The sequence below is a fragment of the Hippopotamus amphibius genome, chromosome 15, assembly GCF_030028045.1.
Source record: "Hippopotamus amphibius kiboko isolate mHipAmp2 chromosome 15, mHipAmp2.hap2, whole genome shotgun sequence".
NCBI classification, from domain to species: Eukaryota; Metazoa; Chordata; class Mammalia; order Artiodactyla; family Hippopotamidae; genus Hippopotamus; species Hippopotamus amphibius.
Window position 1 is genome coordinate 43,736,254 of NC_080200.1, and position 123,950 is coordinate 43,860,203.

A 123,950-nucleotide genomic window follows, 5' to 3' on the forward strand; every position below is an offset into this window, starting at 1 on the left:
TTTTTTCCTTTGTGTCCCTTCTTGTATTCCCTTCCCCTTCTGTTTCATTCTTCCTTCTTTCCTTTCACCCTTTATCCACAGAACCCCTGCATTCTGCTACGTGGTGTAGGGGAAACGTTACATATACACATGTCCAACTCACACAGAGGAAAGATGCACAGATTCGGCTCCAGATGATGAAAACAAGAATCCAGAATTACATTCCCAAAATAATTCTACTTGAAAGACTCCTTACAGGCATTCATGGAAGCTTCCAGGCTCTTAGACTTCGTTTACATTTCATAGCTTTTCCTGAATTTTCTTCAACTGTCTCTCCAAACATACTTCTCTGGTTCATAAATCATTTCCAATGAAACTTGGGGCATATTTGATGTAATTCCTGTAACTTTGCTAGAATCTGAGACAGACCATTCACTTCTAAGCAAACCTCAACTTAAACGATTATCTTTGCCATTTGTCAGGCAGCGAGGTCAGTAGACCCATCCTCCCTCCCGGTGATCGTGATGGTCTGTATCTCCCCTGTTTGCCACTTTTAATTTCATTGCTTCTTTATAAACATGTATTTATTTGTTAAACTATAAACATGTCTGTTCAAATTGCATAGGGCCAAATGTGAGAGAAATGTTGTAATGTTTGATATGCCCAGCCTTCTCCAACCTCTTCCTTTTAAGGTAAAAATCTTTCATACTAAAATTTAGATAACAGGTAAGGTTTAGAGTGACTTCTTCTAGTATATGGAATTGTCTTTGGGGCTAACATAAGGTGGAACTTCAGGGAGGGAACATCCAGGCTATGTTCTGAAGCTCTTGAAATATTATAACATTAAGGTAACCACTTACTGCCCTGAAGGTCTACGGGCTCTGAGAAGTCAGAGAAATTGCTCACTGCCCCACTGCTTCCTGGAGTTTCACTTTTGTTTTTATTTTTATTTTTATTGGAGTATAGTTGACTTATAATGTTGTATTAGTTTCAGGTGTACAGCAAATTGAATTAGATACATATATCTATATGGAGATATAGATATATATACATATCCATTCTTTTTCAGATTCTTTTCCCATACAGAGTATTGAGTAGAGTTCCCTGTGCTATACAGTAGGTCCTTATTAGTTATCTATCTTATATATAGTAGTGTGTGTATGTTAATCCCAATCTCCTAATTTATCACTTCCCCCCACATTTCTCCTTTGGTAACCATAAGTTTGATTTCAAGATCTTTGAGTCTGTTTCTGTTCATTTGTATCATTTTTTTGTTAGATTCTACATATAAGTGATATCATATGATATTTGCCTTTCTCTGTCTGACTTACTTCACTTTGTATGATAATCTCTAGGCCCATCAATGTTGCTGCAAATGGCATTATTTCCTTCCTTCTTATGGCTGAGTAATATTCCATTGTATATTTGTACACATCTTCTTTATCCATTCCTCTGTTGATGGACATTTAGGTTACTTCCATGTCTTGGCTATTGTAAATAGGGCTACAGTGAGTATTGGGATGCATGTATCTTTTTGAATTATGGTTTTCTCCTGATATATGCCTAGGAGTGAAATTGCTGGATCATATGGTAGTTCTGTGTTTAATTTTTTAAGGAACCTCCATAGTGTTCTCCCTAATGGTTGTACCAATTTATATTCCCACCAACAGTGTAGGAGGGTTCCCTTTTCTCCACACCTCTCCAGCATTTATTGTTTATAGATTTTTTTGATGATGGCCATCCTTACCTGTGTGAAGTAATACCTCATTGTAATTTTTATTTGCATTTCTCTAATAATTAGTGATGTCGAGCATCTTTTCATGTGCTTCTTGGCCATCTGTATGTCTTCTTTAGAGAAATGTCTATTTAGATCTTCCACTCATTTTTTGATTGGGTTTTTTGATTTTTTGATATTGAGCTACATGTGCTGCTTGTATATTTTGGAGAATAATCGCTTGTCGGTCACATCATTTGCAAATATTTTCTCCCATTCTTAGGCCAATATCACTGATGAACATAGGTACAAAAATCTTCAACAAAATACTAGCAAACCAAATCCAACAATACATTAACAGGATCATACACTATGATCAAATGGAATTTATCTCAGAGGTGAAAGGATTCTTCAACAGATGTAAATCAATCAATGTGATACAGCACAGTAATAAACTGAAAAATAAAAACCATATGGTAATCTCAATAGATGAAGAAAAAGCTTTTGACAAAATTCAACACACATTTATGATAAAAACTCTCCAGAAAGTGGGCATAGAGGGAATCTAAATCAACATGATAAAGACCATATATGATAAATCTACTGCTAACTTCATTCTTAATAGTGAAAGCCTGAAAGCATTTCCTCTAAGATCAGGAACAAGACAAGGATGTCCACTCTCACCACTTTTATTCAACATAGTTTTGGAAGTCTTAGCCATGGCAATCAGGGAAGAAAAAGAAATAAAAGGAATCCAAGTTGGAAAAGAAGTAAAATTATCACTGTTTGCAGATGACATGATACTATACATAGAAAACCCTAAAGATGCTACCAAAACAACCACTAGAGCTCATCAATGAATTTAGTAAAGTTGCAGGATACAAACTTAATACACAGAAATCTCTTGCATTCCTATATACCAACAACAAAAGATCAGAAAGAGATATTAAGGAAACAATCCCATTCACCATCACATCAAAAAGAATAAAATACCTAGGAGTAAACCTACTTAAGGAGGCAAAAGACCCATAATCAGAAAACTATAAGATTCTGATGAAAGAAATCAAAGATGACACAAACAGATTGAGAGATACACCATGTTCTTGAATTGGCAGAATCAATGCTATCAAAATGCCTATACTACCCAAAGCAATCTACAGATTTAATGCAATCCCTATCAAATTACCAATGGCATTTTTCATAAAACTAGAATGAAAAGAATTTACAATTTATATGGAAATACAAAAGACCCTGAATAGCCAAAGCAATCTGGAGAAAGATAAACAGACCTGGAGACCATACTAACTTCAAACCATGCCACAAAGCTACTGTAATCAAGACAATATAGTACTGGCACAAAAACAGAAGTATAGATCAATGGAACAGGATAGAGTTAAACCCATGTACCTATGGTCAACTAATGTAACAATATACAATGGCGAAAAGACAGTCTCTTCAATAAGTGGTGCTGGGAAACTGGACAGATACATGTAAAAGAATGAAATTAAAACACTCCCTAACACCATACACAAAAGTAAACTCAGAATGGATTAAAGACCTAAATGTAAGGGCAAATACTATAAAACTCTTAGAGGAAAACATAGGCAGAAGACTCTGACATAAATTACAGCAATCTTTTTTGATCCATCTCCTAGAGTAATGAAAATAAAAACAAAAATAAGCAAATGGGACCTAATTAAACTTAAAAGCTTTTGCACAGCAAAGGAAACGTAAGCAAAACGGACTTTCACTTTTTAAATGCTCAGAATGTAGCTTGGAGGCAGCCTGATCCGTGAAGACCACCTACGACAGGGAACTCCACTGGAGGAGAGGAGTTCGCTCTGCCTTCACTGCTCCTGGATCACAGAGAACACACAAAGACAAGCTCCTCCTTAGGGGCCCTGGGAGAACAGAGGCTCTCTCCTGGGAGTCAAGTCAACCGGAAGAACATTGTGTTAATCGTTACTCATTATCAATTTGGCCAAAGAATTGGGGGTGGGGGAGTTGTGGGGTTTTTTGGGGGGAGGAGTTGTTTGGTTTTCGGTTTTGTTTTTTGTTTGTTTGGATGTGGGGTTTTTTTGGGTGGGGTGGGGCGGGGCAGGTGGATGTGGGTGGCACAGACTCTGGGTAAATTACATCATATAAACAACCAGTTTACAATTCTGGGTGGTTTCCCTGCGTCAGAAACTCTCAAATGTGTCCTTCTGAATTTCCGATGGGACCTATATCACCTTAAACCCAATAGACTTGGCATTTTCAGTCGTCCTTTTGACCTGGTGAAATGGAATTCTCCATGTATCTCTTCAGAGCTCAGGAGGTTTTTTTGGGAGGGAAAAAAAAGGTTTCTACAGAATATCATTTTCAGGTGTATTTACCCTAAAATGGAAGAATGATTAAAAACACTTTGTGCATTCTTCTGCTCCCATCACCTGGTGCCGTAGAGTCAAGGGATCAGCTTGCCTTTGCCTCTGGGAACAGGGGAAAGATTTGTGATACTAGCAGTAGGGCGAGCTTTTCTTCCTCAAGATTAGTTATTCAGTGACCTTATTTAATTTAAACAAGCCCCACAGGTTCTTTTGCCTTCGACAAATGGAAAAGTCCGGTAGGAAATGCACGTTTACTCTTGCGGATGGCAGATAGGCACTATTGACTCTAATCCTCAAAGGCTCTTAGAAACACTGAGGCAAGTTTTCATCGCTTATAATGGTCCCTGGGGAAATCTCAGGCAAAAATCATTTGCTTAGGTAGGCAGGAAACAATTGTTAGTATTTCATTTTGTTTCATTTCCTGAGAGGACTTGGAGAAACTGAGAGACTTCCGCTCCTCTGATATAGGACAAGAAAAAAATCAAAATATTCTGCTTAGAATTCACAGCAAGGCAAACTGTATTAGCCAAGAATGTCCCAATTCTAAGAAAAAGCCAAAAAGCCGTTCAGACAAAATCAAACTGTATGTTTCAGAGGATAAATTTAAGACAGCATTTTTCAAACTTTTGTTTTTACTATAACCCACAGCAAAATGTATGTGTGTGTGTATATATATATATTTTACATCATTTACACACACATATATTTACCTGAAATAGATTTTGTTAAATATAACTTACCCATATTACATGCTATGAACTCTGATATTCATTTCTTTTATTCCATTCTACTCAATTCCATTTCATTCTTTTAAAAATGCTAGCTGTGACCCGCAGAATTGATTTTCCAATCCACAGTGTGAAAAAAAAAAAAAAACTCTTAGGGTGGGATTATAAGGAAGTTAATCCCTATCACAAATCCTTTAAATCCTCTCACTTCTGTTGAAGATGTTCAAAATTTCCCATTGAGAATATCATTGGCTGGGCTAAAACTATTCTAATTAAAATGTAAATGAACACTGTATGGGTAAGAGATTACATCTGGTCCATCATGTACACCTTTATGATTCTGAGTCTGTTACCTTACATCACCTCACATCCATCACATCACATCACACAATAGAGAAAGGAGGTCAGGTTGGATAAGGGAGGAGGTGAGAGTAAGGACATGAATGCTCCAAGGAAGGAGTGGGTAAAGGGCTTCTTCCAAGGGCACTGGGTGGTCCTAGAACTTTGCACTCTCCCCACATGAAGGTGGGGAGAAATCAGGCTGAAGGCCTCCTCAGCACATCATGAGTTCCCTGACTGCCCCCCTCCTATCAGGCACATATCATGGGGCAGGAACAGGAGGTGCAGAGCAGACGTGGAAAGAGCAGAACCAGAGCACCGCGGGGGCCTGTGGTGAGGCTTCCATCAGGCTACGGAGCAACCCAGGAGCAGGGGCCCCTCCCCCACCCTGGCCCCACTTCCTTTCCTTTGCTCTACCTTCTCCCTCTGGGAATGTCCTTCCCACTCGTCTCCACCTTGCTCACCTTTTCCAATAAGAAGTTTCCAACGCTGCCATCCCTTCTCTGAGCCCCAGGAGCACCTCCTGCTAGTACCACCCCTCTACCCTTTCAAAGCAGCATGTGCATATGTCCATCAGAGCACTATGTGCAGGGCGTGACCATGTTTGATCGGCTGCCTCAGCCGTGAGATTGTCAGCTCCGTGAGGGTCCTGTGGCCACCTCTAGTACCCGGCCCCATGACCACACCCATTCGTTCATTCATGTATTCCTCCATTCAGCTAACAGATATAAATATAGTGCTTGCGCCCTGGGCCAGATGTAGCTAGTGAGCTGCCTCGTAGAACTTGGTGTCTATTTGTTAATGTTGTCTCTTTGCTAATGAATAAATATTTGCAGGATAAATGAAGGGTTGGAGGAGCGAATAAATGAACCCCACCCTGCCTTACATCGTTATCTCATTGCTTCCTCATTCACCCCCATCCATCCGGGACAGCTTTAACTGCGAGGAACTCCTGACATCGAATCAAAGTCTGTTGCCCTGAAGCTTCAATGTATTAGTCCGTAAAGAGCAGAAGCAACTGATGACAGCTGCTATGTCCCTGGACCTTCTCCTCTTCAGTCTAAACATCCTTAGTGTTTTTCAGGGACTACATCAGGAGCAGCATGGAATGGTTTGAGTTGCCCCACCAGTCTCCTTGCTTCCCTCAAAATGCCTTCCATTTGGTCTATAACCTCCTCTGAGCACGACCCGCTCAACAGAACCCCCGCCTCCAGGAGTGCCGACTGCTGCCCCTGAGACTCCACTTCCACAAACCCAGCCTCCGGCCACATCAGCGTCTCTGAAAAACACATTCTCTTGCTGACTTAATATTAACAATGTTGACCACACATTTATGCTTGGACTATAGGGGGCTATTTATCCAGAAACTGAAATTTTGGAATTTCAAGGACATGTAAATGGCTCTTTTGAGAACTGCCCTTTTTTAATGTGATTCTGTTTCCCTGGTTACAGGAGAGACCTTACCAGGTTTCTTATCAGAAATCTTCCACAGAATTTGTCTGAGCCTCTCTCAAGTCCAATAGCAAAAGTCAGAAGACACGAGACACATTAGCATTTAAGGGCCATCACCGTGCCTAGTGCAAAAGGATGGTCTGTAGTGAGACAGGAGAACACCCAAAGGAGAGAATGCCACCCAAAGAGAAGCTGAGACCAGAATGGGGAGAGCCCCGGGGCTCTTGTGTCCCTTGCCCCATTTACCCCTGCGACCCAGGAGCCTCCCTTCCTTCCCTCAGTCTGGTTGTTCTTGGATTCCAAGAGCCAATAAATTCCCTTTCTGCCCTTTTGCCTAATTCCAGTTGGGTTTCTGTAAGTTGCAACTAAAAAATTCCTGACTAATACAACCCCTAATTTTTTCTTCCCAAGTGCTGCCGTGCTGTTCCTAAACCAAATATTCGCATCCTGTACTTACGTATTTTTGAACTCAAAAGCAGGATCTTACATTTACTGCTGTGGAACATCATCTGGTTTTATTTGATTCATAATTCTAGTGTAGCTGGTCACAAATTTGCACACACAACCTTCAGTTGTGCTAAGAAAATGTGGCTTTTGTAAACTTCTGGTAGCAGAGCTAGTCACCCTCATAAGACCCTGCTGGGTAGCAAGAAAAAAAATAAATTTTCCGGTCATGATGTCTCATTAAAAAAGGCTTTTAAGCCAGAAGAAACTGACTTGGTTCTTTTGCGTAAATTTTCAGTCCTTTGAGGGCACTCCAGCCCTTCTCCTCCAAGATGTCAACTGGCTGAAGGAGGGAATCATGAGACCTCATGACAATGGAAAAAGGTCCCCAAATCCAAGTGGCATCCTCTGGTTCTCACTGGTCTATACCAGGGAGCAGCTTGTCCAGTCTCATCCCTGAGAGACTGATGGCCCCGACTGAGCCTTGGGTTATCATACTGGCACCCACAGCTGGATCAGTAGCCCTGGCCATTTGCCTCTGGTCACAAACTCACCGTATGCTATTGTCAAATAAAAACAAATCCAGATTGAGTAAGATGAGACTTAATCCAAAAGGATTGTTGCAAAAGGGGGAAAGGCTCTTGCAGAAGGAGAGGGGCACTGTAATAGGAGGACTTTGTGACCGCAGGTCTGCAAGCCTCTCAAGAGTTCAGCAAAAAGAATGTTTCTTTTATAGAGAGGAGTAAACAAGGCTAAAATGAACTGGGTGTGGGGGAGCAGGATGAAAGGGTGGTGTGATGGAATAGTAGGGCAGAGAATAGATTGTACGGAGACCAGCCTGTTCTTAGGAGGGGCTGCATGCTGGCTCAGGCTGAGGGTGGGCCAAAGTTCAGAGACCCAGGAGAAGGAGAGAATCCTAACTCTAACTAAAGTTTGCTTAACAAGTTATTTTGTTCAAATTGATCAGTATACACACGCAGTTTAGCTCATCATTTATGAGGCAAAAATGGGAATTTGGAGACTGTGTGTCTGGTCTTATCATAGGTAAACAAGGTAGCATCAGAAATTTTCTAGGTCCTATGAGGGAGGGTGGTTCTTTGCCATGATCCCTTATTGGAACACAAAAGAATTGGGGATTTCTTATCTTTCGCTTGTTTTCCAGGATCACAGGGCTCGGGAAGGTCTAACATCGTCCCTGTGAATATTTATTTTCCCTCTAAGCACTCTCAGCTTCTCCACGTGCCCTTCTGGGGGCATGGGAGAATGTCTGAGCTCTGAAAATGACACAAACAGATCGTAGGAGGCCGGAAGTAGCGTGTCTGATCCTTCCATCAACCTCCCTCTCTGTCAGGGATACACCACACTGGAAATTGTGGACGCCCAGCCCATTGTGAGGCCAATTCCAGAATTTTGCAAGTTACCTCAGTCTACATCTCAGGAAACTGACCAAACATCCCTATATGACTGGTTTTTCATATACCTTTCTGGATATTTCTGCAGCCTTTCCCTTGCATTTTTGGCCTTGAATGAAATCTCCAAGATCCTAACATCTGACCTCCATATCCTACTCTAGCTCCTTCCTCCTTCCCACGGCCCTGTGAGATTGCAAGGGATGAGCTTTCCTTCCTTCCTTAATGGCAGAGGCTTCTGTGACATCATCCCTAAGTTTCGTCTGCCCTGTTACTTATAATAAAACTCAATGGTCTGAGACCAAAGAGGAGCAATTGTACTCCTAGTTATTTATCCAGGAGAAATAAAACATATGTCCACACAAAAACCAGTTCAGGAACATTCAAGCAGCATTATCCATAATAACCAAAGATGGAAATAACCGGAATGTCCATCACTTGATGAATGGATAAATCAAATGTGGCCTGTCTTACAAAGGAATATTATTTGGCAATAAAAATGAATGAAATACTGAATCATGCTACAACATGAGTGAACCCTGAAAATACTGTGCTAAGAACCCAGTTACAAAAGACCACATGTTGTGTGATTCCTTTTATATGTAACATCCAGGACAGGCAAATCTATAGAGACAAAAGTAGTGGTTGACAGGAACTAGGGGAGGGAGGAAGGGGGTTTCCTGCAAATAGGTACAGGGTTTCTTTTTGGGGTAATGGAAATGTTCTAAAATTAGATTATGGTGATGGTTGCACAACTCTGTGAATATACTAAAAGCCATTGAATTGTATATAGCGTTTTGTGAGCTATCTTTAGTATATTTGCCATATTCTAGTGTAATCTGTAACCTTATATACTAAAGGTGAGGATGGCCTCTAGGAGCTGAGGATAGCCTCTAGCCAACAGCCAGAGGAAAGCTATAGCCCTTAGTCTCACAGCCACAAGGAGATAAATTCTGCCAACAACCTGAGAGAGCTTAGAAGAGGATACTTCTCCAGTCAGGCCTCCAGATGAGAACACAGCCTGGCTGATACTTTGATTATTGCAGCCTGAATCCAGAGAATTCAGCTAAGCCTTGACCATATTCTTGACGCACAGATATAGTAAGTATATATGATACAGAAAGAGACATATATAGTATACATATATATGATAATGACACAGTGAATGCGTATTGGTTTAAGATACTATGATTGTAACAATTTGTTACATAGCACAGGAAACTAATGCAGAGTCACATAGTGAGGGAACAAACTGTTCACGCGTGCCTTTGTCCTGATCCCTGCTTCAGATTATATTGCCTCTTTAGTCAGGTGGCTGAATGAGAACTCAGAAGAGCTAGGATCTAAGGCAATTCCCATTAAATTGTGACCAGCAACTTCCTTCCCTTCTCTAAGCCTCAGTTTTCTCAACTGTAAAATGAAGACATCACAGCGGGTGAACTCTAAGGAACATTTCAGCTCAAGTATTTTATGTCCTATGGCCCGAAAAGAGGAAGATACCCTTGAAATGCATTTAAACTGAGGTGAGGCAGAAAAGAATGAAGTTTGGAAATAATGGAACAGAAATGAGCAAGTATTGAAGACTAAAAGGAAATTCAGCTCAGAATAGAAAATTTAAAAAGCCCATGTGTTGATGACCCCATAGAAGTCAGTGAACTGACCCAGACCAATTGCAGACATGATGCTGGCAGTGAGATTAGTGCTCCCCATCTCGGTTTTATGGACGTCATTCCAAAGACATGTATTGTTTGGGGTTTCGTTTTGCTTTGTTTTGTTTTGTTTTTTGTTTGAATCCGGCTCAAATCTTTTCCAGTGAAAGAAAAAAGAACTTACCTTTAGCACAACTCTGAGAAACTCAGCATGGAAATCCTCTTCATGTTCTCTACCCCTAATGACAGGCATTGCTCCGTTATTAGACCGCTGTCATGACTTCTGGTTAGTCGGAAGAGCAGAGCCAATGTTCCTAGAAGTAAACCAGAGCAACAAACTCATGTGAAATAGTTTTGTGGGCCTCCATTTTCTAATGCTACATAAAGAAAGGCTTTGAATAGTGCTGGATTCTGGGAAGAACCATGGTGAGTATTTTCTAAGATTTCAAAGTCAATGGGGGATAAAACTGAGAACATAAATTCTAAAACCATCATAAGCTGAATGTTGGAAAAAGAGAAGTAAGCGTTCTTTTCAGTGTGGGGGAATAAAAAAGCCCTGCTCATTAGGGCCTTAGAATGAATCTACTCTTACAAGTCTAATCCATGAATAAACTAAGAAATAGAACTTTGCTGAAAAATTCCTCATGGATTTACAAGTTGCTATAAGTCCCCAAGGAATGGGGTTTGAGCTATAAAGTTGCATGAAGTACACAAGTCTGTACAGTGTAGTGAGAATTTGGAAACTGACATCTGTCCACAACAAAGACACTACTGATACCAAAAACCAGACCTATCTGGCTTTCTGTCCCCTGTGTTAAATAGTACTTAGTGTGGGTTTAAGAGTAACTTAATGGTTGCTGGCTTAAGAAAGAAGGAGTTTTGAGGGACTGTTAGATGTGTGAAAGCAGAGGAGCCAATCTAGATTTCTTAAAAACCTAGGACTTTGAATCTTTTAATTTAAATTTTATCTTAAATTTATCATACAATTGTTCTAATAATATTAAAAATTCTTAACTGCTTAGAAATATATAGGTAAAACCAGAAAACGAATGTACATATAACTTTATTCCTCTTGTCAAGTGAAGTAACATTGTTAAAGAGCCCAGCAAAGAGAAGGTATCGATAAATGTAGGTTTCCAACAAGGACCTACTGTATAGCACAGGGAACTATATTCAATATCTTGTAATAACCTATAATGGAAAAGAATCTGGAAAAGAATATATATATATATATATATATATATATATATATATATATATATAATCCGAATCACTTTGCTATATGCCTGAAACTAATACAATGTTGTAAATTAACTATACTTCAATTTTAAAAAGGTTAAAAATTTTAATTTAAAAATAAAAAATGAAAGTCAATGTAGGTTTCATTTCATCTTCCATTCTGTGCTTTATTGACATGTCCCATAATAATGGACCAATTCTTTGCCAACTCTTAGATTATGTAATGAACTCAGCTGAATGTTAAATGTGTTATTTTGCATGGGCATCAGTTAAAAACACAGTCACAAAACTGGACTATAGTAAGACTAAGCTGAGGATATTGACTGTCTAGCCAATGATACCAATCTCTGATGCTGCATCCATTTGTGAAGCCTGCTTTGGCTGAATGCAACATTCCTCTCTTCCTCAACTGAGGAAGGATCTAATTTGGAAGAACTATGGGAGATAGGAAAATGGGTAACTTTGGGGGCATAAGAATGCCTGGTCAGAGTAAGGATTATTTTATCTGTTGTATATTTTGATAATTAGACTAAATCAAAAATCTGAAGGCAGTAATTGGTAGCGATACTACCACCTAAACAGACAGCTGCGTGCTCATCAGACGGAGGACTTCAGGGAAATGTTTCATGACCCTTAGATCTCTTCAGGATGGGCTTTTTACTTACCTTTGTGTTCATTCAGACTTTCAAGAATTCAATAAAAGAAAACTTTTAGCACTTTTCACCCAATATATTTAATTACAAACCAGATACTCATTCACCAAAAACTATATTGGTGTCCAACCACATTCAAAATGTCTTGCCAATTAGGGAGAGCAGTCTGGGGATAGAGATAAGGAAATAAATAAGACATAATTCCTGGCCTCTAAGAATACCTAGTCCTAGTGGGAGAAATGAGACATAGTCACGTACAACCATAATGCGAGGTAATGTATGCCATAAGAGGAGTACAGATAATATACAGTGCCAGTTTGAGAAAAGAAGGATTATTTGGGATGGGCAGGAGTCAAAAAAATATTCAACAGTATTTGTCATTGACTTCACAATATGGAGCAATCAGATTTATCTTATAACCAAGGATCTCAGAAATAAGAGAATTCCGAGAAATCATCAAGTCCAATCCTCTATCCCGTGGGTTCTTAAGTAGAAATCCATGAACTGATTTTAGGATATTTAGACCCTCTACATTGCCTCTCATTCTCTGCCTCCTTTGGAGACTCACCCTCTTCTATCCTGTCATTAAATATTGAAGTTCCTCAAACATTCATCTCAGGCCCATTCATCCATACCCATGACTTCAGTAGCTATAAATATCATTTATAGATTCTTAAATTTATCTCTCTAGTCAAGATCTCATCTCTAAGTTCCATATATTTCACTGCATCCTAGGCATCTCAACTAGGAAAACGCAACATTTCCAAGATGTACCTCACCATCTTCCCCCTTAAACCTGGTCCTCCTTTTTTTTTAATCTTTTATAGTTAGCTCCTGCATCCATCCTTAAACCCCTACAACCCTATCTCCACACACTGAAATTAGATCATCTTTTTTCAACTCATAGCTGGACCGTGTCACATTTTTGCTAAGATCATTTAACAGCTTCCCATTGTTCACTAGTTAAAGACCAAACCCTACACAAGACTTCATGATTTTAGATGCTTTTGGCTGCAAATGACGGAGAACTGTCACTCAACTAGCTTAAATAACAGTGATGTCACTTAACAAGAAGTCCTTAAAAAGGTGGCTCCAGATGGATCATCAGCATCTTCAAGGACCCAATTTTCTTCCATCTTTCCTCTCTTTCATTGAATTTTTTTTTAAGATTTCTGGTTTATGTTCACCATAGTTTTGGTCATGAAGGAAAAAATTTCTTCCCATGTCAATCCCTCATTGAATTGTTAAAGTCTCTTCATTTTGTCCTTTAATTATGGTGAGGGTATTTTTGCAAGGCACTTTCAAGTGTGATTAGGTAGGGTCCATGGGCTATGTTGCTTCACCAAGGTGCACATTGTTGAGAACTACCACCCTGGTCACATGACCAAAAAGTGTCGTAGCTCCATACCAACTTATCCGTGAAGCATCAGCAGCCAATGAGTTTCAAGTTCAGAAGCATTCCGTTGTATTGGACTGAAACGTTTAATAGCATTTGATCAAGCATAGGTTGGCACACTGTGTTTCCTTATCATTGATTGTGAGTCATAAATTCTCCCCTTGCTGGGCTTCCTGGTGGTGCAGTGGTTAAGAATCCATCTGCCAGTGCAGGGGACACAGGTTCGATCCCTGGCCCGAGAAGATCCCACATGCTGCGGAGCAACTAAGCCTGTGCGCCACAACTACTGAGACTGCACTCTAGAGCCCACGAACCCACACACCACAACTACTGAAGCCTGTGGGCCTAGATCCCATGCTCCACAATAAGAGAAGCTACTGCAATGAGAAACCCACACACTGCAACAAAGAGTAGTCCCCACTCTCCCCAACTAGAGGAAGCCCGTGCATGCAACAAAGACGCAATGCAGCCAAAAATTAAATAAATAAATAAATAAATAAATAAATTCTCCCCTTGCCATGTACTTTGTTGTGTTCAATGGGCACAGGGCTGTAACTCAAGAGATAATAAGGAAATTAAAGAGAATATAAGAAGTACTGTTTCTTATTTTAGAGCCATGCTTTGGGGAGAGGCACACCAGGCAGAAAGGCACCATGAGATACCCTCCTTGGGAATGGCATGATGTTGACAGGAACACAGCTTGCCAAGCTAAATACACCAGGGTCTAATCCAATATCAACTGCAAATAAAATTTGATGAACGGGAAGTCATTTGCAGTAAAGATGTTGTGTTGCTTATAGTGATTACTTAAAGTTAGCCAAGGTAACCTTTGTGACCTCCTAAAGAAGTCAACCACTCCAGCTTGAGGAGAGACGAAGACTTCAAATCAGAAGGGAATGGACTCCTATAGTTCTAGCCTAGTCCAAGCATGTAAAAGACATGGCACAATGACCCTAGCCTGAGCTCACAGAAGAAAAACAGAAGCCAAGATGAGGTGGTCTTTCCATCATTAGGAAAACACACAGAAGGCTTGTAAGGAGAGCTCTATAAAGCTTATGTAATGAGCCCAGGTAGAATTTGGTGGTGAACATTAATTGAGTGATAATTTTGGATGGAAAGCAAACATGAACTTTCTGGATGTTTTCTACTCTTGATCAGAAAACTCTTAATTTGTAACAGCTTCTCTGAATTTTGAAGACCATTTGAATCCCCATCGCCATTGAAAACTGAACTGAGCAACTAGAGATTGACTGATGGGATGTTTTCAAAACATCCTTAATTCCAGGAATCTTATGAAGAAATATAAGAAAGACATTGCCATCTCACACCCACTAGGGTGGCCAGTGTCAAAAAAAACAGAAAATAACAAGTATTGGCAAGGATGTGGAGAATTTGTGCCCTATTGGTGGGAATGTAAAATGAGCAGCTGCTATGGAAAATAATACAGAACTTCCTCAAAAAATTAAAAATATAACTACCATATGATCCAACAATCCCACTTCTGTGTATATATCCAAAAGAGTCGAAAGCAGGATCTCAAAGAGATATTTACACATCTGCATTTATATCAGCACTATTGACAACAGCCAAGACTGGGAAACAACACAGGTGTTCATTGACAGATGAAAGTGAAAACAAAATGTGGTGTATTCACACAGCAGAGTTATTCAGCCTTGAAAAATAAAGAAATTCTGACACAGACTAAAACATGGATGAACCTTGAGGACATTATGTTAGGTGAAATAAGCCAGTCCCCCAAAAGGCAAAAATATTGTATGATCCCACTTATATGAGACATCTAGTAGTCAAATTCATAGAAATAGAAAGAAGAATGGTAGTTACCCAGGGGCCAGGGGGAGAGGGAAAGGGGAGTTGTTGTCTAATGGGTATAGAGTTTCATATTGGCAAGATAAAAAAAAAAGTTCTTTTTATCTGTTTCACAACAACGTGAATATACTTAACACTGCTGAACTGTATGCTTAAAAATGGCTAAGATGGTAAATTTTATGTTATATGTTTTTTATCACCACCACAACAACAAAAAAGGCATTGCCAATTCCTTCACTGGCAATTAACTTCAGGAGAGATTGGGTGAGAGACTTCCTCAGAGGTAACAGGAAGATGGAAGGTGGATGGGTGAAAGAATACGGGGAGTTTCAAGGGGTCTGGACTTGTCTGTCCTTCCAAATAACTTGGGAAGTATTGAGGCCGCAGAGTGTAAATGAAGAGAGAGCTGAGATAACCTCGGAATACAAAAGGGGTTGAAGAGGCTTATGCAAGACCTCCCTTCTGCTAACTTCAGGTCTCCTCAATACTGAATCTCTTGATAGGTCTGCATCTTTTGATACCACACATCCACTCATTGTGTCTTCCTTAGAATCTGTGCTACCTGAACTGTCAAAGCAGAGTCTTCATATGATTTGCCTCTATCTGTGCTGGGAAGATGACTCATAGAAAGTACTGCGTCCTGGGCGCTAGAACACAAGAGTGGACTGAGCCATCTAAGGGAGGATACGCATGGTTCTTTAGGTTGGAGCAAGGTAATGGTTCAAAACATTCAGGCACAGGATAACCGAGAAAAGAAAAGAAGGCCAGCCTGTGGGTCAGATCCTAAGAAACAGAGACCAGTAGCCTGGACCATAGACATGAATAGAAGCCTCCCTTCCCCAGGTGGGAAGTATGACCAACAGAGGCTTAGGGACTCTCAGGTGGTCCAGGCAGCAGACGCAGAAGCCCTGCATCAAAATGTAACCGATACCCCTGTCCAAAAGGTCTTCCCAGGGGAAATACAGAGCACCCAGTAAAGAAACTCACCTCACCTTGAAGACCCTGATTCAGGACTTCACCAATACCTGACACTTTCTACTAAGGGTAAGAAAGCACATCCATTGTTGATCTCTTTCTGTTCCCCTTACATCAGATTTCAAAGACTTCACTTCTGGCAATTTGGAGGGTATGATTACCTGGAAACTGTCCACTGCAGAACAGCTAGACATTCTGGATAACTCTCACAAACATTCCTTTACATGCATACCTGAGCTCACCAAAAACAGTCAGTGGAAGCTCCAAGGGCCCCAAACGCATAAGGAATGGAGTGAACACCGGAGCAGTAAAAGCATGAGCCCTGGTACAAAGCGGGGCGGGGGGGATGTGCCTATTTACAGAAACCAGACTTGGGTTTTAATGATACAGAACAGAGAATGAATGTTTCAGAGAAAATATGCCATGACTAGATGTCTCTCTTAGGTGACCTTGGGTGACTTCTAGCCTTCGGGTCAGAACCAACACCCAGAACTTTCCTCCCATTGACTGGTCCTGAGGGAGAACATGGTGAACTTTCTTCAGTGGTTCTTCTGGATGTGTTTATCTCTATCAGAAAGTAGAGAACATTAAGCTACTTAAATACAATTAAAAAAAAACCCTGGAGACCCCAGAGTCCTCCAGCTCTGGGCATTTAGTCACCTTTCGAGAACCTCAAAGTATAGGGCTACGTCTTCCATTCTTCCTGCCTGCTCCACTCCCAGACTCCTAGAGCCTATAACTCTATAATCAGCCCAGAGGATCCTGATTCCAGAGCCTACTTTGCCTTAATATGAACAGTCAAGCCTAGAATGTTGTCTCTGAAAAATTAAACCATTATTCCTTTTAGAAGGAGGGAGCCTGTCTGTTTTTAAAGGTAAATATGATGCACTTCCTTTCACAAGTCTCCATAGTGACAACTTCGGTCACAGCCACCTCAAGTCTGGAACCAGCGTCTGGGAGAAAAATTGGAAATCTCAGTACATGGCACCAAACTGTCAGGTCAGGAAACCAGTACACACCTTGGAAGGGAAAAAGGAGCGCACAGTTACAGTAAAAACAGAGCTCCTTATCGGTGATGTTCGTTCTCCTCAAACAAGGAATTCCTGTGTTTTCCTGAGAAGGTAAACATGAGAAGGTTTTTAGCCCTGAGATGACTCACTGAAACGTACCCAGAGTCGCTATATGTTCACTGGGAGACCCCCATTGGCATTGCAGGCTGTAAATTATGGTCATTCCTAAGAGGTAACAGGAGAGGTTCTGTCAGCTGTGTGATTACTTTGTTTTGGCAGGACACTTTGGAGTCAAGAAAACATTGGCTGGAGTTCAAGGCCAAGATTTTGGATCAGCTGCCACCATAATTTTTCAGAAATGTGATGACTGTTCCTCAAGAAATAGTTTCCTAAGTAGGCTGCAGGAATGTCTCCTGTACATGTTCAAATGGGATTTAAAGAATGAAGCCCTTGGGGACCAACCAGTCCAACTGAGTTACCACGGGCTTACTCAAGAAAAGGGTGAGAAGTCCGGGTCACATCAGGAATCCTCCTCACCGAGTGGAGTAAGAGAATTAGAGAATGATTTTCACTGAGATAAGGCATGCCTGGACTCTGTATCTTCTACATGATATATGGGAACCGCAATATAAAATCTATCGAAGTTACTCAGATCTTCTCTCTTCAAGTTCTGTGTTAAGCTAATAGTGTACTATGCTTCCTACATGTCTCCACATCCTGTTTGGATGTAATACTTGTAAAGAGGAGAATCATGTGACCATCTAACTGGCCCCCCACCATCCAGAGGGCCACTGATACACTCACGGTTTCCTGCCTATTCACAGTCCCATCCACAGATTTATATAGCAGAGAGCGTCACTCACACTTTAAAAATTCAGGGGATCATTGCAATTTGAATACTCGAGTCTATGGCTTTGTGTGAAAAACATGCCCTACTCTTTTTTATTTAACATAACATTGCATCTGTGTAAACACACTATCTACACTGTATATCAGGTTTGTCAACAGAGACATTTACAATGTACCTGAGTTCCTAAGATAGAAAAGAAGATGAAGTTTGGGTGGTTGGAGGTTAGGTATGAAATTGAGAGTCCAATGTTGAGTCAGAAATGCCATCACCATCACGGAAGCAGAGATGTGATGCCTGTGGAGGACTGAGCATGCTTGGCAGTGAGGGCAGTGAGAGGAAAATGCCAGTCCTTTGAGGCAGTTGCTGGGCCATGCAGCTAATAACCTGAATATTAACTTATTATCGGTTATTTCATTCATTTTATTGATTTTATGGAAGTAAAATTAAATATATTAAAAACACTGTTTGCGCTCTAAGAGATTAAAAAAAGATAGTAGCCACCTTGGAGAGTTTATATTGTTCACACAAGTGGTTTCCACAATGTAGGCTGATGCTGGATTTCTCATTCTATTTAGGAAATTATATTCATTACTCTTGGGGAAGCTGGGAAAATTTCTCTACTATGAGTGTGCTGAGAGTTTCTACATTATAAAAATGTAGAAATTTTTAAAATAGTATTATTAAAATATTTAAAACGTCACAAGAGTAGTGTTATGCAAATGGTGTGGACTGAGATCTTGGAAGGCCTTCTATATTTCAATTGTTTTGAATTGAATTTTTATTTTCTATATTTTTTATCATGTTCTCAACTTTACCATGTGTGCCATGTGGTGTGTGGGGGTGGGTGTACGTTTAAGGAGGTGCGGGGTTGTCAACAAAGTTGACCAGCAAAGCTTCCAGCTATCAGATTCCCAGTGATTCTCATCCTTTTGTGTCATTCTCTCCTTCCCATCCCTCAACTTGCAATGCATACACAACCTCACTAAAATACCGAGGGTTTCTTGTGAGACAACAATTTGGGAATACTAGCTGAGGCCACAAAAACATTTTCATGTTTTAAGGATTTCTGTTACAGGAATCAAAATCTTTGATCTCTCAGCAGACCCTCAGGGCAGAACTCTCTCCAGGGCTGTCATTAAGCTGGGAAGTTCATCCTAACATTGAAGATTCTTTTTAGGGCCTGGGGTGTCTTTCATTCACTAGTATAAAAAAAAAGCACTAGACTTTTGAAGCCCTGGGTTCTACAGCTGAGTTTACTGTTTCTCAGCTGTGAGATTTTGAACAGATCATTTAACTTCTTAGAACATCAGTTTCTTTATCTGTGAAAGGGAAGTGTCATTGTTGGGTGGAGTTCTGGGTTCACCTAAGAAGAAGAGAACGGCAGACAGTGGCGTGCTGGTAAACATCTAACAGCCAGGTCTCGGAAGGGAACGCACCATGATTTGTAGTGTTTGTTGATTTCCATGGTGTAAATACTCTTGCCGTGGCTACCAGTGAGATGTCACTGAATGTGGAGCTGGAAGAGCTGGAAGAGATGTACTGTAGGAAACACACCATTATTTTATATTTCCCTAAAGATGCCTTACAGATAGAGTAATGTAAATAGCCTCAAATGCACAGATAATAGAAAAATATAGCAATTAGAAAGTGGTGATTTGAGTATTTATTACCTTTGCTTTCTTTAATTTATTTATTTATTTATTTATTGGCTGCATTGGGTCTTCATTGCTGCAAGCGGGCTTTCTCTAGTTGCGGCGAACAGGTGCTAATCTTCACTGCAGTGCGTGGGCTTCTCATTACAGTGGCCTCTTGTTGCGAAGCACGGGCCCTAGGCACACAGGCTTCAATGGTTGTGGCACATGGGCTCAATAGCTGTGGCTCATGGGCTTAATAGCTGTGGCTCATGGGCTTAGCTACCCCGCAGCATGTGGGATCGTCCCAGACCAGGGATCAAACCCGTGTCCCCTGAATTGGCAGGCGACTTCTTAACCACTGCACCACCAGGGAAGTCCCTACCTTTGTTTTTAATAAAATTTATTTAATTTTGATTTAGTTTTTCAAAATGGCTTTGTTTACCAACCATCTCATATAGAGTTTCCGAAAATGTAATAAATTAAAGCCGGTAGGAGCCAGCCCCAGCCCACCACCAGTGGGTTTGGTTTCTTTCATATGACAGAGATGAACCAGAGAATGGCAATTAATTCTTAAATAGAATCTAAGAAAGGCTTTCAGCCAAGGCTTACTTGAATGAGAAGATATAGGATCCTGGATGAGCAGAAATGAGAATAAAATCCAAAAAAGCATTCACAGTGATGTGCAGGACTTGGGCATCAGGAGCTACTCTTTTTTCTCTTAAGTCAGAGTAGCTAAGTTTAGAAAGGCTTCGCGTAAAGAAAAAAAAGTTTCAGTGTGATAGTTTGGAAGGATACCCTAAGTGGAGGTCTCTAACTTGTCACTATCCTTATTGTTGTTATTATAATAAGCTGATAAATCATGATCTGTCTCACTACAGAAGCTGCTTGTAAAGTAGCTAAAAGTTCAACATTGGAGACTGGTTTTGAGAAACAGCTGTGAAACCTTTGAAGGAAAGAGCTTCAGTCTGAGATGTTTGTTCTGCCAGCAGTTTTGGTTTGAAGATGACTTGTTAATCACAATTAGCCAGAATGTGAGCGACCGATCAAAGATAAGCTATTAGGAATCTGAGCTGGGACACAGGTTCTGTGTGGCCCTTAAAAGATCAGCCAGCAGGGATTTACTCAACAAATATTTCTAAGCTCCTTGGATACACAGAGAGGGGAAGGCTGGCCCAGAAGACGAGATAGTCTCATGTTACAATGAATAAACAAGTGACCATTGTGTAATACCATCAGGCAACAGATCATGTTTCTAGACTGGTGGATTTCATGAATTTCAGCTATTATTTGCCAACTTTTTATTTTGTCTAATAAAGACATTAAAAAAAACCACTACTAGTGTCACTACCATTTTATAATAGAAAAGGACACAAAATCACTAAGTTTTCATCTCAGAAAAAGAGCCAGTGCTTTAAATACTGAATCAACTTGTGTTTATGAACACTTCCCTATTATTGTCCTAATTTTATTTATTTCAGCACAAACTGATAAAACTCCATGGATTGACAGCAGTGTGCAGATGGTATCTGGGAACCTCTGAGCTGCAGTCCTAAATTCTGCTATAAATGCACTCTCCTTTTCTTATTATCCTAATTGATGTGTGGTAGGACAAGAGGTGACAGAGGATTAAAGGTGGAGGGTCTTTGGGGGTCTTGTAGGCATACTGAGGACATTAGGACAACACTGAGTGTGCCTCTGGTGTTTTTTAGAGGGAGGAGAGCTGGGGTTCTGGAGCCAGATTTCCCACTTTCACACCTTGGCGCTATCATTTCCTGGCTGGGGATCAGGGCAAGGTTTTTGAAGCGCTCTGTATCTCAGAGGTGACTGCAGGGCCGGCCTCGTAGGGCTGTGATGGGGACTGCATGAGATACAGGACTTAGAACAGCCTCTGGCGGAGGGTCCATGCCACAGACGGGAGCTGCTGCAGCTGCCCTGTGCTAGGAACCTCGTGCCCACAATCTTGGTACGCCCCAGCATCCTCATCTATGAAATGAGGATAAGATTAGACAGATGCAAGTCTACTGCAAGGTCCATGCCAAAAAGACCCCACAGCCTCAGTTTGGGGCCAGGCTTGTCACTAGGAACCCAAGAACGTGAGACACTGAGTAAGGCTGCCTCATGAAATAGTAACAGCTCCGATTTATTGAGCTTCTGCTGTGTATCAGACACTGCTTGAACCCTACAAAGTAGTTATTATTCTCCTGATTGTACAAAGGAGGAAACTGAGGCTGGGAAAGACCTGTAGCTTGCTGGACCCCACAGCTAGTAAATAGAGAAGCAGGGTTTAAGCTCTAGAGTCCTCCTTGTGGGAGGCCATTTAAGAATATACCAGTTTTAAGAAAATTTCACTGTGCAGAACCATTATGGATTGAGTATTAACATTATAAAAATATATGGAGTCTCTTTGGGTAATCATTCGCCTGGGGCAGGAAATATTTTATTTTAGAATCACTTAGTACTTGATAAAGATGATAAAGGAAGAGAAACAAATCTAAAGTGTCAGAGAATTCTTTGAAGACCAGCAGCTTGGAAGTTATGATGTTGAAGAGATAAGCAAGGTAGCAAGAGAAGAGATGGCACAAAGCCCTACATGACTGCCCAATTCGCTGCACGTGCAGAGCTTGCAAGCCCCAAAGCCCTGATGTAAATCAGTGAAGAAAACCAGATGTAAGAACATCAAGAGTGTAGGCAACCTGGAGAGCATTTGCCCCATCCCAAAACATTCACATTCCTTTTTTTTTTTTTTTTCCTTTCTAAACACTGGCCGGCCAAACAAAACACATCTGCAGACCACCCATTCATAACCCCTGAGACAAGAAATGCCACAAAATAGGGTAGAGCTCATCCGAGGCAAAGGTGGATGAGGAAGCTGACAGAGGAGCTGGGATGTGAGCTGCAGATAAAAGATGGATGGACCCGATGAGAAAGCAAAGGGTTTTCCAGGCGGGAGGAGCAGTGGGAATGACACATTGCTGGCAGGAAAGTGCAGGGGCTGTTTAGTGGATGACGGGTAAATCAACTTGAGTACGTCAATTTCAGCACCATTTGACTGAACCAGGAGTAGTGAACAATAAGGCGACAGAGCAAGGCTGCAGGGGTAGGGCTGTGACACCAGGCACAGGATATGGAAGCTGACCTCCGAGGCATGGGAGTCATCACAGATTATTGAACAAGAGAGCAGCATTGTCGCAGCAGTATTTTAGGGAGACTGACATGGCAGTGGTGAGAAAGTGAGTTAAAAGAGGAGGGCTCAGAAGTAAGAAAAGTTAGGAGGCTGCTCCCGGCTAATCTGGGCTGTGGTGATAAAGGCCTTGTTTAGTGGCAGCAAAAATGGAGAGGGAGAGATGGATGGGAATCTGATTGGATGTGGAAGGTGATGAAAAGGCCGTGAGGTCTAGTGATAGAGACTGAATGTGACCACAGGCCACGGGACTCAGCAGCTTGCATGGTCATTGATAGAGCCACCAGCCTGCCTTCTATTCCCAGCCCTGCCGCCTAGTAGCTGGGAGGCCTTGGGCAAGTGACTTAGCCTCTCTGTGCCTCAGTTTGCACACCTCTAAAGTGAGGAGGATGACGACAGTTCTGCTTCGTAGGGCTGACGTAATGATAACCAGGTACGGGTAAAGAAATGAGCACAGTTACGGTGCTTGGCGCCGTCTTGGCATGTAGGGAGCTCTCCACAAACAGCCACTGGGAGTGGATTGAGATGGGCATCCACTCTTGCTCATTCTTCAGTTTCCTTCGGAATAAAATGCTGAGAATGGTCATCAAGGGTATATGGCTGAGATACCAGGTGGCGAGTTCTATTTAGATATGGCCTCTTGCTGGATTTTTGCCTTAAAGCATAAAATACCTTTGACGGCCCCCAAGACGGCCCCCGCCGGGGGAGTTGGTGCTTCTCAAGCATCATATGGGGCTGGTCCAGCAGCCGCCGCCACTCCCCACCTCCCCCCCCCACCCCCATCCCCACCCCTTCCCGCATCCCCATCCCCCCAGCACCGGCCCCTGCACGAAGGGATGAGGAGGAGGTGCCGCAGCCTGGAATGCAGCCTCTCAGAGGTGCCTCACCCGCCCCTGCGCACTGTGGCTGGCTTTCCAGAAGAGCGCTCTGTCTTCATCTGGTCTCTGGGGCCGCCAGGCCCCGGGGGAAGAAGCCCCACATGCACCAGGAATTTCGTGGCTTTGATGAGGTCACTTTCCACCAGCCTGCGTGATGGCTGGTCTCTCTCGGCCCCCTGGAGTGGCAATGCAATAAGAACCCTCTTCTGTGTACACTGGAAAATCCCCTCCACCCACTAGCACACTTAGGAGGTGCCGCTGTTGCATCTGAGACAAAATTCCAGCATTCCCAGGGGAGGCCTGGGGTGAGGGCAGCCCCTGGTTGGAGAGATGCTCTTTAGGACACTTGAGGGTCCTGGAGGGGGGCGGGGAGCACTGCTGCTCTGACTGAGCACAGCTGCTAGTGCCGTTGCCTGGGGAGATGGGTCCAGGGGCCGGTCCTTAGGGCCCTCTCAGCCGGCGCAGAAAGTGGGACGTGTGTGGCAGGTGTAACACGCTGGTCCAGATGAGGAGAAAACAGATTTGATTGAAACTGCTCACACCCTCTGAGAGCTTCGGGGACAATGTGGCCATCACTGTCCCCTCCTGGCCCTTGTCTGGACCCTTTGGCAGGGGCTGGGGTACGGGGGATGAGGGCAGTGTACAGAAAAGGGACCTCTTTCTCCTATAGTCTCTCATTTCATCCTCTAAGAGGGCAGGACTAGGTGTCATCAAGCCAAATTGTCTTGAAAAACCTCAAAAATGGCCAACTGAGGGTTTTGTCTCCATATCCAAGGAAACAGGAGAGTGTGGTAGTCATTCTACTGAAGGCTTCATTATGTGGCAAGTTTGAAGTCCTCACAGCTCCGCACTATGAGCTCCGCACTATGAGCTCCGCACTATGAGCTCTGCACTATGCTTATCCCCACAGGCACACAGAGTGCTCAGCAGTGAGGATCAGAGCCGGGATAGAAACCCCAGGAGTCTGGCTCTACTGTGTCATCTGTGAAATGGGAATGATGGGGCTCCAGCAGCTATGATGGTCAGGGATGCACAATGCCTGCAAAGGGGATTTTTTTTTTTTTTTTTTTTTGGTTCTAGTTTGGTCATAATAGATGGTTCATTAAATTGCTATTTTTTAAAGACATGCAGCCATTGGTACCTCTCCCAATAGTAGATTGTACGTAATTCAACCTCAGAAGCCCATGATTTAGGGTTCAGGTGAGGCCCTAAATCAATGGTATTTGGAACACCTGAGGGTTCTTCCAGGGACATACCCCACTAGCCACAGTCATGAGGCATCTTTGGCCTATTGTGGGGTGTTGGGTATTCATGAAGAAATTCAGAATGGGTAGGATGTGGAATGGAAAGATTCCGGGAGGTCACGGTCCCCAAAGTGATGTAGGAAAGTAGTGGAAATACTCTGTGCTATGGGCTGAATGTTTGTGTCCCCCTTAAAATTCCTGTGTTGAAGTCCAAACCCCCAGTGTGGCTATATTTGGAGACAGGGCCTCCAAGGAAGGAATCAAGGTTACATGAGGTCATAAAGATGGGGCTCCGTCATAGGGTTAGTGTCCTCATGAGAAGAGACACCAAAAAGCCTCCTTCCTCCCTCTCTTCCTTTCTTTCTCTCTCACTCTCACTGTCACTCTTCGTTCTCTGTACACACACACACACACACACACACACACACACACACTCACACACAGGCAAGGCCATGTGAGGACACAGGAAGAAGGCAGCCCACCACCTACAAGCCAGGAGGAAAGCCCTCACCAGGAACCAAACCTTCCAGAACTGTGAGAAGTGAATTTCCATTGTGTAAGCCCCAGCCTGTGGGATTTTGTTACAGCAGCAGGAGTGGACTGAAACAGCCTGTGTTTCCTGGAGGTTTCCCAGCCCCACCCTTCATTCCTGCCACTCTGACCCACATCCTGCCGGCCACTCCTTCCTCCACCCCCAGTCAGCATCCTGCTGCAGAATCCCAGTGTGAGTGGCATTGATGGGATTGCCAGGGGACCTCACCGGCGGTGGCAGCAGCAGCAGCAGGACCCAAGGCACATTGATCCAACCCTGAGAATCACTGCGTGTTTCTTGGGCCTAAAGTAAATCATAGCTAACTTCCCAGAGAGTGAAGCAACTTTTTACAAACCAGAGGCACCTGCAGACGCTTGAGGCTGTTGACTTGTTTAGTACACTAGAACCTGAGGAGCTCTTCGGAATGACAAAACTGACCCAGGACCTCTTCAGAGTTGGACAGAGGATATAACAACATGTCAGCGAGGCCACCGTGTAGCTACTTGGTCTTCTCAAGCTGCAGAGACCCAGGATATCCTTCACAAAGAGTTCTCCCCTCACCTGCCAATTCAAGGTTTACTCCTCATGTCAATAATACGTTCTTTTCTTATTTCTGCAAATTTCCCTTTTCTGGGAAGAAATGCTTGAGTTCTTTCATCAGTATCATTCAGACAGCACAATTCATCACATCTGCAAATTAATCTTTTACTTAAACTGGTCCTAGGAGAACAGAAAGTCCTCGGAGAACATGGATGTGTGCAGTGTATGTTGGTTGAATTATGAACAGGAAAAGACTTCTGTGGGATGTATTTTTTTAATGAGAACACACTGTTATACTGTGAGCATGTGGCATTCTTGCTTAACAGAAATATTTACAGGAACACATACACATTTATATCCAAACACCAAATGAAGATGTCTTAAATGACCAATTTGCACCAGAAATAAAATATATTATACAAAACAGGGGTTATATCCACAGTCATTAATTCTCATTTTCTACACAAAACAACAATAAATTAAATCCCATTATATGCAGATAGTTCTACTTACATTAGAATAATAAACTGTATGTAGCTGTCAGCTTTTACTTTTACTTTTCTGCCAGATTCATGGTAGGTGTGTACTGTTCGGTAGTCCTATATGTAAATTTTCAGTGAATAATATGGCCCAAAAGACAAGGACTACAGAAGTAATCCCCCACACTGTCTGTTCTGTGTCCTCTTGGATTCAATTTCTCACCATGCACAGGGAACAAAGCTCAGATTCCCAGGACCCAGCAGAAAGATCTGCAAACTCACAGCATCTCTAGGCTGTTACGGGCACCTCATTGCTGTCTTGTAAGACACACCATACTGAACATTTTAAGATCTTGGCATTGAATAATAAATAGGACATCCTGTCTCAAAATCCAAATTTTCCTCTTTCTCAACCTTCTCTGCCCAATTATTATGTCCTATGACAGCTTTGTTCTCCTAGCAGATAAAAAACATTTTGGTAACCTACGTTGTGACTTACACTGGTGAATGGGCCCTTTATTCTTTGCAGGTAGAAAGTTAGGTCTTTAAACATGTGAATCAAAGCAATGCAGCACTTTTGCTAACTCTTCATTCTGCTTGTTCAAATATGTCCCCTAGGAATCATCCCATACCTGACACAGCAAAGAGCTATTATAACATATGGATTTTTACTTCTGAGACTCAGCTACCATTGAAACCCTTTCACTGTGTTTGAAGTAGTTTAAAATATAACCATTAACAGCATCCGCTGGTTTAGAACTGCTTTGCCTTTGGTGTGCATTAACATTAGTGGTTAATGAGAAATTTGAACAAACTCCAATCCAGCACCTTTTGAAAGTCGTTTTAATCCTAGAGTCTAGCTATGGGGGCACACCTGCAAGAGACATTTGTGAGCTCCACATGCTGAAAACCAAAGCCAGGTTTGTTGGAGTGTATGCACATCAGAGGCTTGAACTGCCCCCAAGTGCACGTGGTCTAGTTAGGTAAGGGTTCTGATCAAAAGCCAGCTGCACTCCTACAGCCAGCACGCAGTCGTCTTTCCCCCTGAGGAAGTATGGAGTTCCTACTCACTAGCTGCTACCTGCATGGGCACAGTACTGAAGCATCTTTAGAGCCATGGTGGACATGGATGGGGAGGGGAGGGGGAGGGGTGGTAAAGATGCTGACAGCTGGCAACACTACCCTCTTCTGTTTCTTTCGGAAGAGCTCGATCCTGATTCTTTTTGCTGGGTGTGTCCCAACCTTCTGGCTGAAGAGGAACTAAAGTCTAGATTATTCTGTAGATTTAAAAATCAAGTGAAAAAGAAACAGATTCCTCTGAACAGCACCATCTCATTCTCTGTGCTTCCACACTGCCCCTGAAGCGTTATTAGGTAGTTTCCATTTTTTCCACTGAGGAAGAAAGTAAGCTCACCTTCAGCTTCCTTATGAAGCACTGAACCACACGGCGTAACTACACAAAACCCATGAAATGCAGATGGCAGGATCTGATCTTGGTTGGTGTTTGGCTTTATGACTGCATCCACTGAGGATCTGAACGCTTTGTGTCCCAAGAAACACAGGTATGCATTCCTTTCCGTTTATAAACACTCCTTTAACACCAATGGCATAATCTTCTATTTGCTCTCCCGAGAGACTTCCACAAACTGCCACTTTATGCTCACTCACAAGAAGGTGCTGAGGCCACTGGACCTACTCTGATTTCCTGTCTCTGGCTGTATAAGGTCTATACAATGGCCTGAATTTCATGGTCAATGACAAATCTCACACTCCCCAAATCAGGGGCAACCCGAAGGAAAGTGGGCAATTAGGGACACAAAGGGCACAGGTGCCTGGAATAAGGGAACGATCCCAGGAGCCTGTGAATAGGGAGCCGTGACTGACATTCCAAAGCAAAAATCTTTGAATTGAAGAAAGAGGAGAAGAGGAGGCATTAACTTCCCATACCTTTCTCCCCTCGCTCCATTAAACATAGCCTCTGAAGCATCAAGAAGCACTCGAAAGCCTGTGGAACCACGTCAGTGGTTCAGGAAAGGACAAGCTGTTGCTTCTTCCGAGACATGTAGTGTTTACAGGGACTTCGTCGTGCCACCTGTGATCCTTCTGGGGAAAGCTACACACTCTACATGGAAAGTTCTTCCTGGATGGAAGGATCATCTAGAGAAAGCTTTTATTTCTGAGTCCAGAAAAGAAAAAAATCTAAGATGATGAGGATGACCCTGAAAACCTACACTTATTTCCAACACCAAGAGTATATACACAAAAAGCACACACTCATTTTGACCTGTATCAATGTCAGCTTATGTTTAGCCAGATGAGAAAATACTGATAAAGTATCCCTTTTGAAATCTGAACACCTTGGATTTCAGGATAATAATTTATAGAATGATTTAAGAACTAAAGTCCTATTTATTTTACCAAATTATATGTGGCTACTGGTGAAGTTATGAATGACTAGTTGTCAAACATGTTAGCAGTTAGGAACTTAAATCCCGAGTTATAATCTCCAGAAGGCTTAACCCAGGGTAACCTTGGGCCCAACACCTGCACTTTTAGCAAAGGGTTCCCAACTTAAGGGAGTTTTCAAATATTAATGAAGTTTTGAAACTTATATGCCAATTTCAAGGAAGAAAAGAGAGACAACAGACCTGTAAATAAGCAATCAATCTTAAGAACCCTAGAATCGCTTTAAGATTGGAAGAGAATGGCATCCACGTATCAGAAACCTCATGATTTGCTCTACCATTTTCAAAAGACTAAATTCTCCCTTAAAATTTTTAAGATTTTATATGGGAATACACTACTAAGTTTAGAACTATTCCTCTACCTGAAGAAGAAATAAAAGATATTTGCTTTAAAAATGTTAGAGTTAACGGCCCCTATATAAACGCTAGAAAGGTTAGAAATGTTTCTACCCAAAGACTGCAACCAGGTAGAGTGTTTTTTCCCTGTAATAAGTACATAGGCTCAAAATTTAAATGTTTTTTACAAACACAAGATAATAGAAAATAAGCATCTCTAAAATATATGGAAAATCTCACTGAAAAATAAAAATGAGAGAGAAATAAGCTCCCAATTCACAAAAATAAGACAGATGCAACTCTTCCACTCTGTTCTCACGTTGAGGAGTCCTGAGATGTTACACGCTTGGCTTTCCTGGATTTTACTTCCCAAACTCTCCTCCTATGTCAGAATTTTTGGAGCTGCCCTCTCTTGCCTTCTTTTTCCATCCTATTCTGAATTCAGCACTTTTTCCTTTGCACCCAGCATGGAGAATACATCACAGTTCTTTCAGTTGATCAGAGTTCATTCTTTTATCATGTTCTCCAGCTACTGCATTCCATTTTTAAACAATAGAGGGGAAATGTGCCTCACACAGAAATAATCCGTTCACTTTGACTGGCTGGAGTAGGAGTGATGGACACCTCCAGGACACGCGGCTCTCCCTTGCCCTGCCTCCACCTCTACCACTACCAGTGTGAACCACAGCCTCCATCACTACCTAGCAATTGCTCCAATTCCTGTATTCCCCCATTTTCTTACACTGCCCTATTTTCCTCCTATAGATGGTCTTTTACAGACATTAAGATAGTTTTTAAAACTATTTTCCAGATGCTCAAAACATTGCTGAGCAAAAACCCTCGTGACATCATCATAAGATGGTACACTGCTCTTGCAACTTCCCATTCTTCCCTCACTGACTCTTTTCTACACAAATTATACATGAACGTGGCAACCTGAGTTTAAACCTATGCTCAGAGTACTGGGTGCAAAGTAGAGATTCAGTAAATACTTATTTGACCTTGTCCAAATTCCTTATATCCCTACCTCATCCCCATAACATAGGTTATTAGTGGATGGCTGCAAAGCTCTGTGGAGTTTACTAAAAGGGAATATAGTAGCTATTTAGATTACCTCTTTTAACCAAAATCACACGGTGAATTTTGGTAAAATGTCATTTATTAAATGTTTATCATTTCTATGTTTAGTGTCAAGTTCTTGAGAAAAAAGGGCTGCTTCCCTTTAATAAAAGCCAACTTAATCCTACTAAACTTCATCCTTGATCTTAATACTCATTTGGCCAGAACTGGAAGGAGTCTATCCCTAAATAACTGGCATTTAAAACAGGTAGACTGATGTATTCCTGTAGAGTCTATAATCTGAATACATTGCTAGATCTCTGTAATTAAAGCAGCAACTTGTACTGGATTACGGCCGGGGGAAGAAGAAAACAGGGAGAAAAAGAGAGGCATCTTTCATCATTATTGATTTGTTGTACACTTTACCCATGCTTTTAAAATATAAGTGAAATTTAATCTTTGAAATGAAAAAATAGACACATTTTCTAATAGCAAAATATAAGATTAAAATACTTAAAAATAAAATGTTAGTGTGAAACAGGGCTTTTTTATATTAAAAAAATGAAACATTTTAGATTTGCTTTTCTTGAATAAATCCTCTTATCTTATTAATAGTTACAACTTTCCAGAGTAGCTTTTATGAGACGCTGAAGGAGATACGCGGGAAATTCTTTTTCCCGATACGAAGTCAGGGCCTGAATATGTACATCGGACAGAGCGGTCCTCAACCTCAGATCTTCCACCAGCGCCAGAGAAAGGAATGCTGTATTTCTAACCTTGAGATTTTTTCATTACGTCTTCTTCTTCCTGGGGTTAAATTCATTCCAAGAATATTCTACTTGTAAAAATAATTTTATTCTAGCTGTAAAGAAATGTGTTTTCATTTAAGAAAAACAGATTTTATAGCCTTTTGTAAAATGCCCCCCAAAGCCATCAAGATATGGAGACATTAGACCTTCAAAACATACATCTAATCATATGCCCTTGAAACCGTGTGAGCATTTAACACAGAGGGACATTATATTCTTAGATTTTTTGTCATGAGATGAAAGGCTGGGAGGTGTATGGTGATTAATGATAGTTCCTGAGCTTCTAAAGAAATTTTACAATGAAATGACTAACTGCTTAAAAAAATGGGTTTTTCAAGAGCGCCCCTTCTGTTCCATTGGTGTCTTTCATCCCATCTATCTCCTTAAAGAATCTCAAGCCAAAAGAATAGGCCTCCTTTTAAGCCACCGAAAAATGGGATCGGATGGAATCTTCCCGTAACTCCCGGTGTTTTCCAGTGTGGCTTTCTTCTTGCTGGTTTCGCCTCTCAATGGTTATTCTGTATTTCTTCCTGGGTAAAGGGAAAGTGAATGCAATCATAAAACCTCACTTGGCTGCATAAAACTATGGTTTCTCTTACAAAGAATGCCCTCAAGGGACATCTGGGTTTGGGTTGATAAATGAGAAGTGACAGAATATGAAAGTCTGGTCAAAGATTAAAGTAGTGTGCCCCAAGGCGTACTGCCCTTTTTCAAGGAGGAAAATTGGCCTGCTTTCCCAGAAGCCGTAAAACAAGCCTTCCCGTTCTTCCCTGGGCGCCTCGTGGGTTAATAAGTCTTGTCTATTCTGCCACAGAACTCTCCCCATTTCCCAGGATAGACCCTAGATAAAGATCAGATGAAGTGTACAGGAGTACAATTGTCCCCACCAACGTCACACACATCCAGAGTTACATTTCCATGCAGAAATGAAAAAATCATGGTCCAGTGACTTAAGAATAAACCACAAACCCAACCACCAAAGATTACAAAGGAATGGACAGCCTTCAAGATGCAAAACTATCAATATCTTGAGCACACATAAATATTACAACTTTACAAGACCTGGGGTTTACCCACAGTGGTCACGAAGCATGTGGGTTCTCAAATACAGAGCACAGACCTCCTGAGAACATGGACTGCTCAGAGCCACTTCCTCCTTTTCAGGCGAGCCCCGCACCTTTTCCTGAATTGGAGGAAGCCTGAGACTGGGGGAGGTGATTTCCCCTTTGTCCAGATTCCCTCTCCACTTGTGCATGTGGTGGGTGGTAGGAATCTGGATCAGAATATTTGCGAGCAAAGGACAGCAGTGGCTCTATGGCCCACGGGTGGATGCAATAGAAATCCTGACCCACTGGCTAGTATGCTAACCCAATGACCACCAAACCAGCACCACACCAAAGGAATGGCTCAGTTCTTTTCACTACCATGCTTTTGGGGTAAGAGCAAGATATGGACAAGTCACAAGGAAGATCGTGCGAAGGCAAGTGACAGAGGCAACTGAGGAGAGTGAACTTTAAAGCTTTATAAAGCGGTCCTAACCTGAAAAAGTAGAAGGCCATTAGCAAACCAGCTCCTAGTAAGGCCCCCACAACAATTCCTGTCACCGCTGATTCTTCTAGGCCACCTGCTTGAAAAAGAAACGTAGATAATCTGAGTTCATTTTGAGAAATAGCTAGAAATGACTCATTCTGACTTTTCATTCACTGAAAACTTTCATTCACTGGAAGGTGGTTCTCCGTTTCCCACTTGAGGCAAATTTTCCAATTCTCCCTTCTTTTTGAGAAATATTTTCTAGGGGATCCTGTTCTTTGTTGTTGTTGCTGTGGTGGGGGGAGGGGTTGTGGTTCGGGTTTGGGTTTTGGGGTTTTTTACCAAGTGCAAAGCTTAAAAAGCACTTAAGAATATACTAGATGAACAAACTGTTACAAAAAAAAAAAGTGAGCACAGTGGATGGAAATAAGTAGGTTTAAGAAAGATCCGAGGAAAATTGGAAACTGAAGTTTTCAGATCTATCCACACTCTTTTGAGTTTACAGTCAGAGAAGACAACCACGCAGACCATGGGACTGAGCTGGCTCTTCTCATTTTCACAGATGGATGGTGACACTTCCAAGTGCTGGAAGATTTGGTGAAAAATTCATTGGGTTAATGTTCTGTTTTTAGATGTTCTCTCACCGAAGCCAGAGGTTCATGTCAAAATGTCTTATATAGCTTTGTGAAAATGTAACAATTTGAAACCATCAAGTTCAGTAGTGTCCCAGATATTATATAAAAATGATAAATAGCTAGCATGTGTAGAAAGCATTTAGGACACAGTCTTTAATACATTATCATATTTAATCCTCAAAACAGTCCTAAGAGTTGGGTACATTTCTTTCATTTTACATTTGAGAACACTGAGGCTTAAAGAAATGAAGGGGTCACAAAACCAGTGAGTGACAGTGGTGGGATTTCACGTCTGGGCCCAATAACTCCAGAGACTGTGTTCTTACACATTTCTGCCTCATGCCTTCCCACAATTATTGCACATACACAAAAACCTCGCCGTTTGAATACTGTTCCCAAAATACAAGGAGCACACATGCATTAGCCTAAAGTGAACAACCCCCCTGAAAGGTTAATACTCACTTTGCTCTCCCTCAATAGCTTATCAAAGAGTCTTTCTAAAGCAATGATTTCCAACCATTTTCCTACGTGTAAGCTCCTGATAAAAGAACAGTACTTATTTGCCAATTTGTAAATGTTTAGGTGTCTGAGGGGCACTATTTGGTTCTGAGGGGTAAGAGGAAAAATACAAACTTTGAAACAAGAGATGAATAAGTGAGTGACAATTAGTATTTGGTATTTTAATTTTCCCTAAAAGTGTAAACCTCAAATACCAAGAGATTATAGTAAGAGATGTAAAAATAAGGAGAGGTCTTCTACCATTTTGGAAAAGGATGGAAGGGAAGAAGGACCTAGAAGCCTCTGATGAAGGCGGATGCCAGTTTGTGAATTGTCCCCAAGGGTTTTTTACCACATCAGAAACAGAAATCTATGCTTTCAGAACATGAGCCCCTGAATGACCCCTGTGTTATCCTGGTACCACAGATGATGAAACAGAGCGAATTAAGTCTCTAAACTTACATGGTTTGCAAGGAGAGCTGTTTGTGTGCTCCACCATTCTGGTTTCATCTATTCTCAGTTTTAAAGGTCCCCAAGGATATTTGACATTTGGCCGCATTTCGAAACGACCTTCTTTTCCAAAGTAATCACCAATAACCTATATAAAAGCAAAAAAATGTATATATACAAACTGAAAGGTCAAAGTTATCTGTTTCCAAAGGAGGCACAGAGTGGGCTCCCCTAGCTTCACACTGACGACAATGGTGTGTTTCTGAGGACTCTGTAAGTCAAGATTTGCAGACGCCAACAGCACTCTTAAGGTGAGCGTAATTTAGGGAGAAAAGGCTCCCCATGGCAGGGAAGGTGGTTATACAGAAAGCAGTAACCTCGGAAGGCATGGCTTTTCCCTTGCTCACGGGAGAGGCTGCGACTCTTCCCACCGGCGTGCAGTCAGCCATCTGTCAGGCCCAAGTTACTTTCAGGGATGAGTGAGGTCAGGACCCAACCTACACCCAGGCTAAGCAGGCCTCATGCCACCCAATTAGCTTTGCATATAATTCAAGCATTAAAGAGCATCTTTAGGAAGGAAGGTCCCACTTCACCCTCCACTGCTTGGAAGACTACTCCCCATCCTGACTTCGAGGGTTACATTCTCCTCTCTGATGAATTTACCCTGTTCGCACCCCATTTCCAAACTGAACCCCTTTTCACTTAGTTCCTGTGGCCCCTGAAAAAATCAATATCATTTTATGGCTCAGTTCAAGGTTCACCCTCAGTTTCTGCTTTAAATAACTGTTGCATCAGCTACCTGGGCCCTGATCTAGAAGTACCTTCACACCCGGGTTCTCAGGATCCATTTCCCTTTTGTCTGGGCACTGGCACCCTGCTCCTGAGCGGCCTGTCACACACCTCCCCTCTCTCTCCTGAAGGAGGCCAGTAAGCTCTCATAGGCCATTTCATGTCATGGTGAGAAGAGTCCCAGATAATCACCAGACTCTAACAATCACTGGCATGTACTGAGCATGTTCCAAGTACTTTACACACATGCACTCCTGAATCCTCACCACAACCCCATCTGCCGGAGACTATTACTATGCACCTTTTATAGAAGGGGAGACTCGAATATACATGAGACCCAGACCATCCAAGGGTAAGAAATCATGCAGTAAATGCAGCAAGTGTGGGTCCTGCTGGCTCCACCACTCCCACAAAGGCCAAGTTCGTGTGGATTAAGAGAAAAACAGCGAAGCCTTTATGCCAGGTCACATGAAGTGTGACAGGAGCCTCAACTGTGGGTGAGACCCACCAGAGACGCAGAGAGGGAGCTGCATTATTTGACCTGAAACACTGCATATTCATACAATCTTTATACATTTATCATGTAACATTCAGTAGTACTCTTCTAGGTTCCATTCTATGTGGTGCTCACAATTATGTGAGATCAGCAAGGAAGATACTACGATTTCCTCGTAACAGCCGAAGGAAGCAGAGGCAGAGAGCTCGCACACCAGGAAGTGTCAGAGACTCATCTTTATGTCCAGGGCACCCTTTTCTCTTCATGATGCTATCCTGAAACTCCATCATCTTTGGAAATACTGATGCATGCCCAGTTTGTAACCACCTCCCACCAAAAAAAAAAAAATTTTTTTTCAAATTTTAAGAGAGGAAGTAAATACACAATTTCACTTTACATCTCTCATCTGATGATGCTGTCCTACATCTTAGGATTGAGATGTGATTCTTGGCCACTTGAAAGGTAGGATTTCCCCACTTAGGATAAACATGGAACCATTTCCTAAAGTCTTCCCTGATGCCCTCAACCAGAAGGAAACCCTCCCTTGGAAAATACTGGTGTTCATCTCATTTTTATTTGGAGGCTGCTTTGGGACCAGCTATTTGGACACCAGGACAAATGCATTCCTTGGAATCTCAACAAGCAGCTGGGGCAGAGGATGTGTTTGCTTACCTCCTGGGTGCCCGCTTCCACGTCAGTCATGGCAATCACGGAGAAATCCCCGTACCGGTCTCCACTGGCATCTATGGACACCTGCCCGGCAATACCTAGAGGATGTGATGCAAAGAACTCCGGTTGGTTACTTAAAATACCTCTGTCTGCCAACAAAAACAAGAAAATGAATTGACAGGATTTTTTAAACAAATTCATGCCACAGGGAATCTCATCAGACTCGGAGCATTTTTGTTGGCATTTGGAAAGACATTGTAATTTCATCTGTGTCTGCATTCCTAAATTCTTAACATTTCTCCATCTAAAAAGAAAAAGAAACAAATGACCTTCTTTGGGGAATATGTTAAAGAAAAAAAAAAAAAAGATTAAGGCTAATCCTGAAAGCAGTATGCTTATCCCAGAGTTTTGTATTAACTTTTTTAAAAAATGCAAAGTGAGAAGTGGAGTTGTAGTACATTCCTATATTTGTCATGGGTTCACGTTCTCACTGGACAAACATTATAAAAGAAAACCCATTCCAGGCCCAGGACTCAGTGAATGTGCTTGTCTACAGACTCCTTGGACACACAGGAGAGCAGGGGGCCTGCTTCACAGGTCACGGGAGCCAAGAGCAAAGAAGAGCTAGTCTTATCCCACTGGTGTTCATTCATTCATTGTTTGGGGGCTTTTGTTTTTTGTTTTCCAGTTTAACTGAGATGTAACTGACCTATTTCACTGTGTGAGTTTCAAGCGTACAGCATAAAGATTTGCCTTACAGATGCTGTGAGATGAGTTAACACTCATCATCTCATATAGAGACAATAAATCATTCATTGTTTATCCAGTGATTACTAGGGGCTGAATTTAATGCTGCAGCAGAGGCGAAGGTGAACTGGACACAGTCTCTGCTCGAGAGAGAGGCAGTCTGGACTAGGGATTTATCTTGTTGGCACTGAAATCCAACTGCCTGCCTCTGAATTCCAGCTTTCATACTTCCTAGTTCTGTGACCTTGGGTGAGGATTCAGCCCTGTGAGCCTCAGTCTCCAGGGCTGTGAAAGAGGCATAACAGTACCTCCCTGCCAAGAGGCTGTTGAAAAGATTAAGTGAGCTAAAACAGGTAAAGCACTTTCAACATGGGTTTAAGTGAAGTCAGTGGTTTTCTTCTTTTGTTATTACTATTATCGCTCGCTCGTTATGCCTGGAATCTGGGAGGGGATCTCTGACTGTGCCCACACCACTCAGAGGAGGAGCTCGCACATCTAGTTGGAGACTCTGTGAGAACTCAATAAAAGAGCAGGTCTTTTACAGGAATATTGGTGAAGCCTCTGATGCAGACAAGCAGCCAGCAGGGTGTGGAAGTGTTCTAGGCAGAAAGGCAGACTTGATAGTACTTACAAAGGCCCAAAAGCTGAAAGGAACCAAAGGGATGGTGAGGTTTTGGAGGAGGTGGCCCATGTGTATGGAGGGGAACAGTGAGATGTAAGGCTGGAACAGCTGGGACAGGGGGACCAGAGCATGGAGGGCCTTGAGTGCCACACGAAGGATTTGGGCTAGCGATGGTGGCTTACAGCAGCTAATCAATAAAAGCAAATATGTATGTATTATTAGTTGCTATTAAATATGTCTATATTGTAATTTTCATTAACTACAAGGATATATATATCAGCCACATTCTAATTACTTGTTTTCTTTCATTTTAAGCTGTGGTAGAGTTGAGTGTAATTCTTAATTGGCACCGCTATTGATTTGGTTCTCTCCGGAAGTAAAATGGATGTCTGGGAAAAGGGATCCCAAGGGAAAGTTCCATTCTCTGGTGTGGTTTGGAGAGGGCAAGTATTTGAGTTTACTCTCCTCTGGGTTGCAGTTTGAAGGCCCACTGATTTTTCCAGACTTCGGTCTGCTTTGCCAGAAACAGAATGGAGCTACTATTCATCTTGATTTTTTTTGTGTTCTTAATATAGACTGGTTACAAAGGACACACCTATCTCAAGCTCACTTATCCTTGACAGTCTATACAACTTTTAAGTAATAAATGTCATTTAAAATATATATATATATTTATCTCCAAACATACTGGCTGTCCAAAACCATCTGCCATTCTGTTCAGAGGTGTTTATGATGGTATGTTCTGCTAAGTGTTTCACAGAGTATTTTATAAGACAAGGCGGCCCTAGTAATCCAAGACCTCATTACACTTTAAGCTATTACAATTCTGCCAAGAAATGGGGTGTGAACCCTCAGGGTAGCCAATTAGCAAGTGAGACTTCACCTGAGAGTATTGTACATAAGGTGAGATTGTCAAGCTGACAGCAGAATTTTCCTGTACATAAGTAATGAGACGTTCCACCCTCATTTCTATTGGTCGGTAGAGGAGCTCAAGGTCCAAGCCAAAGTCCTATTTCGGTCCTATTTACCTTGTCACTCTGACCTCTCACACAGAGAGGAAATTCAGCATCTTCCCAGGCCATTCATTGAAAGCCTTGAGAGTCGGTCATAGGTTTCATGGTAATAAAATCCAAATTTGTCAAATAACATCCAGAGTTTTTTCCTTGACAACTTAATGGTCACTGTAAGCGACCATTAAAATTTAAATTGTTTTTAATTTTAGAATGGTTAGAGATTTTTTTTATTCTTTTGGAGGTTACCCTCAGGTTGATCATTGTTGAGCAAATAAAATGGGCTCTAGAAAGAAACAATTCAAGGTCAAAACTTACCTTGGCTTCAACTATCTTTACATTTGGACAAATGAGACTCTAAGTTTAGACTGAACCATACAGCTGATTGTTTTTTAACTCATCTCGTACTGCCTGTGTAGACCCGGCCCTAGAGTGGAAGCATCAGGTTGGCCTACAGGAAAATTTAGTCCATGCCCTCCAAACAAAACTGAATTACAGCCATTGTGGGCACCTGCCTTTCCCTTAATAACCCCCCTCAGAAGACCAAGAGCAAATGACCATACCATGTAGTGAGGAATAGCTAGGAATGGGATGTGGCCTACCAAGGTGGTGTCCACACACGCCGGACTCGCAGTGTATTGAGCACAGCTTCTGGGAAACTTGACTCTGTCCTAATATGCCCCCTGACTTATCCTATTTGATTCCAGCTCCTCAGCTGAAGCAGTCAGAGGTTGAGCAGGATAATCCTGGAGGCTTATTTTTATTCGTTCCTGTCCTATCTGTCCAAAGTTAAAGTGGATGTCACTCTAGTTTTGAGTAAGATACGGCATCCACTAAAACCAGCAAGGAGAAATGAAATCCACCAATTGTCACCAGAGCTGCTGCCCAGACAATTCTCACTGGAACTTGACCCCTCTGTACCGTCCTACCCTTTCTAATAACTGAGGGCAAGTCGAGGCAGTGCAGTGGATGGGAGTCCCAAGAGAAAAGAGAAAAAGTATGTGCCCCAAATCTAGTCTTGGTAAATACATACAGGTATAACCCCAGTGCATGAAAGGGCTCAAAGGACGAGTCGGCATGATGCAGAACTGAAAGGGCCTTTGTCAGTCATCAGCTAATCCAACCCCCTTAGTACTCGTGACCAAGAAGAAGCCCAAAGGACTGAGGTCACAGCCAGTGGCTAGGATGTGGGTTTCCTGACCACTGGTCAGTGACCTGTATGTCCGTGGTCCTCAGATGACACCATCAGCATACTACAGTTTATTTTCCACACAGCCCCCAGAAGGCCCCGTTTTAAAGACACAAGACAGATCCTGTCCCTCGACACCCTCTGGGAGCTTTCCATCTCACTCAGGGAGGAACCCAAAGTCCTCAGTGCAGCTTCCAGGCTCACAGGATGTGGCCCCACTACCTCTCTGACTCTGGCTCCCATCACACTGCAGCTCACATACTGACTGCTTCGGCCACACAGGTTTCCTTGCTCTTTCGGGGCACTCAGCACTCTCCCGCCAAATACACTCAGGGTCTCTGGGTTTGCTGCTGCCTCTGGAATATTCTCTCCTAAACATCTACATAATTTCTTTCACTTCCCTGAGGTCTCTACTCAACTGACACTCATCAGAGAAACCTTCCCTGACAACTCTATTTAAATTAGCAGACCTACCACACCCCCCCATCACTTTCTATCTCCCTAGGCTGCTTTACCTTATAGTCCCTGAAATGGTGTGTTTATTCCTTTATCTCCAGGTCCCCTCACTACTGCGGAAGCTCGGCAGATTGCAGAGCATGTCTTTAACTCACTGCTGCATCCTCAGCACCTTGACCAGTGCCTGGTGTAGTAAGTGCTCAAGAATATCTGATGAATGAATGAATGAGTGAGTATGAAGTTGACATCCGCAGGGCTCAGCAGCTGGACCATTCTCATATTGAATCTCATGTTCATTTTTTTTTTTTTTAACTGATAGTGAGGTGAGAGGAAACGGGCACCCCGCACGCTGTTCACAAGAATATGAACTCGTAGACCTTTCTGGAAGATATCTGGCAAGATCTAATGCACTTTAAAAGGCACCAACATACTTTTGGACCCAGGCCCCAACTAAGAATGTTCCCTCTTGGATGTACTCACAAAAATTCATCAAGAGGTGTGAGATCATGATAGCATTTTGCATAATAGCAAAAGCTGTAAACAACTGAAGTGTCCATCAGTAGGAGACTGGTTAAAGAAATTCTTGTACAGCCAAACAGTGGGAAAATATAGAAGCATCATTTAAAAATGTGCTGAATCTATAAGCACTCATATGGAAAATTCTTCTACTTGACATACAAGTGAACAAGCTAAGATGAGGAATTCACAGCATGGCCCTTTTGCGTAAATTTTTTAGATAAGATATACAAATGCATATGTGCTGGCAGAAGGCACAAAATATTTTTAGGCTGAATCATAGGAAATGGTTAATAGCGATTGCATTGGGGAGAGGGGACGAGGGTGGGAAGGGAAAACTTTCACTTTTCATTTTGTACATTTTTGTAGTGTTTAAATTTTCCAGCCAAGAATAGTCTCATTCTTGTACAGCCTTTAAATGTCAACGGAGATTGCTTGAGTGATGAGATGATGAACTATTTTTTTGTTGTTCTTCTTCTACTTCTCTGTTCTTAAGAAAGCAACGGCTAGGATTCACCATTTTAAAAATAAAATAAAAGCAGAGAGCTCAATTGGACCTGTTCATCATCTCAGACTTCCCAGTTTTGAACAGAGGAATGTATATCCAGGATTATTTTAAAACTGATCACAGAACTCTTCACAAACTGATTATGTGTTGTGAATGAGGCTTGTGATTTAATTTTAAGAAGCCTAGAGCCGTCACCTAGTAATCAGAAGGAGACAAGGCACTTCCTATTTCAGTGGGACTCCTTCAAAGCACTTTCACAAGCTTTATCTCATATAATTTTCACAACAAGCCTGTGAAGTGGGTTGATCTCATTATCCTTCTTTTGCAGCTGAGAAAAGTAAGACACGGGCAAGGTCCCACAGTGGTAAGAGAGGAAAACAGAACCGGGAAAGAAGCAGCTTGATCAGCTGCCAAGCGTTGTTGCCTTGTAGACTGAAACCTCACCTTCAAATGTTCTGTTCCAAGTCTGCTGGATAATTTTCCCTCCATCCTTCTTACTGTAACCAGCTCTGAGTACTTCATGTAAAGCCAGGACGTAGAGGAGGATGGCGTCGTGGAATCCTTCAACAAACATGTTAACCTGCAAAGGAAAGCCCAGGTGGGTGAGCCCAGACACCAGATGACTCACATGCAGGAATAACGTGGGCAAACCCAAATGGTTACGTTAGACTCGAGGCCTGTAAGCAGTGGCAGAGGTGTGCAGCAGAGTAGCTAACAAGAACCATGCCACGATCTTCCTGGCACTGCTTAGTCAGGAAAACCCTTCCCGGACTTGGGAATTTGGAGAGCAGACAACATATTACCGAAGTCAAGAAAATTGTACCTGTGGGCCAGGTTAAGTATTCCACGTGCATCAGCCTTTGCCCATATAGGGGCCTTTGCCCACGTGCCCTCCTTCCCACCTCTGCTCTCTACCTCAAGCCAGCTCGAGGCCAGTCTCCCCCTGAGGTCTTCTCCATGTTCATGGGCCCTGTGATCTCTCCACGCTCTGAAGGTGGAGCATGCCTTAAAGCACAGTAGGGGTCCGTTCATTCATATTCAAATACTACTGACCACCTAGTAGAGGGCTAAGGGTGCCAAGAGGAGTGGGTGCCGCCATGCCTGCCCACCCAGCGTTTCTGTCCTCGTCTACCCGCAACAGCATCTCAGTCTCTCTTTCCAATTTGTGTTCTGAGTAGTTCCAGTGCCTCTGAGCCCTCCCCACCTCCAGTCCCTGCCAAGCTCCAAGGACAAGAATGGAAACAGACCGTTGGTTTATTTCCGTTGAGTCCTGGCTCAAGCAAGATAGCCCTTGCGCTTGGAAATGTACAGCTTCATGCGAAATTGGAGAAGTCACTTAATCTTTCTGAGCCTTGTTTCCTTCTAGAAGCACCATTTGGCAAGTTCTGATACCACATTTAAACCCACCGCAGTGTTCACTGAACATGAAATGAACAAATACACTCTTGAAACACTTAGCAGCTTAGAGATTCTGTGTAAGAGTACCCCAAAATTCCAGCCTTCTTCTGGAATTGGGCATCCCACAGACAACCACGGCGACACACCGTGAGGGGCATTTCTGCCCCATCCCTAGAAAGAGACCCCGGAGGAGTAGAGCCACCTGATTCAAGTACACAGACATTCACAGAAAACATGGCTCGACATTCACGTCTTCTTGGCCTCATCCTACCCTGAAGGACAGTAAGTCCTATTCGCATCACAGGAGCCAATACTTCAGAACTGCCAAAGCCAAGTGCTGCTGCAGGCTAGAACAATGCTTAAAGAGCCTGGGCTTGCTACCCTGCTCCACCACTTCCTGGCTGTGTTTCTGCACCACCCTGGGTCTCAGTTTTCCCCATCTAGAAAATGAGGAAAACAGTAGCAGCTATCTCCAGGGGTTGCTGTCATATTTAAGTGAATTAATAGATGTAAAATACACAAAAGTCAGCACTCACTGTTAGCTTTTGTTATTATTGTCTAGAGACAGAGAATTATAAACCTAGGAATCCTGCTAAGCTTCTAATTCCTAATAGCAGTGTTCAGAAAATAAGTGAACTACTTGCCGTTACAACGTATCTTATTGACCCACTTTACACTTAATGGAAACTAAGGCTCTCTGTTCATGCCTTCATATCCCAAACAGCTCTCTTCCACAGTGTCATGTCCTTAATTCCACCCAAATATGATGGGTGCAGCTGGTCAATGCCACTGACCATCTGGGAGAGGCGGAGGATGGAAGAGTACAGTTCACAGGAGACCCTCAGTCAGCTGCTAGACCCAAAGTCTAATCCTAGCCCTAACATGTTACTTGATCTCTCTAATCTTCAATTTCCTTATTGACTAAATGGGTGTTTAGTATCTACTCATCTCATAGAGTTCTTCTGGGGATTACATGAATGGGTGCATGTAAAACATCTAAAACAGTTCTTGGGACTGTGAAAGCAAATGGTAGACATTGGCTCTTACTCTTAGCCATCAAGCTTAAATCTCAGAGCCATTATTTTTTTAGGCAAAGCAGAATGGTGTAGAAATAAATAACATCTACTAGTCAAAGGTAATTTTCTGCTGATTCGGCTATGCTAATTCAATTTTCCAAAGGAATACGAAATTGTCACGTAGGCCATGAAGTCATCGTGGCTTGAGAAAGTATGCATGCTGATGAGTTAATGAGTTTTAATGAGTGGACTTTAGCTGTGTAACTTAATCCTCGGGCCACAACAAAAACTATTTTTTCAAAAGATCAACCTTCTCCTTGATCATGATATAAAAACCATCCTGCTGCAGAGGGAAGAATCACAGGATCGTGGACTATGGGAAACATAAGATGCCTTTGAAAAGCCCTGTTCCAATGCACGCCTGACTTTGAGAACCTAAAGACGTGGCTCTCCCGCCACCTCCCTGCCGTCTGTAAGTGACAGGTGTTCCGTCTGTATTGCTTGTTCCGAGGGAGCCCAAGACAGCCCCCACTTGGACTGTGAAGTACCAGCTGCTGAACATCACCTGCCCACCTCTCTCCCTCCTCTTCTCGAAATCCTAACCCCAGGCCACCATGCTGCCATTGGCCACCCAAAGCACTGGACCCACCCCCTGTCTGGCTCTGGCTCTTCCTTCCTCCTTGATATGCCCCCTGAGCCGCCCGCTCTACGACCCAGGATGGGAAGAACAGTGATCTGGCTGAAAAACATGAACTTGGATTACTTTTGTCCTAACAGGTTTAATGGGAGAAGAGAATGGGTAGGCTCTGAGCACACGCCTGGGTCTCAAAACTCATCTTATCTTGGGTTGCAAGTGACTCGCAGAATTTATCTTCTTTCCTCTCAAAGTAGCTGAGCGTCTCCCTCTCCTGCCAAAATTAGCAGGAGAGCTGCGGGCCCCCACCGAGGTTCACTCGCACCCCAGCCCACTGCGGGGGAGGTTTCATAACACCTACCTCATAGGACCTCAAGCCAGAAGCAAAACCCCAGAGACCGTCTTTTCTCAAGGAGAACATGCTCACATCCACACGTGTTTTTTAATGGGAGGAAAGCCCGTTGGCACATTATAGACACTGAAAATTGGAAGTGCAAATTGAAAAAAAAAAATGAGGGAGAAAAAATACATCCAGAGTATTCAGTTGTCTTTGGAATCCTTTCCATTGGACCTCCAGGCTGAGGGGAAGAGGTCATCTGGTCTGTCTCCCTGTCTATGGTCAGAACAACACTTGGACCTCAACGTCCTGGCCCACAGGTCATGCTGTTGTTACTAATGGAAGACAATAGGATTCCCTCCTCTGACCGATCTGTTCCGGTATGAAGCCTCACGGCTAGCCAGAAAGCCCTTCCTTACTATCGCTGGCCATAAGTCTTAATTAAATTCCTAAATGCAGTCACGGCCCTGCTCGATGCTGAACAGAGTCAAGACAACAAGTTCACGAGCCCTAGGAGTTTACAGTCTCCACCAAACAGCACCACCCCTCCCCGTGGGCACGTAGATGGACTCTCCACAAGGCAGCTGGTGAAATCGACCCCCACGAGGGACCAGCTCCAGGGGGATAATGATTTGTGCTGTGCATCAAATCGAGTGTCTATCGTTCAAACAGGATAGAAATCATCCACCATCTTCCACTCATCCTGGGGAGTCTGCCAGAACAAGGAAGCATGCTCTCCCATCATTTCGTCTCAGTTCCCTGGGCTTTGTCCTCCGGAGCTGGCCAGTGGCAGCTATTTTGAGTAAAAGAAAGCCATTTTTGCCTTTGGCCTTTCTGATAGCACCTGTCAGCTGTGTCTGTTTGTTAGTGTGGCTTCTTTTTAATTCTCTATCACGGGGAAAGCGGAATAGAAAATTAGTTCTATTCCAAAGGAGACTCACAGGTATAGAGAATAAAGCAGTGGTTGCCAGTGTGGAAAGGGATGGAGGGAGAAGCACTAGAGGGGTAGGGGAGTAAGAGGTACCAGCGATCAGGTATAAAATAAGCTACAAGGATATCATGTGCAATGTGGGGAATATAGCCGATATTTTATAATAACTGTAAATGGAGTATAACCTTTAAAAATCATATTGTACACTGGTAACATATAATAAGGTACTTCAGCTATACTTCAATTTTTTAAAAAAAGAAACCTAGTTCTTTTTTAACGGAGCATAAAGAGTCGCTATTTCTGACATGGCTCCCATCCGTGACAGTGACCAGAGTCTTTCTCATTTCTCTCTGGGGAGACAAATTCACAGGTGAAACTTCTCAATGGTTGTGTTCCAAACAAGTCAGCAGAGAATGCTACATGCCTCAGCTGTTCTTGTAAAGTGAGAGTGGATAACCTGGCAGTAATCTCGCTCCCAGGGTCGTCTGGATATCTGAGAAAGCCTGTAAAGCTCTCTGATGGAGGCTGGCGGGAGAAAGCTACCAAAGTTAAGTGCAAGGCGAGGCTGTCCTAGGGCTTGGCTTGTGGGATTCACACGTACTCAAGCATACCGTAAGGTGGTTCTATCTTTCTCACCACAAACCAGTGGTTCCCAGTGCAGATGGGGAAAGCAGAGGGTGTTGGGCAGCGTTTTCTCAAGAGTCTTTTGAAAAGACATGATCCTTAATGTCTCCTTCAGTTAAAGGGGAGGTCAGGGACAGGGACACTTTGATGGCAGGCAGATAAGAGGAAAGATGATTCAGGACCTGCCTCTCCCTATCACAGCAGAAACTATGGCAGCTTCATCTTGAATGATTAGTAATAAGACCCTGAAAATGAACCCTGTCCTGCCCTCATAGGCCACTGGAGATGGTGGATGGTGTCCTGGGTGTGCTGCATGGGAGGCCGAAGGTTAACAGATATTATGCATTTGATGAACACTGCACACATGACCTCCATACAATAAAAATATAGATACTATCTGTTTTCATTCAATTTTCTTTTGAATCCTAAAATTAAAAATCTTCAACATAGAGGGCTTCCTAGGTGGCGCAGTGGTTAAGAATCCGCCTGCCAATGCAGGGGGCACGGGTTCAATCCCGGCTCCGGGAAGATCCCACATGCCACAGAGCAACTAAGCCTGTGCACCACAACTATTGAGCCCATGTGCTGCAACTACTGAAGCCCACGCGCCTAGAGCCCGTGCTCCGCAACAAAAGAAGCCACGGCAGTGAGGAGCCCGCGCACCACAATGAAGAGGAGCCCCCACTTACCACAACTAAAGAAAGCCCGCGCACAGCAAAAAAAAAAAAAAAAAAGACCCAACACAGCCAATAAAATAAATAAATAATTAAAATTATAAAAACAAAAAATCCACAATATAGGGTAACAGCAGGAACTTCCCTAAATCCAGTGACATCACATTCTTCAACATGAAGAGAGGTTCTCACTCTTGCTGGCAGACGCCCCAATGTCTGCTCTTCTATACTGGGCTTGCCTTCATGGAATTCACACTTGGTCACCTGCTGACTTATTTCAGCCTTGAAAAAAGTGAAGTTGAAAAGTTGATAAGTTCATCCTTATCCTAGTGAACTCCGAGGAAATGCAAAGGGGAAGTGGCTTACCAACAGTCAGGCAGCAGACCTGGGAGAGAGCCAGGGTCCAGCCCTGTGCTTGGCCAAAGAATCACCATATCGTCTGGCAGACGTCTTTGGGGGTGGGGTGGGCCTTAAGTTGCCCAGATGACTTTCTCCACCCCGGGCTCAGCTCTGCCCCTGAAGTAATGCCCTAGACTGGGAAATTAACTCAGATCTACTAGCCTAAAGTGTGGCTGCCTGCAAACAGAGGCAGATTTTTCTCTCTCTCTCTCTCATCACCTAAAGCAAAATGGTCATTAAACAAAAGCAGCCCTGGGAAGATTATTAAGTCAAGTTCTGACCCCTTATGCATCTCCCATGCTACCGCAACTGGCTGCCCTTCTAACAACGGGAACAGCAGGGCAGGCTACGCGCAGGTACTGCGGTGCTGGCGGACAGCATCCGTTTACACGCGCCAACCTCAGCCAGGAGAGCCGCCCCAAGAAACGAGGTGGAAGAGAACTCCGCGGAACTGGACTCCTGGAATTAGTGGGTGTGGAGCAGAAGCACGAGAATGACTTTTTTAAATTCTCCCACTGCTCATGCAGGGAATTCGGTCATCTGATACCTGTGCCCTTTGAATGTGTCACACACACACACATCATATAAGGATGCTTCTCATCACCTATCACTCTTGAAGGCTTAGTTGAGAAATGCACATACCTAATGACATGATGGTCCCTGGCTTTCAGATGATCAAGTGAGCAATGTCTGTCCTTGGCCTTGATGTCCCACCAATGCCCAACCAGAGGGAAAGCTTGGGGACCCGACTGCCACAGACTGCTCTGAACACTCCCTGGCCTCACTTCCCAGCGGTCTGTGTTCCTGTCAGGCACAATGTCTAGGGGGGTAAACACGCACACCAAACCCAAGGGGGAAGGGCCGGTGAGGGAGCAGGTGCCCTGCACACTCCGTTGGGCGATGGGGCAGCCCCAAGACAGGGAGCGGGGTGACCAAGCCAGAGGGAGATGGAGGCAGGGGAACACAGGAGGACAATTTCTGGCCTCACTATTTCTAAAAGGCCAACATCAGAAAGAGCATGTAAATTCTAATTTATCCAACTTGATGACATCCTTGAAAGCTGACCCCGAGAACTTCGGGTAGCTCTGCTTGAATTTTTTGAGTCACCTGGAGATGTGATTACAAGGAAGAGATGAACAAAAATCCAGGCTTTGTATAAGGATGACTGTTTTTCATTTCTGTCTTGTGTCCTCAAGCAGTTTCAAGGTGTGGTGAGGACTGAGCTAAGATCCAGAAGCCCAACTCCTAGTTCAAGCAGCACTGATTTATTCACTCCCTGTGAACAGTCTGCAGCTTAATTTTCTTCAATTCTTAATTCAGTTTCCCAAGCTGGATTCCATAGAGCAGCAGCATTCCTTAAAATTTAACAGATGGCTCTAAAAATAGCACTACCATGGTTAAACAGGTTTACAAAATGCTAGATGGAACAAAATCAAGCAGTTCTCTTTAATTCCAGATAATAACTATGATATTGAACATCTCCTATATTCTAGGAGCTGAGTTGAATAGAATTTAAGTTCTACTGTGTTTAGTCCTTACAAAACTTTCATAGATGGGCACTGTCATTATTCTATGAGACAGACTCTGACTAACATTCTAAACAGAAAGAAGAGATCTTGATCGGTGGATAGGGTCAAAACTCCAGAAAGTGTTGGGTGAGGCAGTTCTTAAGCAGGGATGCAAACCAGGCTTGCCTAGTGATGGCATCTGTCCACCCAGCACATGTGTTCAGCCAGCTAATATTGGGAAACAGCTTTGTGCTCTAGTTTCTAACTGGCTAATAGCTGGGGAGCTCTACAAGTTCACTGCGCAGGCTGGAAGGACCAACCAGGGTCTGTAAAAGAGAAGACTAACAATGTGCTTCAAGAAGAGGGAGGACAGAAGCCACACCTAGATATAGAATGAGAGGGCAGAAGATGGAAGACGAAAATAGGAGAGGGCACACGTGGCAACACGCTAACTGTTAAGTAAATATTTAAACCAGCAGCTCAGATCAAGTGAATCAGAATTTCTGACTCAGCTAAAGTTGCCCTTGTCCCATCTATTAAAAAAAAGGCCTATTAAACCTATTAATCCCAATTCTTGGTATATATTCGAAGGAACTGAAATCAGTATCTGGAAGCGATAACTGCACTCCATGTTCATTGCGGCATTATTCACAATAGCCAGGATGTGGAAACAACTGTGTCCACTGGCAGATGAATGATTAAAGAAAATGTGAGAGAGACAGACAGATGATAGATGGATAGATAGATAGATAGATGATAGATAATAATGATGATAGATAGATAGATAGATAGATAGATAGATAAACAGAATAGAAACCCTGCCATTTGTGACAACATGGATAAATCTGAAGGGTGTTATGCTAAGTAAAATAAGCCATACAGAGAAAGACAAATACTATATGATCTCACTTGTGTGGAATCTAAAAAAGTCAAATTCATAGAAAAAGAGTTGAATGGTGGTTGCCAGAGGCTGGAGAGTGGGAGGAATGGGGAGATGTTGGTAAAAGGGTAAAAACATGCAGTTATAAGATGAATAAGTGCTGGGGATCTGATGTACAGCGTGGTGACTATAGTTAGCAATACTGTATTGTATACATGTAATTTATAAGAGAGTAAATCTTAAAATGTTCTCACCACCAGAAAATAAAAATAAAAGAGGTAACTATATGAGTTGATTTGTGTTAACTAACCTTATTGTAGTAATCACTTCACGATATATACATATATCAAATCATTATGTTGTACACCTTAAGTTTATATAACTTGATTTGCCAATTATACGTCATTAAAGATGGGGAGGAAAGAGAGTGGTTGCTTATGGGGGTAGAAACTGATTGGAAAGGGATTTGAGGAAACTGTATGCAGTCATACAAATCTATATCTTAACAGGAGTGGTAGCTGCATGGACATACACATTTATTAGAGGTGATCAAATTGCACACTTAAGAGCTATGGATTTCACTGTATATAAATTTTACTTTAACAAAATAACAAACATGTTTTAAATACATATTAAAACACTTAAGTTGAAATGAGGATGCCTTGGGTTTGCTTCAAAATTACCAAGGCCTAGGGGTAAGGATGGGAAAAAGGATAGAGATAAAATTAGATGGAGTTGGTTAATTACTGAAGCTGAGTGACAAGGACACGGAGTTTCACATACTGTGCTCTCCAATTTTGTATGTATTTAAAATTTCCCATAATAAAAAGTTTTCTTTACTAATTCCCTAAATGAAATCCCAAGTCTGGAAAATTGTGGAAAACTTTCCACAGTGGCTGCTATAAGAACGTATGAAAATACATAATCATAAGGTCAACATTCATGTTTTGTCCAATCCAGTCCTGTTTTCTATCATTGAACTAAATTTATTTTTAATTTTTAAACCAATAATTTTTAAAGGCATTTGTATATCTCAAATATCAACTTTAAAGAATAGGGCCTCCCACCAAAACATCTACTTGCTCTGAATCCCATTTGGGATCCATCATACTGAACCAATCTAAGTCATTCTGGAACCCATGTTAAGACAGCCTTTGGAAACTATGCAAGTAATGAGTTTCATATGCTTACTAACTACCAGGAAAAATAGTCATCCCTTCTAATTATCCTGAAAGTATCCCTTCAGGTCTATGGATTGAGAATTCAGTTAGGCCTTCAAATTTCAAGAAATGTGGTCTTCGCAAGGTTGGATTATGCGACATTTTGAAGAGACTGATCTTTGTAAGTCCGTTTCATAAGAAAAGTGTTTCATTCCCTCGGGCAATTAAAAGATACTCTTATTTCTTTTTTAAAACATTTAGGGCTAAAATATTCTACTAATGTGAGGAGACGCATTTCTCTTAAGAAAGTTACCAGAACTATGCAGAGCATTCTAGTCGCAGATGTTATCATGATTTTGAATCACGGATAGAATGACACTGAGCTTAATAAATATATCGGCCACAATACAAGAGAGACCCCTGGGCACGTGTCTTAGGGAGATGCATTATTTTAACCTCACAGGCGTTCTTAGCAGCTGAAAAGAATTACAGAATCACCGAAGGTTACAACTCAAAGGGAATTTAGAGCTCATACAGTCCAACCAGCGTATTGTGTAGACGAGAAACTGAAGCCCATGAGGGTTGCCTGATTCACTCAACGTTGCACGGATAGTAAGAACAGAGCTCTGACTGGAACTCAAGTCTCCTGACTCCAAATCAGTACCTTCCTCATCAGTGCTGATTTGTCTACCAAGCAAGGCACCTCCCTAAAGACCAAACTCATGCCCTAGGATAGAGCACCAATATCAGTTCTCTAATATATAAAAGATTTCCAAGGTGTCTTATGCTTATCAGGAGAGAGAAAAAGAAATGAAGAAGTTTTCCCTAGCAAACACATGTTTAATTAACTGTCAGGAAAGTAGAATCAAAGGAGGGGGGAAAAAGTGATACTGGATACCAGATTGTTAAAGTTAGCTCCAGGGTTGCTTCAAAAACAATGTAAATAGATCAAAAGGCTTAATCTGTTTACTCCCACTGCTCGTTAGGTCAATGTATCATTATTTAAGGATCTGCTATATTTTTTAAAAAGCTGAGGCACAGAACTTAAAGGGGAAAAATCCTAATCAGAGGCTCTGCTCTCAAAGAACCAAGATGTCAAAAAATCCTATGTGAATTACTGTCATCTGATGCAAGGACCCTCCCTCACTCCTAGGGCATAATGAGTGCATTGAGGAGGTTGGCAGTCAGCTCACATTCTTCCTCTCCACCCACATCATCGCATTCGTACTGAACCGTTTGTGTCCCTGTGCATTATCCATTCATTCAACATTGTAGCCTCTTGGTTCCCTGACTGCCATTATTTTATGAATTTCACCTCCACTGAACTTCATGGATTCACTCTCACGCGTACACCCTAGGCCAAAGCGTCTCAGAACTGTGCATACAGTTCACTTGAGAATCTTGTTCAAATGCAGATTCTGATTCAGTAGGTCTAAGGGATAGAGCACTACGCCTCCTCATTTCTAAAATCTCCCAGGAGACGCTGATGTCACTAGTCTATAGACCACCCTTTGAGGAGAAAAACCCTAGATCTTATCATCACCCGGGATTCTCTACTTTCAAAATCCTTGAAAATCTCTTTTTGACTAGTCTTCTACTTTCTACTTTCTTCTGCATGCAGAATGGGTTCTTCGAACTCAAACTTCCATCCTCCTTGACTCCCCCTCTACACTTGGTCCAGCAGAGCTCAGAATGGAACTGTTCTGAAGGAAAGGATGAGGCAGATAGACACAGTGTTACTCAGGCAGAGGTGCCAATGGGCAAATGGAACTCGGGGCCTGCCACTCAGACAAAGGCTGGAGTTGGAGATAGACATTTAGGTGTTACCCACGTCGAGATGAACATCCCACCCAGGCGAGTGGATGGCTGCCCAGAGAGTGTTTACAGAAAAAAAGGGCCAAAGGAAGAACCCGGGAAACTAATATTTGTGGAGCAAGTGGAAAAAGGGAGACATGAAAAGAGACCAGGAAGGTCCACAATGCAGGTACAGAACTGAGACATGGTGTCATCTTGGCAGCCAAGGGGGGAGCAAATTTCAAAAAAGAAAGACCTTTCCAAACTCCTCCTCTACAAAATCCCCCCATTCAAGCCAGGAGATTTTTCTCACTGTTCCCTAAATGTGTCTACTGCATCCCACGTCTAAGCTGGGATTCCCTGCATTGGCCTCTCTGAGGCAGCTCTTCGGTACCCATGTCTTCTTACTCATCCTTCAAGAGCCACCCACACGAGTGCAGACTTGTCCCCGCAAGACACAATGCCTTGCCCGAAGGAGGCGCTTGGTAAGTGTGCAATGGTGGGCATACAGGTTCCATCAACAACCGTCTGCAGGCTTAACTGTAGTGCCTGGTGGCACAGAGGGTCACCTGATCAACAAAAATGCATGTGCATCTAGAGGGTATATGAGCTGTATCCGAAATCTGTTCGACCCAAGAAATTCTCAGACATGTGGTCATCATAAATATACTGCTGAGTATATTTCAGCCACCGCTGAGCTATGAAAAGAGAAAATGGCCCCAAACTGAAATCAATGCAATTTGCAGACCAACAATGGGTAAATTAGAGCACCAATCTGCTGCGGGACCACTTACTAATAAATGAAATCTCTTTAACATCTTCAGGATAGGGTGAAAACTCAGACTTCAGTGATTTAGTAATTATCCCACATAGAGAAAACTGAGTACAGGAAATAAATACTACAGGTTCCCAGATTTTCCAGTTGTTAAATTGTTCATTACACATGCACAAAAAAAAATCCTCTGCTCACGTCCTCCCTACCTCTAATGCACAGCCTGTGGGAGCAAGACTTTTAGAACCTTATAAAATGAAGTCAGTTCACTCCAGGGTGGAAATCAGGTGATAAGGACTAATCCAAAATAATTTCCTTCAGCTTAAGCCACTTTCAAATTTCATAACCAGGAAGGGGGTTGAGCCCCCAGGAATATATTATTCTAGTTCCTCCCTTTTAACCATTGGCTGGACTCCAGGAAAGATGCCATTTGACACTGCTGCTGCACACTGCTCAGGGCCACAGGGACGCTCTGCTCTCTGCGGCCGGGGCTGTTTTCTTTGGACACTATCGTTCAAAGCGCTTAAGCATCTAAAAACCACTTTACAATCATTTTTCATAACATCCAAGAGCAATTCGGTGTGGTTTCCTCCATTTTGCAGATTAAAGTCTCTGGCACACAAGGTGGCATGCCCCAGGGTCATCGATTGTTTTAATGCCCATCAATTAACGTTTATTGAACCACGACCTCGGGCTCCTTGGCCACATCCACCCACACGGACAGCAGCATCAATGGCCAGGCCTTGTGAACCCGACTCTGCCCGAGGACTTTCAAAACCTGTGGCTGCTGTCAGCATCAAACACCAGAGTCCTCTGTTAGCGCAGTGGCCCACGAAGCTGGCAGAGGCCTGTCGGCCTCCCTCCCATCTTCCAAGCTGGAAGCCTGAACACAGAGGCATTCCTTTCTGGTTCCTGTCAAATTGTGTGAAGTGCAGTCATTTTGCTGCTGCTTTATTAGTAAAATGCAAAGCTTCATGTAAGTTAATGTTCAGAAAGTACCACATTGCTCTAGCCACGGGGTGGCCTGCCTACAGGAAAGTTTCCTGAGCAGAGCCCTCTGGTAGAAAGACTAAACCCTGGCATTTGAAAGACTCGCTCATCCCCCCCACCTAACAGCAAAATAGCACCTTTAGATTTATTTACGTTATCTTTCTTGTCCAGGTTCCTCCTCTAAATGACATATCCTGGTAAAGCTAATCTACTGAACCCCCAATATCTTTGTGGAAATGAGTTCCTCACCAAGCAGAGAAAGAGGGATGCTGAAGCCCTGAGGCCCCCAGAGCACAGAGACGTTGGAAGGGAGGAAGAAGATGGGAAAAAGAACTCTGAGCTTTCATCCTCTACAATTTTGCATCATGCTTCTTCACTTATGCGAATGGGTATAACTGTTGGAGCTGATGTATGTTCTTTCTGCAAGCTGACCTAGTAATGTGTCTCTGGTCCATATTTTAAGTGATCTGACTCTTCTAGAAAGAATGTGCTTCCACTGTAAAAGAGTTTGGCCAAATGCGTGGAATGCCCTTCTACTCCATTCAGTGACAATACAGGAAGAAACACAAAGGAAAATCGAAGCCCTTTCGATTGTGAAGTATATTTCCACACTACACTGCTATTTTAGTCCTGCGTGTTTGAGTATATTGTCACCATTATGGCAAAATATCTTTCTAACTGACATTACATCACCGCACATAATGGGAAAAAAACCAAAACTCAGTAATTGTCTTTTAAAAGGTCAAAATGAAGTCTATTGCATGGAAAAATCATTTCCCATAGGTGCTGTGGATCTTCCTTGAACATTTTCCAGTTGCACCAGTTCAACAGCATTTTGCAATTAATAAATCCACATCTGCCAATATGTGGAAATCACAAGCAAACCAGAACGTATTTACAAACAAAAATACTTTAACCAGGAGATTCCCAAGCTTTTTTAATATTCCAATTTAGCACATCTAAAGCTTTTTAAAGTTACAGAAATAAACAATTTTAAAGCATTTTTCCCTTTTACGTAAAGAAAAATGAAAGCAATGTATTTTTTTAGATTTCTTCATTTAAATGTGTCTTGAAAGCCGACTAATATTTCTTTAGCTAGAAAAAAAAATGACTTTTAATAAGTCATTCCTCTTGTAGTCCTTATTCTGCCTAATTACATTTTCCTAATAAAACTAATCTTATTAATATGTTGGCATGTTGAACGCATTATTTTTCTGTTGTTAAAAGCCAACTTGTGGTTTGCTTTTATTCTTTCAAATACAATTAGCAAAGCCCTCCAGTGCCTGAAAGGGCCTTTTCACTTGGACAAATTATTCCCTGGCTGACTTTAAAGAAAGGGGGTGAGGGCACAGGGCAGAGTGGTGTTGGCGGGGTGTTGGGGGGGTCTCCTATTCTGATGCAGCTCTGGCAGACACAAAAGCCAGCCTGTGCACACTCTCACCAGAAGTGGCACAAATACTGCTTGCATCAGCCGCATTCGGGGGAGGGGGGGGGTTACTGGAGAGCTAAGTGAAACTTTTCAGTACGCATATACAGTTCCAATTAAATGATATTGTATAAGACAGGAGGAGGGGACATACCCGGCCAAGATTTTGTTGATGATCTGATAACGTCTCAACTGATGTCACCTCCCACACTGCATCTGTGCAAAACCAGTGTCAAAACGCAAGCTGGGTTAGACAGCTTTACTGCTGGGCCTTCCCTTCCTTGAAGGAAACGAGCGTTTTTCAACATTTTGGACTTTCCAAAATGTAATGCCTGGCCTATCTAAGCAATGATTTATTAAACCCTGTCTCTGTTCAAATACCATGGCTAGAGAAGCTGCAGGTTCCAGGCTCCCAGAGGAAGACCTGGGAGGGAGGGACTGCCCAGTACACATCCCACCTCCTAACAATACTGCTGTGCATCGGACACTGCCAGAATATTTGTTTAATTAGTTACATTTTCAACTTTTAAATAAGGAGAAAAAACAAGCTATGGGTGGCCTGCTAACCTCAAACGAGCAAATACCCAAGGTTATAAAATCACCCCCTGCTCAGAATATCTGGTTAGAAATAAAAGCAGCATTTACCAAATTCTACCCCAAGTCAAGAACAGAGGTTGCATTAAGAAGTATGAAACTGAATTTGAAAACCAGAGTACCAAGGATGCAGCATTATTTCATTAAAAATGGCCTCTGCACATTCTCTGTAACTAAAACACCTTTCTTTAGCAACATCAAAAGGCCATGTCTGAGATTAACTGGAGAAATACTTGAAAAAAAAAAAAAAAAAACCGCTTCTAACCCACCCTTAAAAAACCAGGCTCTAATGTTGTGTTTGCAAAACTACACTTGCAGTGGATCCTTGCAAAAGCAAATTGGACGCGGAACATTGCAATTACTTAATTTGTGTACACCAGGGTGAGTTTTGCATATACAAATAGTTTCAGGTTCAGGTGACCAGTTTGAAGGTGAAGAAAAGTTGGCCCTTTGTATTTTAAGGTTGAAGTAATGACAATTTCCAAGAGACTTTTATGATGTAATGTTATAAGCAACAGAATCCTTTATTGTAATAAAATCCTCCTAAAATGGGGGTGGATGTGCTGTGATGATTGTTACACTGTGATTTTTCATTAAAGGGTAAGTAAATTCCGTACCCAGATACTGACAATGAAATACAACTTCTAAATTAAGACTAAAGTTAGAAAAACACTTTCTACATATAACAGAAACCTGGTAATGGAGAAGCCCCTTGAGGTGGTGACCCCAATCTCTGGTTTTACAACAGAGGAAGCCCTAAGAAGTAAGGGGACTCAGCCAAGGGCTTTCTCAGCCCAAGTCCAGGGTCAGAGCTCTGCATTGTCTCCTACAGCTCCTCTCCCAGCTGGAATGCCTTTGGTTCTAGAATGATGCTATCTGCAACACTGCAGATTCTATCCAGAGGAGATGGTCTCTACTACCCAAGGTTGCATTGGAAGGTGACTGAGTCCCATGTTGGAATACTCTATACAAGTTTATGCCTTCCAATGTTTTCAACTTTCTTCTGAAGTCTTTTGGTGTACAATGAGAACCCTAACAGATTCTAGAAAAGGTGTAAAACTGCTACCACTGCATTGTGATAAATTACAAATAGCCCACCAGGACACAAACTGGTCCAATTATTCTTATGTAAATATCCCATTTTTTAACCTTAAAACTGAGCCAACTTAGTTTTTTAAAAATCCACTTTAAAACCTAAACTTCTATTTACACTGGCATCAGGATTCCTAGATGACATTCCTATATATGTTCCTTTTTTAAATGAAACTGGCATAAGAGCTATATTAGAGGAAACAGCCCTGGACATAAAGTAAAATCAAGTCTTCATACACCAGTATGACAAACCTGTAAAAGAAAACCCTTTTCTTAGTGAGTATGAATTATTGTTAATGTATGTTACTTCTGTACAATTGCTTTTGAAGAATCACCGAGGGCAGGCATATGTGTGAGGGTAAGAAAGTAAGCACTGAGCTAATAAATCAAGGTTAAGTAGCCACTAGAAGAGAAGCTATAACCAAATGGGAATTTCTAAAGGAGCAAGGGCATTCTGGACCAAAAGAAATATGCTGACTCCCTCTCTCAAACACACACACTCTCTCTCTTTTCCTCTTCCTTCTTTGCTTTGACTATAACTAGATTACCACAACCACCTCCACTCCCCAAAATAAACAAGATGGTACCACTGTCTCTGCATACTTGCATGGTATTGAACTTCAACAATCCAGAGAGACTTCTGGTAAGTCACAACCATTTAAACATGCATTCCCTGCAAAATCCCCACTAAAATGACAGTGAAATTTTTAAGATGTAAATTTGCAAGTTGAAAGAGTACAGGAAGGAAATAGTAGATGAGGAAAGTCAACAAAATTTTGAAAGTTGGAAAGGGGTAAGTGACTCAATAGACCTGAGAAACAGGGACTTCCTAGGTGGCACAGTGATTAAGAATCCACCTGCCAATGCAGGGGACACGAGTTCGATCCCTGCTCCAGGAAGATGTCACATGCCACAGAGCAACTAAGGCCATGCACCACAACTATTGAGCCTGCGCTCTAGAGCCCATGAGCCACAACAATTGAGCCCATGTGCTGCAACTACTGAAGCTCCTGTGCCTAGAGCACGTGGTCCCAAGAGAAGCCACTGCAATGAGGAGCCCACACACCACAATGAACAGTAGCCCCCACTCACCACAACTAGAGAAAGCCCATGTGCAGCAACAAAGACCCAACACAGTCAATAAATAAATTAATCAATTAAAAAAACAGACCTGAGAAACACAGATCCAACTGTGCTTGGGAGCATGACAGGGAACTTCAACAAGAAGCAAAGAACTCCAGTCCAGAGGCTCTAGAATTGGACACACTAGTTACCTCTGGAGGTAGGGACACAGTGAGGTTGGAAATACTGGGATTAGTTGAAAATCTGTAAAAGGAGCACTTGAATGTCAGATCCCGCATCCCCAAACCTTACACAGAGAAGAAACTGCCCCTTCCCATCCAGGTGGGGAGATTTGCTGTCTGAATATGTTGACACAAAGAAGGGTGAAGAATAATACTGAAAATTGAGGTGTAAGTGAAAAGTTCTCAATCCTAAAGGTGAGAGTCCCCTCTCTAGGCTGCCAGAATGTAGGGCAGACTTGTGACTCTCAAGAAGATATGTGGAGGAGAATTATTTACTGAAACTGACCAGCCTAAGAGAAACAACCCCCACAGAATCATATTTGGGATAACTCTTTGCAAAAACCAACTTGACACCTTATTACCCTACAATAAAGTCCACCACTAGATAAGTTCCCATGCACACAAACTTAGATAAGGATTAACAACAGTTTAAGAAAAGCTTATAATATGAAAGAGAAATAATTCAAAATTAATATTTTAAAAAAGGAACTTAGAAATAGGCAATGCAGGAAGTAAAAGGAAATTTAAAAAATCTCAACAAATATGAAATACCTGCAATTATAAGAAGCACCTTTGTTTTTTGTGTCCTTAGAAAGAAAAAATTATGACAGCCCACCAATTATAAAATGAATCTCAACTTTAGATAAATTAAAATGTGAAAGAAGTATATTCTAGAACTGATGAAAGGGTGTACTCGGGAAAAGAAGATATTGCATCCAGGAAACAAGGTCAGGGTGTTATTTTTTTTAAAAAAAGAGAGGCACTCAGAGAACAAAAAAGAGGTCTTATAAATTAAAAATGACAGCAAAAATTAAAAATTCAATAGGCAGGTTGGAATATAAAGTTGTGGCAATCTCAGAAAGTAAAAGAAATTGGCAGAGTTGAAAAATAAGAGAGAAAATTAGAGAATCAACTGAGGAGATGTAACATCCAACTTTAAAATTTTTCAGAAATAGCAAACAAAGTGGTTAGCACAGATTTAAAAAGACCCCCACCAAAACACATCATTGTAAAATTTCAGAATGCCAGTGAGCCAACAGTCTGCCTATTTGATCTCCAATTTGTTCCCCTCCCTACATCTGTTTGCTCTGCCCTATATCATAGAAGGATGATTCTTCCAGGCTGCATTTCCCTGTCAGGTTATTCTTGGTTCATTCAGCCAATAAGAAGCACTGGTGGAACAGCCAGGAAGAAGGGGAAAGCCAGTATATCTCTCCTTCTCTCCTTGCCTTAGATAGCCTCTCTGGCAGAGGGTGTTTCTTCCCTGCTTCTAGCTCTCAAGAGCAGCCTTAACTCTGAGGTCCTGGTAAAACTATCTCTGATCCTTCTAGCTCTAGAAGCAGTAATGGCTTTTTGCTATTGCTAATCTCTGGCTTGCCTTACTCTTCTATTTGGCCTTTCATCTCTTCCTATTCCTGAAAGTTAGCTTCTCCTATTAAATTCCTTCTGTTGAATTACTTTGTGTAGACTCTATTTTCCTGACTAGATCCTGACTGATACAACCAACAATACAGAGAAAATACCAAAGGCTTCTAGAGATACAGAAAAAGAAAATAGCACAAAAAAAGATAAATAATCAGAATGGGAACACCAAAAACTGCAACAACAACAACAACAAAAGTGTGATGACATCAAAATTTTAAGAGAAAATAATCTTCAAACTAAAATTTTATACCCAGCTAAATAATCAATTAAACATAACAGTAAAACAAAATGTTGTCTGATTGCATGCAAAGTGTCAAAAGATTTTCCACTCATACCTCTTTGTCCTTCAAAGCTGACATGAAATTCAACAAAGAAGGCTATTTGATATCCAAGAAAAAGAGGACCCAGTACAGGAGAGAACTAAAGGTTGATATTGAAGAAAGCAACTACTCTAAACTAGAGCAGGAAGACAAAGGGGGTAAAAAGAGAAACATCATTATCTAAAATTTTTGGCTGAGGGAATGAGAATGAAATAGTGAGTATTACATCGAAGCAAATTTAAAAACAAACAAACAAACAAAAAAACAAGGAAATTAACTCCAGAAAAAACACAAAGCTACACAGGAAAGGAAATGTAATCATAGAAAACTACATGATTCTGTTGTAAATACATATATATTTATATACAAATATATGTATGTCATAATAATAAAAGCTCAATTATTTTAGCTTTTCTTCAACTTTTATTTTGTGACTATACATTTAACTAAAAATTACATCATAAAATATTGGGAGGATGTAGGAAAAAGAAATATTGGTAGAGGAAGAGTGTATACAGGAGCTAAATCTTTTCCCATTTTAGGAAATCACAAAATAATATCAAATTTTTAATATTAAAAACATCAATATAAATAAGCTGTTTTAGAAATTTAAAGGGAAGCAGAAAAGGCCAATAAAAACATTAAGGATTATGGCCTCCAAAGAAGGGGAGTCAGGAGTGGAAAAGAGCAGAATGGGAGATTTGTGTTTATCTTAACTCTTAGAGTACTATGAATTTATCTTTAATTCAGTGTGGGTCTTTTTTCATTGTATTCAATCCAGAAAGTCATATATTATTTTGATTTAAACAACTACAACATCAAGGAAAAAGGGTGAGCTTCACCCAAGGGCAGAGCCAACTATTAAAGGGCCAGCCAGTGAATGGGTCTCAGAAGTGCCAAACACAATAGCAGAATGGGGCAAAGCCAAGAATGGGATTTACAGGACCGAGAAGTCAGAGCGGCTGCCAGAGGGGAAAAGATGTCTCCAACGTTGGCTCAGTCTAAACTGAGAAACAGTAGCTGGGACAAATTTAAGTCTACCTCTTAAAGACATCATGTGAAAACACTGGTAGTTGTAAAGACTGGACTGACTCCCTATAAGTGACTTAGTATCTCTTTCCTCTCAGAAATAAAACTAATGGTTTTAGAATACAAGATTGAAAAATATTACAGCATTTAGGTGTCTCTTCATTTTCTTCCAGGGGAGTGATTTTTCATTGCAGCCCTGCTTGCACGATGTTGTACCCTATCCGTGTGAATAAGTAGGCTTGAGACAGTAACTGGTCAAATGATATGCTGACTAATCCTGGTCTAGTTCAATGATTCTTACCTTTTTGTGACATTGACCCCATTAAAAATCAGATGAAGGGGTGCTGGTCCCTCTCTCCAGAAATACACACATGTGCACTTACATACAAAATTTTCACCATAATTATACAGAGTTAATGCACCCTAAGTCAAGAAACCCTCATTCACTGAAAGAGGTCATGGAAAGTTGGATGAATTTAGAAGGAGTCTCCTAAGTGAACCCACTGCACTGCGCTTGATTTCATTGCTCTAGAAACATGGATATTTTCACACGTATGCCACATTTGGTCTACTAGACGATAAATTGTCCAGACTGGTGTGAATGCCATCAGTGTGTCAGAGTGCTGACCTGAGGTGAATGATGTTTTACGTCCATGCTGGCACAGGAATGCAGCTCTTGTAGGCTCCTAGAGCTCAGAGCCATGGATATTTATATACTTACTCAAGTATTTTTAGGTGATGAAGATCCCACCCAAGATAGGACCATTACATGGTCTGGGATCAAGTTCATGGCCATGCTCCCTGGGGTGCTCAATAAACAGCATCTGATGATTTAGGAAATGAGGGTTTACACTTCAGAAGAAAACAGGCAAAACAGAGTGCTGCGGACGAAAAGGAGACAGCATCCTAGCCAGACTTTGTCAAGTGTGTGAAAGAGTAAAGAGAAACTGATATCTGAAAAGTGTGTATTGGGGCAGGCAAGGTGCAGGGAGAGGAAGGAAGTGCTCCTGTCGGTGCTGCCTGCCAGGCTCACTTGTAGGCCCTGAGACACTTAATCTTCAGGTCATGGGTTTGCCCCCATATTGGGCACATTGTTGTTGAAAAGGTCAGACTGATGTAGTGGAAAAAGAAAGTCACTGAACCAGGAGTCAGGGGATGCAACTAATCTTGGCTTGGCCACCACACAGCGCATTCTAAAACCAAATACCAGTGCTCTAGAATTGGAACCATTCAGTGCAAGAGGCCAAACGGCTCCATTAAGATACCCTTGAGTGAGAGCCACTGCACAAGTGGCCGACCCAATAAAAATCACCAGAGAAGGCTAGACAGACACTTGGCAAGCATTCATCTGAGCCACGCTTGGGAGCCCCACTGACACTGGAGGGCCTCTCCAGTGAGACTTTACTTCTAACTTTAGATTTCTGATGACCTCCCCCCCAAGATGGTCTTCAGAATCCCTACTGTAAAAACCCATTACCATCCCCCAATACCATCTCCCACAGTATAAGTGGATTTGAACTCCTGGCTTTACACTTGATAAGGTCTAAGCACAGGACTCTGTCATCACCCAACATTGTTATACTGACCGCTATACAGTGGTTACATTTGGAAAAGCCATCTCACGTCCCCGAGCATTAGTTTTCGCCACTGTACAGGAAGGGGGCTGGATTGGATGTCTTCTGGTTCAATAACAACTAAAATAATAAGCATAATAATAATAGCTTATTCAAGGAGATTATGTCAAAAAATGAGGTATTTGTCTTTTCTAAAAGTTAATTAAAATAAATTCTACAGCCAGAGTGTGGATAATTTTTAACTCGCCCTCGTACATACTTTTTAAAAATGTCCATGCTTTCATGTTTTTGCTTCTTAAAAACAAATTACCACTGAATTAATGTACTTTTCTTTGTTTCATTTTTCTTCCAACAGTTTAGAATTTATGCATCTTACACTGTTTGATAAAAGATACATAAAAAAAAATAATAGCTTACTTTTATTGGCTGCTTCCACACAAGCATACAGTAAGGGGGTTGCAAGAGTGAACAGAAACAGACGTGGTTCCTACTCTCATGGAACTTAAAGTCTGGCAGAGGAGGCCAAAGTTAACTTAAAAAATCCCACACACAGACATGTGGTTACACCCGAAGAGGCATGCTATGATAGAAAGGATCAGAGCGCATGAAATAGACTGGAGTGTCAGGAAAAAGCATCCTGAGAAAATGGTATTTGAGTTAACATCTGAAGGATAAGCAGGGATGCTGGAAGGACACTGACATGCAGGAGCCTGATATACACTGGTAACATTGGTCTGGAATATGAGAAACAAAAGTAAGAGAAATAATGGCTACCACCCATTGAATATCTACTTAGTGCCTGGCATTGTGTTCAATATTATTTATATACAATGCTTGAGTTCTTGTGATGACCTTGCCAGTTAAACATTACTTATCCCCATATTAGAGTCAGTAAACTAAGGCACAGTTTCAGAAACATGCTCAAGATAAAAACAGTAAAGAGGCAGAGCTACGTCTGTGAAACCCCAAGCCCGCATACTTAACCACTAGGCTATACTGTCTCCCAATGTAATAGGCCCTATAAAAAGATGATGCCTCAGAATAGATTAGGTTTCCACCAGGTTCACTAGTAAAAGGACAAATATACTTTTAAAAACACTAGTATATGCCCATATGAATGGTGGAGACATTGTCATAAGATATATGTGCTAATAACAAGACAATTACAGCACATGCAACACCCAAAACTCCAACAGCAGCCCAGCCCTAAGCAATCCTATTTTCCTTCATGTCACACACACGTACCCATCCAACCACCCACCAGAGATGAGTGAAACAGGAATGGACCTCCAACCCAGAGAGGCTAATCGACAGGCTGCCAATCACCTTTGAGACAACCCAACCTGGAAAGCTCCACCAAGGCAAACCTGTATAGGTTCAACCACAATTATGTCCTCCAAGATACGAATTGGGAAATAAAGGAGTTCAAGACTTGGTATAGAGAGAGAGCAGAGTTATTCCAGGAGTACAAAGACTATTAAAATTACAAAACTCCAGTAATGAAGATGGGTCAAAGATATAAACTTCCAGTTAAATAAATATCAATACATTCTGCGATGTGATGTACAGCAAGACGATCATAGCACTGTACTGTATGTTTGGAAGTTGCTAAGAGTAGATTTTTACGGTTATCACAAGAAAAAGAAATATTTTGTAAGTATATGAGATGATCAATGTTAACCAAACTATTGTGGTGATCATTTCTCAACATATACAATATCAAATCCTTACGTTGTAGTTAGACTTATACAATGTTATATGTCAATCATATCTCAATAAAACTGGGGTTCAGGGGAAAACCCTGGTAATGCAACTCACCACATTATAACAGAATAAAGAACAAATCTGATTCTTTCAATAGATGTAGAAAAGGCATTTGATAAAATTCAAAACCCCAACCTACACAGGTGATAAAATTTCACAGAACTTAATACTCACACACATGCATATACACATGTAAGTACAAATAAAATTGAGGAAATCTGAGTAAAATCAGTGTGTTATATCAGTGTTAATATCCTGGTTGTGATCTTATATATAATTTTCCAAAATGCTACCACTGGGGAAAACTAGGCACTATATGCAAGGAATGTCTCCTTATTGCATCTTAAAACTACATGTAAATTTGCACTTATCTCAGTTAAAAAGTCACTTTAAAAAAAGAGAAGGCAAGAGTTGGAGATGGAGGTAGGAAGAGAAAGAGAGAAGGAAAAAGAGAAAAAGAGAGGGGAGAAACAAAGTCACATTAGTAACAAAATTTGGTAAGTTTAAAATATATAATAATAATTTTATTGAAAAACACCGTAGCCATTCCATCCTTCCAATGTTTCAGTATAGCCTTATAAAGTTTTTTAAGCTTCAAATTTTTGCATTTTGAGAAGATCCCAAGCTTTCCAAAGATGCCAACCACATGCTAATATGAAGACCATGATACTAACATACACGACATGGAGTCAGGGAAATCATACAGTTTATAATGCCTACAATAAAAATCTGTGTCCTGACATAGAGAACAGAAATGTGGTTGCCAAGGGGGGTGGGAGGGTGGGGGAGGGATGGATTGGGAGTTTGGGTTAGTGGATGCAAACTATTATATATAGGATGGATAAACAATAAGGTCCTACTATATAGCACAGGAACTATATTCAATATCCTGTGATAAACCATGATGGAAAAGAACGTGAAAAAGAATACATATATATATATATATATATAAAATGTATAACTGAATCACTTTGCTGTACAGCAGAAATTAACACAACATTGTAAGTCAGCTATACTTCAATTAAAAAAAAAACTGAGTCCAGATCATTTCCTTAATCTATGTTATATGAATCTCGATATTTTCTGTACTATTTTTGTTTCAATTATCCTAATAAAGGGTATCATTTTGCCAGAACAGGACTTCACCAACAAATAAAAATAAAATAAAATAGAACTTCCGCAATCTAATAAAGACTCTTTCCCCAAAACCCTATAGTAAACATCACACTTAAATGGTGATATGAACAGATATGAAATCTGTTATGTGCCCTTCACTGTAAAGTTCAGAACAAGTCAAGGACGCCCACTACCTCTACTTACATTCAATACTGTATTGGGATCCTAGCCAGCATCATTAAAAGTTTTAATTTAATTAATTATACTTAATTTTAATTTAATAGATTTATGTAATCATCTCTCAAGCATACTTAAAAGAAGAATTGAAAAGAAATAAAACTGTTATTATTCACAGGTCTCGTGATTGTTTGGAAAATGCATGGTAAAAATTCAAAATAGAGAGTCCACCAAAGTTACTGGATTTGAGATCCAATAGCAAGGACTAAGAGCTCATGATAGGTGTCACGAATGGAAATTCTAAGTAGATAAGACAACCCATTAGTACAAACAAGAGAAGCAGAAAGAACGAGGAAAGAGCTGAGCCTTAGGACAAAGACCAGCAAGCCTTGCCAGTCCAGTCCAGCATCTCCTGCTGCAGGAGATCAAGCTCTGGCCTCTGCGAGGCCCGGTGTCTCCCTCTTCCACAAACCACCTGTCTAAACTAACCTGATAAACAGCTGCAGTGGCACTCCAAAGAGCACAGCTAAAACACACGTAACTATGAAAGACAGAAGCAGTCATTATGTGGCGCTCCAATTTCTACTTTACATCATCATTTTTATTTATTTATAAAATCGGTTTTACTGATCCAACCATCAGAGAGAAGCAGTACTGTAATCTACGACTACAAATAATCTCCAAGCAGCAGCATTTGGTTGGGAATGTTTCATGGATCTTTGTAGTAGGTACACCTTCCAGGGAGATTGTGTCTAGACTGCCATTAAAATAAGATTTAATATTCTGAACACAGGAAAACTAATGACCAAGAAGATGTACCTCGTAGTGCAACGGAATGCCAACTTTTGCCCACGGAGCATCATCATGTTGGACAACCTATCCTGAAATACGTGAACTTCAACAACCTCAGGAAAGAGGTTAGACAAAATGACACCATTTTTGAGTTTTTAAACCAGAAAATTAATATGATCCTAGTAAAGCAAAATAACATACAGTGGCATAGGTAAAAGACTTGGATGTTCTCAGTGTTGACCCAGGCCACCTCTGGCAGAACTACTTAAGAGAACCACGATGCCCTTTGCGCCCTTTCATACTCCAGAGGCAAAGGATCTGGATGATGACCATACTACTACAGCTTTCTATAAACTTGGGCTCTACTTCTTTCATAACTCAGAACATGCTGTCCAATGTGGCAGGCACTGGTCACATATCGCTACTGAGCACCTGAACTGAATTAAGATATTCCGTAAGGGTAAAATACACACTGGATTTCAAAGACTTCATCCAAGGAAAAAAATAGACAATCTCAGTCATAATTTTACATTGATTAAATGTTGAAATGATCTTTGTATATTTAAATGAAATAAAATGTATTATTAAAATTAATTTCACCTGTTTTTTTAAACTTTTTCTGATGTGGCTACTAAAAACTTTCTAATTACATTTGTGGCTCACATTACATATCTAGAAGACAGTGCTGATTTAGAAAGTCAAAAGGTATGTTATTGATGTGTGTATAATACGTAAATAGCATTTAAGACATTAATATATTTCATAAGATCCTTTGTAAGTCATTTAATAGAAAATACCTATAAAGATCTTATAACAGCAGTACAAAAGAGGCACCATTCATTGAGTTCCAACTTTTTGACCAGACCATGCTAAAGATTTCAGCTAGATTGTCTGTAATCCTCCCATCTTCATCTGAATGAGGGAGACTGAGGAATCTGCCCCAGATCATACAGTTAGAAGTCCCACTGCTGAAGCCTAAGCCTGGCCTGAGCCCCTGACTCCAGTCCACTCTTGGAAGATGCATGAGTAACAACCACATTAATGGAGTGGGACACTCTGGAATACTTTACCAAGAAACAGCCTGCAGCAGAAGGAGGCAACAACACAGCCACAAGAGTTAGTAGCAGACTGGCCGCGAAGCTAAGACAGATTCCCAAAAGAAGGAGGCTTCTAAAATCCAAAATACCTTCCTCTACCAAGCTTTGGAAAAATCAAGCATGCAAAACTTTGGCAATCCCTCAGGCATCTTCTCCCCTACTAGCAGAATAGGTGATGGAAGTGTCCAGACCTCTGCTTGCATGACCACAAGTAGCCACAGAAAGCAATTTCCCTTCCTGCAGCAGTTGGAAACGTCTAAGTGAAGGTTCGGATGATGGGGGCCTGGTAGGGAGGAGGGAGGAGAGCTGGCCAGAAAGAAAAAAAACCAAAACACAGGAAGCAAGAGTGACATTCAGACCTGAACTTAGGAACGGTTCAGAACAGGATGCTTTATCACGTCTGATTTAATTCGAAGACTGTTTTCAGGATGCTGAAGGTCTAGGCTTATAATCAAGCACTTACGTAATCCTCCTCCCTGAGCCCTTGCTTCTCAACAGAACGTTTCACCTCCATGGAAAACTTCTCAAACTCAGGTTTCACTGTCCTCAGTAGAGTGATTGTTTGGAGGGATGAGTACGCTTGCTTAGCTTCAAAGTCATGTTTGTCTCCTCTCTTCCACGAGCCATCTCCTACGGGAGAAGGAAAAATATTTATAATTCCAAGCCAGTCACCATAAAGGGGCCATTCTCCCTTTTCAACTGCGATGTGTCCCTACATGTTTCTTTTGGCGGCTGGGGCAGGAGGTATTGTCACAGCTTTGCACTTGGATAGAAAGTGACAGTTTCAAGATCCTCAAAGGAGAAGGCAGGCCTTTGGACACGTGTTCCTTTGAAAGGTAAGACAGAAATAAAAGCACCATTGGGTTAATTGCCTTATAATAACTGTGTAACTGTCATTTTCAGCCCCCAAGAATTGCAGCACTGCAGGAGTAAGAAGTAGGTCTATTCCTTTCCATTCACGCTTATTTTTTTTTTCTTTAAGAACTTTTATTGAGTTACAATTGACACACGATAAACTGCATACATTTAAAGTATACAATTTGATAGTATTTTTCTTATTAGTAATGTATGTATGACAATCCCAATCTCCCAATCCATGCCACCCCAATCCCCCCCCTGCCCCCCGCTTTCCCCACTTGGTGTCCATATGTTTGTTCTCTACACCTGTGTCTCTATTTCTGCCTTGCAAACCGGTTGACTTGTACCATTTTTCTATATTCCGCATATATGTGTTAATATACAATATTTGTTTTTCTCTTTCTGACTCATTTCACTCTGTATGACAGTCTTTAGGTCCATCCACGACTCTACAAATGTCCCAATTTCATTCCTTTTTACAGCTGAGTAATATCCCATTGTATATACGTACCACATCTTCTTTATCCATTCATCTGTTGATGGACATTTAGGTTGCTTCCATGTCCTGGCTATTGTAAACAGTGCTGCAATGAACCCTGGAGTGCATGTGTCTCTTTGAATTATGGTGTTCTCTGGGTATATGCCCAGGAGTGGGATTGCTGGGTCATATGGTAACTCTATTTTTAGTTTTGCAAGGAACCTCCATACTGTTCTCCACAGTGGCTGTATCAATTGACATTCCCACCAACAGTGCAAGAGGGTTCCCTTTTCTCCACACTCTCTCCAGCAGTTACTGTCTGTAGATTTTCTGATGATGCCCAATCTAACTGATGTGAGGTGATATCTCATTGTAGTTTTGATTTGCATTTCTCTAATAATTAGGCCATTCATTCTTATTTTTTAATATCTATAATAACTGTCAAGGTCAACCAAGGTGTTACTGCGCTACAAAAAACTTGACACTATGTAGATGTGGAAGGCAGGGATGGCTACATATGACAACAAATTTACACGAGTATTATAAAGTTGGTGCTAAAAGAAAAAGGTTTCAGATTATTGATATTTCTTGAAATAGTTCTCAAATCTCTTCAGACTGAAAAGTAGCTTAGGTGAACTTGAGAATTTATGTCTCTCTAGTGCTGGCAATATCAAAAAGATAATTTATTGGACAAGTTCATCAGGGCATCAATAGTAATAAAATTAAAAACTGCTAACATTTATTGAGTATATATACATATTATTATTATAATAAAAGCCTAGTTATTGAATGCTTTATATGTAGAAACTCATTTAATCCTCACAAGTTCCCATGACTGTGGGTAAAATTATCATCTCTATTTTACAGATGAGGAAACCGAGGCATTGAGAAGCTGGGTACCTTGCTGTTTCATGGCTCTCCTTTTCACAAAAGCAAGGGCAAATTACATGGATAAGAATCATTCCTCTTCTCTTTATTATTTCATTTTTGAGAAAACATGTGGCTTGCAGGACCCCAAAAGGAAATATGGACCTCTAATTTTTGACCATAATAATTCTGTGAATTATCATTATGATTCCTTGAGATATCTACAAATACAACTAGGAATTTAACTGGCTGGGGTCCAACAGCAAAGTTGTTTGTCCCAAACCCACAGTCCACAGCAGACGCCCAGAGCCCAGCAGCCGAACGGTGAGGGTTCTCCTGGAGCATGCAGCCAGGACTCCATGGCCCTCGCTCTACTCTTACAGAAAAAGTTCAGTTAAGGGCTGGTGGTTTTGGAATTCCTATCATAGCTTAAATCAGACAAACATGGATTAACTGAACTACGTGCAAGGCTCTGTGATAGCCAGCACAGTGGGCATCACAAATGTTTTAAACGGTCTCCACCTTCAAGAGAGGGATTTAGAGATGGCACGTAAACAACTGAAGTCATTACAGGGTGACAGCTTACTATGCAGGGCAGGGATTGGTACATGGAAGCGGAGTATAGAGAAAGAGGCAACCAGCTCCAGCAAGGGAAGTTTCATGCCAGGAGGAGGCATCAGCCTGGCCCTAAATGTGTGAAGAGGATTTTAATGAGAGGAGAAGAGGATGGAAAGGCACGCCTGGCAGAACCTATGGCACGGGCAAAGGTGCAAATGTTTATGACATCCAGTGGGCAGCTGGGAACCTCAGCCTGGAGCATGAGAATAGGCAGAGACAAAGAATTTGTTTGTGGAGGCATCTGCTTAATCATAACCCTAATAATAGCAGCCACTTATTAATTGCTTAGTGTGTGCCAGGGAGCTGTTCAAAGATAAATAAGACAGAGCCAAGGACAGAATTCATTAAGGGCTAGATCCGTTCGCAATAAGCACAAGATTAAATTTCAGGCCACCAAACAAAACTTGATGAAGTCCTCCTCCTCCTCATCCTCCCCTACGAAACCTCCCAAACACCCACCAATGAGGCTGCAGCTATGCCGGTGCTCAGAGAACGACTGAGCTGTGTGTCACCGTCATCGGCCAGGGCCAACCCCACTGGGTGCTCAAGACACAGACAATGTGGACTTTGTGAAAGGGGCCAAATCCATTTGCCAGAAAGATCCCAACTCCTAGAATGTCCAGAACATATTGAACCCATGGAGGAACCCATTTCTTCTAGGTGTGCAATCCATATTTATTGATTCCTTTTTCATTGACTTGAGGTATCAAGAATCAGCAGGAATGATGTTTCTTAGGCAAAGACAGTCAGAGTTTCTCAGCTGTGGGTAAGAGTTCTCTCCAGGGGCATAAGAAAGGAAATAACCCTATCGGGTGTTATGCTGTGTAATTAGAACTAGAAACAGCAACTATCTCAGTTACTAATACAAAAAAAAAATTTTTGAAAGAAGTGAAATCCAGTACAATAAATCTGTCTACCACCATCTAAAAGGTAATGACTTTGGAGTTTTGTTTTCTAGAAAAAACAATGGAGGGACTTCCCTGGTGGTCCAGTGGTGAAGTCTCCATGCTTCCAATGCAGGGGGCATGGGTTCGATCCCTGGTCCGGGAACTAAGATCCCACACACCATGCGGTGCAGCCAAAAAATAAAAACAAACAAACAAACAAACAAACAAAGAAAAGAAAAGAGAATGGAAACCAAAGTGCTTAATAAATGTAAGTCAAACTAAATAGGTATCTAGTCACAACCATAACCGATACTATGACTTCCTGCTTTGTGGGTGTTTCTGGTTGTACTGTGTCAGTCACCTCTCATATGGGGCCACTGAACGCTAGGAAAGCAGAGGTCGGCCTGGAATGATGCCCCATTAGTGGGGACAAATTTAATTCAGCAGACAACTGGGTGCCTCTGGAGATTTACGAGCGGAACAGAAGAATGACATGATCAGACTCATGCCTTGGGAAATAGCAGTGGATTAGACTGGGGAGACACTGACGGTTCCCAGCCACAGCCATCCAGGCAAGGGGTTAAGAGAGGTTATGTGTGGGAAGTCACACCCCCCAAAAAACTGAACATGGTTCTCCGCGTGGTTGGAATCACAGGCACGTTTCCTTTTCTCTTCTATTTTTTGTGTTTTTCTAAATCTAGTAAATTTTCAGCAGCCTATTTACTGCTTTTACAATCGTAAAAGGAGGGAGAGCCCTTGAGAATGAATGCAGAGGGCTGTGCAGGAGGCATCTGCAGACTCTACAGGAGGGAGGGAGTGAACGACAGCCGAGAGGGATGCGCGTCCGAGAGGAAAGGCAAACGGTTATCAGAGGAAACAGCAGAGCCAGAGCGGGGAGGAGGGGTCAGGTGGACGTGGAAATGATAGCGCTTTCAATTAGGGTCATGGTCAATCCAAGGTGACTGACTACAGAACGCCCAAGTGGCAGCACCGGGCTGGGGTTGGAAAGAGTGGTCTGGAGCCAGCAAGAGGAGTGAGGACTAGAGAGAGTGCCGGATGTCACGTCCGTGTGTCTTATACTTAGAGCCCAGAAGGAGAGGGCAGAGGGTGGGCGCACACCCTTTGGGGCTGCTGCTGTTTTTCGTGGGCACAGGAGTAAGAGGAGACGGAGAGGAGCTAAGAGGAAGCCGGAAGAATGCTGCACCACCAAAGCCAAGAAAAACCGGGTTTCCAGAAAGAAACAGACAGGAACAACGTGGCAAGGACGAGAGCTGTACTCACACAGCAGCCACTAGCCACGTGTGTGACTATTTACATTTCAATTACTTAAGTAAAATTAAAATTTCAGTTCCTCAGTCGCACTGGTCACATTTGAAATGTGCAGTTGTCATATGTGGCCAGTGGCTCCCATACTGGGCACCACAGAATAGAACACAGCCAGCATCACAGACAGTTCCACCGGACAGCACTGCTTTAGAGGCATGTAGGCACGGTCTGCGGTAAGGCGGGCGGCTTTGGTGAGAAGGAGGTCAGCGGTGACCTAGCACTGTCAGAGGAGCGGTGCGTCCTATTGTCATACTCTTGCAATGGTTCTGAACAAGGGATTATAAAGAGGAGAAAGAAGTCAGCTAATGAGAAGGGCAGAGAAGGTGATTCTTGCAGTTGTTTCAGGAATAAGGGAAAGTGAATTTGCTTTCTTTGTTCTATTTGGTTTGAAACATCATGGAGCCCCGAGCTTGCATTTAGAATGAGGATAGAGAATATCTGTGAGAGAAGAAATAAGCTGCTCAGCGCCAAGCTCTGTGCTCGGCAATCCTGCAGCCAGGGAACAGCGGGACCCGCACTGGGATCACTGTGCCCTCCTGTAGCTCCCCGTACTTACCAAGGACGCAGCACATAGAAAGCCTCCGGTAAATGTGGGCTGAATGACGGGCTGAGACATCACGGACTACATCTAAGAAATGATGCCCGGAGTACACCTGGGCTGGCCGCAGAGCACTGTGGCTCTTGACCCCTGGCGGCCATTTAAGTGAGAGAAAAGCACTGGCTTCCTTGCCTCGCCCACCCTCTCCAAATGTCCAGGCTTTACAGGCTTGCCTTGAGCTAGGCTGGTCCCGCTTCTCCCATCAGTGATAACAGCACCACTTCCTGCGTGATGCCATTGTGAATGGCTTTGCCTGAAGCATTTCATTCTTTAATCCTCATAAAAACCCCACGAGGAATATTTAAGTATGATCCCCATCTTACAGATGAGGAAACTGAGGCTCAAGATTAACGTGCCTGAAGTCACTTGGTTAATAAATGGAAGCAGGATTCAAACACAAGGCAGCCTCCAAACGTTGGTGCCGTGCCTGCTTCACATCCTTTTCATGAGAGTTTGGGGTGTTCCAAGATTTAACACTTCAAATGCAGTGGGAGGAACAAAATGTTCAAAACAAAATTAACAGAGGAAGAAAGATTGAAAGGGGAAGTATCTAAATGTGGTTTAACAACTGTTACAGTTGAAAATTTGTGTGAGAATTCTTTCTCTTTTCTCGGTACCCCGAACTGACTATAACGTGCATATATTACTGTAACAGCAAAACATAAATCCAATCCCTCCCCGGTTTTTCTGTCATTTTTCTGCTTTTAGCGAGTCAAGTAATTTATGTGCACTACCAGCCCTGAGATAATTCCATCATTATCTTAATTAGTGCCCTCTGAGTTCTCAGCAAGTCAGAAAAGCTCTCCAATAATCTTACAGTCCCAGACAGGACCACCCAAATAACTCTTGACCTAACTTACATCCAAAGAAGATAATGCCAGTGAATGAAAACGGCAATAGGTGCTATTCAAAACTCTACAGCGCAATATATATCATCTTTGCTCTAGTTTTTTAAAAACCTATCCTTTCAATCTTATTTTCCATCACTTGAATTCCCTCATAATATATTCAGAACTCCTATAACAATATAATTGGGGCAGATCTGAGAAATTTTATTGAGTGCTCACCAAGACAATCTAATAATTAGTAAATATGCACACGCTATCAGTATGGTTTTTTTTTTAAACCAATCTCAAGTAGTATTTAAAATAGAGCCTTTTTCTAGAACTGGTGTAGGAAGCACAGGGAGAGGAGGATGTTGGAGAACTTTTCATGAACATATATCTGATTCTTAGGGTAAAAATCTCAGAGAAGGCCCTTTATGAGCAACATAAGATTCTGTTTACTGCTTCTGCTCAGAGGAGGAAAGGTGCTTCAGGGTCTGTGGCAAACATGGACAGCTGCCTCCCTACATCCATTCTCGTGTCTTCCTCAGTCACAGATTCCTGAACTGATGTGGGGTAGCAGTGAGCCCAGCTAAAAGCACACATTTCCTGGCCCCCCTCCCAGCTAGGGATAGCACATGATACGTAAGCAGAAGGTAATGAGTGGGACTTCCAGAGAGCCCGTCAAACAGAACTGAGTCAACCGAAAGGATCTTTTTGCCTCTCATCTTTCCCCTTCTCTCTTGCCTTGAATTAAGACACACTCCCTGGAATCTTAGCCACTACCTCATGATCTTGAGGATGGAAGATTGAGGGAGCAGAAAACCAGAAAAAGCTTGGGTCACTGATGACATCATGGAAGCATCATTCTGCCCCGCACTGCCCACCTCTGGGCTTCTGACAGGTGAGAGAATAAACCTCTACATTTGTTCAAATTACGACAGCTGGGGGACTTCCCTGGTGGTCCAGTGGTTAAGACACTGCCTTCCGATGTGGGGGGCGGGGTGTGGGTTCCATCCCTGGTGGAGTAGCTGAGAGCCCACTGGCCTCGTGGCCAAAAAAACCAAAACATTAAACAGAAGCAATATTGTAACAAATTCAATTTTTAAAAAAGACTTTAAAAATGGTCCACATCAAAAAAATCTTTAAATTACTATAGTTGGGAGTCTTGGTTATTTGCATGTAGATATAATTCCTAATGCACCCAGGTCCTTGGAATGTACAAGATAAAAGTTGATTAATTTGGTAACACAACAATGTATCACCTAAATCAATCTATGAAACTACAGTACAGGAAAATGTACAAATTTATCATTTTTAAATTACGAGATGTAATGGTCAAAGTAAACTAAAATTAACAGTAAATATAGCTAACATTTACTAAACACTCATCATGTTCCAAGAAGTCTTCTATGTGTCTCATATACACCACCCCATTTACTACTCAGCCTGATGCCATGAGCTAAGTACTATTATTATCATTAGAAGAAACTGAGCCTTGCAGGGGAGGGCAGGGTTATGTCAATTTGCCCAGAGCTAGTATGTGGCACAGCCCCTCAGGCAAACTGACAGCCAAGCTCAAAGCCTAAGCAACCAGGCTGTAAAAGGGAAAAGAAAGGGGATATAATCAGAAACACCAAGGGTGCTTTGTAGATTGTATCAGAACACACTGTATAGTTCCATGCAATTAAGCTTTCAAGAAGAATTGAACTAACAGAAAAATAAGTTTTAAAAAGTTGTCCCAAAATCACCAACAATAAGTCCTATGCATATCTTATGCACTGATATTATGCGATGAGGACACAATACACTTTTGTAGTATCCTTGCCAAAAATGTATAAACTCAACTAACCATGTGAAAACACCAGATAAATCCAAATTAAGAGACATTCTACATAATAACAGACTTAGCAAAGTGTCAGGTCACAAACAACAAGGAAAGACCAAAGAACTCTCACAGATTGGGGAAGACTAAGAGGACACATGACTAAATGGATTGGATCCTGGAACGGAAAAAGAACATTAGGAGCAAAGATGGTAAATTTCAAATAAATCCTGTAGTTTAGTTAACAGTATTGTACCAATGTTAATTTTATTTTGATAATGGTACTATGGTTATTTAAAGTGTCGTTAGAGGACTTGGTAAAAGGTATTCATGAATGCTCTATATTATTTTTGCCAGTTCTCTGTACATCTAAAATTATTTCAAAATAGATTTTTTTTTAATTTTCCAAAAATTACCTCTAAAAAGAAGTTAGATTCAGATACAGAGTTGAATTGTTTCCATCTTTCAAGGAATATTCTTACAGTATATAAACAGTTCTAAAGCATAAAAGCAATGGAAAATGTCGCAATTAATTTTATAAAGCTAATATTAACCTGATATTAAAATCTGCCAATACCACCTAAAGGCAAGAAAATTGTCCAATCTCACTCATGAGTATAGATTCAAAAATCCTAAAGAAAATACTAAAAACTTAAAATCGGCAATACATCTAAAAAAAATCATCATGACAAACTATACTTAATTCTGGGAATACTATAATGGCTCTATGCTAGGAAATTTATTAAAAGTACAGATAAAATGTATTTGATAACATTCATCACTCACTTCCAATTTTTAAAACCACATTTAATAAACTAGAGAATATTTTAATATCTACTTCTGACAAGATACTAGAAATTAAGTATCCCACTGTTATATAATATTATACTGGAGGCTACTATCAATGCGATAAGAAAAGAAAAATAACTATAATGTTCAGTTATTAAAATGGAGAAATAACTACTGTTATTATTTGAAAATTAAAAAAAAACTGTTAGAACAGTGGATTTAATATGTAGAATTCTTCAGACAGAGAAATAGCATATGATATCACATATGCTGAATCTAAAAAAATGGTACAAATGAACTTATTTACAAAACAGAAATAGAATTGCAATGCAGAAAATGGTTATGGGGGAATAAATTAGGAGATTGGAATTGACATATACACACTACTGTACATAAAAGAGATAATGTATAAGAACCTACTGTAGAGCACAGGGAACTCTACTGAATACTCTCTAATGACCTATATGGGAAAAGAATCTAAAAGAAGTGGATTAGGTATACATACAGCTGATTCACTTTGTTGTACAGCAAAAACTAACACATTGTAAATCAACAATACTCCAATAAAAATTAATTTTTTAAAAAATATATGGAATTCTTGTTTCTATATAACACCTACAGTTACAAAATGTAATAGGAAAAGACCATGATTATAATAACAACCAAAAAACAAAATATCTAAGAATGAACTCAACAAAGAATGGTTCAGAATTCAGACAAAGAAAACTGCAAAACCTTGCTTATAGACATAAAAAGAAATTCAGGGACTTCCCTGGTGGCGCCGTGCTTAAGAATCCGCCTGCCAATGCAGGAGACATGGGTTTGAGCCCTGGTCCGGGAAGATCCCACATGCCGCGGAGCAACTAAGCCTGTGCTCTAGAGCCCGCGAGCCACAACTATTGAGCCCACACGCCGCAGCTACTGAAGCGCATGCGCCTAGAGCCCACGCTCCGCCACAAGAGAAGCCACCAAAATAAGAAGCCTGTGCACTGCAATGAAGAGTAGTGCTCCCCCCCCCACTCTCCGCAACTACAGAAAGCCCACAAGCAGCAACGAAGACCCAATCCAGCCAATAAATTTTAAGAAATAAATAAATAAAAATAAAATAAAATAAATAAATTTAAAACAAGAAATTCAAAACAAATAATTTAAAAGTTAGATAACACAGGGTTGACAGAGATGCAGGAAAACAATCTCATACATTGTTGCAAAAGTGTAAATTGGCAAACCTCTTTAGAGGACAAGGTGGCAATATCTATCGAAATTTAAATGCATGTAACATTCGACCCAGAAATTCTACTTCTAAAAGCTTGTCTTACAGATTACACACACGTATATATGTGAGCGTGTGTATGTATGTGCACAGGGCAAGGCAACTCAATACAGTATAGCATTGCTCTTATGGCAGAAAGCTTGAAACAACATAAATATTGAAAAATAAAAGACTGATTAAGTAAAGCTGGCATATCAGCATTATAAAATACTATGTAGCCACACTATAGATAGTATGGTCATTTCATTGAAAAATATTTTTCATACATATATATTTTTAATAAAATAGACAAGATGTACATCTAAATATTATCAATGTACTTTTATCTGAATGGCAGAGTTACAGTAACATTTTCTTCCCTGTGCTTTTCTACATTTCTCAAATTTTCTATAATACTGGTATATATTGTAATGAGCAGGGAAAAGTAATGCAAACTTTATCCGTGGATGAAAGGAATTCCAGTACCTAATATTTCTATCATACATACCCATTTATAATATGCATTCAGATGCACTGCCTCCAAATTCTATGCTTGCAATAGCCAACATGGAAAACTCAGGATAATTGTTTTTCATTTTTCGCCAGTCTCTACCACTATCTCAAGGAATTCAATACTCTAGCCAATAATGTAATTACATTCCGATCTTGAGTCAAGAAGTGAAACTGCCACTCTGCTTGGGTAAAAAGGGGGGAAGACAATGGTGGCAGCAAGGAGAGAAGAACTGGGGGTTTATCCTGCAAGCCTCACATCTCCAGTTTTATCCACTACAGCAGCGGTCCCCTACCTTTTTGGTACCAGGGATCGGTGTCGTGGAAGACAGGGGATGGTCGTTCAGGCGGTAAGGCAAGCCATGGGGAGCAGCAGACGCTCTCTGGCCCACCACTCACCTCCTGCTGTGTAGCCTGGTCGGGGGAGGGGGTTTGGGGACCCCTGCGCTACAGGAAGCAGAAGTTACTTTTGCTTCCACAGCTTTTCTTTATCCCCACGAGTAGCGTGATTCATTACGTTAATGCACGATGATCTATTGCTTAAGTTAGCCAGGATACCAGAGCAGGTAAGTGAGGCATATGCTTTAAGGTTTAGATCCCACCTACCTATGTCTCACCCACAATACCTGGGAAGTGGAGCTCCGCGTAAACGTGCCATGGGTGATATACACACTCACAGTTCCCCTGTAACTGCCAACGTGCAGTACCTGAGAACACGTTCCACAGCCCTACACCGTGTACGCCACAGAGAGCCCTAATCCCACGTGGGGAAAATGTTCTGTACCTGTGATCTTGATGACTTCCCTAAACACCCTCCATCACAGGAACCCTGGGACCTTCCCCAGATCCATTTTAAGGACTTCAATGCTGTGGATCGCATCTGTGAGTGCTCCTGAACTTTTCATAAGGGAAGTTTAAGAGAAAGCGATCTGGGAGGAGGAGGGGCTGGGAGCAGCGACGTTCAAAAATTTTTACCTCAATTTATGTAATGGTTATTTTATGTATTTCACATTGTGGCCCATTACAAACATACGTGTAACATGCATAAATATATACAAACATGCAATCACATTACTAAAATAAAAGTTGTATAAAACCATATGTATGCCATGTGTGACACACTTCGACATGTTTTATTCTATTATGTTGATATGTTTGAGTCTATTCCATGCTACTAAAAATTCTGCTCAAATCTCACTAAAAGTATCCCAACAGTCCATCGTGGTGGCAACCTGAAGGGGTTTCAGCGCCTGAATTTATGACCATGTGGAGCGCTGGCGTGAGCTATGCGCTCCCGCACACGTCCCTGGGCCTCACAGGGGGTGGTATCTTTTTGCTCTAATTGAGTCCTCAGGGAAGAAGAGCTTGAGAAGGTATGAGAAGCGGGAGTGCTCAGAATCACACATTTCTATGTGATTCCATGGCAGCATCTATGAAAATCAAATCTATTGCGATGACACGAGTTATCAGCCCTGTCTCACAACTCCTTTTGGACACCCAGGCAGCGGGAGGGGAAACGGAGGCAGAGTTACCGTAGGAAGAGCTGTTGAAGAGCTCGATGTTGAAGAAGGCGTAGTCTCCACTGGTCATGCCGTGCCTGTGCGCCGCCAGCATGATGCCGCGGACCGTGTCGCTGCTCGCGCACATGATGACCACTGCGGGGGAGGAACAAACAAGATGCTGTGAAACGCCCTGCACGCAGGACAGCCTCTAGCCAGGAACTCAGCACTGCTCCAGTCCCAAAGGATCCTCGCAAATTACTCATGAATTACAAAGGGCAGAAGAGTAACTGGACACTGGAGAAAGCCAGCCGTCTCCACCATATCCAAGGGATGGACGCCAGCGTCACCCACCACGGGAACGGACTCACTAGCCCCCTGGTGTAACACACCCAGGGCCCCAAACCTCAAAGTGGGCGACCTGAACCTAATCAGAAGGAAGCAGCTGCAACCCCAGCTTGGGGGACAGTGTACAGAATAGTGGGCCTGTGCCCTTTCAGATGGTCACTGTCATGAAAAACAAAGAGGGCCTGAGGAAATGTTCTAGACTAAAAGAGACTTAGCAAAACAGAAAGCTGAATGCAATGTGTGATCCTGGATTGGATCCTGGACCTTACAAAAATAATAATAAAATTTTTCTATACGGGGCATAATGGAGATAACGAGAGATTTGAATAAGGTCTGTAAATTGGATAATAGCATTGCTTGTGTTAAAGTTCTTGCTGTTTATAATTCTCCTGTGGTTATGTGAGTGCATGTCCTTGTTCTTAGGAAACACACACTTCAGTTTTTAGGGGTAAAGAGCATGATGGCTGTACTTTCAAATAGTTCATAAAAAGATGGGAGTATTTGGGCACGTATATGTACGTGTGTATGTATTTGGAGGGGAAAGGGAGGGAAGGGAGAGATTTGGGATGACAAGCGGAGTGGCAGAATGCTAACCATTGGTGAAAATCTGGCTGAAGACTATCCAGAGGTGCTTCATACTTTACTTACATCATTTCCAAAAGTATAAAGTTATTTCAAAATGAATTTTTTAAAAAATACTTCAAATAAATTCCCAGATTTGCCCAATATAAGACAGTGAGACGTGTCAACTGCTTTTTATATTTTACTAGCATAGAAAACACACTTTCCTGAGAAAGTAACCTGAATGGCTTTCATTTGGCAAATCAGAGGATGCACAGAGTGGAACAGGCTTTCTGCTGTCTGAATGTGGAACCCTTTTTCTTAAGCTGTCTCAACATACATAGGAAATAGTTACCAAGATTCCAGGTCCCTCCCCACGTGCTCTCAGTTCACATCCACACTGTCAGAACTGAGAGGCTTTAAGCAGCTGCAAAATATTGTTGCCTGCCATGTAAAAGCTACAACAGACTAGAGGGAAGTGGGGACCTGGCCTTCATTCAGTTATTTGGATCACTGTCAATGGCCCCTGGCCCTCATGACAGCACTGGCTGTGCTTTTCTGCACACATGGAGGAGAGGAGAGGCCAGGAGAGGCCTGGGTGCCGTCACCACCTTATCACCATGCGTGCCAGCCCTGCGCGATGTGTATGTTCTTTGTAGAAGCATGGGTGCTGAAAGATGCAGAACAAACTTCAGGCTGTGCCAAAGCTGCCTTGGCAACCTGCATGCGGGGCCAGGTGCTTGTTGACATTTTGTGTACCGCACAGGTTAATTCCGAGTGTTAGATCATGACTCTGACATTTCTTACGACGAAAGGGCTCAAGGTACAGGGTAAAAGCTCTGCAGAGCAAGTTTTTAAAACAGTACAAAACTCCGAAAGATTTATAACTGTGGGACTAGGTGTTGTTTGTGCCTGGGAATATAGTTATATATTTGGGATAGTCAAATTCCAAGATGTCTCACTAAGGAAGCTTTAGAAGAAACTCATTACTCATTATGACCTATTCGCTTGTTTTAGCTCCGATTCAATTCTAGTCCCTTAAATGACAAAAGAGCCAAGGTGTCCCACAAAATAGTCAATAAGGAATTCTGAGGCTGGACAAGTTTGAAGACTGTGGATTCCAAGGATGGGCATATCCAGGAGGGTCCAGGAAGCTCTGGCTGACTGTCCACTGGCAGCTTTCATCAGTTTTTGATCAATTGATCATAGTCTAAAGTCTGGCTCTAAACCCCCAACCACAGAACCTGATTCTGTCAGCACACAAAGAGTAGAGTCATTGCTTGGGGAGGAGAGTCCCAATAACCTAACTCAGATATTTTTAGATCATCTGAAATGAAGGTTAATTTCAATGAGGACCAAAATGGTCACAGACATGTTTGTGTCAACATAGACCTGGGTGTGCTAATTGAGGAGCCAAGTTATAAGCAGTAGGATGTTATAATGAAATCAGAATCAGAGAGGTCAGCTGGAGGATTCAGGCATCCAAAGGCATCAGGACTTGATAACCTTAAGCATTCACCTAAGAGCTACACCTTGTCCAGGCCCAAATAAGCTGTATCCTCAGGCCAGAGCACCAGCTTCCCCAAGTCCTGGATGGGCTATGCCCAACACTGGCCTCTCTGTCACTTCTTTTCTATTTTTACAGCCCTGGCCCATCTTCTCTCTTTCCACATCACCACCAAGACCAGCCCCTTCTGATGGACACATTCTTTCTCTAAATGTCAGTACCTACTTGGACTAAACAAGAGTGACCCAAAGCAGCACTGGGCCTATCTGAGCAGGCTGGAATTATTTTAGATCTCACCTGTTTTGTGTGGACAGTGTGGTCCAACTCTCAAAAGGAAATCCTAACTCCCAACTACATGGGCCAGGTATTGTTTTTCTTCCGTAAAACAAACCCATAGTGCACCTTATCACCTAGTTTACATTGGACCAAGCACTTAAAGACAGTGGCCGAGCAGTCAGAATGCAGAGTCCTTCTAGATTTGTAGGCTGTTCCCTAATCTCTTATGGCTTTTTCATTCATGCCTGATTCAACAGCAAGTATTTTTAGCAACATGCCTTTATACAATCTTTTGTAAGGTTTAAAATAGTTTTCACTAAAACAGCTTTCTCTTCTTACTCATGTTTCATCGGTTTACATAATAACTAATTAAACTGCATACTTATAAGTACCACTGGTATAAACAGATTTATGAGAAATGTGCTGTCAAACTCGGGAGAAGTATACTGCTACCAGTGTTACCGACTGCCAATGAAGTTTATAGAGAAAAGGAGAGCATCAACTAATCCTGCAAACTGCTTAAGTGCAGGTCAATGAAGGTAATTTCTGCTGTACTTAAGTATATTTAAATATATAAATAGTTAAATATCTATTCAGTATATTAAATATATATTTAAATGTATAAATACTAACTTTTTTGGTCAAATTTAAACTTTTAAAAGAGGAAATGATGGTGTGATTCCAAGTTTCTGGATAAACTTTTCATCATTCTGCTCTATTTTTTCCTCCCTGCCAAAGAACTTGTGAGTTCTGTGTCACCCTCCACTATCTGATTCCTACAGTGCTTCTGTAAGTGCCTTCTCCCTGTTGCAACACGTTCTTGCGATCACTGTAAGAACAGCAGAGAGAAGTGCAAAGGGGTGGCTGGAGAAGTCAATTTAGAGACCCCAAAACCATCCAGCGAGCATACCTGAGTTTTAGGGGGAGACCCTTTCCCTTGTTTCAGCGTTCCACTTGGAGCAACTTCTAACGGAAGGACACTCCTCATCTCCCAGTGTGCCTTCATTTATCCCTCTCCCCCGACTCTCCCACCCTCCCATCCCCCATCCCCCAGAGGAAAAGGAGGAATCGTCTGTTGGTGAGTCTGGAAGAGAAAACTGGGCATACTGAACTCAGCCCTTTCTTTCTTGCTCTTTGGGGTTTGTCTGCTTGCAGAGAGCACACCTTATGGACAACTTTTGCCCCATAGTAAGGGGCCTGTCCTGGGGGGGGTTCTGTAGCACTATCTGCGATGTCGCGGATGACCCCGCCTAATTCTGGGGAGAGATGATAGCAGGCAGGCCCTTTTTGGCAATAGATCTAAACCCATGTTCTGCAATAGGTTTGTATCAATAATAAAAAATATATTTTCACATTCTGCATCTGACTCCTACATCCATCTTCTACTTAATTCTAAACTTAGAAGGGAAAAGAGATGTTATTCCATGGAAGCAAAGCAAGATACGCCATGTGCTGCAAACTGAAAATATGACAGTAGACATTTAAAACTAAAATTCAGTAGTAACTCTGGGAAGAAATATCTAAGCAAGAGGAACTTTTTTTTTAAAGACAGGTGGTAGATAGGTGAAAAGAGATAAGAAAAACGGAGTCTCAAATCAGAAAGTCTAACATCCACATAGAACAAATCCTAGAAAGAGAGAACAGAGAAAATGAGGAGATATAAGAAATAACTTAAGAAATGTTCCCAGAACTAAAAGACATGAGTTTGTGAACTGAAGACACTTACCCTTCAATACCCTAAAGTGCATAGAGCAAAATACGGGCACAAAAGTACTGAAATGTTAAACCACTGGGAGCAAAAGGGGGACTCTAAAAATTTACAAGAAACAAAAAAAAGCAGAGAGCAAACATTAGGTCAAGAATCCAAATCAAATCAAGCTTTCTAATAGCAACACTGGAATGTAGATGGCGATTCTTCAAATTTGAGGAAAAATGATTTCCAACCTAGAATTCTATAATTATGTATAAGGGTAGGAAGAAGAAATTTTCAGTCATGAAAGGTCTCAGACATTGGCTCTCATCCATTCTTTCTCAGAAAGCTCCTGAAGGATGTGCTCCACCAAAAGAAGGGCATAAACCAAGAAAGATGAACACACAGAGATCTAGCTCAAGAGGGAGAAGTGATAGTTGCAGAAGAATGTTGAAGAAAGAAGCCAGAGTGGCAACTATGTGGCATGCTTAGAAAATAACCAAACTGGAGCAACTCAGCAGGCTTAAAATAGAGAATTGGTAGATGATTTAGTTATAAGTTCATAGGAAATAAGCAAACAAACAAGAAGACACTATTTTTTAACCCCAAGGAGAACAAGTAGGGCTCAGCTACAAATAGCATTTAGAAGGTAATAATCATACAAACACTGAATACTGACCTAACCAAAACAAAAAAAAAAAAAAAAAAAAAAACTGACACAATCATATTGAAAGGATGACTGGAAGGGAAGCTTGAGTGTGTGGTTAACAGGCAGTAGAAGAGAACTAAATCACTATCTTCCCCTTGGATGGCAAGAAATAAGACATAAACCTGAAAAAAAATAAAAAAATAATGTTATTTAGAGGTATGAAGTCAAATACCTACAGAAACAGCTGCAAGAGTTGAAAATAGTTGCCTCTGGGAAGTGAGAAATGGGGAGCAGGAGATAGGAAACTCTTGCTCCTAATAAGACTTGTGTAGTTTTCTGACTTTTTAAACTGTGTAGCTGTATAACTTTCATAAAAATAAAATCTATTCTTTATAAAAAAATGTTTCTCTCTGGCTGTTTTTACTCTACATAAGCCATGGGTTTCATTTGTAAAATAGAAATTGCACCTTTATTTTTGTTGTTTACAAAATTCCAGCTATTCCAAAGGTGTTCAGAATTTCTACAATGCAGGCTACAATGTTTCTTTTACTCCCTGCTGTGTATTTTGTGCATTAGTTATTTTATACTTATCATGGGTTCTTTGCTTAGACACTCTGCTAATCAACCACCCGGTCATTTACCCCAGCCTAATTCTAAAAATAAATGACCCTTGTACTGAGTAAATACTGTTATCGCTACAGTTGTTATGCAGGCCAAGAATGATGACATATTAATAACTAAAAAGATAAAACTACAGTTCTTCATACAAAAATGTTGTGTGCACAATACTTCTAGTTCTGCAGCTTGTGAGATATGTAGACAAAACAACTGCTGGCTCTTATGGCTTGAAAACAATGTTTAGTTTTAAACTTGCCTTTTTAAAAGTAAATTTATCATTGAGTATAGAATATTGAGGTCAGTAGTTGACTTTTTAAAAATAATATATGCTCAGGTGTGTGTATTTTAGTGATGTATGTTGGCTAAAGACATGAGAGGAAAAATGTTAATTATCGACTTTTGATAGCACATCCCTAAGAAGAATAAGTAATACCCCTCAGTTTTTCATTCTATAGCACACACATAGCCAAATGAAATTTTAGTCATATTATTATCAGAGATGGTAGCATTATCAGTTTTACCGCTTAAGAGATACAAACTTTTGTGATCTGATTTTAAAGGTGAACTTAAGTCCAAAAAAAGTGCTAAAAACATTATCTCCAAAAGAGGGAGAGGAAAATCTCCCTAGTTCTATGATGTTTAATATGGACTTTTTGAAAACAAAAACAGTTCCATTTTACACTTGAGTGAGCAGAAATCAGAACCACCAAATACCAGTCTGAAGATGCCTGATTCTCATCCCACCTCAGTTTCACAGAGCAGGAAATTAAGCCTCTGAGAAAGTAAGTAACTTGGAAGGCCCTGAAGCAGCTGAGTGCAGCCATCAGTTCCAGAGGCTCCGGTTCTCACTCCAGGCTTCTCTCCCCATGGCATGGCCTCACCTTCTGGTAAAGGAGATTACCACCAAATATATAAAATAATTATAACAACTGTAATAAAACCTAGGCTTATTGAGCACTCAGTAGGCGTCTGCACTGTTTCAGGGCATTCCTGTATGTTAGCTAATTTAATCCTCCCAGCAACCCCGAGGTGGGGGTGCCCCAACTACCCCACTTTACTTGAGGAGCCTGAGGTACAGAGGATTATAGCAGCCCAAGCTCCCTAGGCAGTGAATGCCTGAGCCAGGCCAAGAGCTCTGAAAATTCAAATTCCACTAGATCCCTGTACTGGATCCCTATTTAACCCATTAACCATTTATGGTGAAATAAAGGTGATCAGTAAAACTAAAAGACCCCCAGAGAGAGCTTTGTAACCAAGCAGCTTTCTCTCCTGAGAGCAGGGAATTTCCAGGGAGGGAGGAGGGCTTAGGGGAGAAGTTATTTAGTTTTACATTTCTGAACATCTGCCAAGTCACTGTTGGAAATATATTTTAGAGTAAGAATAGTTAACTTATCACCTGTAAAACACACAGGTCAGCCAAGCAAACTTTCATCACTAAATTCAAACTTGGAAGAAAAAAAAAGAAAAGGAAGGAAAGAGGCTTGGGAACAACTATGAGGCTTTGGAATTATAAAAATAATCAGCAGCAGCAGACTGTAGCCCCAGCTCTTTGAAGCCCCCGAGCCCACCAGGGCCCTGACAGCTCTCCCTACCCCCGGCTCAGACACACCATTGTGAGGCTGAGAGGCCCCCGGTGGCCTCAATCTGCCCTCTCCTGGGCTGGCCTCGACCACGAATCCCAGGCCACGTGCGCAGGGGGTCACTGCCGGCATTGAGACCTTCAGGGCAGTGGCAGCACAGACGCGTCGGCAGATCGCGGACCTCGCCGGTAGAGGGACACAACCCCATCCCCAGCCGGAGCTGGGAAGTCTCCAACTCCTAGCGCCAGGCCCTCGAAAGCCGAGAGCTGAAGAATCAGATTCGGGGGGGCTAGGGCAGCCCGAGGCCTGCAGGGGTCTGCAGTAACCTGGGGACTGGGAGTGGGAGAGAAGTAGATGTGGCCCGGCTATCGCCCGGCGTGGCGAATCCGCAGCCGTTGGATACAAGTGCCCTTTTTCCTAATCAGCAAAGCCGGCGCCCTGCCTGCTTGGCTGGCAGGAATTCGGCGCACACAAGCCTGGAGCTCGAACTGCGCTCAAAGCTTGGCCGCGCATCCCCGCTGTCAACAATTCCCGCCTCTTCGCTCTAAAAAGCGCGTTCATTCCGAGTCCAAGGTGACCAAACTGGGAAGGGGGGTGGCCGCAGCGCCACCCTCCTTGGAGCCTTTACCCACTCTCACCTGTTCCTGAGGCCCCTGCCTCCGCTTGCGCTTGTCTCCCACAGCCAGCGCCCAGGTGCCCAGCTGTGCCAAGTCGCGGGCTAGCCCCGCGCCTGGCTCGGCCGCGCTCCCCTGGCGTCTCCCCGCGTGGGGTAGTGGGAAGCCTTGCTGGGATTGCACCTCTGACAATCGAGGCCCGTGCGCGCCAGGCGGGATTCCCCGAGCGTTACGCACCCCAAACCTGACATTGGCAAGGAGGGCACTGCGCTGTGCTGGGGATCTCCGCCCGCCTTCACGCAGGTCTACTATGCAGTAAAACGAGCCGCGCTGGGGGCTTCCGCGATTATGTATCCGTGACCAGCCGCTTCTCCTCCCATGCCCTATAGCCACAGCCACTGTCCTCAACCTTGAGCTCTTTGGCCAGTTTGGTGGGTATTCAAACCCCCACAGACCCGCGGAGAAAACTGCGGGGGGTGGGGGGAGCAGTATGTGGAAAGGAGGTTCAGCGCCCGCTTCTCCATTGCGCGCGCTGTCGCAAAGCCTAGCTGTGTGCGCTTTAGAGACCCGTGATGCCGAACGCGCCGGGGGGCAGTGAGTGTCGCCAGAGTCCAGACACTGCGAGGCATTTGTGATGGAAACTACAGAAGCCCGTTCATAAGGGGCTGGAGGGGCCATGGAAGGAATGAGAAGGGCGATACAATGAGCCTTTAAAAGATCTGTGGAAGGAGCAGCCGGGAAACCTGGAGACCGGAGCAGACCCTGAGGCGGCGCGTCGGCTGCAGAGCGTACGCTTCCGCACTAGGAGGGGGCGCACATCGGGAAAAGACCTGGTAACAAGTTCTTTCCGCCTCGTCATCGGCCCGGTTGGAGCAGGGCACCCGTGGTAAGCCCCTAACCACAAGCCCGGCGTCGGAGTCAGGGAAGCGAGGAAGAAAAAACCCAGGAGGTTTGACAGCACCTGTTGGACCAAGGCACTAGCGAGCTGCGGGTTCACATGCCCCTCCCCCAAGCTCCACCACCTCCCCAGGACCCTCTGCGTACACCCCACCGCAGCCGTGGGTAATGGTCAAAGGTCATCGCAGCTAGACAACGCACACCCGGGCGAGTCCCTGCCCGCGCGCCCTCCCCGGGTGCTCAGTGCCGCAGGGGGTGATGGGGTCCCCAGAGGAGCAGTCGGGCATGTAGGGACATCCGCGGAGAGCGGTTAGGTTCTGCTCACCTCGCTCACTGGCCTGGATGTAGCGCACGATGTCGTCCAGATCCAAGTCTTTGGTCTCATCGAAATTGTAGGCGGACGTGTGCAACCCTTCCTCCTGGAAGACCTCATGGACCCCCTCGAGGGTGAAGTAGCAGTTCCGCTCCAGCTTGTCGTCGCTGTAGACCAGCACTGCGCGGCTCCACTGGTGGTGGCGGAACAGGGCGAGCATCATCTCGCCCATCTTGGAGTACGCCGGCGCCACGCGCGTGAGGTGGGAGTACTCCGTGTCCTTACGCTGGAAGCCGGCCGCCAGTGCCCCGGCCGACAGCATGGGTAGGTCCCAGTGCGACGCTAGCCGGGCCACCGGCGCCGCCGCGTACTCGCACACTGGCCCCAGAATGAGGTCGGGCTTGGCGCCCCGCGCCGCCGCCACGCGGTCCACCAGGCTGAAGAGTGCGCGGTTGCCGCAGTCGGAGTCTTCATAGGCCACCTGGAAGCGTGTGCCGGGTGGCAGAAGCCGCCGCCCGGTCCCGTTGCCCTCCACGCTGCGCAGCGCGTATTCGATGGCCGGCCGTACCCGAGCCAGGGAGAACAGGTACGAGTCGTCCTGGGGCAACAGCACCAGCACCTCGATCTTCTGCGGCTGCAGCGCCTCTCTCTCCCGGCGCCCGCCGCCCGGGCCCGCGCCCCCGCCGCCACCGCCACCCGTGCAGCCGGCCAGCAACGCCCAACCGAGCAGGACGCACGCGGAGAAAGTGAGCACCAGCAGCGACGGCATCGTGCCGCAGGAAAGCGCCTGCCCTCGCTGCGGACTCGCCCTCTGCCCCCCACCCACCCTTCCTCTTTCCTCCCCACTCTTCTCTCCGAGGTCCCTGCGCCCCCTTGGGCGCTCTAAGAAAACAGAATACCCCCTTCACTAACTCGCCAAAAGACAGAGAAGAAGAGTCTTCCTCTGCAAATGCCACTCGTTTAAAAAAAAAAGAAAAAGAAAAAGAAAAGAAAGAAAGAAGAAAGAAAAAGAAAAAGTTCACCGGGTGTAAACCTGTATGCCTATAATATATTTATATATATACTTTTTATAAATATATATATTCGCCCTCCCTTTACATATAATATTTTGCTTAGAGGTGGCTTCTTATTTGGGCGTTGCTAAGGTTGCTTTTGAAAGCGTATTTGTAAAAGAAGAAAAAGTTAGACTTGTCCAAGTGCTTGTAATTGACGGTGCATCTCCCTCGCGTTTGATCTCATTGATTCGCGCCGGTTCCTGGATCCATAACCCGCGTTTAAATAGCGTGGCAGCGGCGGAGCGTGTTACCACACAAGGCGCGCCCAGGCCGGGCTTGTATTTCCAGCGGGTGGGGAGGGTGGGGGTGGGGAGTGGTGGGGGCTGGGCTAGGGGAGCCTCTCATTAACATTCTTACATCAGGGCTCCTCCCCGCACCCCTACTCTTCGCACCCCTCCCCTGTCCCTAACTCCCACTCCCCGCCGGCCCTCGGCCTTTTCCTTAAAGCCGCAGTCGCTCACTTCTGCACCGGGGGGAGCTCCCACCGCTGTACACCGCCACGGGGGTCCCCACCTCTGCCCGGCCCCGCGCGCGGCAGCATGCTCTCCAGCTCCGGGCTTTAAAAATGGAAATGTGCTTGAAAGTAAAGAAACGCGCGCGCGCGCGCGCACACACACACACACACACACACACACACACACACACGCCGCGCAGAAAAACAGGATTAAAGGAAGGGAATGGCCCTAGAAATTGGTGGTTTCTTTGCAAAAAAAAAAAAAAAAAAAAAAACCTAGGTCCCGCCTGTTCTCACCTCTTTCTCACTCCAGCCACATTCCCTCCTGACGCGCCAACTCGGGGCGGGCACTCGACCTTCCCAGTCCCCTGGCACAAGGTCAGGGAGCAGGGGACCAAGGTCCCGGGGCAGACGGCCTGGTCGCGGACCTGGAACCCAGCCCGGGCGTCCTCGCACCCCTCCTTCCCCGCGCTCCCCCGCCCTCGGCCGGCCTCCTCCCCCTGAGCCGCGTGGGTTCGCGCCACAGTCGTAGTGCTGCCGGGAATCCAGTGTCCCCGCGCACCCACACCTCCGCCGGCGCGCTGCGAGCAGAAAAGCGAAACTTGTTGCTTCCAACGGCGAGAGAACAGAGTTCTCCTGAAGGTGGCAGAAAGCTTGACAAGCATCTCCAAGGCGTCCTCTGGGCTTCATTTGCTCAGCCAGGTAACTACATAAAGAGACCTTCTCCCTAAAGCTGCCCCCCGAGTGTGCCCGGGTGCAGGCGCGTCCCCCGCTCCAATCCGTGCTCTCGGAAATTCCACCGCTTGTCCTCCCGGGGGCTTGAGACCGTGTGCTCCGGGTTCTGCAATGCCGAGGAAGGTCCTGCGTCCAAGACCCAGTCTTGCCGCTCGTCACAGTCACAGCAGCAGTGGAGACGAGGACGCAAACGGCCGTGGACAAGCGCGCGTCTCCGGAGTCCGCCGCGCTGCAGGGCAGGTCAGAATGGAGCTTGACTCTCTGGACGTGGTAACACACCGAGGTCATTTGCAGTGTGGACGTGCTACACTGGACGGGTGAATTCTGACACTCAAGTCCCCACAGATTAAAATAAATTGAGGATGTTTTAGAATGGTCTTTCATTTGCCTGGGCGTCCGTGTCCACAAATTTCTATTAGTCTTAGACCAACGCCCTCTTTCGGCAGAAAATTATAGCCGACTTGTAGCCGCGATGCCACCACCCCAGGCGCTGAGTTTGCTTTTTGGGTTTTGTTTTATTTTGCTTTGCTTAACGCCGAGGCCTCAAAGAGCAATCGCTGTCATTTGTGACGATGAAAAGGCAAATTGGAGTTTCCGGAGATGTGACAATTTCAGGCACCAGCGCTGGTCACCCTTAACAGAGTACTCTCTTTATTGCTCTTTCTGGCACCGTGAATGTAATTATGCGTAACGTTTCATCCCCCCCGGGGCATTTAGATTTCAAATTATGCACTGTGATCCCTGAATCTTCAAGTAGGACCTTCTAACTCCTGCGAAAACTTTCATTTATTTTATTAGAGCTGCTAACCAGTAGCAAACGAGGCATCTGTATACGATTTAATCCCACAAAAAAAAAGTAGTCCTCACACACTGGAAACTGAGCTTTAGAGCTTCACAGCGATAAAATCCCCCCCCCCCCCCCAAGTCCTAGGAAGGATGGAGAGAGGGAAGAAGGAAGGAAGGAAGGGAGGGGAAGAGAGAGAGAGCGCGCGCGCGCGCGCTAAATCCCGAATTCCAAGGGTCTTAATGGATTTCGAATCTGGTTGCCAGGAGACGTGAAGAAACCAGGGTTTACTATTACTGCTTGCTATGCCCTGTGTCTGGGGAACACTGGCCAACGGCGATATGATTCTGCACACTGTGTAGCGTGGGCTTAGTCGGAAAGGCTGGGGTTTCAGTGGCACCGGGTGTGAAAGCCTCTCCCCTTCCAGGCGCTGCCCATTCGCTCCAAGGTCATGGGCAGGGCAGTGCCTTTACGTTTGAGTATCTGCAGCCTCTCAGTGGCCTTTGCATCAGAGCTCTCAACTTCCAGTGTGTCATTCAAGAGCACTGACAAACCAAGCCTTGTAAGGGAAGGGCCCCCAAACTAGGCAGCAGAATCAGAAAAGTTGGTGTTACCTCTCCTGCTGTTGCTCAAAGCACCCCATACATTTTTCCATTGACTAGAAATTAGGATTTTTTTAATTGAGGTATAATTGACATATGACATTATATGAGTCTCAGGGATATAACAATGATTTGATATTTGTATGTATTATGAAATGGTCACCACAAGTCTAATTGATATCCGTCACCATTTTTTTTTCTTGTGATGAGAACTTTAAGATCTCCCCTTAGCAACTTTCAAATATGCAATACAGTATTATTAACTATAGTCACTATGCTATACATTACATCCCCCTGACTTAATAATTTTATAGAAATTAGGATTTTTAAAGAAAGTTTTCAGATGAAAATAGGCACAAGATTATAGGAAGACCTGCCAGGTAATAAATGTATATGGATTTAATGTTACCAGTTTATTCACTTTCCATCATATTAGATTTTCCCCAGCAGCTACAAGTGTGTGTAAGTATCATGAATATCATGGAGTTCCCCAATTTTAGGGCTGGAAAAATTTTAAAAGTCACCTAGCCCGAGACCCTTTACTCTCTAAGTGAAGAATCCAGGCCAAAGAATATAAATGGCATACTTAAATATCTCTTCATCCCCAGAGAATATTTTTAAACGGGATTGCATTAGAAATAAATATTTATTACACCATGTAAAAGAGGATTGGGAACAAAGCTAAATTTCATTGAGTAACATACTTTATAACAAAATTTTACTTTGTATGTAGCTGTTTTGAAAGTATGCAGCATAGTAAGAAAGTTACTAATAGATTATAGTATAATTTTTGCAGCATCATAACCATATGATGAATCAAACCAATTAAGTAGGAAAAAAGAAAAAATGGAAATAACTCATCCCTTGGGCTCAATTTTTAAATATTATTCCCTTTAATTTTGTAAAACACTGAAATGGGGGGGAAGCACTGTTATTAACTTTCAAGAGATTGCTAACCTTTTCACTGAGTGCATTCTTTCTGACTACAATTACTGAATGAAAACAAAAGGAAGTTACAGGGAAATGCTGCAAAATAAAATTATCCAAATGAAAGGCAATATTAGCCCTGAATGTGATATTATAGAAAGTAATAGACTTTGTATAGGATTTAGAACTCATTTCATCAATATCCACAAATCATATTTTTTTAACTTTGTTACTAAAATCAAGTGGCAAGTTTTCTATAAGATATTCAACTGCTGTCTTCCATCTGTGAAATGAAATCATGTCTCTATAGCATTCCTCTGCCAACAGGGAAGACAGCATTCCAGAGGGAACCTCAACCGGCGTTTTTTTGAAACACATTAGACATACTATCAGAAGAAAGTTTTCTCCACCAGTTGTCATAGTCTGTGTGGTCTCCCTCAGAATCCTGACAGGAATCTCTAAAGTAAGTGGCTTTTGAAGAGAATCTCCTCTCACTTGTTAAGCCAACCCTGAAGTCACACTGAAGAATAACGCTATGAAGCTTGTATCCCACAAAGAAAGTATCTTATGGGGACAGAATTGTTGAAAACACACTGCCCCCTAGAGGCAGAGAAGATGAAAGACTATTACACATAATTCAAGAACATTTCTGTAATTAAGTGAGGGTTGAGATTTTGTCTTTAACGCATAGTTGATCTTTTAGAGGGAACCATTCAAGGCATAGGAGGAAACGCAATAAATGGCAAAAAAAAATTAAATTCAAACCTTGCCTCTAGGTTTTAGCTTTCCTCAGCAGAGACTCTATTAATTGATCTCTTTTCTTCTTTTATACAAATCTACAATTTTTTGCCAGCGCCATAAATAATAGCAATTACACATTTTTTCTATTTAAACTTATGATTCAATTTCATCAGAAAATGCAGTTAAATGTGGCTGTGAGGGATTCTTTTGAAAATGCAACTGTAGCAGATTTATCTCTTTATGGTCAGATTTGTTTCTATATTACTGACCTCTTAGGTTTCAATCAACTGCAATATTTCTTCATTTCTTTGGAGATGTTCTGAGATAAAATGACATTAGAAACACTTCTGAAAAATGTAGAACTCATCTGTGATTTAACCTGAGTTGCTGGCATGAGGTTTTCTAAGATTTGCAAGCTGCATCAAGAATTCTCACCGTTGACTTATAAACAAGTTATTTAATGTAAATCATTAGGGTCACAAAAATAAGTGTATGTGTCTCAACTTCATCCATACCAATTCTGACTCCATTTAATTGGTTTCTTTAGTTGTACATGGCGTTACTCCAAAAAGGACTTAAGAAGGTATGTAAAACTACAAAGTGGAATTTTAGAGAATTTTCCTCAGGGCAAAATGCACAGCATTTGCAACCTACTCTCCTACTTTTTTTCTTAAGGTTTTTCTAACAGTCCCAAGCCTCAGCAACGTTCACCTCTCCATCTGAGTTCCCATAGCATCCCTCAGGGTCGTGATCACACTCAATTTTATTTCTGTTTACCCAGAGAAGGCAGTCTGGGTAGGGATCCAGTCCTCAGAGGGGTGTCCTACGGGAGCGGGATGCATTTGCAAGCCTCACAACATGTCCCAAGATTATCTTCTCACCTATTTGCCCTTCAGTTTCCTCATTTCCCTCAGTTTTCTCCTTCTAACGTGGAGATAATGACCTTGTCCTGGTGTTGTAGAAGTAAGAGTCAGAAGAAAAAAAAAAATACCGATACATGCACAGTGCTTCATATACAGTAGGAAATTAATAAGTGGCAGCTCTTGTTATTACATTCCTTTCAATGCCTGGTGAAGAGTACTACACAAGTAAGTGTTCGATCAGTGTTTCATAAGTTCATTATGGAATGAATGAATTTAAAACCCAAAACCAAGATGGTTTATTCATACCTTGTTTGGAATTATCTATTGCAATTATCTAAGTGATCACAGCAAACTTTATTTAATAAGGGTTTGTAATAGTGGCTTCTTTGGAGGAACCCTTTTGGCAATCACTTTGATATTGGCCCTCAGTTCCCAAACTCAGATATTTCCTGGTAAGCTTGAGACAAGAACTTGTGCAATGTGCTTTCCTCTACATAGTGGGTTGGGGCAAAGAGAACAAGAGCTCGTGTTTGCTGCCCGACAGCTGCCCTTCACAGCTTTAAGGCTCCTCCAGAAACTCAGGCTAAAGGGAGCAAGGGGAGACGGGGTAAATCAGAGAGCAATTTTAAAAATGGAAAAAAAAATAGAAGTGGCTGTGCACGCAAGGGGCCAGACTTTGAAGATGAAAGGGAGTAAACACAAATTGTATGGAAGCACAAAGAGGATTGTATTGGAAAAAAATGTATTTAATTTATAGATGGTGGATATTACCGTAAATAATGAGAAAAGAATAGAATGTCCTAATGTACTAAAACCCAGGCTATAAAAATATCAGACCCAGGGCTTAATGCTCTTGTACAATTCAAGAAAACCTTTTAAGCATCTACAGTGTGTTGAGGATGGTGGTGTTCTATAGCTTATACCTATGGCATCAGACATTCACTTGTTTTTGTTCAGAGGTACGATCTGACCCAAGTTATATTTAAATCTATGTGATAGCCAATCATGTTATAATAGTCAAATGTGCAATGTTTAAGAGAAACATTATCAGGATAAAAATATATCAAATTTCATCATAAACATAACATTTTGTAAAAATCGAAAACATCTTATAAAAATCATTTTCTTGATGTTATTACATCACAAATTGAACAGATCATACTCCAAATTAATCAGAATTAATCCACTAGAATGTAAACCCCATGAGGGCTGGGATTTCTTTTTCTTTAATCCTGCAGTCTCTCCTTCAAGAATGATGTAGTAAACACTTGAAATTTCATTTCACTAATGATTAACCCAAAGAATGCAAGTTTCCTATAAAACAGAGTTTAGAAGAGAAATAATAAAGCAGTGAAAGGAAAAAGACAATTCAAAGAGGAATTAACTTGTATATATATTCATATAACTTCTAAAATAATTTTTAAACATTCAAATATCATCACATTGGATTTATGATTATGTAAACAATATAAGAAGCCAAAGATCCTAAATACTAACTTCAAGAGATGTTGATATACACATTGATATACCAGCACCTCATCACTCATACCTAACTACTTTGTTGCTAAGAGAAAAATGCAGTATCCCAAAAACAACAAAAAAAATCAGTACATTATCTTTTGTAATGCTATGAACAGGAATTAAAGGTGATGAGGAAGATTTGTGTTACCACCATGTGCAATGTTGTGAGATATAGTTTTTTATTTCTTTCCAGCAAGTACATTCCACGAGGTATTAAGTCTTGGATAGCTGATGCATGAGACTAAAATAGAATAGAATGCCATGAGGAAAACATCAGGAAAATTCTTGACATTTGCCCTCTCGTATTTTTGGTGATCATGTTGTGACATCAAATTTCACCCTGACATTAGTGGAGAAAACTGTTTCATCAAGCTAACATTGTTACTTTTCAATTGTTGGTAACTCCTCCAACATTAAATGCTCTTCTTTTCTCTTCATCCTTCCTACAAAAATATTCCCTTTATGTTCTTTTTCCCTTTACTAACTGTCTGGGGAAAATAGTAAGAATTGTTTTAACCTGAATCCTGTTGCTTTGCAGGCTTTTGGAAGTCTGGAGGTAGGATATGGAAATGGCTTTCCACTTGGGCAATTTCTCATATTCAAGTGTATATAAGTGTACAAATAGTCTCAAATTGCAAGTCATTCATGTTTTAGTGAATCACTTTGGGGCTTTTTGTTTAACCTCAGGTACAGATTTTTTAATTAATCATATCCTCAATTCTTGGCACATTCATGATCAATCTACAAGGTTCTTGTCTTATTTTAAACTCTCACCTTCATTTCTCCCTTCGTATTCCTTTCACTCTATAGGATCCTCTTTATGTGTTTAATGTATGCCATAAATAAGTCTATGTCCTTGAAAAAGGGTATTCCTTGTGCATGCATGTGTTATTCCAATACAAAAACTGTATTAGGCTATTTCTTATTTTCACAGAGAGTATCAAGGTAAACGATCAAGATCTTAACAAAACTATTAGAAGAAAGATCTACATCATTACTTTCTTTTTGTTTAATTTTTAGAATGGGTCATCTCTTTTTTCCAACTTTATTGAGGAATAATTGTCAAATATAATTATACATATTTAAAGTGTACAGCACAGTTATGCAATGTACGTTGTGGAATAGTTACCAAGATCAAGATAATTAGCACATATATCACCTCAAGAGGTAACTGCTTTTGTGTGTGTGTGGTGAGAATGCTTAAAATCCACTCTCAGCAACTTTCAAGTTTACAATATGAGGCTGCACATCTGATCCTCAGAACTTATTCTTCTCATAACTGAGAGTTTACACCATTTGACCACCATCTCCTCAATCCCTCACTCCCTAGCACTTGACAACCATTATTCTGTTTGCTGTTTCTGCAGAATCAACTTTTTTTTATTCCACACCTAAGTGATACCATACAGTATATAGTATTTTTGTTTCTCTGGCTTATTTCACTTAACATAATGCCCTGCAATTGTTGTAAATAGCAGGATTTCCTTCTTTTTTATGGCTGAATGATATTGCATTGTATATGCATTGTAATACATACACATATACATATATAGCATATTTTTGTTACTCATTCATCCGTTGAAGGACATTTAGGTTGCTTCCATATCTTTGCTATTGTGAGTAATGCTGTGATGAACATGGGAATCCAAATATCTCTTTGAGATACCGATTTTACTTCCTTTGGATATATACCCAGACGTGGCATTGCTGAATCATGTGGCAGTTCTATTTTTAATTTTTTTGAGGAATCACCACACTGTTTCCATAGTGGCTGAACCAATTTACATTCCCACCAAAAAGTGTATGACTTCCCTTTTCTCCACATCATCATTTTTTTCTCTTATCTTTTGGGTAAGAGTCACCCTAGTATGTATGAGGTGATATCTCATTGTGGTTTTGATTTGCATTTTCTGACGATTAGTGATGTTGAGCATCTTTTCATATACCTATTGGCCATTTGTATGTCTTCTTTGGAAAAACAAAAATGTCTATTCAGGTCATTTGTCCATTTTTTAATTGGATTATTTGCTTTTTTGCTATTAAGTTGTGCAAGTTCTTTATATATCTTGAATATTAACTCCTTATCAGATATATGGTTTACAGGTATTTTCTCCCATTCCATAGGTGGTCTTTTCAATTTATTGATTGTTTCCTTTGCTGTGTAGAAGCTCTTTAGTTTGATATAGTTACACTTGTTTATTTTAGCTTTTGTTGCTTGTGCTTTGGTGTCTTTTCCAAGAATCATTGCCAAGACCAATGTCAAGGAGCTTTTTCCCTGTTTTCTTCTTGGAGTTTTATTGTTTCAGGTCTTACATTTACATCTTTAATCCATTTCAAGTTAACACTTGTGAGTGGTGCAAGATAGGGGTCCAGTCTCCTTATTTTGCATGTGGATATCCTGTTTTCCCAACACCATATGTTGAAGAGACTCTGCATTGTGTGTTCTTTGTGACTTTGTCAACGATTAGTTTACCACACACACATGGATTTATTTCTAGGCTCTTAAATCTGATCCACTGATCTATATGCCTGTTTTTGTGCCAGAACCATACTGTTTTAATTACTGTAGCTTTTTAATATAGTTTGAAATCAAGACGGATAATGCCTCCAAGCTTTGTTCTTCTTTCTCAGGATTGTTTTGGCTATTAGTGGTTTATTTGTAGTGTCATACAATTTTAGGATAGTCTTTTCTATTTCTGTGAAAAAATGCCATTGGAATTTTGATAGGGAATGCATTAAATCCATAGATTGCTTTGAGTAGTATGGACACCTTAACAACATTGTCTTTAGTCCAAGAACATGGAATATCTTTTCAATTTTTTTGTGTCTTCTTCCATTTCTTTCATCAATATCAGTTTTTAGTGTACAGGTCTTTCACCTCCTTGGCTATATTTATTCCTAAGTATTTTATTGTTTTTGTTTTTGACACCATTGTAAATGGGATTGCTTTCTTAATTTCTCTTTCTAAGCAGCAATGGCATGTGTCACTTCCAGAGAGGTTTATGAAAGAAATCAAAGTTTCCTATCCCCCTGCCCTTCCTCCTTTCTCCAGTTAGAAGGTAAACATGATGTCTAGAGCTCTAGAAGCTATCTTGGATCAAAGGATGAAGAAGAGGCACACCTAAAGAAGAAGAGTGATAGACCTGGATGGTTCAGCTCAAGCCTTCTCTAAGTAATAAATTTCTTTCTTGCTTAAGACACTAAGTTGAGTTTATCTGTTATATCCAGGTGAACTTAATCCAAATTCACATGATGGGAAAAGACTAATGGAATGACTCCATGGTCAGAAATTTGAAGATTGCATACAAAAAGATTTGGAAATAAGGTATGTTGATAGACATCTTGAATGGGCCTAGAGTATGAGAATATTTGTGTTCCATGTCAATACTCAGTAGAAAGTTCCTACCCTGGAGGAGGCTTTTAGTTATTCAGGTGGGAAAGATGACCTGGTCTAGCAACTTCCTTCCCCAGCCACTCGATTGCTGTTCAAAGGACTCATAAACAAAGCTCTCATGCTGTCAGGAGCAGAGGTTATGCATCGCCTCTACAAAATAGACTTTGCCTTGGCAAAACTGACTTAAGTACCACTATTGTGAGTACCCAGTTTGACAGTGGCAGGGACCAACCCTGAGATCACCATTCTCTGGATGAACTATCCACCTCTCTGAAGGGAAGCTAACTACACTGAACCCCTTCTTCTGGGTAGCAATGTGTCAGTATTTTCACTGAAAATTATACTTATTCTGTATTTGGATTGATTTCCTTATCACAATCTTCTGCCAGCTCCACCATCTAAGGAATTACTGCGTGGTATCCCACATACCATTACTTATGACCAAAGCATTAACTTTACAATGAAAAAAAGGTAGGTAATATCTCATTCCCATGAGATCTGCAGGTTTTGTCACATACTCACCATCCATCAGAAGCAGCTGGTTTTAAAGAATGTAGGCACAACCTGTTTAAGGTTCAATCAATATACATTGCTGTTGTTTCCTCAGCAAGAATACATGGATCTAAAAATAAAGGGACAGAAATAGGATTGTCACCTTTCATTATTACTCCTAATGACCCACTTTCAAATTTTATGCTCCCATTTCTGTGACTCTGGGTTCTGCTGGTTTTGAACCCAAGAAGGAATGATTTCGCAATTGACAATGGCTACTTGGGATCTTTGCACTGATGAGTAGACAAGCAAAAATTAGGATGAGTCCTAAATTGGTCCTAAATTGGCTAGAAGGGTTAATCCTAACTATTAAGGGGAATTAGGTTTGTTGAAACACAGCTGGAGCGGGAGAAATATGAATGGAATCCAAGGGCTCCCATGAGGTCCTCCTCGCGTGACAACACCATTGATAAGCAGACGGGGTGACGACCAGAAGCCCCAGAACACAGGCAGCATATCTGAGCTGAGGAATCAGACTCTGATGGATTCAAGGTTTGGGGTCAACTCATCTGGTGAAGAGCACTAACAAGCTGAGATACTGGCTGAAGTCAAAGGGTCCATGGCATGGCGGAGTCCCTAAACCCCAATTACAGCCTCTTGATTTGGTGCAGATACAAGGGTCCTCCTAATCTCTATTCATGTTTCCATCCTCACCCTATCCCCTGTATGTTTCTAAATTTTACCTACGTTTCCTTTTTTCCTCTCTGTTTGCTCCATTGATAACTTTACAATGCGGCCCGTCAGCCATGGGCTATTGAGATGGGATCACTACAGAATGAGAGAAATAACAGACCCTATCGAGAAATCCTGATGCAGAATCTGGTTACCATCACCAATGTGATTTGAGTTGTTCTTCCTCAGGAGAAAGAGTGAGTGCGTTTTTAGGTACATGAGGAAGAACTTATCATGTTAGGTGATTTTCTTGTTTGGCTGTGAGGTATGGGGATACTATCTGGGGTGAGAATTGAGAGACCAAAGTGATGGCTGCAATAAATATTTGTCAAGCTTGTTTCCCCACAGCCTCCTCCACCTCCACCCCTCCCAACTTTAGGGTGATATAGAGGGGATTCAGTGCTCTGCCTCCTGCTGTGGAAATCAGGTCATTTTTTATTTATTGCAAAATGTAAGTGCAGGCATTTATTTCTTAACATCTATCAAACGTGTTAGGTACTGCTAATAAATTAAGAGGAAAAGTCTCTGCTACTGGGGGTTTCTATTTTAAGACCTAAAGATGGGCTTGGAATAGTCATAGAAAGAATCCCAAGTAAATTATAAACATGTCAGGTTTTTAGACGAATTCAGCCAGTCCCATCATTTTATTTCAGGGACTGCCCAGTGCCACGCAATGAACCCAAGCCAAGAACCAAGGCATCACGACTCTATTATCCCTCAGTAGGATACGTCTTATTGTGCTTATCATATATCATTATTAAGAACATTGGGGATTTTTGTTCTGAGCCTGAAGTGTGTGGAGGTGTTACTCAGTAATTATTTAGTATTTGACCTAATTTTCTAAATTTTCTAAATTCAGCATTTTATCACATAAGTCATTTTTTAAATCTACACAGCTTATTTTTCAGGAAAAGTGGTTTTAATTGGGTTATACTTCTATTTGGTTTATCCTCTCCTAATAAATCACTCGTTCTTAAAAGTTCCTGTGTTTCCTAGTGTTATCGTGAGTAGACTTCCATTTCTCAACGGGAGTTATTTTTAAGCTGCCAGAGCCACAGAGATCAAACAGAGGCTTTGGTTGACACATCTTTTACGCGACCAGTTACTGGGCTTTGGGGAAAGATTCACACTGTGTAAAATTTGTATCTGGGTAGCCGTAGACATATTTTCGTCATAGAAAATCCAGGGGGCCTCTTGTTTCATGCGGCTGTTCAAAGAGGATGAAGCAAAATAGTAGATTGTTTTCTTTTTCTTTTGAACAGGGAAAAACCGTGAAGACCCAGTTAAAAAACAAGAAAAATAACCAACAAATTACAACACCCCAAAGACATTCCATATTATGGAAAAAACTTTGCCCACACAGCATGCAGAGCCTCAGGGCTTGGGCGATCCTAAAACCTCAGATACACACCCACCCTGCCTGGATGTTGCTATAAACTGGGAAAGCAAGCTGAGGATGGGCTAGAATTGGGACCCCAGACAGCTTTAGAATGCCTGTGGTTAAGGAGAGAAAGGTGCATTCTAAAATGTACCTGGGATTTGTTTTAATCAGGTATGGTGAGGTGACAACTGCCTTTGAAAGAAGAGTTTATTGCTTACATTTCCTAAGAGAAGGGGGTTTGACACACCATGCAGGGCCACATGGGGAAGCACTGAAGTCAGTCAGTCAAGAGACAGGAAGAAAGAAGGAGAAAGTATGGCCGGAGCCTGTATTGTAGTTTCTGAGGGAAGGAATGGGAGAGGCAGGGTTGGCAAGTTTGAACAAGCATAGAATTGAATAATTTCGTAGGGCTATGGGCTGTTGGAGTGATCTCTAGTTGTCCCGTATCTGATTTTGAGGGCAAGGAAATTGGTTTGGTGTGTGAGTTAAACAAAGGAGGTGGCCAGGAACAGGGTCTTTGTTTTGGGGTGTTTTTTTTTAATTGGGGTATAGTTGTTTTACAATGTTATATTAGTTTCTACTGTACAGCAAAGTGGAGTTCCCTGTGCTATACAGCAGGTTCTCATTAGTTATCTATTTTACACATATTAGTGTATATATGTCAATCCCAATCTCCCAATTCATCCCACACCGCCTTTTCCCCCTCAGTGTCCATACGTTTGTTCTCTATGTCTGTGTCTCTATTTCTGCCTTGCAAACAGGTTCATCTGTACCATTTTTCTAGATTTCACATATATGCGTTAATATATGATATTTGGGTCTTTGGATGGGTTAGCGTGCATAGAAAGTTAAGCTCACAGAAAAGTTGTTTTCTATCTCTAGGAAGCAGCTCACCCTGGAGGGCCAGTCTCTCCCTAGCCAGCAAGGTCTCCCCAAGCTGTCAAAGCAAATAAAGATCATGATTAATACAGAAAGCAGCTATTAGGCAAGTTGTTCTTTGGTGGAGTTAACCAAAAACAAAATGTCATGGTAGAACTGCTCTTTGATATTCATTAAGTCTTATGGGGGAAAAAATCAGAGGAAATCTACATAACCTGCAGATTTTACATGTGGTTCTGTCCCCAACATTGATCAGTGCTGGTAGAATGTATTACTGAACTAACCACCTAACTCACAGAAGTATAATTAAGTTCAGGAAGTTTTACCTTATTGTAAGGATAGATGGATGCTTTACCCTCCTCCAACCCAATTTAAAATGTATATATGTATAGAGAGGCAGAAATTGGAATGCGGCTGCCGCCAACCAAGGAACGCCTGCAACCACCAGGGCTATAAAAGGTGAGGAAAGAAAGAAAAATAAAAGACAAGGAAGGATCCTCTCCCTAGAGCCTTTGGAGGGAGCGTGGCCCTGTTGACATCCTGATTTTGGACTTCTAGCCTCCTGAACTGTAAGAGAATAAATTTCTGTCTTTTTAAGCCAAAAAAAAAAAAAAGTACCTATGTATATATTTCTTTCCACATTAATATTTTTATTTAAAGATATATTACTTTTCCATGGACTTCCCTGGTGGCACAGTGGTTAAGACTCCACGCTCCCCATGCAAGGGGCCCGGGTTCAATCCCTGGTCAGGGAACTAGATCCCACACGCATGCCGCAACTAAGAGTTCTCATGCCACAACTAAGGAGCCTGGCTGCCGCAAGTAAGACCCAGTGCCACCAAATATAAATAAATAAATAAATATTTTTTTTAAAAGATGTGTTACTTTTCCAGTAACACTTTTCTTTCTTTTCTAGGTTGTGGTTTAGTTTAATAAAATAAAAATTAAAATGTGCTTATCAGCAAAACCTATCAGAGCAGCTGGAAATTGAAAACCATCTAAATACCCAAAGCTAAGAGATTAAGTAAATCATGAGATATATGTACAATGAAACGTGAAACAGCTGTTTAAAATAATGTTGCTAAACAACAATGAGTATTTTCAACACACTTAATGAAAAATATGTTACAAAATTCTGTGTTCTGTGCGATCTGATTTTCTGAAAATAAAAAGAATTTACATGCATTAAAAAAAAAAGGCTGGGAGGATACAGAGAATATGCACCAAGATGGGATCCATCATAGATGAGCGCTGGGAGATTATAGTTGATTTATTTTCTTCTTTCTCCATATTTATATTCTTAAAATTTCTATAAGTATGTATTATTTTATAAATATGAGAAAATAAAAATATCTGTTTTTATTATACTGGAGTTTCCTTTCCCAAAGAAATTTTCTCCTGCTGCTGGTTCTGCTGGGTCACAAGGCTCCAGAGGCAGGGCAGCTGGGGTCAGAGCCTAGACCTGCTGCAGAGCCATTTTTTATTCCAGGCCCCATTCAGAATGGGTGCCCTATGGAATATGACTCCAAAATTCACAGAGGCTCACCAGTTCTTAGTGGAGAGCAAGGCAGGGTGCAACAATACATCTCTCACTATAGAAAGGATATTCCCAAATACCCAGATCACTGGACTCTAGAAAGTCACCAAGATGGCAAACAAAGCCCCAATCTTTCTTGGGTTTTATTTTTCATGCTGGGGCACGCAAATATCTTGCAAAGGGATCAAAAGAATTTTCTACCTCCTGACCAACAAGTTCCATTAGCATAATTCCATCTACTATGGGCATATCAGAATGACCACTATTTCTCCAAACTATACTGTAATAGCAAAAGAACTGATATATACGGGATGGGATATATATTCCAAACACCTTGGGCAATGTACCATGCTGCCACACCATGGCTGAGTCTGGCCAACACATGAAAGCTGGTATCCTGCAAGAATGCGCCAGTGTTAATAAATTCAGGCCAAAAGAGCCTTAAATGTTGTCCTGTTTGGTATAACACCTTTAGAATCCAATCTCACGTACACGCTTCAGACCCTTGCAAAGCCCGATCTGTGACACCTTGTAATTGTATATAAACTCTCTCTTCCAAGACCAGCCTCTGTGCCTCTGCATCAGGGCTCTGTTGGATTTTAACTCTTGTTGCAAGCCTAGCAGCAATAAGTGGTGACATTAGTTTGGGAGGCAATCGCCAGGTGTTTCCATTTTAAAGGCTTTTAGCAGAGGAAGGCTTGTTCCCTCCGAGAGCGGTGGGGTTTCCTCTGCTGGCAAGGGAGCCAAGGGGAATTTACAGGTTCAAAGTTCTCAGCCTTGTCCTAACACCTTCCAGCCATGGCTCCCGTCCCACTCCAGCCCCACCACTGGCCTTAGCCTAGGCGAAGAAGCCTAGCAAGTTTAAGCATTTAATTGACGTAATAACTCTTCATCCTTTACCCCTCAGCTGTATCAACCCTGAAGTTAGAAAAGATGGAGAATTCCTTCAAAGCTGCGTGGAGGCCTTCTGGCTGCCTATGAGTATTCTCAAGTCTACGATCACAGCTTTTCATTTCTCTCATATCGTCTAGGGCTCTCAGAAGCCAGGTGACGCCATAGTCTTTACAAACACTACTGTCGCTATAGCAACTAAGTCCCACAGCCACTTGATCTCCCCACGCCTTGCCCGCCACCTGCACTTCACTCCTGGATACCACGCAGTGATGACTGGAGTAGTCACAATGCCACTGCAGGCCACAAACTACCCACGGCCCACATTCCCCTCGCCCTTGTCAAGGAATCAATCCCTGGGTTTCTTGAACATGCACACCCAATCCCCAGATCTGCTTCAAGGGTCTGTTTTCTATGTATAAAGTGAACGAATGTAAATTATAACCGGGTGTTGTCCTTTAGTTCAATAATCCCACATAGAACACCAGAAATAAAACCCAGATGGCAACTGTCCCTTTGTTTTACAGGTGCTGGATCATATTCCATCACTTTTCAGTCTGAAATCTCTAATCTGTCATTCCCTGGCTAATGTTTCCTCTCTCTCCATCCTCACTTGACTATTAATTAAGCATCTCCTTAATGGAGTACTTAATTCCTTGCTTTCTACCTGCAGTAGAATATCAGTGTGCTGCTTCAAACAAAAGTCAATGCTTTTCCCAAGAGGAATATGAGTAGTTTAATTTCTTTTATTATTTCTGCAGCCCCAGCCTGTAGCTCAATGTGGGCCTCATAAAACGGCCTCACACAGTATCAAAATTATCATAACAATCATCTCTACATTTTGCATGTTTACTATATGGTTTACATAACTTGTCTCATTTAATCTTCACATCAATTCTCTGTGATGTGTACTTTTATTATCCCCCATTTATCCATGAAGAAACTGAGGCTTAGAGAGTTTAATACAAGTAACTGGCTCAAAGTCACACAGCTGATGAAAGAACCAGCTCTATTTGACGTTAAAGCCACAAGGCTCCACGGTTTCTTTCAATAGTGTTTATAGAATGAATAGCCAGATGAGGAGCCCCCGTAAATGCTATCCATAGCATTTCCACATTATTTTATAGACCCCGAACAAAATTTCCTGGAATTATCACTAACCCTTTATATCAGACTTCAGTCTTAAGTCTCCATCAATGGTTGCTTGTTAAACAGAAACCAACTCTGGCTAAATTTATCAAAAATAAAAGGATTTGTTGAAAGATCAGCTTAGTCCGCAGAATTTAAGTGGCAGCTGACCAGCAAATCTTGGAAAAAACAGAATCCAGGCACAGCCAGGGCATAAAGCAGCAGGAAGTAATACACAGCCTCTTTGGGCCTCCACCATTGGAATGAATCAGCTTCAACTATTCTCAGTCCCTGTGTCACTCTGCTTCAAGCCTCAAACTCCAGGGAGCGTCTGACTGACATCATTTGGATCCCCTGTCCAGCCCCAGGCCAGGGGATGGGGATGGAAGAAGGATGGGGCACCGTGACTGGCAGCTCCACCAAGAGTGCATTCCAGAAAGGAAAACAGAGGGGCACCAACCAAAAGAAAGCTTTGCGCGTGCTAGGCTGGCGAATGCAAGATGTCTGCTGCGATGACTTTAACACATCCATGATCGGAGAGAAAAGTTTATACTCTTGAAAATATTCAAAGAAATGCACAATAGAGGCAATTCCTAAGGAAGAGTCCCTAAGAAAGGGTCCAAAATATTTCAAGCCCTGTTTCTCAAAAGGACCACTTTTAATAAAATAAACAAAAGATTATAAAAGAAACACCCTCATGGATCATCTAGTGTTGTCTTAAATTACCTTCGTACTGCAATGTTACTCAGATGCATACCAACAAAAACCAGGGGTAAAAATCTTTGGATTTATAGCACTTATAAAATTATAAAGCCACAACAAGGCTTAACATTCAATTCAAACAAAATGACAAAGCCAATACAATTCAAATTACTTACCTAAGTTCAACTTGACAGGTGGTATTTTTCTGAATCTGAGCTGTGACGCCTAATATGAACGTAGTCCTGACAGCTACAGTGCGGGCATTCTGGGACTCGGCTTTGCTGTGCCGCTGCGTGCCTTGTGATGGCTCGATTCCCCCCCACGTTTATCCCTTCAATCCACTGGGAAACCTTGGGACAGACGGGCCAGGTCATTACTTGGCCTTTGTTTGGTGTCAGAATGTCTGTCCTCTTTTCTTATTAGCTCTTGATGATTAGAGTGGTGTTACCTGGTGCTAATGAATGGAAAACACAAACGCAAACAGAGGCATAAAAATTCTTGGCGGTACTCAATTATGAGCTGTGCACTCAGATGATCTGTGACATGCTCACGTGAAACTTTTGAGATACCTTAGAAATATAAATGCAACTTTTAAACTATCTAATGGAGAATCTGAGACTATGTCCTTGGAACCCCAGGAATCATGACCCCCAGGAATCATAAACCCAGTCGGTGGTTTAGAGCAATGGCATCATCCTTGGTATAAATGTGGACCCTCCTAAGATAAACCCTTTGAAGGATATGACAATGATTTGCTGTTATAAATTCCTAGATATGTGTTTGGTGTAAAATTTCTGCATGCATTCTGATAGTTTTTAGGCCCTTGATATTCAACAAATGTATTTTAAAAAGAAAAATGTCTTACAGCCTTCTGATAATCTCTATTAAGTAGGGGAAAGCTCTAATTTTCATGAATACATTAATACATGTATTTGTCAAATTGTATAAAAAAGCATGTAAATTGAGTTCATGAGTAGCGGTTAGGATTCAGACCATTCTTCTAGTTATGAAATTGCTAATAATTAGCTACTCTTCTGCGTAAACGCACATGTGGGGAATTTTACTGTCTAGTGATTGTGAAACACGGTACTTGATTTTGAAATATTTCTCATCCGGTAAGACTAAATGACATTCTGTTCTATTTAAAAAGATCAACTCAGTGTAACCAAATTTTACATGCATTGACTTTCTAAATAAATTCTAAAAAATATTCTAAATTATATAGCTCAGTTATGCTAAGAATTATAGCATCTTTTAAAAAAGGACAGAGCACTGAGAGCTGTGAAGAAAGCTTTCATATGTGAGATGAGTGCCCCAAGAATGATTACATTTTGCATTTGTCTCTAAAATAATCTCAAAAAACTATATATTGGCATGTTATGGCTTATCTGTTTGACCACCTGTGTTATAACAATGAGAAAGCTTTTGATTTTCACTGGTGGAATCAGTCTCTCTAATTTACAATTATGCCTTGTTTACGAGTGTATTGGAAACATGATAGTGCTATGAATATTTCAGTGAAGAGCAGCTCTCACAGCATCCACATAAGAAAAGGCAATCTTGTGTGCGCTCGTTGTAAATGCCAGAATGAATCTGATGACATAGATTATCAGAATTAGTTAAAAGTGCTAGGTTTGTGAAGAGAGGCTATACAGAAACCACCTCTTAATATTTAGTTTCATTTCACAAACTATAATTATCCTTAACTTTCACAGTCGGATGTTCAAAGAATTCGCCTTTAATGGTAATACATTTAACACATTTAGGATAAAACATTCCATTGACGTTTTATATCTGTGTATGAAAACTCCCGTGATGCAGTCGGTCACAGTGAAAGAATGTAGGATTGGGCAAGTTTATTGGCACAATTCAAACTGAGTTAATAGGTAATAACAAAAAAAATTGCCTGGAGGCTTCTATATTATCTATCACTTTTACAGTAACTTATGAGTGAAAATTACAGTAACTTATAAAAGAAACTTTCTATTTTCGAAATACCAGAAAATCTCTGGATTATCCCTGGGTTAGTTGTGAGTTGCGGGTGGAGGAAACATCCTGCAGAAGAGGCCAGCATCTCAGGGTCTTTGTTTTCTAACTGGATACGCATCCACTTACGAGCACCACGTGATGAAGTACAATGGCTGGGTTTTGAAACCAGCTAGGTCTGGGGCTGAATACAGGCTTTGCCGTTTATGAACTGTGTGATGTGAGGCATGTCCTTAGCCGCCCTGAACTTCAGTTTCTCTATCCCAGTAAAGAGGATAATAACATTTACCTGTAGGAGTTGAGAGGGTTTCTTTCCTGGCTCTCTTATTTGGTCTGTGATTTTGACATGTCATATGACCTCATCGGCCCTACCTATCTTCAAGTGAAAATGAAGGTTTTAACGCTTCTCAAGAGAACATTATTTCCTCCTACCCCAGGGGCATTTGGAAATGTGTTGGGTGTTTTTTGGTTGTCACAAAAACTAACGGAATCAAAAAACTCTAAATGCCTTGTAATGGGGGAGAACAGTCCCATAAACAAAGAACTGTTATGTCTAGAAAACCAAAAGAGCCCCATCATGGAACTAAACTAGATCATCTCTAAGTTCTTTTCACTTGGGCGTTTCATCATTTTATTTTGTCATTGTTTCTTTACAACTATGTTGGATGAACCAGATAGTTAAATGCAGTGAGCCACCAGGACACACGTGAGTGTGTTTATCAAAGTGAAGAACGTGGAGTAAGGAATTGGCTTTGATTGGTTGGAGTGAAGGGCTTAAGGCAAGTCTAAGAGTCTGTGAGATAGAGGCTTCCCTGAAAATAGTTCCTAATGTAGCTCACTGTGCAAAGTAGAGGAAACTCACATTTAATGAGCACAGTAACAGGTGTTATGAGGTTACCCCATTTATCTACACAGCAACCCTATGTGGCATGTCCTATTTTCCTTAATTTACAGGTGATGAGATCTACCCATAGCTCCAGGGAATATTTTCCAATCTAGGTGACTTGCATAGTGTGTGTGTGTCTGTGTGTCTATGTGTGTGTGTTTCCAAAGTCATGGAAAAGAAGTGCAACATAAAGAATAGATTTAAACACTTCACCTCTCCCAGATCCCTCCCCATCAGGCATCAGGTCACATAGCCCCATGCACCCCGCCACCACACGAGGTTTCTGAAGCTTCCACTTGTCATCCAAGCTTGATGGACCCAAGGCCTCGGAGGAAAAAGGACGTTCTTCCCCCTCCTCTCATGCTCCCACCTCCTTCCCCAGCACTAACCTCTTCTCCGGATGACTGATGGTCAGACTGTCCATTTCTTTCAGGGGAAACCCCAGCCTCCGCCCCTAGGACTGGAGAGTGTTCCTTAGCCCCAAAAGACATCAGAACATATTGCTAGACCAGCACGTTTGCCAAGTGGGTTATTCACTCTTTAATAACACCATGTGGGGTCAGCCATAATCCCCTCCGGGTCCCTTTTCTCCCAGCAAAGTTCCTTGACACAGTCTCTTCTCCAGCACAAGGAAAAGGAAGATGCAGCCTGCGTGTGTTCCCAGGCTCTTCAGGGTCTCCACTCCCGATATGGGAGCAAGAACACACACTGCCCCAGTATCTGGAGCAGCGACGTACAAAACATCACGGCCTGGATCTGGACCTAGAAAGCCCTCTACTCCCTGAAGGGAGGAGAGCAGTGAGGCAGCTTGGCCCAGTAATGGCCCTTGTGTGCAGACCACTTAGCTCACACATCTCCATTCCAGAAGAGGGTCTTTCCTCTGCCTTTCATTACTAAAGGCCATTCTGACTGGTTCTCCCCGGAACAAAGGGAGACCCACAACCGACTCAATAGGTTGAAAGTCAGAAGACTGAAAATGACAGTTTTTCTAGTTTCAGCTCAAGTATTGGAATATTGTGGGCTGTAGTATCCAGGAAGATCACTTATTCTAATCCAACAAACATACACTGACTGCCTGTTATGTACCAGGTACAATGCCAAGACTTAAAAGACAAAAATAATTTCTTAAAAAAAGCTCCAGACTCAGGAATAAACACGTATAGAAATTCAGTCATGAGTTCCTGGTAAACAAAGTCTAGCAACAAACCTGGACTGCTATCCATCTCTTTGGCAAGCCTGAGAATTTTGATTCCAGTAAACCCAAGTCATTCCTGACAGGCATATTTAGATAAGGAAGAACAGGGATGGAAGTGGGATTGTTGAAAATAGAAAACAAAGGTAAATCACAGAGCATTTCTGCAATGAGGACTTAAGAAGATGAAGGAAGCTGAGAGAAGCCTACTTCCTTAGGATTGTGCTCTGGGATGGTACAGAAGGAAGGAACTAAGACATACATAAGAGAGTTGACAGCCAGAGCTGAGAAGAGACACAAGGTGGCCAGGAAGGCCAACAATGTGGCACATCTTCAAATCAATGTTATTTTTTTTAAAAAAGCCTCAACATTTATTTAGTAAGGTTACAGTTACGGGCATTTTCTTACTAAAAAGTGCATATAGGGACTTCCCTGGTGGCACAGTGGTTAAGAATCCACCTGCCAATGTAAGGGACAGGGGTTTGAGCCCTGATGCAGGAAGATCCCACATGCCTTAGAACAACTAAGCCCATGCACCACAACTACGGAACCCACGTGCCACAACTACTGAAGCCCACATGCCTAGAGCCCGAGCTCCGCAACAAGAGAAGCCACAGCAATGAGAAGCCTGTGCATCACAACTAGAGAAAGAGTAGCTCCCACTCACCACAACTAGAGAAAGCCTGCGTGCAGCAACAAAGACCCAACGCAGCCAAAAATAAATTGATTTTTATTTAAGTGCATATAACTCCTCCTCCGCCTCCTTCTGCTTCCCTTCTCTTTCCTTCTCAAACAATGCAGTTCTAAGGCTTTCAGGTGAGGAGAACAAGGTGGCTTCTGCACCGGAAGAGAGAAGAGCCACAGTGGCCTAGAGCAGGTGTCAGAGCTCAGCAAGGAGAGCACAGCACGCACACACAGGGACAGCCCAGGTAGGGAATCAGAGCTCTTGCACAGGGAGGAGAGGCTGCCCTGCAGAGCAGGTGCCAAGGGGGGTGTTGGGGCAAGGATGAGAAGGATGTCTTTGTGGAAAGGCAGCCCAGCAAGGGATGTCAGCGCTCTGGGCAGGGGAAGGGGTGGCAGCAGAGATGATAGATTGACTATATACGGGAGGGTTGATCAAAGGAGTAAATAAAATAAAAATAATGAAGCCAGGTTTCGCGTGCAGAAGAGAGGTGCAAATATGGAAAGGAATGAATGAATTCAATAGTGATGGATTCAAACTGGTGGTATTGGTGTGAAGTCACGGTTTTCAATAAATATAGGTAGACATAGTAATAAATACAGATGGAAGTATGCGTTTATATACATACATATAGAGAGAGAGAAACATATAGAGAGAGAGAAACATACAGACAGAAAATCTATCCACTAAAAAGGCCTGGGAGCAACAACACCCCTATAGCATTGAGCACACTTAGCTCCCAGTTCTTGAATCCTAAACACTTATTCTCCACTAAAAAGAACCAGGACTCCTGTAGGAAATCGTGACTCTAGGCTGGGGCAGGGAAAGTATAAGATAAGCCTGGAGCATCTTATTCCAGAAAAGCAAGAAGTGCTCAAAGAATGAAGGGACATGCCAGAAGGACACGAAAGCCAGCTTGAATGGGGGACAAAACAGGGACAATATATCAAGATAAATTATGGTGGTAATAGATTATTACCCAAATGTGTGCCCGTTTTCATATTGATAAAACAACCAATGAATTGTAAGTTTACAGGTACAGCATATTTACTTAGTTTCAGATTCTCTCCCCACAAGATACTCATTAATTACAAAGACGGAAAGAGAAGTCTCAGAGCTAAAAAAGTACCCTGTGTTGTACTTGCAGATTTTCTGTGTGATTGTCCAAAACTGTGTGTGTGTGTGTGTTTCTAAAGTGCATGTAGAAACACATTCAATTCTGATTGAAACAGAGACAATGGTCTGAGAAAATTCAACAAGGCATTTCCAGCTTTCCTTTCCTTTTGGAATTTTCTAGTCCTAGCCAATTATTGGGAGTCATATTAAATAATAAAAGAAATCCATCATGTATTCCATCCACAGGAAGCTCCCGATGCCATGCTCTCCTGAGTTTCAGATTTCCAGTTGCCTGGGACTGCTGGCTTTCAGCTAACCAAATAAGCCTGCATGTGGACATTGCAAAAATATTTAGGAGACATAGCTTGACGCTCAAGCTAATATTTTATTTCTACTCAAGGTACCATCTGTGTGCAGAACCAATTTACGATCGCAGTACTGTGTTGCAGCGCTGCTGGAGCCCCGTTTGGGTCACCGGCCTGAGCACAGGCCTGCTCCCACCACCCCTCCACAGGCTCTGTTGGGGATGCCATGGTTGGAACCATGGGTGAGTGGGAGAAATGACTCAGCAGTCCTGACTTGAATACCATTTGAATGGACATGCTGATGCAGAAGAAGAAAAATGCCTCTTACTGTACATGCTCTCTCAGCAAAGCCAGACACATTTGCATGCATATTGTTGTTGCAAGTTCAGAGGAAAGAGACTCTAAAAACATTCTGTCAAGCAAGGGGTTGCACATTTAAATTGTTTGCAGCATATCCACTATTTCAGAATATATAAAACACTGTGGATAATCCCTCTCAGAGCTGCCATGGGTGGTTGGGCAGGTTGTGCACTGCACAAGTGCATGTGGCCAATTGTGTCTGTGTCCATCCAGAGAAAGAGTGCATTTTATTTGTTTTGTGTGTGTGTGTGTGTGTGTGTGTGTGTGTGTGTGTGTGTGTGTGTGTGTTTTCTTTTGCATCTTTTTTTTTTAAGCTCTTCATTGGAATATAATTGCTTTACACTCTTGTACCAGCTTATGAGATACACCAAAGTGAATCAGCTGTATTTATAAAAAGAGTGCATTTAAATTTTGCACAGAGCACCTGTATGACCTGGCAGCAGTCCTGCATGTATTATCTTTCCTGCTCTAGTGAACAACAAAAAACTGTATAAGAACCGTTATGTGTTCACTTCTGATTATATTCCCTCAACTCTTAAACTCTTGTTTTTCAACTATAAATTCTCCCTCCCTGCAGAGTGTCAGGAACCTCACCCTTGTAATTTGGGAAGACTGGAGAAATAGCACACCATGATACTCGCAAAGTAAAGACTATACAAAGTCCAGGTGACTGGAGAAGAACAGGCAGGAGGGTTGGATTAAATTTCTAAATGATATTTGCTTTTGCACTTGCCAGCAGCATTTTGTATGAGGCAGAAATGTCGAACTGGTAAAGCTGGATTCTCATACTATTATTTGGATGAGGTCATATTCAATATGCAATATTATCGTAGTGAAGAAATTCTGTATCCAATATAAAAATTTTATGAAGCATATGTCTGCATTGAACTCCATGGAGAAAATTAACATCTGTTGCGTAAGTCCCTGGGGTGGGGGGGGGGGGGGGAATTCTGGAACATCGATTTACCCTGCTAAAGCAAGTCCTTGCTGGAATTACCATACTAGAGGGGGTTTCAGTAAGAATTACTGTTGGAAAAAAAAAAAAAAAAAGAATTACTGTTGATATAAAAACTCCCTTTATTCCCTTTTCAAGTGGAATTTTGTATAAAAGGAAAACAAGATAATGCATTCTTACCGACTACGCTATTTAGAAAGACAAGCAGACAAATGACTAATTATGTAATAATTGAGGAGTTGAAATTTGACTATTTAAATCAATTTTTAAGTTGGGTACAGTGTTGAAAAACTGTAAATCACTTATTGGCTTAGTATGTAGTTTGACTCCATAATGAAAATAAGTTAAATTTCTTTTTAACATTTTATTATAGAAAAAAAATGTTGCTTTTAAACATAACCCAAATAACTATATTATGTCTTATGCTTAGATTAAATTATTGCTCTATTATTAAATATTTCAAAATTTACAGAAGAGGGCTTCCTAGATGGCGCAGTGGTTAAGAATCCGCCTGCCAATGCAGGGAACGTGGGTTTGATCCCTGCTCCGGGAAGATCCCACATGCCGTGGAGCAAATAAGCCCATGCACCACAATTTAAAAATAATAAATAAATAAAGACCCTATTATCAAAAAATTTACAGAAGAGTATAGAGAATAATATAGTAAATACATGGTCCCAACCACTTAGCTCTAACATATATCTCCATTTTGTCATATTCACTTCATTTTTGTTAAAGAAGTGAAATTTACTTATGGGGCCACTGTTCTCTTTGTGGCTTTATCCAATGCCATTTCCTCCCTCCAATCCAAAGGAACCCACTATTCTGAAGCTGGAGTATTTCCATCCCAAGAATATTTTTACACTTTTAGCTCCTATGTACATAAAAAATATAATTCTATAACTTGAGGTTTTTTTCACTTAACGTTATATTTTTAGTACTTTTCCATATCAGCGTGCACACGTCTAAGTCATTCATGCTGCTCGCTGTAGGGTATAGCAATAGTTTATTTATTCACTCTGCTACTGAAGGAAATTTTAGTTGTTTGCAGTTTTTCACCATTACAAACAAGACTTTGGTGAATATCCTCATGCATTTTTCCTGGAGCAGAGGCATGAGAGTTTTTCCAAAGAGACCTATCCATCCCATTTGCTTTCGCATAAAGGTTGCTTAAGTATAGCAATTTATATGGCTGGAGCTAGCGACCAGAAGTTGCTGAGAAATTCTTCCCTTCATGAAGTGAGACATAATGGTGGGAGAAGGCGCTGGGTGATCTGGGCCTGTCTCATATACAATAGCTTTCACAGAAGCCCACCTCACTCGGAAAACAGCACAGTTCTTCCAGCCCCACCCTCCTCAACAAGGAAACCTCATACATCCAGGGCGTGCAGCTCTCATCCTGCAGGAACCCAGGCAGGTGCTTCTAAAATCTGGAACAGACCAGTGGAAGCATTGTGGCAATGACACATGCACATGACAAACAGCCAATGCTGTCTGGAGGTTTAAAGGTGAACATGACGGCCATGGTGTCCATAGATGTCCACATTGAATCCTCAAACCCTGAGGACATGTTTTCTCACATGGCAGAAGGGACTTTGCAGCTATGATTAAGTGAGGGACCTTGACAAGAGGTGATTATCGTGGGTTATCTGGAAGGGTTGGGGTCCAAGGTAATCACAAAGGTCCTTATAAGAGGAGGCAGGAGGATGAGAGTTAGAGAGACACTGGAAGATGCTAGGCTGCTGTCTTTGAAAATGGAGGAAGGGGTCACAAACCAAGGAATGCAGGTGACCTCTAGAAGCTGAAAAGGACAAGGAAAGGGATTCTCCCCCAAGAGCCTCCAGAAGGAATGCAGTCTTGCCAACACCTTGATTTCAGCCCAGTGATTTTAGCCCATTTTCACTTCTGACCTCCGGGACTGTGAGATAATAAATTCATGTTTTTTTTTAAGTCGAGTTGGCGGTAATTGATCACAGCAGCAGTACAAAACGAACAATGACAAAGGTGGACGAAGATCGGCAAGGGGAAGGCCCCACTCCCTAGGGATCCTGAGAGCAAAGTGACGGATGCCAAGACTGACCTGAAGACTGCCCATCAGAACCGAAGCCGATGGCACCGAGGGCCCCGTGCGTGTCACCATCTGCGATTTGACGTCCCGTTCCTGCAAGTAGCCTATGGCGACCTTTAGAATCAGGGGGCGTAGCTGATTGAAGCAAACCATTGTGCTGTCCTTCTAGGAACTGGAGGAAATTCTCTCTGGCATCACTCGGCGCCAAAGTCAGTCCCAGATTTCGGAATCTGAGGCATTGTTCTCTGCCTCCCTGTTCTACATCTGAGAGCTGCTCACTGACCTCCACCCGTCTGAGTTCCCACACTCCAGCCTAAGTAGGCACAACCAGACCTTGCTTTGGGCTGCCTGTGCCTCTCATTGAGATTGGACCCCTGGATGCTGACTCCTGGCCTGTTCCCTCTGAGTATGTCTGTGTTTTATGACAAATTTGGATCTTTCTGCCCCGTTGCCTGGGCCTCTGACCTGGTTTTGTCTGTTTTCCAGTTTGTCCTGACCTCTGAGACCTAGACCTTGACCTGACAGTCACAGCTTGTTCTAACTCTGTGGCTTTCATACAAAGAATCCCTCCCAGCTAGTTCTTCCACCTGCTTAGTTTAGCATCCCCGTTCAAAGGAAGATGTTTCTCTTCTGCAATCTGAATAGAAGAGCAGCTGCAATGAATTGACAACCTACTCTGGTGCCTGGAACTATGAGGGCAGCTCTGCATACATCTCCCCTGTGATCCTAAAAGATCCTGAGATGTGTCAGAGCTCACAATGTCAGTGCCCCAGACCTCTTCTGGAAAACACGCCTTCTTTCTTTCAGAGAATTATTCCCATCACCTTATAAAGACCATGTTGATATAGTGGATGTGGCTAATCATACTTCTCCACTCTCCTGGCCACAGTAGTGTCACATGAGCTGAGCTAATTAGAATACCCCACCCACCTGCCCCCCAAGATCAGTCACCTGACCTCAAGTCAGGGGCTAACAGTAGCTCTTCTGCAGAAGGTTTGTAATAGAACATTAAAGAGGGAGGAGCCCTTTCATGGGAAGGAGGTGAAGGGGCAAGCTCAGGGGTGGGAGCCGGGTCTCTAATCTCACGGGGAGAATTGAAGAGCAGGAAATAGACTCAAGGACACAAGAGTCACACAGAGAGAATAAACTTTAACAACATCTAAGTCCCTGAAGACACACAATGAATAGTGGTTCCAAGTGTGGGCTTGGAGTCAGACTGCCTAAGTAACCCTAGGAAACAACCTCTCTGAACCTGAGTTTCCACTTTTGTAAAAAGAAGATAATAATGGTCCTTAACTCACGGGGCTGTTGTGAGATTGAACAAATTACCACAGGTGAAGCAGGTGGAACGGTGCCTGGCGCATGGTCACCTCACAATAAATATTGACTCTTCTAAGCTTCTCCAGTTGTCCACGAGGCTGCCTCCACCCGCATCCTGCCTTTGATTTGGTTCCCCAAGCAACTGGCTTCTAAAGTGATGTTTGGTCTCTGTTGTTTGCAGCCTGAAGAGTCCTGAGGAATGTAGTCATTATTTCCCTGAATTCCTGAATTCCACGAGATGCTCTAGAAAAAGTTTCCATAGATAAGTTTGGGCAATTCTCAAATATTTAATTTATCTGTTGCTACCCCTCTTTGATAGTCTCATTCTATTTTAATATATTAAAGGCTCTGAGTGACCCTATAATTTAAAAGTCAGTTGAATTTTATTCAACCCAGCACCTCCCAAACTTAATTAACTTCCATTCCCTTTTTCTTTCCTGTGATCTTTTTTTTCTTAGCCTTCAAAATTAGCAGAATACACTTTGGTGTAAGGAACAGAACATAAAGATGACAAACCTGAAGAATCTACTGAGTGACAAGCTGAACCCAGATCTACTTAAATCTAAAACATATGTTCTTTCCACGGTTCCGTGCACATATACGCACACAACACAAAGAACCATGAATCATTTGGAAGGTGTTAGACATTCTGGTTTTGAGTTTGCTTTTCCATTTTAAGTGTCACTTTTTTAGAGAACAAAGTTTCTTTTTGTTTTGTTTTTTTTTTTTAGCTCTTTATTGGAATACAATTGCTTTATACTCTTGTACCAGTTTTTGAGGTACACCAAAGTCAATCAGCTGTATTTATACACATATCCCCATAGTCCCTCCCTCCCGCGACTCCCCTGCACCCTCCCCATCCTGGCCCTCTAAGGCATCACCCATCATCGAGTTGATCTCCCTTTGTTATACAGCAACTTCCCACTAGCTATCTATTTTACAGTTGGTAGTGTATATATGTCTATGCTACTCTCTCACTTCATCCCAGCTTCCCCTTCACCCCCCGCCCCCCCCAACCTCATATCCTCCAGTCCATTCTCTGCCTCTGCATCCTTATTCTGAGAACAAAGTTTTAAATGCTTGCTGTTGTAGATCCATACATACCATGCAAAATTAAATAGGATTAAATCTTTTAAAGACAATTCTGAATAAAAACTGTATGAGACATGCAACGACCTCGTCTTTGAAAAGTTGCAAGGAAGATGGCTTCTCTTTTCTGGTTGCCAGAGTCAACTGTGGATGAAACACTAGCTTGGGAGATGTTTTCACTACAACTCACGGTGTCAGTACCTTTGTCTTCATTTGTAGGATGGCCAAAGTATTGCACAAGTACTCACATTTCCCTCTGGGCCAAATCAAGCTTCTGATTACCCAAAGCAGTGTGTCTTGAACTATAGGTCAAATCTGGGCAATGGATATTATTATCAATATCATTTTCATTGTTATAGATTGACAGTGCTGGGCTCTAAGACTTGCCAGAGGGGACTTTTGGACCAAGGGAGAGACTGGGTTCCCTCTGGAAGCCTTACAATCTAAATTAGACTGAGTTGTATAACAGTTTTAGGCATCTGATATGGGACTTGCCAAATTTCATGGCTTCAGGCACACGGAATGCACATCCCTGTTCCAGGGAGGCTAAATATTTTTCCAAATCAGTAGATAAAACAAACTCCCTGACCTCAACTTACTTCCTGGCGCCTGGAGTCCTGAGTAGCTGATGAAGAGCGCCTGTCTGCTATCAAGTGACAGGACACACTCAGACTGGCTCCTGCGTTCAGGACCTTGTGGTACCTGATCCCGTCTCCATCTTCAGAGCTAAGATTTTGGCCACAACTTCAAGATCTAACTCCAGAGGGCAATGGGCCAGGGTTAGATACCATTAGATGCCATTGAATAAGCCTTGAAGGGCAACTGTGGCTTCTTGGGACATGAGGCAATGTGCTTCCGCTGGAGGCGGGTGAAAGCCGGGGATTGCAGACCCTGGGCAAATCACGTCTCGAATGTCATACCTGAAATGGAGAGATGGCCACACCATCTCGAGTAAATATGATGCTCAGGTTTTAGACCTTACAGAGCCAACCAAGTAGGGAGTAAATCCATCCCAGGGAACCTGAAGCTTCGGACCTAAGGCTTAGTGGGGGGCATTCCGTAACTACTCGACAGTGACATCTGCTGACTGAGTTAGGCACTGCCACCTCCCAGACAAAACTGAATGAGCTCAGCTTTGAAGACTCAAAGGGATGTTCAATGAGGGGAGAAATTCCCATGGGTGGTCGAGAGAGAGACTAATAGCAGACGGGAGATCACAGAGATTTTAAAACATTATAGAGTGATATAGACAATAAAAATTCATTTCATAATGTCACAAAGGCCTTGAAGTCTTTTCCAGGAGAGATGCTGGCCCTGCTGGGCCCTGTACCAGAGCCTTTCTGTGTTTATCAGCTCACTCCGGTGGGATTTACTTCAAGGTTTTCCCTTTCCAGTCAATTCCGTTTGTCTTTTAGATTCTTCTGCCTTTGCATCAATGTACAGATGCATGCTTTTCCCCCCAAGTTCTCCTCTCCTTGCCCCATCCTCCTGAGAGTAAGCCAGGCTTGATCAAGAGGTTTGGGTTCCCATCTCTTCTCTTTGCTGAATTGTGTAAATAACTTTCTTCCTGAAATTCCCTGCTGAACCTGGGGAGCCACGCAGCCACAGTCTCCCCCTTGTTATTGAACCAATCTTGGGTCACTTGTCAGCACTCACAGTAAAGCCAATCTACTGACACCAGGTTGTGGTGAAGGAAAGTGCAGCGTTTATTGCAGGGCACCCAACAAGGAGTCCAGGTAGCTAATGTTTAAGAGGCCTGAATTCCCCAAAGGCTTTCAGGGAATGGTTTTCCAGACAGGGTAAGGTGGGGGTTTGTGGGGTCTGTGATCAGCTCATGGACATTCTTCTGATTGGTTGGTGGTGAGGTAATTGGGAGTCAACATCATCAACCTTCTGCTTCCAACCAGTCTGAGGGTCAACTGTGCTCATAGGCAACATACAGTTAACTTCTCCCACCAAGGCCACTAAACTGGCCACGCCACTGAAGTAGCCTCCTTCAGGGCACTGTTCACCCCACTGTAGGTCCTGACAGTTCACCCTCTGAAGGCTAGGAGGGCCCCCATTTCCATTCTGCATCTCTCAGGACCTACCTGGAACACCACTACCCATACACATGGCCCTTGATAAATGCTTACTGTAGGAATGAAAGATTGGGAGGCTTGTTTTAAGTCAAGGACATCAGTGCATTGAAAATGTTTCTCTCATAATTATCGCCAGGCCCAAATACTCAAAACTGGAAACCTGGAAATTAAACATTTTCAAAGAAAAATTGAGTCTGTCTTCCTGGACTTTTCTATCATTGTCTGTTTTAAAATAAAAATAAAAACAAAAACAAACAACAACAACCACCACCAAAAAACTTCTTTTGGACATTTGCCTTGTCTCAACTAAGATCACAGCACAGTGCTCTAAGTTTCTGTAATTTTCTCTTTCAGGGAGTAAGTGAGTTTAAGTTCTTCAAGGAAATGCTCAAAGACTTGTGTGCACGAGAGTCAGGCATTGAACTGGGATTTGGCATCATCTCCCAGATCTCAGACCACGGACCTGCTTTGAAGACTGATGTCAGAAGGCTGAGAATTACAGCTTCAACTGATTCAGGAAAATAAATGAAACCTTGGTAGTTTGCTGCTAAAATTCTCCTTTACAAGACCAAAACTTTTTCTTTCAATTTTCATTTTGTAGATAAAACGCATGTATGAAAAACTGTATTTTTGAATGTTGTCACAAAGTTTAGATTCATGTAATGTCTACGTATAAATATATATTTTTAGTCCTTTCAGGATTGTTGTGCAACTCTGGGGGAGCCTAGAGGGGATTTTAGGGTGGATTTCCATGTTGTCTGAGGTTGTTTAGTAATTATGAAAAATAAACTCTCTAAGCAAGATCTGATATAAATATTTGCTCTCCTCTCTCTTGACCTCTCTACTGTGCACACAGGGTGTCTGTCGTTTGGAAGGAAGGATGAGGCAAGAATGAACAGATGGAGTAAAGTAGCGACCATCTAGGACCCAGAGAGAGAGACGACACGTGAGCAATGTAGTCCACAAAGGGTGCCCAGCACACCTTGGTGCTCGGTCTGGAGCACTGGGAAGGTGGAGCTGATTCACCATGGAGCCACAGGCACAAAGACAAGGGGGTGATGACTCCCAGCAATGGGCTATCCTGTTCCGAAATGTTGAGGGGCCTCCTGACGTGGGGGTTCTGCCCCATGACTTCCTCTGCAGAGGGGTGCTCACTGATGGGAGAGCTAGCTGGCAGTGAAATGGGAAATAGAAAAAAAAAAGGGAGCTTAGAATTCTCTCTTGGGATGGAACCTGGAGGCTTTAGGTATCTTTCATTCCCCGGGAATCAGGAAACAAGGCAGCTCACTCCAGTGGACCATAAACAGGAATGATTTGTCCAAAGCACTCTGGTGCTTCCTGTTGCACTCAGTGATTCTCTGCCTTTTGTCACTTCCCAACTCTTAGGAAAGCCTCTCTCCAGTGACATGACCTCAGCTGTGCTCTCGGGTGTGAGTGGGAGGGTCACGCTTCCCTGTTTAGGCCAGTTTTGTCAAAGGGGAAACGATACTCCCCACTTTCACCTCTACACCCACAGCGGCACAGGTGGTGTTGGGGTGCATGTGAGAGATCCCCCACAGGACAGTGGAACGTGGGGGAC

General features: G+C 42.2%; 1 protein-coding gene across 2 annotated transcripts; it reads right to left on the reverse strand.

Moving 5' to 3' along the window:
- Positions 1-31,211: 31,211 nt before the first annotated feature.
- Positions 31,212-90,844, reverse strand: NPR3 (natriuretic peptide receptor 3). Of its 2 annotated transcripts, none has more exons than XM_057709544.1 (8): positions 89,526-90,844; positions 80,494-80,616; positions 68,593-68,759; positions 41,747-41,882; positions 36,258-36,352; positions 34,313-34,448; positions 32,727-32,811; positions 31,212-31,717 (listed from the first exon to the last, which is right to left on the reverse strand). In XM_057709544.1, the coding sequence occupies exons 1-8, from the start codon at positions 90,280-90,282 to the stop codon at positions 31,606-31,608; spliced, it is 1,611 nt and encodes a 536-aa protein (XP_057565527.1). In that variant the 5' UTR covers positions 90,283-90,844; the 3' UTR covers positions 31,212-31,605. The 2 variants fall into 2 exon arrangements, with proteins under 2 accessions (XP_057565527.1, XP_057565526.1); XM_057709543.1 differs by having other exon boundaries at positions 32,727-32,814.
- Between the last annotated feature and the right edge of the window lie 33,106 nt (positions 90,845-123,950).

Bases quoted from the DNA above. Each gene is read 5' to 3' on its own strand.
- NPR3 (XM_057709543.1), bottom strand. From the start codon at position 90,282: ATGCCGTCGCTGCTGGTGCTCACTTTCTCCGCGTGCGTCCTGCTCGGT. The intron at 32,815-34,312 runs GTAAGTTTAGAG...TTCTTTTTCAAG, and splicing joins CAGCTCTCCTTGCAAACCAT to CAGGTGGCCTAGAAGAATCA. The intron at 31,718-32,726 runs GTTAGGACCGCT...CCCTTTACCCAG, and splicing joins ATGGCCTTCTACTTTTTCAG to GAAGAAATACAGAATAACCA.